Below are 144,179 nucleotides of genomic sequence, written 5' to 3' on the forward strand. Positions count from 1 at the left end.
AGGAGGAACTCGGTATGTAAAACATATCCTATTTCAGGGTGGATGAAATCGACATGCCAAACATACCCTATTTTAGGGCGGAGGAACCCAATATGTTCATCATTTCCCATTTTAGGGTGATGAATCCAACATATCTCATTTTAGGACGGGTACATCCAATATATCAGAGATATTCTATTTTAGGACAGAGAAACCTAATATGTCAAACATATCCTATTTTAGGATGGATGAACTCAGTATATGAAAACGTATTTTATTTTTGGGTAGATAAACCCAATATATCCTATTTTAGGGCGGGGGATCCCTATGTCCTTTTTTTTTTGTCATTGAGACTTTTGAGAATCCTTAAAAATTTCTGCCCCAGTTTAAAATATATTTCGCACTTACTTGCGAATCAAAATGTTGTCTGCTGGTAGAATTTTTATGGTAATCTCAAAAATTCTACCCCAGTTTTTACTTGTGACGTCTTATATTCCTGCATTACTCAAAGAAAATATTAGTTCAAAAGAAATGGTTGTTTTGTATTCAAACGTTGATGTTCAACTTTGAATTTACAATTTGTCATTTGGAGTAATGGAATAGGCCAAAATAGCTTAGATTCATCGAATAGAGTCTGGTCAAAATTTAAGATAATTTAAATAAGAAGGAGGGAGAGAAAAATGTTAATGGAGTGAGATTAAGCCCAAGAGTGGGCTGACTACATATCCAAATGGAAGTCAGGTCCAATGTAGTTCATGAGTACAAATAGCAACAAAAACAAAATAAATAAATTTTATTGATTGAAAAAATAGAATTGATACTTTGCCTGATGGTTTTGTCCTTCTCAGTTTCTTTGATGTGCCTTACATTTGTTTGTTAGATGTCTTGGTACAATCTCTATCGGAGTACCTTGGACAACAATTGTTCCTACGGTTATGTCATAGATGTTGCTTAGTGGCCCATGTTGCACTATAATCTTGCCTTTCTTAATCAATTCTTGAATCTTGTACCTCAATGCTGAACATTTCTTGGTATCATGTCCTTATACATATCAATGATATGCACACCTTTTGGACAAGTCAAAATTCGATGGTGGGTACTTAAGGATCCAACCGTATCTTGGTTTCAAAATTTCTTGAGCAAATAATCTTTGGAATATGCCAGTCAAAGGTTCAGTTAAAAGGGTAAAAGTACGTGGTTTAATTTTCTATGGTTGATGAGAATGGGCTGGCATTGGATGAGTCTATTATTGAGGATCATGCTGGTGAAAATTTGGGTATTGAAAACCATAAGGGTTATATGGATCAAAAATAACATAAGCATGTTGGGTATTTGGATAGTGTGGTTGTTAAGGCGGGAAGATTGAGATATCTTTTTCTTTTTCTTCTTTTGTGAAGCTTTTTGTGCTTGAAAAGTAGCTTGTATTGCAGAAACATTAATAACCTTTCCTATTCAAATGACATATTGTAATCTCTTCTCAATTAAAGTCAGATCATCGAACCTTTGAACGCATGAGCAATATAAATTTTGGTAGTAAATACTATCTAGCAGCCTAATTAAAGTTTGAACCAACTCTTCTTCAGGAATTGAAGGACGTATCTTAGAAGATTCCAATCTCAACCGTGTTATATAATCCTCAAAAGATTCATGAGTCATTCTCCTTATTTCAAATAAGTACAGCATCATTGGATTGACCTTGATATTGAAATTATATTGTCTCGCAAAGTCTTGAGCCTTGTCTTCCCATGTATGCCTCTTTGTCATAGTCTTGTTTGACATACCAAGTAAGTGCTATTCCTGACAGGCTTTGAATGAACAATCTTACCAGGAGAGCTTCATTGTGTCCTATTACAATCAGTCTGCTGCAATAAGCCTTTAGATGCTTGATCGGGTCTGCATGCCCATCAAACATATTGCATTTTGGAACTTTGTACCCTGGAGGAAAATCAACCATTGGATGTAGATGCAGTTTCTTATACCTTAAGTCATAAATGTATTTTGAACGTAGACACTCCTCCAACCTCTTCTCTAAGTTGAGAAACTCATGTGTTACCATATTTCACAAAGTACCAAAGAAATAAATAAGGAGATGTGGGTAAGAAGGTATCTTTTATTGGGGAAGAAAAAAAATTGCATTAGAAGAAGGATCAAATGGTTTAGGTATATTTGTCAAATTATAGATTTTTAGTCGATTTGGTGTTCAAATACTAGACAACCTTTAAACAAATAAACAAGCCAAAAAAAAGTTACCATATAACACATATAAGTTCAAAACATAACAAATATAAAAATAAAAGGCATTCTAGGATGAAGACTAAGGCTTAGTAAGTGATCTAGGCGTAAAGATTTGAGCTCCAAGCACATAAAACAAGATAGTAATAGAACATGATATTGAATTTAAAATTACGATTGTAAGAAAGATACGAATATAGGAAATGGACAAGGTCTGCTTTTGTTGAACATCATATTTGTTGATTCAAAACATTATTTGATATCACACTACATTATTGATCCATCCAACTCCATTTAGAAAAAAATAGGGGAAAAGAAAATTTTATTATGATGAGACCAAACTCATTAAATCAGCGCCTACATATCTGATACAAAAACATCTCACCAAGATGCCAAAACATTCCACTTAACGTGAGAAGAACAAGCAACACAAAGGGATACAAGATGACAAACACAAAAACAAACGGATTTGCAAAATAATAAAAGAATAGATAGTGAGACCAAGATTATTCAATATTAAGAACCAAGTGTATTTCAACACTAATCCTAATGAATGTAATAATCAAAACCACACTCTTACGGTGACCGCCAAGGAAATCAACGCACCTTAAGATCCACTGTTTCCAAGCAAAGCTCAATATTGGTTTTTCCAAGCCCTATACTAAAGATGACTTTTCCAAGCCCTAACTAAGACTACACGAAGGTGGTCTACTCTCAAGAGAGAGGATTTTCAAGTGTTTCATACATTCATCATTCAAAACCTAAAGATAAAAAACCTAATAAGAGACTATATAGCCTATCTTATTACATAGTATAATGGACTAAAATACCCTTAATGAAAGGGGAAGTCATGGGTTGTTTCTTTAACATGTGCAAACCCCAAAATACCCTTAATGAATGGTGATTCTTCAATGATCCAAAACCATGGGGTCATACTTCAAAACTTGTAATCTCGAATTGGCATCAAATGTAAGCCCCCACGCAATCTTCCACACACGGATTTGTTTAATGGCATGCTCATTATGGGTCCTCCATGCATGTTCTTGTATCCTCAAGGTGACTAAGTCTTGAGCCTTTATGTGTTGGCCTCTAAAGATGTCATCAAAAGATAAGATGCCCATTTGTCCCGTATCATCCTCCCCTTCTTGAAAATAATTCAACCTCAAATCCAAACCTTGTAAAACCAAAGAGAGAACAAACAAATACAAACTCCTCATGGCATGAGGGTTATGGTTAGCATAAAAAATCATCTCAACATGCCAAGGTTGGACATATTTGCAATATAACCAAGTATCATTTGAATGAAATATTTAAAACTCAATGAAATATATATGAAGGATTTGGTCATGGGATTCACCAAGAGTGATACTTTGCTTGTCATCTAGACCAAGCAACAAGTTGGGTGCGCCAACATCACCATTTCCATATTTGGCACCAGGGTCAAACGAGAAGAGTGGCCATAGACACGGTTCTAGACAACACTCCCCTTTCTCATGGTTTCCTCCCAAACTAAATGACATACTCTCTACAATAGCATACATATCATCGAAAGAAAATAGAGAGTAGAGAAAAGTATCTCTCAAGTCGACTTCTACTATGGTGCCTCATATGTGTACTCACTACTAGTTTTCCAATCATCATGAGTAGTCTCAACAACAAAGTCACACAAAGTAGAAGGAGTAACTTCCAAGACTACACATTCCTTACCCTTAAGATTACTCTCATCTTCCAAGAAGAGATTTCCATCTTTAGGAGGAATGTTGTTACACCATAGTGGGTTAACATATAGGCTATAGCCTCTAAGGTAAGCTATACCATCTTTTTCACCACTAGGCTCATTAGCAGTGTTTATATCATTTTCAAACAAGAAATTATACCTAATGAGTGCATGATCCAACGCATGGGTAGATTTGGAACAAGTAAGTTCCTCACTCTCTAAGAGATCAATATCAAGTTTCAAAGTGGTTTCAAGCACAAGATTGTCCCAAGAATAGCTCTCGGGTTCACTCCCCTTTTGTTGACCAAATTTTTTAAATACTTCACTCACTTGAGTTTGATTAATCACATCACACACATACTCAAGTGGTGGACAATTTTTACCAATAGGTTGATCAATACCAATTACACAAGACGATGTATTTCCGTTCAACATATAGGCTTCAACACTAGGTGGACATAAATTGATCTTATAAGAAGAGTCAATTTGGTCATCAATAGGATCAACTAGTGTATCCATACTCACAACATATACATCATCAAAAAAAGGAAAAGAATCATTAGACTCATAAGTAAGTAAGCTACTACTCACACTCACTGGGCTACTAGTCACACAATTATCATTCACACGCACAAAAGTGTAACAATTAGCTATTTTACCTTGAAGTTATTGAGTCGACTCTCCTTTGCTGTGTTGTGAAGGTCGTCTACAAGCTTGGGTAACAAATTCACTTTGGCATTGCTATCCTTCACTTTCTATGTTGGTACCTACACAAATGTCCTTAGAAATAGAAGGACAAACAATGTTAGCTTGGTGTGGTGGGAATCCCCTCACTTCGCTCCACACAACCTCTCCTTTTTCCACTCTCGGATTACCACGTTGCACACCCTTACTCCTCTCAATATTTTATATCTCATAAGCATTTATATTAGAGTAAGTATTCACTTCTCTTTGCAGCTCGGGCAGCATATATGTCACGAGGTGATTTCTCCACTGGTTTCTTACAATATTAGGCTAATTTTGCACATTTGGAACTCTATGTTGTGCAAACCAATCGGCACCTAAGCATACATGACCTTATGTCAGTAGAAGAATATCGCACCACACCTCTTCATGGTATTCAAATTAGGAGAAGACAACTTTGACCCTTTTGGTAACCTTAAACCCGTCCAAGAAATATGGAACAAGTAAAGGCTCGCAAAATAACCTCAAGTAGTCAACCATGGATGGAACAATATAGTTACTATAGTACCTATCATTTAACACAACGAGGCATCCCGGTATCCCACAAATGGTCACCTTTCCGGAGTGTACACTCCTTCTCAGATCAATATTGGAAAGAACACGAGTACCCCTCAATTTTGGAGATGCATACCCTCTTCTTCTCATTGGACAATCTCCATTAGAGCTAGTATAACCATTCACACTATATCGACCTTGATAAGAAGTACTACAAGGTGGAGAATATAAATCTTCACACTTCTCACGTAAACTCTCCTCATAGATCTCATAAGCTTTATGAATGAAAGGGTTATACCTAACACCAAATCTAGGTTTGGAGTGAGAAGTGTAAGACTCCTTACATGCCTCAATATCATCATAAGATCCATCACGAGGTCCTACATCATCTCCAAGTTCTCTATAAGCACTAGGCACTTCATTCACCTCATTTTCTCCCTAAAAACCGTAACTCTCAAATCTGCCCAAGTTTTGATCATGGCTATTTCCATAGCCTCAGCAATCTCCCTCAACTTCATACCCATAAAACCCCTCACTACAATCATAGTCTCCCATGTTTTAGTCACAATAATACCCATCTAAAGAAGACATGTTACCCTTAAATCACCTTTGTACCTACATAATGAACAAACAAGATTAGTAGTAAAAGCTCCTCACCAACACTCGTATACACCTACTTTTGTGATTCTCACAATTAGAGCGGCGAGTATTGAAAATTGCTTATACTCCGGTAGTTAATAGGATGTCAATTCTACTTGGAGGACGGAATGGATTCTTGTTTGATCCACTCAAGAAATGATGTTCAAACTTGGACTAAAGAAAATACTATTGCTTATAAAAGAGAAAGGCACACAATACAATGCTTAACATGAAAGAAAACATACTCAAAAACTAATCTACAATCTAGTAGGTATTTACTAGTTTTCTAATTAGTATGAGAACCAACAAAATGGAAACCAATTGAATAAAAAAATGAAATTAGAAATTCCAACGTTCTTGAGCTATTGATGATATGGCACTCGATTATTGGTCGATAGGCAAAAATATTGTTGAAGTTGAAAAATTTTGTTCTACAATTTCGGTTGTTCAAATTTCACAAAGATAGGGGGGAATTTATGTTTTGGTAGGTTAAAAAACAAGACTTTAAGTCTGTTTTTTTTTAAGAATTCAAACCTTGGCCAACTTTCACCTTTTTTGCAAGACAACCTTTTAGAGGTCTTGTCCCCCTTTCCTCTTTTGGCTTGTCTAGAAAAATGAACTTACTCTCTTTTGGTATGAAGACTTTTGGGAGGCATTTTTGTTCTTTTTCCTCTTTGGTAATGTCTTGAAAGTTGTTTCAAGACTAACAAGAACTCACACTCTCTTCTCTTTGAATTTGGATCAAACAATAACCTTTAACAAGACTTCTTTAACACAACACAAGAACTTCAACAACAACAACAAAACCTTCCACTCTTCCCGTAACAACTTGTAATTTTTTTTAGCTCAAGAACCTGGGTTAAACTCAAGTAGTGTTAGAGAGAAAGAAAACCAACACAAGAAACAACAAAGACAATCAAAACAACACCTAAATCTAGACACAAATTTGGACAAACAACAACAACACTTTGGCCAAGACACCAAACCCGTAGAATAACTTCTTTTTGTGATATTTTTGACCTTGGACACCTCTTATAATAATAGTAAACAAAGATATAACAATAGAACTCACAAAACACACAAGAATCACAAGAAAAATAGGCTTCAAATTTCGGCCTAAACACAAAAACGTGGACACATTACTATTTTTGAGTTTTTTCAGCTTTTCAACACCTATTTTATTTTTGAGTGAACAAACCCAAGATTGATCTCGTGGGAACGAAATCAATGATGACTTTGATACCAAATGATACAAGAACAACAGTGGAAACACAAAACACACCCCAAAATATTCCACTAATCTTAAGGATCCAAGGACCTTTTGGAGACCACTCTCTGATTCACTACAAAAACAACAAGAACGAGATAAAATGGTGTGATTCAACACCAGAACAGCCACCCAAACTAAGTTAAAAACACAAGATTAACCATAAGATAACAATAACATCAATGTTGGCAAACAACACCACAAAGACGAGAGTAGACAACAAGAACAAACAACAAGATTACAAAAAAGTAAAGGATACAAAAAGAGCCCACCACGATGCCAAAACAACCTACCAAGATGCCAAAATAGTCCAATTAATGTGAGAAGAACAAGTTAAACAAAGGGATACAAGATGAAAAACACAAAAACACACAGATTTGTAAAATAATGAAAGGATAGATAGTGAGACCAATATTATTACAGGATTAAGAACCAAGTGTATTTCAATACTAAACCTAATGAATGTAATAATAAAAAACACACTCTTATGGTGACTGCAAAGGAAATCAACTCACCTCAAGATCCGCCGTTTCCAAGCAAAGCTCAATATTGGCTTTTCCAAGCCCTATACTAAGGATAGCTTTTCCAATCCCTAACTAAGACTACACTAAGGTGGTCTACTCTCAAGAGGGAGGATTTTCAAGTGTTTCATACATTCATCTTTTAAAAACTAAAGAGAAAAACCCTAATAAGAGATTATATAGCCTAGCTTATTACATAGTATAATGGATCAAAATACCCTTAATGAAAGGAGAAGTCATGGGTTGTTTCTTGTGCAAACCCCAAAATACCCTTAATGAATGGTGCTTCTTCAATGCTCCAAAACCATGGGGTCACACTTCAAAACTTGTAGTCTCAAATTAACATCAAATATAAGCCCCCACATAATCTTCTACACACGGATTTGTTTAATGGCATGCTCAAAACGGGTCCTCCATGCATGTTCTCGTATCCTCAAGGTGACCAAGTCTTGAGCCTCTATGTGTTGGCCTCTAAAGATGCCATCAAAATATAAGATGGACATTTGTCCCATATCAATATCTCTCATATAAGGGAATCAAGACGAACGTAGTTATAATTACATAAGAAAGGAAAACATAAAATAAAACTATAACTTGTAAAACTTGAAGGAATTTTAAATATTTGGGATTCTAGAGAAGAGAATTAACATGATAACCTTTCCACTAATGTCAACAAGTGAAAATCAAGCTTAGGAAATCAATCAACCTCAGAATTTGACCCCGTCACATTTATCACGTTAGTATCAATCAATTTCTGAATTATGTTCTTCAAGTTGAAACCTGACTCAGTAGGATGCTATTTTATCCTAGAATGATAGGAACAAGTTTGATTAGGGAAATACCGCAAAGACGTAGTATCACAAGGTACAACAACAATAGGCTCGATGTAGTCCACTTTTTTTATTAGCTTATACAATTGAGCTTTGGGGCCACTAAGAGGACTGTATGTCTTGGTGGATTTTTCTGAAACTTATCTCAAGGCCTGGCAGATTGGTTGGATCATTAATTTATTGGTGGGTTTTAGTAAGAAACTTGAATGTAGTTTGATATTGGAGCAATGGATGTAAGTGGGTACTAAACAATTAATGGATGAAGTTTTGTGAAGGATTGGGGATAATAGGTTTAGACATGATTGGATGATGGAATGGTTTCTGGAGCTGGATACCATATCAATTGAGGTTGGGGTATCCTTTCTATTCTCGTATTTCTTATCAAGTTCTCTATCTTTTTCCTTAATTTACGATACTCAGCAATATCATAACCAACCATGCCAGAATAAAAGGTACAATGTTTTTTTGAATTGAAAAAAAGAATTAAAGGGAAATAAGAACCAACAAGCTTTGGTTGCAAAGTGGTTCATCCAAAAGTCATAGCTTGGTGTTTGCTTACGTCAGGCGTCGGAGGTTTTGATATATCGTATAGGATTGACTTTCCTTTATCCCTGAGCTATGACTCACTCAAACCAACCTTATCATGTCTTGGAGTTTCAACTATGAACTTCCTCTTTAGTTTTTTTTTATCAAATTTCCCAATAAAGTCACTCACCAAATTGTCCCAAGAGACCCACTTGCTAGTATCCTTCTCTGTGTACCACATCAATGCTAGACCCATAAGTGAACTGATAAAAAGCTTCATCTTAAGACCATTACTTTGCCTTATAACTGATAATTTGTCAAGATAATCCTTCAAATAGGAATGAGGATTTTTTGATCCATCATATAATGAAAGGTTCAAGTCCTTAACTCCATCCTTATTTTCTTCCCCCTGATTTGGATGACTTATTCATCTTGGGATATTGAGATGACCCTGCATTATGGCAAGAAATACGTCCTTCTTTTTCCTTATCCTTGCTTATATTTGTCAACCCATTACGTGTTGTTTGTGGTGCAGTTGAATACAGACTTGAAGATACGTGTTCCTCACAATTAGACATAGGTGAAGTCATCACTATGGGAGACTCCATAGTGTAGATGGAAATGCTAAAGTCTATCTCAAATAATGGCTCTAGAAAACTTGGTGGCATATCAACTGAACCTCGAAGATTAGTCATTATTCCCCTAATTCTCTCTATTTTTATTTCCATACTTCTTATGCTTGGCAAAAAATGAAGTAGCTCTATTTTGATGCAACCCTAAACTTCTATGCTCAGCTTCACTATTGATAAAGTCAATAAATATTACTTGACTGGACATTTCTGATGTTCAACTTTAGTGAACCTTAGAAGAAAGGTCATTTAGTTAGTGAAAAGGTACACACGAATAAATATTCTACTTATTCAAAAATAATGAGTTATGCTCATTCAGAGTGAATGAAAGTTATGAGACCTCTATGTAACTTAGAGGTTGTGAAAGCTAGAATACGACATGAATATGATAACACTAATGATCAATGATCATGGTAGAAATAATAGTATGTAAGCGTTGAAAGCTTTGAGAAAGGGAAGGTCCCAAGATGATGAGTTGCACGAAGAGATTATAAATAGGAGTAGAACCCTTATCAAAGCAAATATTAAAGTAAGAGATGATTCGTATATTAATAGATATTTTAGAATACAGAGTTAAGTTAGGGAGATAAATTGGAGAGTTTTGAATAGGCCCTAAGAATGTATTGTAGGGCCATACCGTAATAATAATATTAAGAGTAATGAACTCTAATGGTAAGGAATTGTAAGAGTAAGGAGTAACTACAGAATAAATCAAAACAAGAAGATAGGTAAGATATCAACATATACATAGAAATTCAACACATAGCAAATAATATTATGAATCCTATTGGGGTCGTGAACCCCTTTAACTTTGAATGAGATTAACATTCAATGCATCAAGGGTGAAAAGACATCCTAGGTTGAATGAGATTCAAATTCCTTAGTAAAATAAATATGCAATGATGATCTAATGAACACAAGTGGTTTCATGACTTGGTTCCCTCAAGTGGCCAACTCGAGAGAGGGAAAGCTTATGACTTTTGATGTACTTCTGATAGATCGATTCATGAGGCATTTCCCATGAGAGTGTTTTAGAAATGAATGTCCATGCAACCAGGAAATCATTCTTAAAAGAAAAGAAAAGAAGAAGAAAAGAAAAGAAGGTTCCAAGTGGAAGAAGATATGAGCGAAATGGAAATTATAAAAACAATAACATGTAGCACGTAATAAGAAATACAATAACATATTTAGTAATATAAAAATATAAATAAATACAAAAAATAAGATAAAATATGGCCAAGCAACAAAAAAAGGAAAAGGGATAGACATGGAGAGATATTTAAAAATACATAAAGGGAAAGGGAAAGGACTAACATGTAGAAAATAAATCAAGATACCAAAACAAACAATAATCATGAAAAAATATCCAAATAAAATTCAGAAAAATAATAGAATCCCACATAAAATCAAACTCGTAATGGTTGGAACTTAAGTATCTCTAGCAGAGTCATTATGCGGTCGCGCCCCATTTTTCTCGTAAAAGCAGAATTCGATATGACAATTCTTTTTGGGATGATTTAAAAGTAAAAAGTCCCGACCTAATGAATCAATGTGCGTTACGACACCATTCAAGGATAATTACAAAAATGTTAATTAGTCTACATCACAAGATATTGGGTAAGGGTTCAAATTACCTTGAAAGGAAGGTGTTAGGCACCTTTCGAGGTCGACAAATATGGTTCCCTGCTGAATTCATATTTATGTGGGGATTTTACATGCTAAACAAAGGTCACTTATTTTATAAACTTAATATCAACTAAGTGGTAAAGTAATGAATAAACAAAACATGTTATTTAATTATTTCTAATTATTAATTATCTAGCTGATAATAAAAATTATCTAGGTGATAATAAAAATAATACAAGAAATATGTAAATAAGATAAGGGAGGAGGAAAAATGGACACAATTTATATAGTGAAAAAGGGCACTTATATAATAAACCTAACTACGTCAAACAAATAAACATATAAAGTAAAGATAAGAGAAAAATAAATTTGCATGATTGGATTAAGGATTTATTATTTTTTATTTGGATCAACGCCTAACTTATTAATAGGTGACACTGTCATATGTCGTATAATTGAATTTTGCTTGAGTTACCTTCCATAATGTTTGAAGGTGTATCCACCCCACCTAGTTTGTTTATTAAGCCTCTAGGCATTCTAAAAATAACAAAAACACTAGCATTCCCTAAAGTTTCTACCCACCAGTAATGCCCCGAGTCTATACCCCAGATGTTACACGGTGCTTACGACCCCAAAGGACCACAAGCAAACCCATGACTGATATTTGTTGTGAGCACTAAAATATGATACTGTAATAAATATGAAAAATAGGCTGAAATACCATAACGTTCAAAATTTGTAAATACTGATAAAGTGTATCAACTGAAATAACAATTTGTAAAACTGATCACTGTCTGAAAACTAGTTTGAAAACTACTCTAACTGAAATTATCTGAAAGTGGAGTTGATGGAATAATCCCCCAACTAACTCCATCTATTGAAATACTGTGTCTACAGAAATAATGAAATGAAAGAATATCCTCGAATAATGAGAACTCTCTGCTAATTAACTGCTGTTGACTGAATTTAAATATATCTATGCGCGATCGGGAATCTAAGCATCCGAACCTATGATATGAGATATCATAGTGCAAAGAAAGAGTATGCATCAGTACGTGGAATGTACTGGTATGCTAGATGAGGTAAGGCTGAAAGCAAGGGTTCATATGCATGAACAATAACTGACCGTATGATATAGAGTAACTAAACATGAAAGTACATGGATAACTGATACTGTTGTAAATACTGAGTATGCACTAATATGCATATAAATAAATACTGTGACTAAGATTGTCTGAAGCTAAGTCCTAAATTTTGATACTGGGTAATTGATATCTAAAGTTACTGATAACTTATTTACTGATACTGATTGACTGTATCTGATAGTACTGATACTATAAAACTGAACTGAGTTATATTCTAAATATTGAAACTGAGACAGTAGGAGGTAATCATCTAACCAACATGCCCCAAATAAGATAAGATAACTGAGTTGGGGTCCAACCTATGACACCAGTTTAAGGGTGTCAGTATCGTGCCATGGATAAAAACACTGAAAAGTTACCCTCATCTGGTAGGTACTCTAATGAGAATAGTGGAACCTTCATCTGAGAGGTTAAATACCTCATCAACCCTCAACTGACGGTTTGATGTCTCAACCTATGCTGGTTACGTAGTTCTTGAATGCAAGGATTGCTTTTAAGGATCACACCCTCTACGAGCAGGTGAGCCCCTATCCTTGGGTTCCTTGGGTGCTGAATTCTACTCCCAATTGAAAGACACTAAACTGAGTATACTGAACTGGACTGGACTAAATACTGAGTTTACTGAGTTTTTCTGAGTTCTGAAACTAACTGAGTTCTGTAACTGACTGAGAGTACTATTGATCATGACATGACTGAGATTCTATAACTTACACTGGCTCTAGGCAAACAGCTAAATTGTTGAGTATTAAATATCCCAGGACTCGATAGCATAAAAAAAAGGCATAGCATAATCTTGAAATACATAACAATGCACATTTGTCCATAATTCATTCATAAAAACATTTTATCAAACACTTGTAATGCATTAACTTGTACCTAAATGGGGAATGTATGCTATCTTGTTATAATGACACTATTTCATTCACATAGGCATTTTATCAAACATATGGGGAGCCATAACTTAATCATTAAATCATAATCAGTTAGGGTTGACATGGCTCCAACAATCAACTTGCAAATTGAAGGGTTTATCATAAATATTATGTAAATCAACACATACTAGGATCAATTCATACTAGGATCAATTCTTGAAAATTGTAATTTAAATCATGGATTAAAATCCAACAATAACATGAACATGAATTTAATTCAATTTCAAGCATGTAATTCATAAATCAACAATCTTTTAGTTTTAAAAATGGATTCGTGGACTCTATGGGTGAAAGGAACCCATAGATAAACACCTAACATACCTTGGATTGTTAATTCTTGAAGGTTCTTGGAGAGACTCTTGATTTTTTTCTTGTTTCTTGAAGCTAGGTTTTAGCCCCTTTTAAGAGAGAATCACTTAATCTTTGAATAAAGTGAATAAATGATGAGATAATGGGTTATTTCAGGTTAAATTTCATGTTTAGACTGATTGTGGACGTGGAAAAAATACCCATTTACCCCTTAGAATGACTTAAAAATTTGTACTAAAAAACCCAATTTTGGGCCCTAGCGCGACACGCTGCTATCATGCCAAGCACTGGAAAATGACATTTGGGAATGTAGGGTATGGAACGACGTGGTCGAATTGCGTTGCAATACTAGATGGGACCTGGAAACTCCATGCGATGCGGTGCAATCGTGTTAGCTTACTAGAAATTGACAAATATGAAAATGAGCTTTGGTGCAACGTACCGGTATCGCGGTACCTCACTGGAAACTTACAATTGCCATTTTGGATTACTCCGCGATACGCTACTTTCCTGAATTATGGTGTTTAATGATTGAAACTTTAAATTGCCATAACTTTTTACCCGGTTATCAAATTTAGGCAAATTTTATATCATTGGAAAGCTGATTCAATATCCTACGTAATAAAAAGATTTAAACTAAAAAATAATAAGCATTTCAAAATTTTTATATTAGATAACTCATGAATTGAGAGTTAATCTTAAGCTAAGGAAATATGGGGTATTACAATATCTCCCTCTTGGGAACATTCGTCCTCAAACAAGACTGATTAAGCTGAGACACTGATAGACTGAGTTTATACACTGAACATGCATATATGATGCATGACTACATGACTGAAGCTACTGATAAGTTTTGTTTTCATACTGAACATGCATATCGGATGCATTAGTACATGACTTAACTAGTTCATAAATTCATGCCTGAATATGCAATAGTAATGGATACCAGGTTATAATTATAGCTGGACACGGAACTGAGTAAAGCTAAGGAAGACTGTTACCTTAAGCTGGATCTGAGGTTGTGGAGAAGAGGTGAGGATACTTGGTTCATAGATCTTCTTCTGTTTCCCAAGTAGCTCCTTCTATGTACTAATTCCACCAAAGGACTTTGACTAAGGGAATTTTTTTGTTCCTCAATCTACGAATCTGATGATGAGGATCTGGACTGGAACCTCTTCGAAAGAGAAATCATTCTGAATATTTACATCCTTTAAAGGAACTATGACTGTTGGGTCATCAATGCATTTCTTTAGCAAGGATACATAGAATACAGGATGCACTGAGGCTAGATCCGAATACAAATCAAGCTTATAAGCTACCTTTCCAAAATAACTAAGAATTCTGTAAGGATTGACGTATCGGGGATGATCTTTTCCTTATTGTTGAACCTCTTCACTCCCTTCATGAAAGAGATTTTCAAGAATATAGAATCACCTATCTCAACTCAAGATCATTTAATAGACACGCATGAACGGGAACATGAGGACAAAACTAAGCCAGAAATATGATACATGAACTAAATATCATGAACTAAACTAATTCCTTGAATACATGCCATGCTATGGGAATGGTCATACGGCTGAGAAAGGAATGAGAGAGTCAACTTATAAGTTATCACAACTCCAAATGAGTTCTTATTATGTAAAGAAAAATTAGAAGGTTTAGGACATGAAGGTTTAGGGGTTCTAGTGCTTTTCCTCCTTGGGATATTATGTTCCCCAAAGAATGCTTACTTGGCTGGTATTCTAAGAAAGCTGATATGATGCACGGGGCACCTACAAACTGATTCGTGACTGAATATCTGGTATCTAAAACTGAGGCATGACACATGAACTGGGTTGAATACACAACTACCTGGTTGCTCTATCTTGGAATGGTTACATTCATGAGACTTCAGATAGTACAACTAGATAAAAATATGGGAAAAATATACGAACTTGTCCATCTGACTACTAAACTGAATTACTGGCTGTACGGACTATCTCATGCTGAAAATTTATACTAAACTAGAGTGTTTCTTAACACTCTTTATATAAAGTTCTACTGACTTTAGGGAGTAAGGAAATTTTGGCATGGTTTGAATACGACTTCTGGGTAAAAAATCATGTCATGGCTATAATTCTATAATATGGGGTGAGGCCAATGAAATGTCATCTAAGACAGAGTTACTATGCCTCATGCACTGAAACTACTAGCTTGCCATCCTAGCCATATTTCTCAACTATTCCCTCAACTGTAATTTCTACTTCAACATCGTATTTTACTTGGCGCTACTGAAAACATGCACATGGGAATTAAACACGTATGTGTAAACATACTAACTTATTGATTAATTGTTTGAATGATAGTCAGATATTGGTTATGTAAGATTAAACTGTACTTAACCTGAATAACTAGACTAAAACTATAAAGTACTATGCATCTGAGGTAAGGGCCAACTGAGGAACATGAGGTAACTGAACATGAATTCATGGAAATGGTATTATCTAGGAATGAAAGACTAAGAGCATGACGTGATTCTGAAATACTGAGATACTGACAACTAAATAACTGAAAACTGTATGTGTTGGTCAAGCAAACCTTAAACTGGACTGAGTCTTGAACTGAACGCTGAACTGAGCATACTATAAAGAATGAGTACATGAGTCATGATCTGCATGACCTGATTTTGGAGTTTCTATTTTCATAGAACATGATTCAAAACAATAAGTGAATTGGAACTCTTTATAATAGGAACTATAAGCATAGATAATATTCAATAATGTGCACGAATTTGGGCTTGGATCGTAGAGCTAACATGTACTGTGTGAGTAGATATCGTGATAGCTGATGTGTAAAACTTTGCATTGAGGTAAGGACGGGTTGGGCATTAACCTCTCCCACTACTTTTCTACACATACTGGCATTACTACTAAAATCTAAAAGCCTCACTTGGTTACCTGTGCTCCATCTCCCCCTTAGATTAAAGCCGTTATTCTTAGACCGTGAGGCACTTAATAAACTCTAAATCAAACTAAAACCACTTTAATCTAGAGTAAGAGATATGACAATACTCGTAAACACTAAACTCATTCTGAAAGACTAATCCTGATGATGTAAGGTCCACTGCAAGTACTTCCTTCTGATACATGATTCTTAGCTTTCTATTGCCCCAAAAATCATCATATAGCAACCTCAACACTGACTAACTTAGAATTCTCAACTTCTCTTTCTACTAGTTCAATCTAGGGATTTAAACTTAGATTAACTGAAACTCAGGTACTACCCCTTCATTCAATGATTGGTCCATCAGTAAATTGAAATAGAATGACTCTGTTACTAAAATTAGATGAGGGGATTTTTTGAAATACTGTAACCGTGCAATTTTTGTATACTCATCTTGCTGGAATAAATTTATCTACTGAGGTATGCACTAAGAAAGGTCCAATCAAGATTTTCTAGTGTGACATAAAGATGACTGCTATGCTAGGAGTTAAAAAAGATAGAGAAGCTCCCGGATCTAATAAGGAATAAATATGTAAATGGAATATCTGTAATGTACCAGTGACCACATCACGAGAATTTTTCTGATCTTATCTGGACCGAAGTGCATAAAGCCTATTTGGATGTTGCCCATTGGTGGCAATGGAAGCTACACCCTGCTGATTCGGGCGACCTGGTTGGGCTGAAAAATTATTATACTGACCCTGAGAACCTACTTGAGGACAATCTCTAACTTGTGTCCTGGCTTGCCACATCCAAAACAAACATCACTGCCAACTCTATAGATACCCTTATGGTTTTTACCATATATATGGCAGAGAGAATTTGTTTGAGCAGTGCTGACACTACCCTATGACCTAGAGCCTAGCACTTTATCTTGGTTACCATTTTTGAATTTAGGTACTGGAGAACTGGCTGAGGATGGAGCTGTAACTAAAGATTTTGGATAAAACTGGGAACGGTTACCGCTCTCTGCCTTAGGCTGATTAAAATTGAAGATAGCTGTTCTAGCACTCTTGTTTTGCCCCTCTCTCTCTTTGATCTTAGCCTCTTCTATCTACTAAACATAGACCATGAGCTTAGATATGTCTATCTCCTTAATCAACATCGATGTTTTCACTCCTTAAGCATACTATCTGACACCCAAGATATGAACTTGCTCATTCTGGACCTACTGTCTGCTTCTATATGGGGATCATACTTGGTTAACTGAGTAAACTCAAGGGAATATTCTTTCACGCTCATACTACCTTGACTAAGGTTGATAAACTCTAATACCTTGGTTTCTCTCAGCTCTAAGGAAAAGAATCTCTCTAGGAAAGCAGAAGCAAACTCTTCCCATTCTATGGGCTCTGAATTTGTGCCCCTGTCTACCTTCCACTGCTTAAACCACGTATGAGCCACATCTTGTAGCTGATAGGTGGCTAACTCAGCATTCTCATCGGAACTTACTCCTATAATATATGTGACTTTCTGAACCTGATCAAAAAACTCTTGCGGATCCTCTTCTGGCTTAGATCTTGAGAATAGGGGAGGATTCATTCGTGTGAAGACCCGAATCTTGGATGCAACAGTATTGTCCACTTGATTGGCTAGAACAATAGTTAGTCATTAATTCTAAGATACTACGGATTTGGCTAGACTACTAAATGCAGCTCTAAATTCTGTATGGGAGACACGCTCATCCAGGGAATTTACTTGAATGGGCTGAGGTGCTGACTGGTTTCTAGTTCTCCTTTTGTTTGTATTTTTGGGAGGCATGTTCTTTAAATGAAAAGGAGAAAATAGATTATACCAAGATTTTAAATTGAGCTCATGCTCACTCTCATGACATGAATACTAAAAGAAGGGAAACTTTTCCTAAAACATCTCATAGCCTCCTGTCCATAAGTGTGACGCTCTACAAACCCATGTACAAGACTTTACTAGATACGGCTTTTAGACTTTCTAGGATGTTGTTAAACCTTAGGCTTTTATACCAAGCTTGTAATACCCCGATTCTATACCCCAGATGCTACACAGTGCTTATGGCCCTGAAGGATCATAAGTTAACCCATGGCTGATATCTGCTGTGAGCACTGAAACATAATACTGTAATAAATGCAAAAAAATAGGCTAAAATGCCATAAGGTTCAAAATTTTCAAATACTGCTAAAGTGTATCAACTAAAATAACAATCTGTAAAACTAAACACTGTCTGAAAAACCTCTAACTAAAATTTTCTAAAAGTGGAGTTGATGGGACAATCCCCCAACTAATTCCATTTACTGAAATACTGAGTCTACTAAAATAATGAAATAAAAAAATATCCTCAAATGCTAAGGAATCATCGCTAATATGCTGCTGCTGGATGAATCTGAATCTATCTATATGCGATCGGGAACCTAAGCATCTAAACCTATGATATGAGACATTATAGCACAAAAAAAGAATATGTGTTAGTATGTGGAATATACTGGTATGGTAGATGAGGTAAGGCTGAATATAAGGGTTCATATGCATAAACAATAACTAACCATATGATATAGAGTAACTAAATATGAGAGTACATGGATAACTGATACTGCTACAAATACTGAGTATGCACTAATGTGCATATAAATAAATAATGTGACTAAGATTGTCTGAAGCTAAGTCCTAAATTCTGATACTGAGTAAATGATATCTGAAGTTACTAATAACTATTACTGGTTGACTATATCTGACAGTCCTGATTCTGTAGAACTGAACTAAGTTCTATTCTGAAGATTAAAACTTAGACTATGAGAGGTAATCATCTAGCTGACATGCCCCGAATAAGATAAGATGACTGAGTTGGGGTCTAACTTGTGACCCTAGTTGGAAGGGTGTCAGTACTGTGCCACGAGTAAAGATACTGAAGAGTTACCCTTATCTAGTAGGTACTCTAATTAGTACGGTGGAACCTTCATCTGACAGGTTAAAACACCCTATTAACCCTCAACTGGCATGTTTGATGTCTCAACATACGCTTTCTACGTAGTTCTAGAAAGCAAGGATTGATTCTAAGGATGACACCCTCTACTGGCATATGTGCCCCCATACTTGGGTTCACTAAGTTCTGAATCCTACTCCCAACTGAAAGACACTGAACTGAGTATACTGAATTGGATTGGACTGAATACTGAGTTCACTGAGTTTTCCTAAGTTCTGTAACCGACTGAGTTCTGTAACTGACTGAGAGTACTACTGATCGTGACATGAATTAGATTCTGTAGCTGACACTAGCTCTAGGTAAATAGCTAAATTATCGGGTATTAAATACCCCAGGAATCGATAGCATAAAAGAAAGGCATAGCATAATCTTGAAATACATAACAATGTACACTTGTTCATAATTCACTCATAAAGACATTTTATCAAACACTTTAATGCATTAACTTTTACATGCATGGGGAATACATGCTATTACGTTATAATTGCACTATTTCATTCACATAAGCATTTTATTAAACACATGGGGAGGCATAACTGAATCATTAAATCATAAAAACTTACGTTTGACATGGTTTCAACAATCAACTTGCAAATCGAAGGGTTTATCAAGAATATCATATAAATCAACACATACTAGGATCAATTCTTGGAACTTGTAATTTAAACCATGGATTAAAATCCAACAATAACATGAACATAATTTCAATTCAATTTCAAGAATGTAATTCATAAATCAACAATCCTGTAGTTTTAAAAATTTATTCGTGCACTCTATGGGTGAAAGAACCCATAGATGAACACCTAACATACCTTGGATTGTTAATTCTTGAAGGTTCTAGGAGAGGCTCTTGATTTTTGCTCTTGTTTCTTGAAGCTAGAGTTTAGCCTCTTTTTAGAGATGATGACTTAATCTTTGAATCAAGTGAATAAATGATGAGATAATGAATTATTTAGGGGTAAAGTTTGTGTTTAGACTAATTAGGGTCGTGAAAAAAAATACACATTTACCCCTGAGAATGACTTAAAAATTCATACTAAAAAACTCAATTTTAGGCCCTAGCGCGACGCATAGCTATCGCGCCAAGCCACTGAAAAATAACAACTGGGAATGTGGATGGTGGCACGACAAGGTGGAATCGTGTTGCAATACTAGATGGGACCTGGAAACTCGGCGCGATGCAGTACAATCGCATTGGCTCACTGCAAATTGACAAATGTGAAAATAAGCTTTGGTGCAACGCGCGGCTATCACGGTTCCTCACTGGAAACTGAAAATTGCCATTTTGGCTTACTTCGCGATGCACTACTGGCCTGAATTATGGTGTTTAACGACTGAAATTTAAAATAGCCATAACTTATTACCTGATTATCGAATTTAGGCAACTTTATATCGTTGGAAAGATGATTCAATTTCCTACACAATGGCAGGCTGTAAACTAAAAAATAATGAGCATTTAAAAATTTTTATATTGGATAACTCATGAAGTGAGAGTTAATCTTAAGCTAAGGAAATACAGTGTATTACATCGTCCCATTCTAATGTCCAAGAGGCATTGAACTTTCTACTTTGAATTTAGGATCTAGACAAAGTAACTAGGCTTCCTAATTAGACTCAAAGCGCATCAAGCAATAAGGACAACATTTAGCGCATAATTGTCTCTAACAAAATCTCTTCATTAGTTAAGAGTTAGTTAAGCATGTGATTAACTAAACAACTAATTACACATTTTAGAACCTAAAAGCATGATATCTAAAAATGTCAAACAACTAATTAATATATTAAAAATTAATCATTTAAATTTTATAGGCATGATACTAAGTGATAAATAGTTGTTAATTGATGAAAGATAATTGTCAAATCATTTCAAAACAATATTTTGTAAATTTATTAAGTTAAACGGCAAGTCGAAAGTCAAGAAAACATGTTAGGAAATGATAATAGCTAATTCTATCATGCAAGAGATAATTAAACATGTTGCAAATTAGTAAAAGTTCTAGGGAGTAATTTTATCGTGCTAGAAAACATATTCAAACACTAAAAATAATTAACATGCTGGAGATTGCAGTTCTGATTAGGAACATTCTAAACATTAGTTTAGTATGCTGAAAATTTATTTCAATATGCTGAAAATTCATTTTATGTGTTGGAAATTCATTTTTTGTATGTTGAAAATTAATTTAATATGCTGAAAAGTGATTTAATATGTTGAAAATTAAAATTTTAAATGCTGAAAAAGTAATTTATTATGCTGGATTAATATTTTAAAAGTAGAAAATTTATAAACATACTAAAAATTAATAAAAACACGCAGAAATAATTTAAAGTGCTGGAAACAAATCAAATGTGCTAAAAAAATTAGTTAAACACGTTATAAGTTAAAGTTTGACATGCTCGAAGTTGATTTTAAATTTGTAAAGTTATTTATCAACCTAAAACATGCTTTCCAAGAGACAGGCAGATCAATTAATAAATCACAAATTATGTTTGCCTAAGTGATTCACATAATCATGTAAAACACATACCCCCCAAGAAATCCCCATATTTTCATTATACATAAACTATTCATTACAAAACAAGTGAATGAAATGAAAAACTAGTAAATAACTAAAAACTAATTGACAAGCCCTTTACTATCCTTTCCCACCCTGGGAAACTCTTCTTCACCTCCAACCTGTGAACATAAAGAAAGAAACAAAGCACACTATGAATTCAAAATATACTTTTGGTGACACATAACCAACCCTGGGCGTTGTCGAGATCCTAAGGATCTCAGGGATCCCAGGCAAGCTCATGCCAAAGGGGTTATACGATGTACCAAGGTTATTTTAGATTCATATACAACAAATAGAGAAAGGAAATATGTCATACCAACAAAATCAAATAGTTCAAACACCTCATAGATTACGAAAATACGCTAAGAGAGTAGGAAGATATGGAATCAAACATTTAAAGTATGCAAATAAAAACTAGATCTTAATCAAACATAACTAATAAAAAGGGGAAAAATTCACAAATAGCATATTTAAGACCTAAATTATGAGATTCATAGCAACACTTTCATAATTACATAATATAGCAACTTGTATTTTGTATTTTAACAAATTGTTGCTATAAAAATCTAAATAGTTTTACTGCCCTTAATTAACTAAAATCAGTTGCAGTAATTATGGTAAAATTACCTTAAATTAATGTACAGATTCCTTTCCCATAAAAAACTTATAAATCATGTGATTTCCATTATTTATTAGAAACAACAATCAAATTAAAATTTCAGTTTCAAAAAATGTGTTTAGGCATGTAATACTCCGTACTTTTTTCTAGCTTGACATCATCTCAAGAATGTTAGAAATTTACTTTGAAAGATGAATCCATTTTTATGCATGTGGTTCACTTTTTATCATGTGGAAAATTAAATTAGCTTTCCAACGATACCAATTTCGTCCAAATCCAGTATCAAAGTTAAACGTTATGGATGTTGTACTTAAAGCTGTCAAAATCGCCCAGGTCAAAAGCTATATTGACGGACCGTCGACTTAGTGATGGACCGTCGCCTTGACTGTCGTAGCCAAGACAGTGAGGAAACCTTCTAGATAAGGTATGACGGATAGGTTGATGGACTATCGAGCTTGCGACGGATCGTCGCCCAAGCCATCGCTACTTAGGTAGTGAGTCCCTATCCTGGTCCACCTACAACAGTCGAAATGATAAACCGTCGAGCTAGTGATGGACCATCGCACGAGCCATCGCACATCCTGTTTAGTTATTTTAAAGCATTTTTAAAAGGGTATTTGGGTCTTTTCCACCCCTAATTACACCCGACCATAGCTCATAAGTTCATTATTCTTCTACAAAAACAAAATAGAATTTCTCTCAAGGATCAATCCCCAAGAACAAGAAACCCTAGGTACTTAATTCCAAGCTAAGAATTTAAGTTTTCCTCCAGAGATCTTCAAGAAATCAGTCACCCAGGTATGCATAGTGTTCATTCATGGACTCCTTTTGTCCATGAAGCCCAAGAATCTCTTTTAAATGTTCAAGTGTATGAATTTTTATGAATTTCATGTTGGGTTTGTTTTTGTTCATGTTGATAATAACCAATTGAATTCTATTCTATGTTTAGTGATAAATCGTAAGTGAAATTGATTATTATAGGTGTAGTTTCATGTGAATCCATGATAAAACCCTTGAATGGTGAAATTAGAGTTGAATCATGATATTTACTTGCTGTGTGATGTTTTCTACATATACCATGCTTACCATGTATTTGATTAAATGCCTATGTGAAGAAAAAGTGCCCTATTAGTATGATAGTATGAAATCCCCATTTATGTACAAGTTTATGCATATCAATTATTTAATGAAATGACTTAATAAATGAATTAGGAAATGTGATGTTGGTCATGTATTCAAGAAAGTCATGTTTTGTCAGTTTCTTTCCATTGAGTCTTGGGGCTACTTGTACTCGACAATTTAGCTGTATGCCTAGAGCCTATTCATGTTCTCAAGATACTCTCAGTCAAGCCATTTTCAGTAGAATTCAGTCAGTCTCATGGCTTAGGAAAACTCAGTAACTTCAGTAAATCTCAGTCAGTTATCAGACCTCAGTAATATTCCATCAGTCAACGGAACTCAGTTAAATAATTCCAGTCAGTTCAGTTAGTCATGTTCAGTATCTATTTATATAGAATTAGAAATTAGCACCGAGTGAACCCAAGGATGGGAACTCACCTGTTATATGAGGTTGTGATTCTTAAAAGCAATCCCTGCATTATAGAATTATGTAGCCAATATAGGTTAAGAAATCATAGCCTACTAAAAGAGGGTAGATGAGGTGGCTTAACCTATCATATAAGGGTTCTCACCGTTCTCACTAGAGTTACATGTTATATGAGGGTCACTCACAAATTATCCTTACCAGTGATGCGGTATTGACACCCTTCCAATCAAGGCACATATTGGACCCTAATTCAGCTATAATGCATCATTTGGGGCATGTCGGTTAGATAAATACTTCCATCATTTTTTATATCAATATCAGTAAAAGAACTTAGATAGTTCTTCAGGTTTAGGACTATCAAATACAGTCAACTCAGAACAGTTCAGAGCTCAGCTTATTCTATCAGATTCAGGACTGTTACATACAATCACTCATGTTATTAGTTAGATCAATTATCAGAACTCAGTCATTAGTCATGTTACTTATTAGTAAATTCATGTTATCACGATCTCAGATATAGTTACTGTGTATTCATGCATGTTCTCATGTTCATATAGTCAGTTACCTAGTATTGTTTATGCATATGAACCCCATGCATTCAGCCTACCTCACATGCATACCAGTACATTCAAAGTACTGAATCATTTACGCTATGGTGTCTTATACCATAGTTTTGGAAGCATGGCCTCCAAAGCATCAGTAGTATTCCAGTCACAACAGTTAGAGTTAGCAATGTGTCCCCATATTTTGAGGACATGATCATTATTTTATTATTGTATTAATTAATTTATTAGTTGGAGTTAGTTTAGACATTCCATCAACTCCTTATCCAGACAGTTTAGTTAGTTAAACGCTTTTCAAACTACCATGTTCAATTAGTTATTTTACTTTTTTGGGTATATTATACCTCATCCATATGCTATGATTTATCTGTATAGTTTTGAACCTTGTGGCCTTCCAGTTTATGTTTCCACATTACATAGTATATTATGCAGTATACGAGTATAGATATAAGTCATGGGTTAGCCTATGGTCCTTTGGGTTCATAAGCATTATGTAGCATTTTGGGTACCAGATTTGGGGCGTTACAAACTTTGTATCAAAGCCTAAGGTTCAATAGAGTCCTAAAAAATCTAAAACCTGCATCTAGTATAGTTTTGTACATGGGTGTGTTGCGTGCCACATTTATGTGTAGGTGGCTATAATATGATTTAGAACAGTTTCCCTTCTTTTAGTATTCATGTCAAGCCAGTGACCATAATCTCAAGTCAATCTTTCAGTCTAATCTATTTCTTCCTTTCTTCTACAGAACATGCCTCCAAAAAGAAGAAATAGAAATTAGTTAGCCTCTCAGCCTGAAGTAGCTTTAGGTGAACATGTTTCTCATGTAGAGTTCAGAGTTGTATTCACTACTCTTGATCAGTCAGTTTCCGCTCAGAATAAATGACTAGCTATTGTTTTGGGTAATCCAATGGCCAATTCAGATGCAACCAAGATTTGGGACTTCACTCGAATGAATCCTCCATCCTTTCTTGGGTCTAAGTCAGATGAGGACCCTCAAAAATTCATCGATCAAGTTCAGAAGGTTAAAGAAATCATAGGGGTTAATTCTAGTAAGAGTGCTGAGCTAGCTGTATATCACTTACAGGACTTTGCTTACATTGGTACAAGCAATGGAAGTTAGAAAGGCCAGATGATGTAGGGCCTATTGAGTGGGAGGAGTTTGTCACCGTATTCTTAGATAAATTCTTTCCCAAAGAGCTGAGAGTGGATAAGGTGTTAGAATTTATCAACCTTAGGCATGGAAATATGATGGCTAAAGAGTATTCTCTTAAGTTTACTCAATTATCCAGATATGCCCCTTATGTGGTTGCAGACAACAGGGCTAAGATGAGTAAGTTTGTTTCTAGGGTGAATGACAGTGTGGTCAATGAGTGTAGATCTATGATGTTGAATAGTGACATAAATTTAGCTAGACTTATGACTCATGCTCAGCAGATAGAAGATCAAAACATTAAGATGAGAGAGAAGCAAAATAAGAGTGCAAGGAAAATTAGTTTTAACTTTGCTCAGCCCAAATTAGAAGGAGGAAACTATTCTCAGTTTCGTCCTAAGTCATTAGTTCTAGCTTATTCTTTAGCTAGTGCTCCAGCTCCTAAGTTCAGGGATGGTAAAAAAGATAGAGCACCAGGCTCTAAGTCTTAGGGCAGTGTTAGAAGTTCTCGCACCTATCCTCTTTGCCAGACTTGTGGCAAGAACCATTAGGTTATATAAGGAGATGGTAGTAGTATTTGTTTTGGGTGTGGCAAGACAGGCCACAGAGTCAGAGACTATCCTCAGCCAGGTTCTCAAGTCAGTAGAACCATTCCTCAGCTCAGTTCAGTTACCCAAACAAGCAGGGTGCCATCTCCAGCGATACTAGTGGGCAACACCCAATTAGACTCTATGCTCTTCAATCCAAATAAGATCAAAAAAATTCTCCTGATATGGTCACTGGTACGTTATAGATCTTTCATGTGCATGTTTACGCTTTGCTAGATCTAGGATCTTCTTTGTCTTTTGTTACTCCCTATATAACAGGCGATTTTGGAATCAGTCCTGAAATTCTAGCAGAGCCCTTTTCAGTCTCTACCCCAGTGGGTAAAATCATCATTGCCATGCTGGTATACAGGAACTGCTAGGTTATGATATTTCAAAAATTCACTTCAACAGACTTAGTCAAATTAGAGATGACTGGTTTTGATATCATTCTCTACATGGATTGGATTCATTCCTTCTATGCCACAGTTGACTGCAGAAATAGAATAGTCCAGTTCCAGCTTCTGAATAAACCTATCCTTGAGTGGAAGGGTAGTACTTCAGATTTCAGAGGTAAGCTTGTTTCTTACCTTCGGGCAAGGAAAATAATATCTAAGGGATGTGCCTATCATCTTGTTCAAGTTAAGAGCACTAGTTTTGAAACTCTCAGTCTTGAATTAGTCCCAGTAGTAAGTGAATATTCAGATGTCTTTCCTGAAGATCTTCCAGGAATTCCTCCCAAAAGGGAATTAGACTTCAGCATTGATCTTCTTCCAAATATTCAGCCTATATCTATTCCGCCATACAGAATGACACCTGTAGAACCTAGAGAATTAAAAGACCTGTTGAATATCTCTTAGATAAGGGATTCATCATACCTAGTGTGTCCCCGTGGGTCACACCAGTCTTATACATGCGAAAGAAAGACGGTTCTCTCAGGATGTATATTGATTACCATTAGCTTAATAAAGTCATGGTCAAGAACAGGTATCCTCTACCTAGAATTGATGACTTGTTTGACCAACTTTAGGGTGCCAGCTATTTCTCTAAGAAAGACCTCAGATCAGGCTACCATCAACTCAAAGTTGGAGAATATGACATTCCGAAAGCAACCTTTCGTACTCTGTATGGTCACTTCAAATTCCTAGTCATGTCCTTTGGTCTTACTAATCCCCCAGTATCTTTAATGGACTTTATGAATCGTGTGTTCAAGCAATATTTGGAAATATTCATCAAAGTCTTCATAGATGATATTCTGGTCTATTCCAGCAGTGAGCGTGATCATGCAGACCATATCAGAATCATACTTTAGACTCTCAGAGATCATTAGCTGTTTGCCAAATTTAGTAAGTACGAGTTTTGGCTAAGGTCAGTAGTATTCCTTGGTCATATCATTTCTAATAATGGCATTAGAGTAGATCCTCAAAAAATTAAAGCAGTAAGAAGCTATCCTCACCCTGTCTCTCCATCTTACATCTAGAAATTCTTAGGTTTGACTAGCTATTACAGATGATTTATTGAGGGATTTTCTTATATTGCATCCCCTATGTCCAGATTGACTCAGAATAAAGTCAAGTTTCAGTGGTCAGATCCTTGCGAGAAGAATTTTCAGGAGTTAAAGACTTGACTCACCTCATCTCTAGTCCTAGCTCTTCTAGAGGGTTCAGACGGGTTCATAGTGTATTTTGATTCATCCAGAGTAGGTTTGGGTTGTGCCCTCATGCAGAATAGTAAGGTCGTAGCCTACGCCTCCAGACATCTTAAACCTCATGAGAAGAATTATCCTACTCATGATCTTGAGTTAATAGCCATAGTATTTGCCTTGAAGATTTGGGGCACTATTTATACGATGTTCATATAGATATGCTCACAGATCATAAGAGCCTTTAGTATGTTTTTTCCCAAAAAGATCTCAATCTTCGTCAGAGAAAATGGTTAGAGCTCTTGAAAGATTATGACATGAGTATCTTTTATCATCCAGGAAAGGCCAATATTATGGCCGATGCTCTCAGTAGATTATCCATGGGAGTGTTACTCATGTTGAGGACAGTAAGCAGAAGTTATTTAGGAAATTCATCAGCTTACCAGACTGGGCATTTGCTTAGTCGATACAGAAGAGAGTAACATAAGGGTTCATAGTAGTTCAGAATCATCTCTAGTTTCCAAGGTGAAAGAAAAGCAAGGTAGAGACCCCAGATTAGTCAAGTTGAAAAAGTCAGTCTAGGATCAGAAAATAGAGATTTTCTCCCAAGGGGGAGATGGTGTTTTGCATTGTCAAGGTCATATCTGTGTTCCAGGTGTAGATGACTTAAGGCAATGAATTCTTCCAAAAGAGCATGGTGCGCACTACTCTATTCATCTAGGGGCCATGAATATGTACCGCGACTTGTGGGAAATCTATTGGTGGAGTGGGATGAAGAGACATATTGTAGAGTTTGTGGGTAAGTGCTCCATATGTCAGCAGGTTAAGATAGAGCATCAGAAGCCTAGTGGGTCTATGCAGGAGTTTAGTATTCCTACTTTGAAGTGGGAAGTTGTGAACATAGACTTCGTGATGGGTTTGCCTCGTACCCATTATAAGCATGATTTAGTTTGGGTCATTGTAGACAGGATAACCAAATCAGCTTATTTTCTTCCAGTCTATACCTCTTATTCAACCAAGGATTACGCTAAACTCTACATCAGAGAATTGGTCAGATTGCACGGTGTTCCTCCATCTATTATTTCAGACTGTGGTACTCAGTTCACCTCTCATTTCTGAAAAGCATTCCAAAAGGGTTTTGGTGCCCAAATTTATCTCAGTACAGCCTTCCATTCTCAGCTATATGGTCAAGCAAAAAATACCATTCAGACCCTAGAAGGTATGCTAAGGGCATACACAATAGATTTCAAGGATAGTTGGGATGACCACTTACCTTTGATTGAGTTTTCATACAATAATAACTATTATTCCAGTATTTAGATGGCTCTATTCAAAGCTTTCTATGGTAGGAGATATAGATCTCCAGTCGATTGGTTCAAAGATAGTGAGGCCTCAATTATAGGACCTGACTTGGTATTGGATGCCTTAGAGAAAGTCCAGTTGATCAGAGAAAGACTCCAGGCTGCTCAGAGCCAAAAGAAGTCTTACACAGATATCCGTAGAAAAGATCTTGAGTTCAAGATTGGTGACTATGTTTATGTAAAGATCTCTCCCATGAAGGGAGTGAAGAGATTTGGCAAGAAAGGAAATCTCAGTCCCTGATATATTTGTCCCATTAAAATTCTTAGTCGCCTTGGCAAGGTAGCCTATGAGCTCGAGTTACGTTTAGATCTAGCCTCAGTTTATGCAGTCTTCCATGTCACTTTACTCATGAAGTGCATAGGTGATCCAACAGTTGTAGTCCTTATTCAGAGCATAGATGTTTAGAACAGCCTCTCTTATGAAGATATTCCAGTCAAAATCCTAGACTATTAGACTCGTAGACTGAGGAACAAAGAAGTCCCTCTAGTAAAAGTTCTTAGGCAAAATCAGTCCATCGAAGGAGATACTTGGGAAATAGAAGCAGAAATTCATACCAAGTATCCTTACCTCTTCCTCGCCAACTCAAATCAAGCTCAAGGTAATAGTTCTCCTCAAGCTTTTTAGTTTTTTGTTCAGATTTCAGTTACAAGCTTGGAATCCCATTCATGATCAGAATCCCAGTATAAATTAGGTATCAGATACCATTATATATTCAGTCATGTATTCATGTATCAGTTTAGTTATATAATTTTGTATTAGATATGCATTCTCATTGTGAGAAACTAAGTTCATCAGAACACTCAGTCATGCATTCATGAATTAGTTACGCATGCATCAGATATGCATGTTCAGTATGATATGTTCAGTTATCAGTCATGTCAGTCATGTTCTAGTTATTTATATTCAGTATGTACGTCAGTTTATCTTCTTCCCCCTCTTTAAGTCTCATTCGAGGATGAATATTCTCAAGGGGGAGATATTGTAATACCTCGTACTTTTTCTAAGCTTGAAATCATCTCAAGAATGTTAGAAATATTCTTTGAAAGATGAATTCATTTTTGTGCATGTGGAATTTTTAATATATTCACTTTTATCATGTGGAAAATTGAATTAACTTTCCAATGATGCCAATTTCATCCATATATAGTATCGGAGTAAAAAGTTATGGATTTTTTACTCAAAGCTGTCAGAATCGCCCAAGTGCGACGACCAGGTTGATGGACATCGACCTAGTGATGGACATTGCCTTGACCATCGTAGCCAAGACAGTGAGGCAAGCTTCTAGATAAGGTGCGATGGATAGGTTGATGAACCATCATACTTGTGATGGAACATCACCCAAGCCGTTGCAACATAGGCAGTGATTCTCTATCCTGGTCCACTTATGACGGTCAAAATGATGGACTATCGCTATTGAGTATTTGGGTCTTTTTTCACATGATTTAACCCTTAATTATACCCAACCATAGCTCATAAGTTGATTATTTTTCTATAATAACAGAATATGGTTTCTCTTAAGGATCAATCCCTAAGAATAAGAAACCCTAGGTGATTAATTCCAAGCCAAGAATTCAAGTTTTCCTCCACAGATCTTCAAGAAATCACTCATCCAGGTATGCATAGTGTTCATTCATGGAATCCTTTCATCTATGAATCCCAAGAATCTCTTTCCGAAGTTCAAATGTATGGAGTTTTATGAATTTCATGTTGGGTTAGTTTTTGTTCATGTTGATAATGACCAATTGAATTCTATTCCATGTTTAGTGAAAAATCGTAAGTTGAATTGATTATTATAGGTGTAGTTTCATGTGAATCCATGATTAAACCCTTGAATGGTGAAATTAGAGTTGAATTATGATGTTTATTTATTGTTTGATGTTGTCTATATATACCATGCTTACCATGTGTTTGATTAAATGCTTATGTGAAGAAAAAGTGCCCTACTAGTATGATAGTATGAAATCCCAATTTATGTACAAGTTTATGCATATCAATTGTTTGATGAAATGCCTTAATAAATTAATTAGGGATTGTGATGTTGGTCATGTATTCAAGATAGTCAGGCTTTGTCAGTTTCTTTCCATCGAGTCCTGGGGGAACTTGTACCCAACAATTTAGCTGTATTCCTAGAGCCTATGTTATGTTCTCAAGATACTCTCAGTCAAGCCATGTTTAGTAGAATTCAGTCAGTCTCATGACTTAGGAAAACTCAGTAACTTCTGTAAATCTCAGTCAGTTATCAGACCTTAGTAATATTTTATCAGTCAACAAAACTCAGTTAACTATGTCTAGTCAGTTCAGTTAATCATGTTTAGTGTCTATTTAGATAGGAGTAGAAACTAGTACTGAGTGAACCCAAAGATGGGAACTCACCTGTTACATGAGGGTGTGATTCTTAGAAGTAATCCTTGCATTCTAGAACTATGTAGCTAGCATAGATTGAGACATCATAGCCTTCTATATTAGGGTAGATGAGGTGGTTTAACCTTTCATATGAGGGTTCCCACCGTTCTCACTAGAGTTACTTATTATATGAGGGTCACTCACAGATTGTCCTTACCAGTGGTGTGGTATTGACACCCTTCCAATCGGAGCACAGATTGGACCCCAATTCAGCTATAATGCATCATTTGGGGCAAGTCGGTTAGATAACTACTTCCCATAGTTTCAGTGTCAATATCAATAAAAGAACTCAGATAGTTCTTCAGGTTCAGGACTGTCAGATACAGTTAACTCAAAATAGTACGGAGCTCAGGTAGTTCCATCAGATTCATGATTGCCAAATATAATAACTCATGTTATCAATTATATTAGTTATTAGAACTCAATCATTAGTCATGTTAGTTATCAGTAAATTCATGTTATCACGATCTCAGAGATAGTTATTGTGTATTCATGCATGTATTCTCACATTTATATAGTCAGTTAGCCAATATTATTCATGCATATGAACCCCATGCTTTAGCATACCACACATGTATACCAGTAAATTTAAAGTACTGACACATTTGCGCTATCGTGTCTTATACTATAGGTTCGGAAGCACGAGCTTCAGAGCATCAGTAGTATTCCAGTCTCAATAATCAGAGTTAGCAGTGCATCCCCATCTTTCAAGAATATGATAATTCTTTTATTATCTCATTAATTAATTTATTAGTTGGAGTTAGTTGGGGACATATCCCATCAACTCCTTATCCAAATAGTTCAATCAGTTAGAGGCTTTTCATACTACCATGTTCAGTTAGTTATTTTAGTTGTTTTAGGTATATTATACCCCATCCATATGCTATGATTTATCAGATCTTATGTTATAGTTTTGAACCTATTGGCCTTTCAGTTTATATTTCCACATTATACAGTATATTATACAGTATACAGGTACATATATCAGTCATGGGTTATCCTGTGGTCCTTCGGGGTCATGAGTACCATATAGCATTTTGGGTACCAGATTTGGGGTGTTACAAACTTAGTATCATAGCCTAATGTTCAATAGACTCCTAGGAAGTTTGAAAGCCGTATCTAGTTGAGTCTTGTACATGGGTATATTGCACGCCACATTTATGTGTAAGAGGCTATAAGATGTTTTAGGAATAGTTTCCCTTTTTAAAGTATTCATGCCGTGCCAGCAAGCATAATCTCTAGTCAATCTCTCAGTCTAATCCACTTCTCCCTTTCTTCTACAGAACATTCCTCTAAAAAGAAGAAATAGGAATCAGTCAGCCCCTCAGCTCGAAGTACCTTTGGGCGAACATGTTTCTTATGCAGAGTTTAGAGCTGCATTCACTACTCTTGCTCAGTTAGTTGGTGCTCAGAATGAATGACCATCTATCATTGTAGCCGACCGTTTGGCTAATTTAGTTGCAGCCAAGATTCGGGACTTTACCCGAATAAATCCTTTATCCTTTCTCGAGTCTAAGTTAGATGATGACCCTCAGGAATTTATCGATCAGGTTCCAAAGGTTACAAACAACATGGGGGTTACTCCTAGTGAGAGTGCTAAGCTAGCTGCATATCAGTTATAGGATGTTTTTCAACCTTGGTACAAGCAGTGGAAGTTAGAAAGACTAGATGATGCTGGGCCTATTGAGTGTGAAGAGTTTGTCACTGCATTCTTAGATAGATTATTTCCCTAAGAGCTGAGAAAGGCTAAGGTGTTAGAATTCATCAACCTCAGGTAGGGCAACATGAAGGTGAAAGAGTATTCTCTTAAGTTTACTCATTTAGCTAGATATGCCCCTCATGTGGTTGTAGGCAGTAGGGCCAAGATGAGTAAGTTTGTTTCTAGGGTAAATAACAGTATGATCAATGAGTGTCGATTTGTGATGTTGAATAATGACATGACTTTAGACAGACTTATGACTCATGCTCAGCAGATGAAAGATCAAAAGATTAAGATGAAAGAGAATCAGAATAAGAAAGCAAGGAAAGGTAGTTTCAACTTTACTTAACCTATATCACAAGGAGAAAATCGTTCTCAGTTTCGTCCTTAGTCATCAGTTCCAGCTCCTTCTTTAGCTAGTTCTCTAGCTCCTAAGTTCAGTGATGGTAACAAAGATAGAGCGCTAGGCACTAAGTCTCAGGGCAGTGTTAGTAGTGCCCGCACATATCCTCATTGCTAGACTTGTGGTAAGCACCATAAGGGTATATCCGGAGCTGGTAGTGGTGTTTGATTTGGGTGTGGAAAGCCAGGCCACAGAGTCAGAGACTGTCCTCAACCAGGTCCTTAGGGTCAGCAGAAGCATTCCCCATCTCAGTCCGACCGCCTAAACTAGTAGGGTACCACCTCCAGCAGCACTAGTGGGCAACGCCCAAATAGACTCTATGCTCTTCAGTCCCGATAAGATCAAGAAAATTCTCCTAATGTGGTTACTGGTATGTTATAGATCTTTCATGTGCAGGTTTACACTTTTCTAGATCCAAAAGCTTCTTTGTCTTTTGTTACTCCCTATATAGCAGGCAATTTTGGAATTAGCCCCAAAATTCTAGCAAAGCCCTGTTTAGTCTCTATCCCAGTGGGTAAAATCATCATAGCCCGACGGTTATACAGGAACTTCCCAATTATGATATTTTAGAAATTTACTTCAGCAGACTTAATAAAATTAGAGATAACTGATTTTAATGTTATTCTCGACATGGATTGGCTTCATTCCTGCTATGCCACAGTCGATTGCAGAAATAGAATAATACAGCTCCATTTTCCAAATGAACCCGTCCTTGAGTGGAAGTGTAGTACTTAATCTTTCAAAGGTCATCTTGTTTCCTACCTTCGGACAAGGAAAATGATATCTAAGGGATTTATATCTATCATCTTGTTTGAGTTAAGGATACTAATTTTAAAACTCCCAGCCTTGAATCAGTCCCAGTAGTAAGTGAATATTCAGATGTATTTTCCAAAGATCGTCTAAGAAATCCTCCCGAAAGGGAAATAGACTTCAGTATTGATTTTATTCCAGATACTTAGCCTATATCTATTTCATCATACAAAATGGCACCTGCAGAACTCAGAGAATTAAAAAAGCTATAGAAGATCTCTTAGATAAGGGATTCATCAGACCTAGTGTGTCCCCGTGGGGTGCACTAGTCTTATTCGTGTGAAAGAAAGATGGTTCTCTCAGGATGTGTATTGATTACCATTAGCTTAATAAAGTCACGATCAAGAACAAATATCCTCTCCCCATAATTGATGACTTGTTTACCAACTTTAGGGTATCAGCTATTTCTCTAATATAGACCTCAGATTAGGCTACCATCAGCTCAGAGTTAGAGAATGTGACTTTCTGAAAACAGCCTTTCGTACTCGGTATGGTCACTTCAAATTCCTAGTTATGTCCTTTGGTCTTACTAATGCCCCAATAGCTTTCATGGACTTGATGAACCATGTGTTCAAGTAGTATTTGGACATGTTCATCATAGTCTTCATAGATGATATTCTGGTCTATTCTCGTAGTGAGTGTGATCATGCATACCATCTCAAAATCTTACTTTAGACTCTTAGAGATCATCAGTTGCTCACCAAATTTAGTAAGTGAAAATTTTGGCTAAGGTCATTAGTATTCCTTGGTCATATCATTTCTAGTGATAGTATTAGAGTAGCTCCTCAAAAAAACTGATGCAGTAAAAAACTAGCCTCGCCCTATCTCTCCATCAGACATCAAGAGTTTCTTGGGTTTGGCTGGCTATTACAAATGTTTTTTTGTGGGATTTTCTTCTATTGCGTCCCCTATGTCTAGACTGACTCAAAATAAAGTCAAGTTTCAGTGGTCAGATCCTTGTGAGAATAGTTTTCAGGAGTTGAAGACTCGACTCACCTCAGCTCAAGTCCTAGCTCATCCAGAGGGTTCAGATGGGTTCGTAGTATATTGTGATGCATCTAGAGTAGGTTTTGGTTGTGTCCTCATACAACATGGTAAAGTCATAGCCTACATCTCCAGATAGCTTAAACCCTATAAAAAGAATTATCCTACTCATGATCTTGAGTTAGCAGCCGTAGTATTTACCTAGAAGATTTGGAGGCACTATTTATACGGTGTTCATGTAGATGTGTTCACAGATCATAAGAGCCTTCAGTATGTCTTTTCTCAAAAAAATATCAATCTTCATTAGAGAAGATGGTTAGAGCTCTTGAAAGATTATGACATAGTGTCCTTGTGGTCGATGCTCTCAGTAGACTTTCTATGGATAGTGTTGCTCTTGTTGAGGACAGTAAAAAGAAGTTAGCTCAGGAAATCCATCAGCTTTTTAGACTAGCCGTTCGCTTAGTCGATACAGAAGAGGGTGACATATGGGTTCAGAGTAGTTCAGAATCATCTCTAGTTTCTGAGGTAAAACAAAATCAAGATAGAGACACCATTTTAGTCAAGTTGAAAGAGTCAGTCAAGGATCAGAAAGTAGATATTTTTTCCCAAGAGGGAGATGGTGTTTTGCATTGTCAAGGACATCTCAATTATTTTAAAGCCATTTTTTAAAGGGTATTTGGGTATGTTATGAGTCCTTCATCTTTGTGATATGAATTGCTAGATCCTTTGCTTCCATTTTGATCTTATATGTCAGCATGAGTTATGCATGAGTTTCAGATCTATGTCAGTCAAATATGAACCAGTTCGTAGGTGCCTCGTGCATTGCCCCAGTATTTCAGCGAATAGTTTTTAGAGGGACATAGAGTTCCAAGGGGGAGATACCCCATGATTTTACGATGTTTACATGTCCTTAGACTCATTCAGTTTTATATTCAAACTCTTTTTATGAAGTTATCATCAGTTGTCATTACATAGCAAGTCATGCTTTCAAAAGTCAGTTCAGTCAGACATTCATGGATTAGATATGCACGTTCAGTAGAAAGAGTTCAGCTTTTCAGTGTCTTCAGTCATGCATTATTGACCTGTATTCATGAGATTAGCCCAGTTATGCATCCATTCATTAGATATGCATTTCCATTATGAGAATTTTGCTTATGAGTAACTTCAGTCGAGTATTCCACGCATTAGATATACGTGCCTAGTGTGAGGATTCAGAGTATCAGTGTTTCTAGTTGCAAAGTCATGATTTGAGATACTCTTGTTCTTTGAGTAAGTTTAGTTGATCAGTGCTCTAAACCTACCAAGCAATCTTCAAGGATGAATGTTTCCAAGAGGGAGATATAGTAATACCCCACAAAATTCTCTCGTAGTTTGAGCCATAGAGCATGTCAAGTGAAGCGTAAATTCGATTCTAAAAGGTTAAGAAGTGTCGTTCCAAGTAAGAAATATTTTGAACTATATTGAATAAGCTTTCCATCAATACCAATTTTGTCAAAATCCAGCATCGGATGAGGAAGTTATGGTTGTTTTACTGAAAGGAGTCGGAACTGCCCAGGTGCAATGGCTCGGTTGATGGACCGTTGAGCTTGCAACGGACCATTGCTCAGACTGTCGCAACCAAGGAAGTGATACCCAAGTGCGATGGCCAGGACGATGGACCATTAAGACTATGATGGACCATCGCTGAGACTATCACATGCGATGGATGATTCGATGAACCGTTGAGGTTGCGATAGACCATCGCTGGAACCATCGCGCTGAGGCAGTGTGACCTCATCTTGGACAATGTGTGATGGATGATCCATGGACCATCGGGCGGAGACCATCGCATCGATGCAGTGTTACTTTTTTCTAGTTGATGTGCGATGGATGATCCGACGGACCGTCAGACTGAGCGACGGACTGCCACTTCGACCATCGCAGACCCTGTTCAGTATTTTTAAATCAATTTTTAAAGGGATTTTTGGTCCTTTCCAAATCTTTTTCAGCCCCTATTTTTACCGATAAAGGCTCACAATTTCATTATTTATCTTTAACATCAAAAACTAGGGTTTCTACAAAATCAAAACCCTTCCTTCTTCTTTAAGAAAAATCAAGAGACATCAAGAAATCAAGAATCTGTCCAAGAGCCTTTAAGAAAGAAATTTCCCCAAGGTATGTAGAGGTTGATTCTTGGGTCCCTTTCATCCATGAAGCTTAAGAACCCTTTTCTAAAATTCAAATATCTTGTGTTTATGGGTTTTCATGATTCATGTGAGTTGAAATTTATGTTCTTGCTATCATTGAGTTGTGATTCATGTTTGTTTACAAGGTTTTCAAGCTTTGACCCTAGTATGTGAAATTCATGTGATGTTCATGATAAACCCTCTTCGAGTTTCTTGTTAAGTGATGTCTTCATGTCAATTAAGTGTAGAAATTATTGAATAAGCAAAGCATAATCCCTATATGAATGATAAAATGCTTATGTGAAAGAATTAGAGTCATTATAGCATATTGACTAGAAATCCCAATTGTGTGCAAGCCCATGCATGACAAGCGTTTGTTGAAAATCCTTATTGAATAAATTGTGACATGATAACATGAAATCCCTAATTAGGTATAAACCCATGCAAGCCAAGCATTTGTTGAAAAGCCTTAGCAAATGAATTGTGACATGATAGCATGAAATTCCCCAATTATATGATCTTTGATACATGCCAAGACTTTAATACATGCCAAATTTTTTATGCAAGATCTTATTGAAAGGAGTATGAGCCAATAGAATATCTCCCTATATTATCACATGTTTATGATTCCTAAATTCTTGAAGAGACGCTTTAGTGATTGTGATGGTGAATGAATGACTGTGGCTATGATTAGTCAAGGTTGGTTATGTTTTACTTTTATGTTATCAAGTCCTGGGGTTATTTATAGCCGACAATTTAGCTGCTATCTAGAGCCCGTGTCATTTTTCATGATAATACCATTCAGCCATGATTCTCAAAACTCAGAGAGTTATAAAACTTTGTATTCTCAGACAGATGCAAAACTTATGAAGTCTTTGTAATCTCCGTAATCTCAGTATCGCTAGTAATCTAGCTTCAGTTCTATACATAAATTAGATCTAGTATTAGTACTCAAGTGCTCAGTTCTGACCTCTGTAGTAATCGAGTACTCTATTCAAAGCTCTGTGTCATTCAATTAGATGATGTAATTCAGTAGTATTCCGTCAGATACGGAACCAAGTGAATTCAGTTTATCTCAGTCAGATCATTTGAGAAACATGATTAGTATCAGATTCAACTCAGTTTGTGTTCAGTTAAGAATTAGTTCAGATTCTTTTAGTTAGGAGTAGGACCTAGCACTGAGCGAGGAAAGGGATGGCAGCTCCCCATCAGAGAGGCAGAGTTGTTAGGAGAAATCCCTAAACTCCAGAACTGCGTAGCCAGCACAAGATATAGGAGTCACCCATTAGAAAAGGCTAGTTACCCGTCAGATAGGCTTGACCATTATATTGCCTTAGGCTTGACTTCTTGCGAGGGTCACCCGTCAAAGAGGCTTAACCAAAGAGGTCTTTACCCATGGCATGGTACTGACACCCTTCCAGCTGGGGTTATAGGTTAGAACCCACCAGTTGAGATTCAGGGCATGTCAGTTAAGTGACTATTTCCCATAGTTACAGTTTCAGTATCAATCTTTAAAAATCAGGACTGTCAAATACAGTCATCTATCTTAGTAAGCAACTCAGATAGTTTTGTTGATTTATGGACCACCCGTCAGATAGGCTTGGCCTCATATACAGTTATTCAGTATCAGATCTAGAGATCACCCGATAGGTAGGTTTGATCTTAGTCTCAGATTCAGATGAGCATCTTGTTATCAGATCTAGAAATTACCCATCAGATAGGCTTGATCTCAGTCTTAGATTCAGTTGAGCATTCTTGTTAGCAGATCTAGAGATCACTCATCAGATAGGCTTGATCTTAGTCTTAAATTCAGTTGAGCATCCTTATTATCAGATCTAGAGATCACCCGTCAGATAGGCTTGATCTCAGTCTCAGATTTATTTAAGCATCCTTATTATCAGATCTAGAGATCACCGTCAGATAGGCTTGATCTCAATCTCAAATTTAGTTGAGTATTCTTATTATCAGATTCAGACTTAATTACTTCTTATCATTGATAGTAGATTTTGGACTCATCTGTTAGAGAGGTTGATCTCCGATTCAGTCAGTCGAGAGTAGTGAGCTCAGAATTTAGTCATTGATATGAGTATATTCAGTTAATCAGCTTTAGTATCCGTATTTTTTTAGATCACTCGCTAGATAAGACTGATCTCAACTCTTATACTCAGTTATCAGTATCAGATGATCCAGTTATTCAGTATCTCAGTATTAGTAGTGATTCAGATAATAGTAAGGCAGTACCCAAGTTTAGTATTCAGAGTCGTAATGACTGTATTTATGGTTTGTGCATTCATGCATGTGTTCTCATTCAGTACTCTCATGATTATTTAGTTAAGTTATTGTTCATGCATAAACCTTTGCATTTAGCCTTACCTCATCTGCATACTCGGTACATTTCCGTACTAATGCATTTGCACTATTGTTTTTAATTTAACACCATAGGTTTAGAGGCATGAGATCCAGAGTTCCCTTAGCAGCTCAGTCCCACTCAGCAGGAGTAGACATAACAGTGAGTCCTTTTCAGTCGAGGATGATCCTTATTTTATTATCCCATCAGACTTAGTTTATTTTTAGTAGACAGAGTTAGTTGGGGACATGTCCCATCAACTCCACATTTCAGATAGTTTAGAGGATTTTCGGACAGATGTATCAGTATTCAATTTTAAATTTTGAGTATTTTTAGATGTTTTGAACCTTATGGAAAATTTTTGCATTTATTATCTATATTATGAGTGCTCAGGTACGGATATCAGTATGGGTTAGCTTGTGGTCCTTCAGGATTATGAGAACCGTGTGACGTTTCAGCTCTAAAAAATCAGGTCATTACAATCATCTTGAGTTAATCCAAGACTAAAAGATGGTGCATTGTCAGAGACAAAATTAATAGGTGGTATACCCCTATTTGTTTGTTATTTTGATGTGTGTTCAGCCATTAGAGCATAAAAACCTTAAATTCGGAGTTGCTAATGGAGAAACTGATTATAGTACCGAAAAAAAAGAAATTGATAACATACAATAATGGAATTAATTAGTTACTTGAAATAGAGGAACACCATCCTTATCAGATCGTGCAAAAATTATGCGAAAGAAAGAAATTTGAAAGAGGAAAATTTGATAATGGCGTGAAAAAAGTGTAAAGAAAAAAATAAATAAAAGAGAAGGAGAAAAGTTTGGAAAGGGGAAATTATACACAATAACTTTTCTAAGGTAGTAAAGTAGGGGACTACTTTTAAAACAATGTTATTTTTGCTACACAGTATAATTTCATTAAAGTGTTGCTATATTTTATAATTTAGGACTTAGGTATGTTGCTCCATGTTGTTTTTCCTAAAAAAAACTATTGCATCGTTAGAGAAAAACTAAACCGTTAGCAGCAAGAATAATAAAACAAGACAAAAAATCGTACTTTCGAAGCAAGAATCCACAATAATAGTTAATAGTCGAAGTTGTCTCAAGATCACAAGCAAAGAGATGTAGAGAAGAGTAATGTTTTTTTGGGTATATAAAATATATATGAGTCAGAAACCAAAGTCTTTCCTTTCTTTTGTATGGAGAAAATATGAATTGAAAGGTTAGTTCCAAAAGAGGAGAATATTTCCTTTAAAAAGATAGCTGAATTATAAACAAATGTGATTTTTACCAAAAATATATAAATAAAATTTGTTTAAAATTAAAACAAAGGAAAAGTTATTACATCTATCAATCAACAAAATTAAAAGGAAATGAGATATTCATTGAAATCAATTAACAAGAATCTTTTCCTTAATTAACATAATTAGATCAGAAAATTAAATAAGCAGATTATGATTGGCATAAATAACCAAGTAAAAAATTCATAAAAGGCAAGGAAATAAAAAGAATACTTGATTTAAAAGATTTTTCAAATGCTAAGATAAGAAAATCAATTTTACCAAATAATATATCAATCTGCCACACATTATTTGGTAATTTAAACAAGTCAAATATTTCAAATTACCATAATTAGCAGACAAGGAGATTGTCATGGGTTAGGCCATGAACAAAATAAAAATGGTCATTTAAGACCATCACAATTCATCAAAATAGACAAATAAAACTTAATACTAATTTTACACTAAATCGAGTTTCGTAATCTCGATGAACAAGATCTGTAATGTCAAAATAATTCAGCAAGAAATTTTATTCAATGAATAAAGGAACAATGATTTAAAAATTCACATAAAATCAATATCCAAACATAAAATCCAAGTTCACCAAAATATTTTTCACATATAGCAATCTAAAGGAACCAATTAACAAGTCAAAATCACAATCACATTTTCATAAATTTCAGTCCCAGATATCAAGCAATGTAAACAACTAAAATTAATATTTAATTCGTAATAAGAATCAAATTTAGAACATGCAGTATTCTTCAAATTTGGACTTACGAAGAGAGACATATACCACTCTGATGGTGTCTTCACAGTTTTGATAGCGTGCCAGAGTTATCATCGATTGTAGATGACCAATGATGTGGACAATAGAGGGTTGTATCGAGAATTATCCAGCTAGAAATGGGAGAAGGAGTGACTCTAGTTGTTTTTGTGAAGGCAGTGGTTGCAGGCCATGGATTTTCATTGGAGGGTAGTCGGCGTTGGACAGTGGTATAGAGACAAGGAGATAACAACACTACGGAGGCCGTACTAGTAGCTTAGTTTTTGCTGGGAGGGTAACCAGTGGAGAACAGATAGAAAAGAGAGGGGCGGCATTAGTCACTGGTCTGGTGGGTTATGGATGGTGCGGCGTTCACGGTAGCATCACTAGCATGGGTGCACCGAAAAGGGTGAGGCAGCATATATCAACCCCCAATTTTGGACTAGGATTCAAACCATTGTTATTAGGTATACAGATCGGTACCCAATGATTTTATGTCTATATATGTGTGATAGTCAGTTCTACAGTATTAAAACGTCTTTTTATATCAGTCTAGGTCATAAAATCTCCTAACTCAAAGATGATCTGAGAATGCTCCTATTGATTAAGTTTTAGTGAATATTTCAGCTTAGGTCAAATTTAGATGACCATTACTCCTTGTATTTAATGAATTACGTATCCTGCCATATATCAAATAAAAGTTCTTTGAATCTTCTTTCCAAAAAATCTTGTTTCACCTTAATCAGATATCGGAGAGAAACATTATACTCATTTTACTTCGGTATGTTTTTCTATCAACAAAGTGACAACATGAGTTGATAGGCCATCACCTAAGTGATGACCTATCAGCCAAGTCGTCACCCCAAACTAGTGAGACATTATTTTTAACATCCAAGTGATGACCTGAGTTGATAGGACATCACCTAAGTGATGACATATCATCTCAAGCCGTTACCCAAGACCAAAAACTCATAAAATCAGTTTTCAAGTGACGACCTAAGTTGATAGGCCATTACCTAAGTGATGACCTATCAGCCTATGTCGTCACCCAAGACCAGCAACTCATAAAATCAGCTTCTGAGTGATGACTTAGTGTGATAAGTCATCAATTGGTTGGAGTCTTATCAACCAAGGTCGTCACCCTTAAAATTCAGTAATTTCCATTTGGATTTGGAGGGGTATTTTAGTCTTTTCCCTTAACTCCCATGACTTAAATCATCAAAAACACGTACTTAGCCATCATAAACGTGTCTTGAAACTACTCTTAATCCTCTCCACTCTTAAGAACAATAAAATTAGGGTTTTCTCTTAATATCATCTTCCAAGAACAAGATTCAAGCTCTTCTTAAGAGAACCAAGAAATTATAATTCAAAATCCAAGAACGTTCAAGAAAAGTCAATTCGCTTTCAAGATCAAATCCTTAAGGTATGTTAGGTGTTCATCCTTGGGTTTCCTTTCACCCTTGAAGTTCAAGAGCCCCTTTTTCAATATAAAAGTTTTCATCTTTATGATTTACAAGCTTGAATTAGTTTGTGTTCATGTATGTATTGTTATATGGGTTTCAATTTAGGATTTACCACATGTTTCATGAAAACCAATTAGCATGCATGTTGAATTAAGTGAATTCTCATGTTAAAACCCTTGAGATTTGAAAGTTGAATGTTGTATCTATGATGTTTATATATCGCTATTATTATGTGAAATAGTCATGCTCCCCAAGTGTTTGATAAAATGCCTCAATGAATGAATTTTGACCAAGTGACTAACTATTATGCTTTCAAGATTTGTGCTATGTTTTACTCTTTATGCTATCGCATCTTGGGTGTACTTAGTACCTAAAATTTAGTTGTTTACTTAGATCACAGTTGTTATAGAATAGTCTCAATAAGGTTAAGAAAGTAGTATTCAGTCGGTCTTCACGATCAGCGTGAGTTCAGTCAATCTAGTCCAGTAATGATCAATTCCAGTGTCATTTCAGTTGGGAGTAAGATTCAACACTGAGCAAACCCAGGGATGGGGGCATTCCTGTCAACCTAGGGTTTGATCGTTAGTAGCAATCTCTGAGTTACAGAACTATGTAGTAATCTCTGAGTTATAGAACTATGTAGACAGCGTAAGGTAAGTCGTCCTCTTGCCAGACAAGGATTGACGCAATCATATATATATATATATATATATTTCATGAATCTTGTGGCAAGGTGGTAACACCCTTCTAACTGGGGTCAGAGGTAGGACCCCAAATTATTTTACATCAGGGTTTGCCGGTTAAATTAACACTCCCATAGTCTCAGTATCAGTCTTCAGTATAGAACTCAGTTCAGTTCTACAGAACCATGGCTATTAGATATCAGTTACTCAATTATTAGTTATTCATCCAATAGAACTCAGTACTCAATTACAGTATAACTTTAGATACACGATATGTATGTATGTATATGCACAATATTGCATACTTAATGTTTACATCAATTTCAGTCCTCCATGTACTCTTATTCAGTTACTTCATACCATTCAGTCAATTATTGTTCAAGCATATGAGCCTATGTATATTAGCCATACCTCATCTAGCATACCAGTACATTCCATGTACTGACGTATACTTTCTCTTTGCAATATAATGTCTCATATCATAGGGTCGAACGCTCAGGTTCCTGACCGTACTTAGCAGCTCGGGCTATTAGTAGCAGATATAGTGGTGAGTCCTCATATTTTAAGGACTAAGTTTATTCATTTCAGTATTTTCAGCAGTTTAGTAGTTATTTCAGTCGGAGTTAGTTGGGGGTTTGTCCCTTTAACTCTATATTCAGGCAGTTATAGGCTTTTATATTAGCTTAGTCAGTTATTCAGTTTTTTTCAAATGTTGCCATCATTATACTCAGTTATTATTTCTGCATTTTGAGAAACTAATGGCATTTTCAGTTTTCTTCCACATATGTTCATGAATATTATTCAGTGCTCACAGCAGGTACAAGTCATGGGTTAGCTTGTAGTCCTTTGGGGTTGTAAGCACCGTGTGACGTTCAGGGTGTAGACTTGAGCGTTACACAACACTATTAAAGTGACAGTTTCAGTAGGAAAAGAGAAAGCGGAGAGGAAGGCGATGGAGTAGAAATTACCGATCGTCCAAAAGCATGCAAGTGATAGAGGAGGAGGCCCTCACTGGTTTAGAGAGAAAGTATATGGGATAGGTAGCTGTTTCGACCAAATGGATTAGGGATTTGGGTGTTTGGGGGCTATTTATATTAAAAGGAGAATTTAATCTCCTCCGTTGATCGCATATGATCAAAATCAGGGATTAAATGTTAAAGGGGAGATGAAAATTGTTTTAGTCTTTAAAACTTAATCAAATTGAATACAATTTAGGCAAAAATTAACATCAACTAGGTATAAAAATGACTAGAATTTAAATAAAATTGAGAGATTGAATTAAATTAGACTACTATTTAATAAATGTAATAATAATTCCATAATAATAATAAGGAAAAGATTCTAAAAAAATATTATGAAAATTATTATATGAAGTTAATGTATTATATAAATTGTCGTTCATAAATTCAGATTGAATTATAAAAAATGATTTAATGAATAATAAAATAATAAAAATAATAAAAACATTAATAATAATTATAATAATAATAAATATAATATGATGATGATAATAATAGTAATAGTAGTAATAATAATAGACAATGTATTTATAAATTTATGAGCATGAATATATATGAAAATAATTTAATGACTATTAAGAAAATTATGTAAATAATATTATATTTATATTAATAAATTATATATAAGAAATTTTAAAAATAATTGTATATCTTAAAATCATGAATGTGTCATGTCAATACTTATTTGATATCAAAAAATTATGCAAAAATGACTAATATTCAAAATTAATAGTTTTTGGTAAAATAGCAGCCTAAGGGCATACCAGGAGGTCAAAATTAGGTGTCAACAGAACTTTCTAGAAGTAACTCCAAATGCACATTTAGGTGGATTCATCCTAAGTTGATATCTTCGGAGCAACTCAAATATCATTCTTAGGTCCTTTAAGTGGTCGTCTCTCTTTTTTGACTTCACCATTAAGTTATCCACATAGTACTCGACATTTTTATGGAATAGGCCATCAAATATACTTTGCATAGACCTTTGATAAGTGGCACCAACGTTCTTCAAACTGAAAGGCATCACCTTGTAACAATAAATACCTTTGGGCATATAAATGCAGTGAGCTCTTCATCCTTTGGAGCCATCTAGATAATGTTATAGATGGATGAACAATCCATGAAGGACATTGCCGCATAACTAGTAGTAGCATCAATCATCAACTACGAAATGGGAATTGGAAAATCATCCTTAGGGCAGGCATTATTGAGATCCCTAAAGTTGACACAAACTCAAATTTTTCCATTCTTCTTCCTCACATAGACAATACTTGAAATCCATACGGGGTAGTTAACTTCACAAATAAAGCCAGCTTTAACAAGTTTGTTAACCTTATTTTTGATCAGTGGAACCAATTTTGGCCTAAAGCATATTTGAGCTTGCTTAATAGGATAAACACCATTCTTGTCCGCCAACTGAGGGACTACTACTTTTGGATCTGAGCCAAACCCCTCCTTATAACTTCAAGCAAACACATTCCTGTATTTTTTTAGTATATCCATATAAGTGATTTTTTCATCCATTTCTAGAGTAGCATTCAGGTAAGTTGACTTGGGTCTTCATCGGTGCCAAGATTGACATCGTTCAATGAATCTATTATGGTCATTACTTATTCTTAAATTTGTGATGGAGCATCTCCGACATCTTTCTTTTTTTGAGGATCATCATCATTGATACATATATGGTAGCATTACAAAATATCTTCCAACTCTTTATCAACCTTCATTTGAGATAAGACATCATCTCATCTTTGATTGTAATATGTTTGAAGATCCCACACTTTATTCATCTTCCACACATTCCTTAGTATAATCTACAGTATGAGTATTTACTTTTACCACCTCCTCTGTTCATAGACTCATTCTAGAAGGAATCAAACTTTGGAAATCCCTCTGGATGCTAAAAATGCATTGTTGTGTTTGGAAAACTTCTCTGACACTTTTGCTTTTCTTCTTATTCAGTAGACCCAACCTCTCGAACACATAAGCTCATATGGTTGATCTTCCCAGTCGATTAAAGACAGAAGGACTTTTTTTGGAAGTAGTAGACTTCTATACTACAGTGATATAGTTACTAACTGCCCTTCTTATAGAGATGCAAACCGAAGGCGGCGGTATGTACCCAAGGCTTTCATGTGCCTACTTAGTTCTACATTTTAACTTCAGTTTACCTAGCCTCTATGGCTCATTAAGATTGTATCCAGGATTTTTAAATAACTTGTAGGCATTCAGATCAAAGGCTTCTTTTGTATGCTTCACAGGGAGTGTCATATCTTGTGGCAAATTTCAAGCCATAAATTTTCTAAGTGGCCTTAAGGATGGATTTATTTTGTAAATCCACTTGATAGGTAGAGTTAGCCCTTCTAGTACATTATCTTGGGCATCCAATAAAACATCTTTCTCCTTCTTTACCTTTGGTACGTAGCGGAGAACATGAGTTGTTTTCTTTTGTTGTGGATGCGGCACTTTCTTTATTTGAAGTGTAGAGAGGCTTTTTGGTGGAAAATTTTTCGATATCCACCGCGACCTTCTTAGCTTCAAGATCATCACACATGGTCATTGTGAAATCATCAATCCTTTTATCATCCACAAAATAATTCTTTAAGTAGAATTTTGCATCGGCAAAGTGTGACTCAGCTTCAGTGAATGACTTAGCATCCGTAACTATCTTTCTTTCTACTCTAACTTCAAGATACTTAAAGAATTGATAGTAAGACAATGAGACAATTTTGTTCTCGTGCACCCAAGGCCTACCAAGCAATATATTGTAAGTGTTGGCATCAATTACATAAATCAATGATTTGATAAAATATCTTCCATATGAATCCCTAACTTGATAGATCCTATAACTCTCTGACCCCCTTGGTTGAAACCTTGGATCTTAAAATGAATTTCAGCAAGTTCATCAGTAGCTATGCCCAGTTCCTTAATTGTATGAACAGGCAGGATGTTAACTCTGGATCTCTCATCTATCAAGATTCTATTTGCATTCTTTCCTAGAACATGACCCGCTATATTTATGGGACGATTGTGAAGGGTTTCACTAAGAAGAAGATCATTATTTGTAAATGTGTTTTTTGTATCACATATATGTTCCTTTTGACTAAGAGGTTTAGTAGTATTTTAAGAAGATGAAGGAAATTCCATTTGTAGGTTTTCAGCCTTTACTCCTTCTTTGCCAGTATTAAAGCAACATCACTCAAGGTTAAGTTGAGCAGTCTTTGTATGGAACCAACTTGGAGAGAATTCTGCCAAGTGGTTTTTGGTGGTGATGCTCCGCTATCCTCGCACTCTTTAAAAGATCAACTAGCCTCCGTTTTCTTGGTTTCTTCACAATCCTTATTTTAGTTGGTTGCTTGGATGACTCTTTCCATGGATTCGTCTTCTTGCGTCTGTGCCTGGTCAGTAGAGTCCATCCAACCTTCATTAACTAAAGACTTGTCATGCTATAATGGTTCCTCTTTATTGTTTTCAAAGCATATTTGGATCGGATCTGGTGAGCCAAAAGTGATAGAGATTTGATGAGAATTGGCCGTCTCATCATCAAAGAAGATCTTCTTCTCATTTGATAATTGCATAACTATGTCCTTGAATACAAAATATTTTTCTAGAGAGTAACCCACAAGCCTATGATACTTGCAATAATTTAGGTCATTGGTCCTTGCAGCTTCATCGGGTCACTTCATCTCTGATAGATTAATAAGATTATACTCAAGAAAATCATTGAAAATTTTAGAAATATCAGAATCAAGGAAGGGGTATTCCTTTTCTTGCATCTCCTTTAAGGTCAACTTTTGATTTGGTCGTGCTCAAGAAGTAGTCTTCATGTTTTTTTTCTTGCCCACCTTTCTGGTGAACTTTACAGGACACATGTGAACATTCATGGATTCCTTATTGTCACCTTTGGGAACAAACTTGCTCTATCTTCTAGTTTTCTATTTATCTTATCCGTTTTGAGGGTCATGGATAGGCATTACTCCTTTTTCGGTAGAGGACATGCTCAACTCCATGTCGTGAGCACAAGTAGATAATTCTTCAAAGGATTTTGGTTTAATGCCTTGCAAGATATATAAAAGCTCTCAGTGTATCCCTTTGATGCACATCTCTATTGCAGAAGTTTCATTGAGCCTATCTTTGCAGTTTAGGCTCGTATTTCTCCATTGATTGATGAAGTCAATGATTGGAATCCTTGCTTTGATGAGTATTTGTGAGCTTTACCATGATCATTGTACGCTTTGTACAAAATAAATGATTTAGGAACACATGCTCCAATTGCTCCCAACTATTGATGGAATTAGGCTCAAGGTGTCACAAGCCAAAATCGATAGGTCATGATGGTACTTGTCGGGGCAAACCTTGACAAGTAAGCCTATCACACAAACCAACACATGAAGGGTAAAAAGATAGAAATAACCCCAAGATACGTGTCACAACTCGAACGAGGGCCTAGATGTAATGGGCATCCCAAGTCCAATTGGGACCGGGGATCGCCCCTTAACCCAACCCAACCACCTTCCACAACCTTAGATAAGCTGAATTTTGACCATATAACATGATTACGTAAATGCCCTCATAAAGACTCAGGGATAGGGTCACAACCATAACCGACCCGACTGAGTCTACCCGCACCCCTCCAACCACCAATGCCATACCAAACCAAAGAGAATATCAAAACATAATATGATAATCAAACCCAAAATATAATATGATGGAACAACTAACAATATCTTCCAATGATATCAGCCCCAACACCAACACTAGTACCAATGCTAAGGCCGATATCAATACTGATCCCTCTCATACCAACCCCCAAAAGTACCACAAAGCCTCTATCCAAAAGAATACAAATATCTGATTGGTACATACCCCCAACCATGACCAAAATGAATATCTAAAACAAAAGCAAAATGTCTAAGAATGTCCATATCATGAAATGGAGCCTAATGGAAAGATGAAAGCTCACCATTTTAATCCAAATGTTATCCTCGAGTCAATCACTATGTAAGAGGAGTCGAACGGCCGATTCCTACATAGCATGGATATACAACTGCAAGTAGACGGGTTAAGGAGTGACTACTAGCATGTATCTTAAGATAAGGATAAAGTAATGACATTTAAACAACCAAGTAAAACCATACATAATACATAAAAGCATACATTTATATAAGTGTCGGGAAAGGGAATCCGTGTTTAGAATGCATTTAAAACCTTCTAACTGGGCTGTGTAACCTTGCTGTTTATCCATACCTGTGGGCCGTATGGGTTCAATTCTCCCTGCTGAAAGAGTCCCAGTGTGTGTAGCCGAACAACCAGGAAATATCCCATGGGATGACTAGAACATCCCTCCAATGTAAAATGTGACACTCACACCTGGTCATCGAAGACCCATCATATTGGCAAATATAAGTTTCCAGTTTTGGTTCCCTCGGAACCTCTACCTTCCACGGCTTAGTTACACATCCCGCCATTAATGCCCAAATTAAAACTATGACCAAAAAATCTAATTACCATTTATTACCAAGGCCAATTATTAGTTGTATTCTCATACCAACCATACTTGCAAGATTTATCCATAGCCGAACCATTTAGGTTAAGGGGACTCTCAAGTGCCCTTTCCGTTTACCATATTAACCTCTTGGGAGACTACGATGTTTTTCATAAGAATAAACCATTAGCCTTTAACCTTTGTAAGTCATTTAAACCATTTATAGTTTCATATACAAGCTGAAAACAAGCAGGAGTTCCATTTAATGAAGTCAATGTAATGAAGATATTTTTATAAGTATTTTATCTAACATCGTAGGGGCATAATATAACCAAAACCAATTCCAAAGACCATTAAACCATTACCATGCAAACCAATTGCCCAAAACCGCCAATAATGCATATAAAAGCATAATTAAACCATAGGAAACCATAACCAAGCCATTATAAACAAAACCCCGAATTAATAGTTGAAAACCATAAACCATGCAACACTGAAACCATGAAAACATCCATAAACTTCATGCCCTTTTAGAAATAGTAAGTAGGGAAGAGACACATTCCTTAAACCGAGAAAAATAATGGAAGAAAACCACCGAAACAAGTCCTAAAGCAATCCCTAAGTTGAAACCCTAGCTCTCTTTCCCCAAAAGCTCTTAAGAGAATTATGATTTATTTTGGAATAGTTTTCTAAGTGTTAATAAATAGAATAATCGGGTAAATAACCTCCTAATTGTATTAGAAGTTGTGGGACATAAATAGGGTAAGTAGGGAAATGTCCAGAATACCCCCATTTAAGTCCCTTAAAAACCCATCACAAGGACACTACTGACCCTCTTACGAGTTGTACCCTTCCTTACGATTGTTTTCCACCAGTCGTACCCAAGCCTTAAACTTTGGATCAAGCATTGTCCAAGATAAGACTCATCCAACCAAGTCGTAACCTCAACATACGATATGCACCCATGATCCGTATCCCTGTCGGAAAAAATTACCAAGAGGATCAAACACTGCCCTTCATATGAGTCACCGATACGACTTGTATCAATCCTTACGACTCACACCCCTAAATCATGACCATTGAAGTAATCAAAACCTTCCAAGAAACTAACATTGGTCAGCTTATGATAGGACCATACCACTTGTATCCCAACATACGACTCGTATCTTGGATTCATATTGGGTCTGGAGAACAAATTTCAAGGAAAATTTCTAAGGGCAAAACCCAGGATGTAGCATTATCCTACACTAGGAACATTTGTCCCCAAAAGACGGATAAGGTAGGGGTAACCACGCACAGAGTCATTTGCTTTATCAGACACCCCTTTAACAAAGTTTGAAAACGAAAAGGAAAAGATGTTAATCTTTCTTTTAACAAACTCAGAAAATAAAGATGTGTTCATGAACACATACCTTCCGCATGAATACCAAGAGCAGAAAACAAGAATGGATACTTGGACCTCATGTCCTCTTCCGCTTCCCACGTAGTTTCGTCCATCTGATGGTTCTGCCACAGAATCTTAACTGAAGCCACATCCTTGGTTCACAACCGACGAACTTGCCTGTATAATATCTCAATCGGTAACTCTTTATAAGACAAAGAATCTAAGATATCCAACCCTTCTAAAGGAACAACCAAAGAAGGATCACCAATGCACTTCCTCAACATGGAAACATGAAAGACCGAATGAACTAAATCCAAACTAGATGGCAATTCCAACTCATAAGCAACCTTACCAACTATTGGAAAAATCACATAAGGACCAATAAACCGAGGACTAAGCTTTCCCTTCTTGACAAACCAGACTGCTCCCTTCTTAGGAGACACCTTTAGGAACACCCTGTCCCCAACCTCAACCTCCAAATCTCTACGCCTAACATCTGCATAGGACTTTTGGCAATACTGAGAAGCTTTAAGACTATCCTGAATCACCTTCACCTTCACCATAGGTTGATAGACCGGATCAGGATCAAACATATCTGCCTCACCCAGCTTAAACTATCCAATAGGAGACCTGCACCTCCTACCATATAACGCCTCGAAAGGATCCATACAAATACTAAAATGATATCTATTTTTGTAAGAAAACTCTACTAAAGGCAGATGCTTAACCCAACTGACACCATAATCAATCACGCATGCCAAAGGATGTCCTTCAATGTCTGAATCATTCTCTCCACTTGCCCATAAAACTGTGGATGGAAAGTTGTACTCAGACTAACCTTAGTCCCTAATCCTTTCTAGAAAGACTGCTAGAAATGAGATGTAAACTGCGTACCACATCAGAAATAATCAAAACGAGCTCCCTATGCAGCTTCACAATCTCTTGAAGATACAACTTCACATACTCTTCCACCGAAGAGGTAGTCCTCAATAGCAAAAAGTAAGTAGACTTAGTCATCCTATCCACGATGAACCAAATCAAATCAAATTAGTTCCGATATTAAGGAAGATGGATAGTAAAATCCATATTGATAACCTCTTACTTCCATTCAGGAAACTCTATTTCTTGATGTAACCCACCAGACCTCATGTGCTCAACCTTAATCTTTAGACACACCATGAACTTGGCCAAGAAATAAACCATATCTCTATTCATACGATTCCACCAATAGATCTCCTTAATAACATGATATATCTTTGTTGAACCAGGATGGACAACATAATGCATCATGTACCTCAACCAAAACCCTTTGTCACAACCTATCAATATTTGGAACACACAACCTCCTTTGGTACTACAAATTACCATCACCACTAATCTCAAACACACCACCTTTTGTATCTCTGCACCAAGAGACAATGGACCACTTCTTGCAACATCATACCACCATTATTGGAATCTAAGAGACGAACTCAAAGATTGGACAAATGGTGAATATACTTCACCAATTCCTAATTTTCTTCCTCCACTTGAGCCAAACAACCCATAAACAACCTGCTAAGAGCATTAGCAACCACGTTAGCCTTACTCGAGTGATAATGAAGACTCATATCATAGTCTATGAGAAGATCAAGCCATCTCCTTTGGCTAAGATTAAGCTTTTTCTACGTGAACATGTACTGAAGACTTTTATGATCCGAAAAGATATCCATGTGAACACCATACAAATAATGCCGCCATATTTTCAAAGCAAACACAACCGCCAACAACTCTAAATCATAATTAGGATAATTCCTCTCATGTACCTTTAACTTCCTGGAAGCATAGGCAACCACCTGCCCATGCTGCATCAAACCACAACCGAGCCCTACTCGAGATGCATCACAATAAACCACTAACCCATCATTACCTTCCGGTAAAGTCAAAATCAAAGCTGAAGTCAATCTATTCTTCAACTTCTCAAAACTTCCCTCACAAAAATCCGACCAAGAAAACTTAACTTTCTTCTGAGTTAACTTTGTCAAAAAAGTAACTATCAACGAAAATCTTTCCACAAACTGCCTATAATACCCGGCTAAACCCAAGAATCTCCAAATATCAAATGGATTCATAGGCCTAGGCCATCCCTTTACCAAAACAACTTTTTGAGGATCAACCATTTTCCCCTCACTAGAAATAATATGACCCAAGAAAGTTATGATATTTAACCAAAACTCACAATTGGAGAACTTGAAAAACAACCGATGTTCCTTTAAGATCTGTGACACCACACGAGGTGACTAGCCTGATCCATCTCAATCCACAAATACACCAGAATTTCATCAATAAATACAATAACAAATAGATCCAAGTACTGCCTGAACACCCTATTCATCAAATCCATAAAGACTGCCAAAGCATATTTTAACCCAAATGACATCACCAAGAACTCAAAATGCCTATACCGAGTATGAAAAACCATCTTAGGGATATCCACCTCCCTAATCTTAAGCTGATAGTACCCAGACCAAAGATCAATCTTGAAAAAAAATTTGTCACCCTATAACAGATCAAACAGATCATCTATCCTTGGGAGAGGATACTTGTTCTTGATCGTTACCTTGTTCAACAGCCTATAGTCAATGCACATCCAAAGGGAACCATCATTTTTGTGCACAAACAACACCGTTGCACCCCACAGAGAAATACTAAGATGAATAAACCCCTTATCCAGTAGATCCTTAATTTACTTCTTGAGTTACCTTAACTCAGTCGGAGTGATTCTATATGAAGGAATAGATATTGGACGAGTGTCTGAAATCAAATTAATACCAAACTCTATTTCTCTATTTGGAGAAACACCAGGAAGTTCATCTGAAAAGACCTCTAGAAACTCATTAACTACCGAAATTGACAGTAAAAAAGAACCTTTTGAGTTAGAATCTTTAACCCAAACTATGTGATTAAAAATACCCTCTGAGATTAACCTTTGAGCTCTAAGATAAGAAATAAATTTCCCCCTAGGAGCTAAACAACAACCCTCCCATTCTATTTCTGGATCACCAGGGAGCCTAAAGATGACCTTACGAGTCCGACAGTCTAAAGACACATAATAAGAATGCAACCAGTCAAAATCCATAATTCCCAACTCAAATAGATCTACCAAGGTTTGCCTATCACCAACAAATACCACACACCCTCTATAGACCTATTCAGTAGTGACTGAGTCTCTTACCGAGGTAGAAATAGAAAAAGGATCCAAAATAATTTTTGGATCAAAACCAAAATGCATATCTATATAAGGAGTCACATAAGAAAGAGTGGAACCCGAATCAAGCAAACAATATATATCACGGGAAAAAAGTTATAATGTACTAGTAACAACATCTGGTGATGCTTCGGATTCCTATCGGGATGCCAAAGCATACAATCTTTTTTGACCAACACTAAAACCAGGAACAGTAATAGAAGCAGATATCGTACCACCAGGTGTAGGAGAAGAAGATGAAGCCACCAGAGTTTTATTCGTCCCTGTTACAACTTTGTTAATCCGACAATCCTTGAGCCGATGGCCTACCTGACCATACTTAAAGCACTTATCTCTACCTTTATTAGATAATCCCTAATGAGGATGACCGTCGTAGAATTGACAAGGAGGGCATGAAGAAATAGACTGACCTCCACTTGTCTAGGACTTGGAAACCTAAGCCCAAGAATTATCACCATCTTGGTAACACCTGTCGCCCGCCTGCTGTGGGTAAGGAGCACTGGCAGCAAAAAAGAAACTAGAACTCCTCTACTTTTTTTCTTCCATTTGCCACCATCTCTACCACCCTGAGACTGTGCACCTCCTTGTTCAGAAAATTTGCCCCACTTTTTCTGCCTATCCCTAAATTCTGCCTGTTTTCTCTTCTCATCCTCAACTTGCAGCATATGAACTGTCAACCTAGAGATATCTATATCCATAATGAGCAAAGCAGTCTTGCTCTCTAAAATAAAATCTTTATTCAACCTAAAAGCAAACTTCCTCATTCTCGACCTCATATTAGCCACCAAATCAGGAGCATACCTTGACAATTGATAAAACTTCACGTCATATTCCCTAACAAACATCCTTCCTTGCTTGAGGTTTGCAAACTCCTCCATCTTAGCTTCCCTCAATTCTTAAGGAAAGAAACAATCCATGAAGGTATTAAAAAAGGTCTCCCACAACCTTTTCTCTTCCATATCACCCTTATCTCTGTCCTACTCCTCATACCACTTATAAGCAATATTTTTGAGCTGATAATCTGCAAAGCTAACTCCTTTCACATCAAAAGCCTACATAGCCTGAAATATCTTTTCCAGTTCATACAGGAAACCCTATGGGTTTTTCTCCACCTTCACTCCCATAAAAGTAAGAGGACCCATCTTCATAAATTGGCCTACCCTTGTGGCCTCAGTAGACAAAGCACTAGCCACATCTCACTAAGCCCAAGCAACGACCAGCTGAGCAATAACTTGAATAGACTGATGAAACTCTGCGTTTGTCAAGTTACCTTGAGGGACTTGAGAAGTAGTAAGAGGAATAGGAGGAACTCCAACACAATCAGGAATAGGACCATGAGATCGAAGATGTACTTTAGACGTAGGAGGTACCCCTTCAACATTATCCCCAGATAGGACGGAAGAATTTCTTTGTGTTCTAGATCTAGAAGGCATGATCTTAAAGACAAACAACCAACGATTAGAGAATATTCCAGGACTAAGAATTTCAAGAAAGTGAAACATTCCTAAATGTCTCGAAACCTTTCTCTTGTGAGTGTGGCACATTTCACACCCCTAAAAGAGACTCTACTCGACACAGCTCTGTAGACTCCCAGTTGACCATGAACCTAAAGATCTGATACCAACTTTTCATGACCCAAACCAGGGCCTAGACATAATGGGCATCCCAAGTCCAACCAGGATCGAGGACCAGCCCCTTAACCCGACCCAACTACCTTCTACAGCCTTAGATGAGTTGAATTTTGAGAATATAATAATATTATATAAATTCTCTCATGAAGACTCTAGGAGAGGGTCACAACTATGATCAACCCAATTGAGTTTACCCATACCCCTCAAACTACCCATGACATACCAAACTAGAGAGAATATCAAAACATAATAATCAAACCCTAAATATAATACGATGGAACAACCAATAATATCATCCAATGATGTAAGCCCTCCAATACCAATGCCAATGCTAAGGCTGACACTAATACCGATCGTACTAATACCAACCGCCAGAAGTACCACAAAGCCTCGATAAGAAAGAATACAAATATTTGGTTAGGACATACCCCCAACCGTGGCCAAAACCAATATCCAAAACAAAAGAAAAATGTCTATATTATAAAATGGAGCCTTATGGAAAGATGAAAGCTCACCACTTTAATACAAATATTTTCCCCGAGTCAATCACTATGTAGGAGGATTCGAAAGGATGGTTCCTACGTAGCATGGGTATACAACCATAAGTAGACGGGTTTGAGAGTGACCGCTAGCATATATCTTAGGAAAAGGATCAAGTAATGCCATTTAAACAACCAAGTAAAACCATACATGATGCATAAAACCATACATATATATAAGTGTCAGGAAAGGAAATTCGTGTTTAGCATACATTTAAAATCTTTTACCTGGGCTGTGTAACCTTGACGTTTATCCACACCTGTGGGCTATATGGGTTTAATTTTTCCAACTGAAAGAGTCTCAGTGTGTGTAGACAACCACAAAATATCCCATGGGATGACTAGCACATCCCTTCAATGTAAAATATGACACTCGCACCTAGTCTTCGATGACCCCTTATATTGGCAACTATGAGTTTGCAGTTTTGGTTCCCCTGGAACCTCCACCTTCCATGGCTTAGTTACACATTCCGCCATTAATTCCCAAATTAAAACCACATCTAAACAATCCAATTATCATTTATTAACAAAGCCAATTATTAGTTGTATCATCATACAAACCATACTTACAAGATTTATCCATAGCAAAACCATTTAGGTTAAGGGGACTCTCAAGTGCCCTTTCCGTTTACCATATTAACCTCTTGGGAGACTACCATGTTCTCCACAAGCATAACCAATTAGCCTTTAACCTTTGTAAATCATTTAAACCTTTTATAGTTTCATATATAAACTGAAAACAAGCAAGAGTTCCATTTAAAGAAGTCAATGTAATGAACATATCTTTATAAGTATTTTATGAAACACCTTGGGGGCATAATATAACCAAAACCAAATCCAAAGACCATTAAATCATTATCATGCAAACCAATTTCCCAAAACCACCATTAATACATATAAAAGCATAATTAAGCCATAACTAAGACATTATGAACAAAACCCCCAATTAATAATTGAAAACCATAAATCATGCAACATTGAAACCATGAAAACATCCATAAAAATCATGCCTTTTTAGAAAAAGTATGTTGGGAAGATACATTTGCCTTAAACTGATAAATATGATGGAAGAAAACCACCAATTCAAGCCCCAAAGCAATCCCTAAGTTGAAACCCTAACTCTCTTTCCCCGAAAGCTCTTGAGAGAATTATGATGTGTTTTGGAATTGTTTTCTAAGTGTTAATGAATAAAATAATCGGGTAAATAACCTCTTAAGTATATTAGAAGTCGTGGGTCATAATTAGGGTAAGTAGGGAAATGTCCAGAATACCCCCACTTAAGTCCCTTTAAAACTTTTCATAGGGATACGACTGACCCTCTTATGAGTTGTACCCTTCTTTACGATTGGTTTCCACCAGTCTTACCCAGGCCTTAACCTTTAGATCAGATACTATCTAGCATACAACTCATCCAAATAAGTCATAACCTCAGCATACGATCTGTACCCATGATCTGTATCCTTGCCAAAATGAATTACTAGGAGGATCAAACGTTGCCCATCATTTGAGTTACCGATATAACTCGTATCAATCCTTACGACTCACACCCCTAAGTCATGACCATTTCTGTGATCAAAACCATCCCACTTCCTAATATTAGCCAGTTTTCGAAAGGACTATACCACTTATGCCCCATCATACGGCTCATACCCTGGAGTTGTATTAGGTCCAGAGAATGGATTTTAAGGAAAATTTCTAAGGTCAAACCCTAGAATGTAACAATCAGGATTCTAGAACAAAGCCGAACCATACAGCTATAGTAAATGCAGAAAGAATATGAAAAGATTTTTCCATGATTCTAAAAAATAGGAGTCAACAGTATAAGAACGTATCTAGTACAACTCGAATCCAAGAAAATACATAATATTTCTAAATACAAGAGCAACTTTGTTCTAAAATAAAAGAAAGACATTGTTTATAAAGAAAGGTAGCAGAAGACATGCGGATGCTTGAAAATCATCAAATACCTTGGAAGCTCTACCAATTGCTAGAGTCAAGCAATGTGGGGCATTTCCAAACCTGAATTTGCACCAGAAGCGTACAGTAGAAGTGAGTATGGTCTACTTGTACTCAGTAGGTATCATAGGCCGACTGAGCAAAGTAGAAAATATGGTACACAAAATACACACTAGGGGCACGTCATCTGCAATAAGAAAATGTCCCACAACAGTAGCCCATACCGCTTGCAATAATAGTTCTAATATATATATGATAAATACAAAAATAATACAACAAGTATAACACAAGTATACATTATATCACATGAAAATATAAATAGAGAAGAACATGCATATAAAAGATGGTCAAGTATAAGTAACAGGATATAGAGCAAATAAATATATAACAAGTCAATACATACATTCAATAACAACATCAACCCAATAAAGAAAATACAATGTTCAAGATGATGATGTTGATGTTGTTGTTGATGATGATGCACGAGGTTGGCATGGAGCCTTGAGGTTGGCACACCACTTTGAGATTGGCACATAGTCATTGAGTCTTCTCTGGTATAATCCTTTGGAGAAGGTCCATAATACTAATATTCAATACCACTATTCAATATTCTCCAGGTTTCTCATATATTTAGTATTTCCAAACAACATACATAACATAAGGCACAAATCAAGTACACATACATAATAATAAGTAAATATAAAGAAATGAAACAAATAAGTAAAATGATGTGTATGAAGACATGAGAATGATGATACAATGTTCACAACCATTCAAAATGAGTTTTTCCATAACCAATCTATATGGGGTATTTCCACAACTAATCCATATGATGTATTTCTACAACCAATCACAATGTTACAATTCCACAACCATGTGAGCCAATATCCACTCCCTATTTCCACTATCCATAAATTTTCCACATGATTTATATGCCCACAAAGTATGAATATATCACAATATGCTATCCATTTCTAACAACACAATACAATTATTTACATGTATTCCAGGCTGTCAACATCACATAAACCCCCGCACAGACACACATATCACATGATATCTCAGATTCAACAATTACATCACATTTAGTTTCCCATACGAGCACAACATATAGATATCATATTTCATGATTAGTTCCCACACTTAACATGCATTTTGGTATACAAATTAACTACCTAGACCAATCTGAAGTGTTAAGTTTAACCTACCTTGAATGCCGGAATCGATCTGCAATACTTCAACCACAAAGCCTACTTCTCATGAACGTTACAATATCAATTAAAACTAAGAAATATAGAATCTATGTGTCAAAATAAAGCTAAAGACACCCCTATTGACCACTTTTGGTTTGGGTCAAAATGGACTCTCGAAATAGGTTTTCAAAAAAAAAAGGATAGAATCGTAACTTTACTTCAAAAATATGTTCCCCATACTTTTAGGAACCTACTAATGAAAATACAAGTCAAATGGAGTCAAAATGAAGCTCCAAATGAAGAAAAATCATTTTTATGCTTTACTAGGTAAAACCTTTAAAATCTGTGTTAAAATCTAGAATCGAAGTTGTTTTGAAGGTTAAATTAATGAAAATCTAGTAATTATATGATTAGGAACATTATTCAAGTGAAAAGAATGAAATTTGGGGATAAATCAAGTAATAAGTTTTGGGGGGTTTTGAGAAATTAAATCAAGAATTAAAGTAAGAAACGGATAAAATCTCACCTTAAATTCATAAAAAAATAAAGAAATACACATTAATCTAGATTCTCAAGCACCCAAAAGCTTCACTTTAAGCTCTCACACTATTTTAGGGTTTAACTCTCAAGAGGAGTGATGAAAAAATGAGAAAAATTGGGCAAAAAAGGGCTATTTATACTTGCACCAGGTTACCAAATATTTAAAGCATAAATCGGGCTCCTCCAATGAGATATACCCTTTATTTTCCAGGTTGCACCAACAACCTGGTGCATCAGATTTTTATGTCCCAACAAAAATTTTGAATAGGTATCTAAGATTCGTTCGGAATTCGATATACGCAAATGAACTATGTAACTACACTAAATTTGATGCCTCAGACTCAATGGCAAATCAGAATTTTGAAAAAACATCATTTTCACAAAGTTGACCCTCGAAATCCGAAATCACAATTTTACAAACCGAAGGTCGAAATAAGATTTAAAAGCCATGAAACCACACCAAATATGTTACCACTCTAAAATTGATGTTTTGGATCTATTGGCGCAATCCGTTCAGCCATCGGTCGTACAGATCAAAACATAACCACAGAAGTCCAAAATAAGGCTCTCAGAGCCTACAAAAACTACAATACTAAACAAAAAGCACCAAAAAGCACGGGAATCATGCCAATCACCCCAACACCCCAATAATACCACAATGCAACTACAGGGAAGAATAAAATAGTCAAATCAGGTAAAAACACATATTTTATCAAATTTTTAGGTTGTTACATCATCCACCACTAAAAATCTAGTTTGTCCTCGAACTAAGGCAAAGAAATACCTAAATTAATGAAGAGTTGGGGATAAGAAAAACATATATCAGACTTGACCTTCCATGTAGCCTCATCTGCCGCCACTGTACCTTAACTACAGGGATAACTTTAAAGCTCAATCGTCTAACATCCCTAGCAAAATGCAAACCGATTCCTCAATGTAAGACAACCGTGCATCTAACTAAACCAACTCCCAACTGATGACATGAGACTCATCAGGAATGTAATAGTGAAGCATAAAAATATGAAAAACTGTATGAACATCCAACAAGTCTAGGGGTAAAGCCAACTCATAGGCCACATCACCAAGGGTTCAAAGAGTCTCAAATGGAACAATATACTTGGGGCTAAGCTTACCCCTCTCCCAAACCTCATCACAACCTTTATGGGTGAAACTCAAAGAAAAACATAATCACCAACACCAAATCTCATGGAATGAAGCTTTCACGAACCAAGGTCTGGCCGTGAAGGGTATCTTAAGTCCACCGATGACCGAAGACCACCCCCCATTGCCTAGTCAAACAGAACACAACACACAAGCTATGGATGAATCTTGAATATATAACAAGATAGAAAGGTATAAGGTCAAAAAAATATGAGAATATCAATAACCAGCCCAACCACAGTAATCAACAAAGCCTCTAAAAATACCAATAATTAACCTATGTCGGGATATACCCCCAACATTAGCCAAAATAGATTCTAAAAGGAAATAGTATATGATATACTAAACAAAGAAGTAATAGGGTTTTTGAAAGAAGAAGGCTCACCATATCAAGCCGACACACGAACAACTCTAGAATCACCTATAAATGTGCAAGAAAAGTAGAAGTGTCTTCAAACCCTACTTCGTATGGAGATACAACATCTGAAGATGGTTAGTAGGGTAAGCACTAGCATGTAACTTAGGGAGAGGATAAGATAATGTCAAGTCAGAACACAAATTCAAAATCATGAACACATCATCATATACATATATAAATAACATGTTCAGATAGGGAACGAGGTTATGCATGATAGTAAAACATTATCCTGGACAATATAGCTAAACCGTCATAAATAGGTACCCACGGGCTGTAGGTTTAGCTCCCCCTGCTAAAAGGGTCGTAGTGTGTGTTAGCAGCACGAGCATAAGATATCAAGGAAGACCAGGGAATGCCCCTACCCCACGTCAATTCTAGATACAAATATATCAATAGTGTGAACCATGAACACATTCATCAAGACCAACCCTCACATCGGCAAACATGAGCTTCCAGTTTAAGTCATTCGACACCCACTCCTTCACAACTTAGCTACATAACCCCCATTAAGACTAATTAAAACAAGTTTCACATAACACATTCATTAACCTAGGAATTATACATTAAGGCACACCACAGATATCATCATACCATTTTCTTGCAAGCTCATAATTATGCCATTACAATTCCATTAGCCTAGGGAAATTCCTCGGACCCCTTTGTTCATTAATCAAAGAATATCCATCAAGGCTTTTAATATTTACATTCATTATTTAACCATTTATGCAATGCAATGGTATAGCTGAGTAAGTCAAACTATATGATAATTCCCCAATTCAATGCCATTTACACAAGTGGGTTGAGGGAACATAATTATTCAAAACCAATTTCCAAGTCCAAAATATCAATTTCAGGGAATGCCTCGACCCCCACTCCAATTCCCACACCCATGCACCCCATTAGGTCAAAAAAAATCAATTCAAAGCATGAACAACTCATGAAAACCATGGGAAAGCATTTTAAGGATCAACCATTTCAAAACCCTCAACCCATATCAAAACCCACATTCAAATGCTTACAAATAAAACATTTAAAACATATGTTTTTCATAAAATAAGATTTAGGAAAAAGTAACCTACTTGAAAGTATTATAACTATGGAGAGAAATCAACTCTTGAGCCCTTAGATGACAACCTTTGAGAAACGTTAGCCTTACCTTTGATTGGGGAATTTGAGAGAATATATAGAGCAGTTGATATGTTAAAGTGTTGAAAATAACCACTCTTTGGTGTTTTATGTAGTGGTTTCTAAGTGAGGAAGGAGGAAAAAGTCTAAAGTACCCTTTATTAATAAATAAAAGATTATCCCTAGTGACAATGGGTCACTATACATCTCGTAAGGACACACTACGACTCATCACAATGAGTGGTAGTCTGGAAAGTATCTGAGGGACCCCTCTTTGGTGACCTTATGCTTCACTCCATATGAATCGTCAAGAGGCCCTACGACTCGTAATGTCTTAGTCATAACCAGGATAGAAATATTTGGCGTATACATTGGTCACCCAATCATTTCGATACCACGACTCATAATTAGTCTTTATGACTTGAGAACTTTAGTCGTAATCATGACAGTAGCATAGGCACCACTCACTAGTCAGATGACTATTTGTCTTTTATGGCTCGTAAGGAACCTTATGTCACACCCCAAACTAGGGTATAACCATGACAGGTATATCAAGTCCAAAAAGGACCAGAAACCTTCCCTACACCTAGTCAAACAGAGAATAATACCCCCAACAGCAGATGAATTTCAAACATATAACTGGATAGCATAAGATAATTCAAAGAATTTAAGACATATTTATAACCGATAACTGGTAACCGACTAGAAAAACCTACCAACATCACCCAAGTCCATAGTACTATCCATAAAGCTATCTAACAAAACCAAAATCAATAAAGTATCGGGACTGCCCTCGACTCTAACAATCACAATGATAATGTTAATATGAACTCTTGAATTCTAGTCTATGAAAGAAAACTGATGAAATGACCAAGTATTTCAGAGAATAGAAGGTCACCACTTCACCACCAATGACCAATAAACCGATTTGATCCACCTAACACTGCACAGAAAAAGTAGAAGTATCTCCAGTGCATGTATATACATGTGGGGATACAGCATCCGAAGACGGTTAGTGGGTTAAACAGTAGTATGTAACTCCGGGGTAGGGGACAAAATAATGCCATGAACCACATTGTCAAAACCACTTAAACCAATGCACATATTTATATATACATATAAAAATGTCATACCAGTAAAGAGAATGAGGCTTAGCATGAATTACAACTTTATCCTAGAATATGTAGCTCAACTATTATAAACAGGCACCCACAGGCTATATGGGTTCAGCTCCCCCTGCTGAAAAGACCCCAGTGCATGTTATTCGCATGAATTAGAGGTATCAAGGAAGACTAGGATATACATCGACCCAACATCAATCAAAGATACAAATATATTAAGAGTGTGAACAATGGACATAGGCCATCAAGACTAAAACTTATGTCAGCAAACATGAGTTTCTAGTACAAGTCATCTAAGACCGACACATTCACGGCTTCACTATATAACCCCTATTAAGTCTAATTTAAAGCAAGTTTCACATAACCCATTTATTAACCAATGAAGCAATCGTTGAGGCACACCATAGGTATCGTCATACCCTTACACTTGCAAACTTATCTCCATGCCATAACAATCATATTAACTTTGAGGAATACCTCGACCACTTTATTCATTAAATCAAATTATAGCCAATAAGGCTTTCAAAATCCATGTTCATTGTTTAATCATTAATAAAATGCAATATCATAGAGGAGTAAGTCAAACCAATTGGCAATTTCACAATCCAAAGCTTTAAACAAGTGAGTTAAGGGGACACAATTATTCAAAACAAATTCTAATTTACAAATACCCATTTTTGGGGAACCATGACCCTTTTGTTTATTCACCATTCCCATGCACCCCATAAGTTCAAATTCACCAATAAAGTATAGGCAATGCATAATAAATCATGGAAAAAACAATTTAGGAATCAACCATATGAAAACCCTCAACCACATCAAAACCCACATTCAAAACCATACAATTAAACAATTTAAATACATGTTTTTTATAAAGTAATTATTTGGTAAGAGTAATATTCCTAAAATATCAAGAGTTATGGAGGGAAGTTTCCCTTTACATCTCTAATTAATAAACTTCTTAGAAACCCTAAGTATTTTTCTTGAGAGAATTTAGAGAGTTTAAGAGTGTTTTTTATTGTGTTATGAATAAGAAACAACCCCTTAAAGTGTTTTATGGTCGTGGGGTTCAAGCATGGAAAAAGGAAATTGACCAAAATGCCCTTAATGAAGAGACTAAATATTGACTGCCCAGTCACTATGGGCGACCTTATGGCTCGTAAGGTCACCTTATGACTCTTAAGGTCCCACTCATAGTCTACAAAGTTTCCATGATCACCAACACTAGCTGGGCTATGAGTCATACCATATGACTCATACTCGATCATAACGACTTGCATAATCAAGTCATCATCAAAGCAGAATCAATTGGGTTTCACACTGGTTAGGCTATGTAAGGCACCGTACGACTCATACGTGACCCTATGACTCATAGGCTCTAAGCCATAGTCAGGACAGAAACTCTAGGCCAACATACTGACCAGGCTACGATTGGGTCCATAAGACCCTTCAATACTCCCCACGACTCGTAAGGGGAGTAGTAGTCTGGGCAGTGAGGATAAAATTTCAAAAAGTCTCAAGGACCAAAAATCTTGGGTGTTACATCCTCCCCCCCTTAGGATCCATTTGTCCTCGAATGATGAGACAAGGTATCCCTTAGCATGATTTAACATAGAAACACACATACTCTTACCTTTAACAAAGATAGATAACAAAGATACAAAGGAATTCACAATTTTCTTTAGCAAATTTAGAAAACAAAGATGCTAAGGAATACACGTACCTCTTACACGATTTTACAAAGTAGGAAACAGTAATGAGTATCTAGAATTCATATCCTTTTCATCTTCCCAATTAGCTTCTTCATGCTTTCGGTTCCTCCATTAAACCTTTACCAAAGCCACATCCTTCGTACGCAACCGGTGAACTTTCTGATCCAAGATCTCAACCTAGATTTCCTCATAGGATAAAGAATCTACGATGCCCACACCATACAAAGGAATAACCAAGGAAGGATCACCCACACATTTCCTCAATATCGATACATAGAAGACCACATGAATAGAACCCAAACTCAAAGGCAATTCCAATTCATAAGCCACATTTCCCACTTACCTTAAAATATGATATGGACCAATATAACAAGGACTAAGCTTTCCCTTCTTTCACAACTACATCACTCCCTTCATGGAAGACATCTTCAAGAATACCGAATCATTCACGTCAAACTCTAAGTCCCTTCTCCTTATGTCTGTATAGGACTTTTGGCTACTTTGGGCAGTCTTAAGCCTATCCCGAATCATCTTTACCTTCCCCAAAGCTTTGTGAACCAATTCTGGATCATACAATCTATTCACTCCAACCTTAAACCACCCAATAAGGGACCTACATCAACTACCATACAAACCCTCAAATGAAGCAATCCTAATACTCGAGTGATAACTATTATTATAAGTAAACTCGATGAGAGGTAAATGGTCAACCCAACTGCCAGAAAAATCTATTGCACACGACCTTAGCATATCCTTCAAAGTTTGTATTGTCCTTTTCACTTGTCCATCCATCTGTGGGTAGACAAAGGCGCTAAGGTTCACCTTAGTCCCCAAACCTCTATTAAAGGAACTCCAAAAGTGAGATAAGAACTAAGTACCTCGATCACATATGATGGAAACTGGAGAACCATGCAACTTCACAATCTCCTTAATGAAGAGCTTAGCATAATTTTCTGCCAAATAGTTAGTCTTCACTGGAAAGAAGTGAGCAGACTTAATCATCCTAATCATGATGACCCAAAGGGAATCAAACTGATGGCGTGACTACGAAAGACCAGTAACAAAATCTATATTAATTACTTCCCATGTCTACACAGGCAACTCAATTTCTTGAGACAACCCATCAGATATCAAGTGTTCTACATTCACTTTTTGACAAACCATGCACTTAGCCACAAAATTGGCCACATCCCTTTTTAAGTTATTCCATCAATAAATTTCTCTCAAATTATGGTACATCTACATCGAACCAACATGAATAATACACCTCGAATTATGAGCCTCGATAATGATCCTCTCGCACAGCCCATTAACATCGAGAGCATAACCTTCCTTGGTACCTCAAGATGCCATCACCACCAGTCTCAAAGGACATCACCTTTTGGTGACCCACATCATCCTTTATCTTTATTAAGATAGGATCCAAAACTTGTTTCTCTTTTAGCTCGAAACACATAGATGACTTCACCACCTCTTGAACCATCACATCACCATCCTCAGAGTCTAAGAGACGAACTCCCAGATTAGTTAAATGGTGAATATTCTTCACCAACTCTTGTTTCTCCTCATCCATATGAGATAATCTTTCCATAAATAATATTCTAAAAGCATCAGCAACCACGTTAGCTTTACCTGGATGGTAGTGAAGACTTATATCATAGTCCTTGAGCAACTCAAGCCATCTCCTTTGGCTGAGATTCAACTCCTTCAGGGTGAACAGATATTGTAAACTCTTATGGTCTAAGAAGATGTCAACATGAACCCTATATAAATAATGACACCAAATTTACAAATCAAAACCCATATCCAACAACTTTAAGTCATGAGTTGGATAATTCTTCTCATGCACCTTCAACTGCCTAGAAGCATAAGTAACCACCTTACCATGTTTTATTAAAAAACAAACCAGTCCCATCTGAGACGTATCATAATGAACAACAAAACCAGCAATACCCATGGGTAGGGTCAAAATTGATGTTGAAGTTAACTTATCTTTCAACTGCTCAAAACTACCTTCACAAGCATCGGACTATATGAACTTCACCTTCTTTTGAGTCAGCTAAGTCAATAGAGAAGCAATAGAAGAGAAACTTTCCATAAACCTTATATAGTAACTAGATAAACCAGAGAAGCTATGAATATCGATTGGAGTCGTAGGTCTATGCCTTAAAGTGTTTTGTGGTCATTGGTTTCAAGCAAATAAAAATAGGAATTGACCAGAATACCCTTAATAAAAAGACTAAAAATTGACCGCCCAGTCACTATAGGTGACCTTGCAGGGTCACCTTATGACTCGTAAGGTCCTACTCGTAGTCTGGATAGTGTCCATGATCACTAATAGTTGTACCTTGCAACTCGTACTCAGTCATAATGACTTCCATAGTCCAGTGGTTGTCAAAGAAGAACTAATTGGGCATGACACTAGTTAGGCTACGGAAGGCACCATATAACTCATACAAAACCCTATGACTCGTAGGGTCTAAATTATAGTTAGGACAGAAACTCTAAGACAACATACTGGGCAGGCTATGATTGTGTCCATAAGACCCATCAAGACTCCCTACAACTTGTAAGGGGAATCTTAGTCTGGGCAGTGAGGATAAAATTTTAGAAAGTTTCAAGGACCAAAATTCTGGGGTGTTACACCTTATGACTCATGAGGTGAGTCATAGGTTGGGCAGTAAGTGTGAAAACTAAAGAATTTTTAGGGACCAAAATTCACGGTGCTACATTCTCCTCCATAGGATTATTCATCCCCAAATGATGAGATAAGACATCTATTAACATGATTTAACATAAAGCACAACCAAGCTTTCCTTTCACAAAGATAGAAAACAAAGATATTAAGGATTGCACATAACTCAAACATGATTATCCGAAGCAAAAGAAAGAATGGATATTTGGACTTTATCTTCTCTTCCGCTTCCTAGGTTGCTTCTTCAACCTTATGATTCCTCCATAGGACCTTTATGACGCCATGTCTATAGTTCTCAAATGACATACTTGCCTATCCAAAATCTCTGCTGGGACTTCCTCATAAGGTAAGGAATCCAAAAGACAGACACTCTCCAAAGGAACAACCAAGGTAGGATCTCCCATGCACTTCTTCAATATCAAAACATGAAAGATCGGAACTCCAACTCATACATCATATTGCCCACTCTACTCAAAATCAAGTACGGGCCAACATAATGGAGACCGAGCTTTCCCTTCTTTCTAAACCTCATTACTTCCTTTATGGAATATACCTTCAATAATACCCAATCACCAACATCAAACTCTAACTCCCTATGCCTCACATCCATATAGGACTTTTGGTGACTTTGGGTGGTCTTAAGTCTATCCCAAATCACCTTTACCTTTTCCGTGGCTTAGTGAACAAAGTTTGGGCCGAACAACCTAGTCTCACCAACTTTAAACCACCCAAAAAGGAGACCTACACCTCCTACCATACAAGGCCTCTAACGAAGCCATCTAAATACTCGAGTGATAGCTACTATTATTAGTAAACTCAGTGAAAAGGAAATGATTAATCAACTACTACCAAAGTCAATCACACAAGTCCTAAGCATATCTTCCAAGTTCTAAATAGTCCTCTCCACTTGTACATCGATCTGAAGGTGAAAACTAGTGCTAAGGTTCACCTTAGTCCCTAAACCTCTCTAAAATGAGCACCAAAAATGAGATGAGAATTATGTACTACAATCAAATATACTAAGATTGGAGCGCCTTGCATCTTGAGGATCTCCTAAATGAAATGCTTAGCATAATCCTCTACAGAATAATTAGTCTTCACTGATAGGAAATGAGCCTACTTGTCCATCCTATTCATGGTGACCCAACTAGAATCAGACTAATGGCGAGACCGCAAAAGGCAGTAACATAATTCATATTAAACACTTCCTATTTCTATATAGGAACCTCAATCCCTTGAGGAAAACCACCGGGCCTCAAGTGCTCTACCATCACTTGCTGACAAACTATACACTTGGCCACAAAATTTTCCACAACCCTCTTTGTGTTACACCACCAATAGATCTCCTTCAAGTCATGGTACATCTTTGTCAAACCAGGATGAACAGTGTACCTTAAATCATAAGCCTCAATCAAGATCCTTTCTCACAACCCATCAGCATTGGGAACACACAGTCTACCTTGGTTCCTCAAGATACCATCACCACCAATCTCAAAATCCGGGACCTTCTATTAACCAACATTATCCTTGATCTGCATAAAAATAGGATCCAAAACCTATTTATCCTTTACCTCAACACCAAGAGATGACTTCACCACCTCTTGAATAATCATACCACCATTCTCAGAGTCTAAGAGATAAACACCAAGATTAGCTAGCCGGTGGATATCTTTCACCAATCCACGCTTTTCCTAATCAACATTAGAAAAGATCCCCATGGAAAACTTACTAAGAGCATCAACAATGAAATTAGCTTTGCCTGGGCAATAATGAAGACTCATATCATAGTCCTTGAGCAGCTCAAGCCATCAACTTTTTCAGAGATTCAACTTTTTTTGGGTGAACACATACTGCAATCTCTTATGGTTTGAGAAGATGTATGAAATCCATACAAGCAATAGCATCAAATCTTTAAAGAAAAAACCATAGCCAACAACTTCAAATTATGAGTCAGATAAGTCTTCTCATGTACCTTCAACTGCCTAGAAGCATATGCCACAACCTTGCCTGCTGCATCAACAGACAACCTAGTCCCATATGATACACATCACAATAAATAATGAAATAATCAGTACCCTCGGGCAGGGTCAAAATAGGATCAGAAGTCAACTTAACCTCCAACTTCTCAAAGCTACCCTCATAAGCATACGACCACAAAAACTTAACATTTTTCTGAATTAATCTAGTCAATGGAGCAGCAATTAAAGAGAAACTCTCCACAAACATCCTATAATATCTGGCCAAACCCAAAAAGCTCTAAATATCGATTGGAGTCGTGGGTCTAGGCCACTTCTTAACCATCATAACTTTCTGTGGATCCACCATGATCCCCTTACTAGAAATAACATGACCCAACAAAAGTAATAGCATTCAACCAGAACTCACACTTCAAAAACTTAGCATACAACCGCTGAGCCTTAAGTATCTATAACACTATATAAAGGTGATCGGCATAATCTGCCTCGCTCTTAGAATATACCAGGATGTCATCAATGAATTCAATAACGAATAAGTTAAGAAACTAACAGAATACCCGATTCATAAGATTCATAAATGTCGTCAGGGCATTAGTTAACCCAAAGGATATGACTAGAAACTCATAACGACCATACTAGGGAGAGAAAGTAGTCTTAGGGATAGCCACCTCCCTAATCTTTAGTTGATGATAACCTAATTGAAGATCAATCTTACAGAAGTACTTAACACCTTGAAGCTGTTCAAATAGGTCATCAATTCAAGGGAGAGGATACTTATTCTTCACCGTCACCCTATTCAGCTAGTGATAGTCGATACATATCTGAAGGGAACCATCTTTCTTATGCTCGAAGAGCACAGGAGCACACAACAAAGAAATACTAGGCAAATAAAACCCTTATCAAGAAGATCGTCCAACTGCTCCTTAAGTTCTTTCAAGTCAGTTGGAGCCATTCTGTAAGGAGGAATAGAGATAGGATGGGTATTTGGTATAAGGCAATCCCAAAATCAATTTCCCTATCGGGAGAAATACCAGGAAATCATTAGGAAAGACCTTAGGAAACTCATTAACCACGGGAATAGATTACAATGAAGGACTGTCTGAATTTAAATCTTTAACCCAGACTAAATTATAAATGCATCTCTTAGAAATTAGCTTTAGGGCTCTAAGATTAAAAAAATAAACCTTTCCTTAGGCACTAGGGAAATCCTTTCCCATTCTATAATGGATTCATTACAAAATTTGAAAATGAACTTATGGGTCCAACAATCTAGAGAGACATAGCATGAATAAAGCCAATCCATCACCAGAATAACATCAAAATCTAGCATGTCCAATTCAATCAAATATATTAAGGTATCCCTACCATAGATAGATACCACACAACCCCTATAGACTCTCTTAGCCATAATAAAGTCACCCACCAGTGTAGACACAGAAAAGGGGTCAGGAATATAATCAGGACCAAAACCAAAATGAATAGCCATATAAATAGGCACATAAAAAAGGGTAGACTCAGGATCAAGCAAACAATATACATCTATAAGAGAGAAGTTTTAGCGTATCAGTAACAACATCAGGAGATGCCTTAGAATCTTGATGTTGGAAAGAGCATATAGATGTGTTCAGCCAGTGCCAGTACAAAAAGTAGAACCCTTTGGTGCTTGATCTGAAGAAGCAACAACTAGGACCTTATTACCTCTAGTAGCAACATCACCTGAAGATAGTTCCTCTGAATATAGATGAGTTGGCCACATTTAAAACACTTATTTCTTCCATCATCAAAAAAACTATGTGCAACTGTCCACAAAATCTGTAAGAAGGATATGATAGAGCCGATAGAGCCCTGCTGGCCTGAGATTGGTCACCTTGTTCCTTAAACCAACTGTTGCTCTGGAAGAGGCAATCCCCAGATGGCTTAGGATATGAAGCACTAGTCATAGAATAAGATCTAAAATTTCCCCACTTCTTCTTAAAACATTGGCTATCATCTCCACCACTATTCTGCTAGTCTCCACTTTGCTCAGAATACTAGACCTCTTACCTTGCCAATTTCTATTTTAGCTTATTTCTTCTTTTCATCTTCAACCTACTGCATATACTCCATAAGCCTAGCGATATCTATGTTAATATTTAGCAATGTGGCCTTGCAATCCAACACCAAGTCCTGAGACAAAACCTAAGCAAACTTTCTCATCTTAGCCCTCATGCTAGACACTAGCTCAACATAATAATGGGATAACTAATGAAATTTTAGGGCATACTTTTTCACAATCATCTTACCCAGTTTCAGACTCACAAACTCCTCAGTTTTAGCCTCCCTCAACTCCTGAGGAAAGAAATAATTTAGGAAGGCACCAAAAAACTCATCCCATGAAGCCAACTCTACATCATTATCTCTAGACTAATTCCATTCCTCATACCACTGATATTCTACATCTTTCAGTTGATATACAGGAAATTCCACACCTTTAAAGTTAGAAGCATGCATCACCCTAAATATTTTCTCCATCTCACCCACAAAACCCTGAGGATCCCCTTTCTCCTTAGAGCTAGTGAAGGTCGGACACTGAGCCTCATAAACTACCCAAGTCGAGTAACATCAGAAGAACTCATAATAGTACCAACAAGACTTGACTGATATGATTAAAATGTCACCAATTGGGTCAATAGATGAATAGAACAACAAAGCTCGACATTAGATATGTCTCCTTGAGGTGGTGGGGCATCATCACTCTCAGCTCGAGGAGCCCAGGGAGGACTATTAGGGAAACTGGGTCTGAACTCCATAAGTAGGACGAGTTCCATCCATGTTGTCCTCAGGTGGAACAAAGGAGTTTCAATGAGCATCAGATCTTTAGGTAGGCATGATCTAAAATGAAAACAAACATAATTAAAGGAGATATCAACACCCCAAACTCTACAGCCCAAAAGTAAAACACAAAAAAGGGAAATATTCCTAAATTCCTTGTAGCCTCTCCCTTAAAAGTGTGGCATGCTACACACCCATAAAAGAAACTCTATTAGACACGGCTTTATAGATACCCAATGTCGCCAAACCTAGGCTCTAATACCAACTTTGTCATGACTTGAACCAAGGGCTGGTCGTGACATGTATCTCAAGTCCATCGAGGACCGGACATTACCACCATTGCCTAGTCAAATAAAACACCTAGCTGCAAATGAATTCTAAATATATAACAAGATAGAAAGGTATAAGATGGAGGCTCACCATTTAAGCTGACACATGAAAAACTATGGAATCACATATCACTGTGAAGGAAAAGTAGAAGTGTTGTTGGACCCTGGATTGCATGGGAATACAACATTAGAGGACTGTTAGTGGGGTAAGCACTAGCATGTAACTCAAGGAGAGGATAAGATGATGACAAGTCAGAACACAAATTCAAAATCATACATACATTATCAGATGTATATATAAATAACATATTAGGATAGGGAAAGAGGTTTAGCATGATAGTAAAACATTATCCTAGACTATGTAGCTCAACTAAAATAAAAAAGCATCCACGGGCTATATAGGCTTAATTTTGTCTACTGAAAGCGCCCCAATGCATGTTAGATGCACAAAACAAAAGTATCAACGAAGACCAGGAAATGCCCTGACCCACATAAATCCTAGATAAAAATATATAAATAATGTGAATCATGCACACAGTTATCAAGACCAACACTTACATCAGCAAACATGAGTTTCTAGTACAAGTCATTTGAGACCCACACCTTCATGGTTTAGCTACATAACCCCCATTAAGCCCAATTAAAACAAGTTTCACATAACCCCCTTATTAACTAAGTAATTATACATTAAGGCACACCACAGAAGTCATCATACCATTCATTTGTAAGCTCATAATTATGTCATTACAATTTCATTAGCTTGGGAAAATGCCTCGACCACCTTTGTTCATTAAATTAAAATATAGCCAACAGGGCTTTCAAAATCCACGTTCATTATTTAACTATTTATGCAATGCAGTGGTATATGTGAGTAAGTCAAACCAAGTGACAATTCCTCAATTCAAAACCATTTACACAAGTGGGTTGAGGGAACAGAATTATTCAAAACCAATTTCCAATCCAAAATATCAATTTGGGGGAATGCCTCAACCCCACTCCAATTCCTATATCCATGCACCCCATTATTTCAAAAAAATTAAATTCAAAGCATGAAAAACTCATGAAAACCATAGGAAAACATTTTAAGGATCAACCATTCCAAAACCCTCAACCCATATCAAAACCTATATTCAAATCCATACAAATAAACCATTTAAAACATATGTTTTGCATAAAATAAGATTTAAGGAAGGATAACATGCCTGAAAGTATCACAACTATAGAGAGAAATTAACTCTTATGCCCTTAGATGATGAACTTTAAGAAACCCTAGCCTTTTCTTTGAATGGGGAATTTGAGAGAATAAATAGAGTGGTTATATGCTAAAGTATTTAAATTAAACCCTTTTTGGTGTTTTATGTATGTGGGATCTAAGTGGGGAAAGAGGGAAATGTCCAAAGTGCCCTTCATTAAAAGCTAAAAATTTGTTGCTAGTGACTATGGGTCATTATACGACTCATCACCACGAGTCATAGTTTGGATAATAGCTGAGGGAACCCTCTTTGGTGATCTTAGTACTCACATCATACGACTTTTCAAGGGGCCCTAAAACGCGTTGGGTCCTAGTCATAACCAAGACAAACACATTTGGGGTATACACCGGTCACTGTACGATTTGGACACCATAATTCATAATGAGTCTTTATCACTCATAAACTTTACTCATAATCAAGATAGTAGTGTAGGCACCACTCATTGGTCCAATGACAATTTGTATTTTATGTCTCGTAAAGACACCTTACGACTCATTAGGTGAGTCATAGGTTGGGCAGTAAGTATGAAAAAATCAAGAATTGTCAGGGACCAAAATCCAGGGTGTTACAGAAGCCTACGATCTGCATAGCTCTTCTACCTTCTTTGAGCCGCTCTGAGTCTATCCTGAATGATCTGAACTCTATCCAAAGACTCACGAAGCATATCTGTAACTCGAGATGACAATGCCTATCATATAATTCCTCAAAAAGAGCCATATCAATACTGTAATGGTAGCTATTATTACATGCAAACTCCGCTAAAGACAAATGTTGCTCCCACTGGCCCCAAAATCCATCACACAGGTGCGGAGCATATCCTCCAAAATCTGAATTGTCTGCTCTACCTGACCATCGTCTAAGGGTGAAACGCTATGCTATGATCAACCCAAGTACCCAATTCATCCTGAAAAGTCTTCCAAAAGTGAGATGTGAACACAGAACCTCAATCTAAAATAATGAACATCGGCACACCCTGCAGATGCACAATCTCACAAATGTAGATATGGGCTAACCTCTTAGCACTAACTGAGACCTAGATCAAAATAAAATTATCTAACTTGGTTAATTGATCCCTGATGATCCAAACAATGTTAGAACCATGAGATGCATAATACAAATAAGTCTAAAGTCCCCGTTGATCCGTTTACACTTCCACTCGGGAATGGGCAACCTCTAAAGCAAACCACTAGGTTTCATATGGTCAACCTTCACTGCTACAACATAGGCAACAAGACACAAAATATGCAATATCTCACCTCGTACCACCCCATAAGTAGTGTTTTATCAAGTCACGATACATCTTAGTCATACTTGGATAGATGGAATATCTGGAATAATAGGCCTCATCCAAGATTAACCTAAGCTAGTCACCCACTCTCGGCACATAAACTCAGCCTCTAATTGGAAAAACTTTAGCTGAATCAAGTGATGCTTCCTTATCCTCCCCACTCAACACCTTATCTTGAATCCACCACACTTCAACATTATCAAACTAACAAGCTCGAATCTGCTCCATCAAAGAAAATCTAGCCTTTATAAATGCGAAACATGCCCAAGTATCAAAATATCAAGCCTAACCATATCATTAGATAAAGACTGAACCTCTAATGCCAAGCACCTCTCTTAGGTCAAAAGATGTGACAAACAACCCATGCTAGTCAATTTCTGACTCAAGGCATTTGCAATCATATTAGCCTTGCCTGAATGATAGAGAATGGTCAAATCAAAATCCTTAAGAAACTCAAGCCAATGAAACTGCCTTATATTAAGATCTCACTGGGTGAAGAAGTACTAAAGGTAATAATAATTTAGGAAAATCTCACAACAGACTCCATACAAGTAGTGTCTACATAACTTCAAAGCATACACAAATGCACACAACTCTAAATCAAAGGTAAGACAATTCCTCTCATGGGGCTTCAACTGACAAGATGCATAAATAATTACCTTGCCCTCCTATATTAACACAATACTCAATCCAACACCTAAAGCATCACAAAACACGATAAAGACCACATCTTTCCTGTGTAAAGCCAAATAAGAGCTGAAGTCAACAAATCCTTAAGCTTTTGAAAGATCGCCTCACAAGCATTAGACCACTAAAAAGAAATCTTCTTCTAAGTCAACTTGGTCAAAAGAGATGCAATAGATGAGAAACTCTAAACAAAATGATAATAGTAACCTTCCAAGCCAATAAAATCACAAACCGCTGCAACCATGGCTGGATCAAACATAATACCTTTCTTAGTCACCATATGACCCAAGAAAGAAAGAAAGAGACTCCAACCAAAACTCACACTTAAAGAACTTTGCATACAACTTCTCATCCCTTAATATCTAAAGCAAAATCCACAAATGCTCCTCATTCTCAACCTCACTCTTAGAATAAACCAAGAAATTATCTATAAATAGGATAATAAAGGAGTTGAGATACGATCGAAACACTTGGTTCATCAACTCCATGAATGCAGCAGGGGCATTAGACAACCTAAAGGACATGTCCAAGAACTTATAATGACCATATCAAGTCTAAAAGTTGTCTTCAGAATATATAAAGCCCTAATCCTCAACTGGTGACAATCAAATCTCAAATCAATCTTCAAAAACACCGTAGCACCCAAAATTTGATCAAATAAATCATCAATGCGAGAAAGAGGATATTTATTCATAACCATCATACTATTCAACTATTAATAATCAATATATATATGCATAGATCCATTCTTCTTCTTTACAAATAGGACTGGCGCACACCAAGGTGATACACTAGTCAGATAAATCCCTTATCCAACAACTTCTTCAACTAATCTTTGATGTTCTTTAACTCAGTTGGGGTCATCCTATAAAGAGGAATATAGATAGGCTTGGTGCCTGGCTCAACATCAGTAACAAAATCAATATCATAATCTAGAGTCATACCAAATAAATTCATAGAAAACACATCCATAAATACATAAACAACTTGGAAACAATCTAAGGATAGAGGTGAAATAACATTAGTATGAAAATATTATCCAATTAAGCAAAACATCCCCTCTCAACCAATCAATGAAACTAAATATAAGATATGAACCTCTTGGGTCCCAAATAAAGTGCACCCTTCTAAGTTATCCTTGGCACACCCAGCAGAGCTAAAGTCACAGTCTTAGCAAAATAATCTAAGACAGTATGATAAGGAGCCAACCAACCCATACCTAAAAGAACATCAAAATCAACTATATCTAACATAAACAAATCTACCCAAGTCTTACTGCCACAAAAAGTCACAACACAATATTGGTGCACCCAATCCACCTCTAAAGAATCACCTACTGGGTAGATACATAAATAGGCATGGCAAGAGTCTCACTAATAGAATCAAAAACCAAAGCAAAAGACATAAAAACATTAAAAAAAAGTCAATCCAAGATCAAATAACACATATGCAGGTTTGAAACAAATAGGGACAATACCTTTAATCACACCATCTAAATCCTCTGCCTTAAGTCTAGATGGTATAGCATAGCACTACCCATGACCACTAACTACTTGAGTGGCCCCATGACCTCCCTCACAAGCTCCACTACCTCTGCCTCTCGCATCTCTGGTAGCACCCCTACCTCTCACTGTTAAAATAGAAATAGCCCTAATAATATGATGGGCCCTATACTACTAAACCCGAAGATTCCCCACCCAAACTCTATAAAGCAACTTGATTTGTGACACGCCCCGAAACTGGGCCATGTCACGTGGGCATCTTAAGCCCAGCAAAAAGTGGAGATCACCTTGTTAACCCAACCTAACCATCTATTTAATTCATAAGTGTCGAATTAACACTAATCAAATATCAAAGTAGTGGACAATAAAGCTAAGAGTCAATACTTAGACAATATCTAACATTTCATTAATGAAAACAATATAGACAATATACCCAAGCACATAGTCATCTATAAAGCCTCTATCAAATCAATGTCAATAATATGTCGAGACATGCCCTTAATAATAGCCAAATACCAAGTCTATACAAGTCTATGACTTAAAGTAAAAGAATATGAAATGTATGCCCTATGAAGAATGGAAGCTCACCACTTCAATGTCAATATTCGAACTGGTCAAACACCTGGTCATTATGTAGAAGAGGAAGAAGAAGCATTGGCCCCTATGTCACTGATGTGCTATAGAAATATAGCACTTACAATTCTTTACTATGAGAATATGCATGTACTTAAGGATATGTTGTTAGATTTTATGTGTTTTGCAGGAAATTAGGTGTTGGGATGCTAAATTCAAGAAAAACTATGAAAAGTGGCTTGAGTAGTAGTCAAAAACCTATTTTAAGCCTCTAATGCCCAAGGTATGACTTCCACTTAATGACTCATAAGAAGTATGTACGAGTTGTATCCTGGACAAACCTTGTAAGTCGTACCTCGGATAGATTCAATACAGCTTTAGTAGTGCTTCAGTATTTTTTCCTTAACTTTTCACCATCATATCGTATTAAGGCAAAATTAGTATCGTTGGAAAGATAATTTAATTGTCTGTCTGTTGGTGGGTCTTGAGATCAAAAATACTAACTACAAAAAGAAGTACGCATGGTTAAAGATGATGATAGTTAGATTCTTCACAAGAACTTCATTGTTAAGGGATGTTTTCATATGCCTATAAGCGTAAATCTATTTGTGATACAAACATGCACATAAATACAAAGTTGAAGTCTCAAAAGTATATGAGTCAAAAGTCTGATTACGAATTGTATAAGGAAGTCATACACAAACCAATTTTCAAAGCTTGGAAAGACAAAATCCAAGGTGGATACGAGTGAAGGACACGAGTCATATACCTAGGTATAACTCATAAGAAAAAGTCATAAGATGAATAGAAAGTTGAAGCCTTAGGAGATTTAATACTGGAATGGATATGAGAAGGAATGGTACAACTCATATGATATCGGTATGAGTTGAAGATCGAGTCATACCGAGTGCCGACATAACATCACCTTTCCTATTTTTGTTGGGATTTGTTTCCTGGAGTTTCCATATATCCCAATAACACTCCTATTATGTTTATTAAGTCCTATTATTTATTGGTAATTATGTTGTCCTATCTTATTTAGGATTTGATTTATATTGTTTTCCTATTTTATCTAGGAGAAAATTTCTAAGGTTTTCATAATTTAATTAGGATTTGTTTTTTGTAATCTAAAAATACCCTTTAGGCTTTGTTTTATTTATTTATCATTCATCATTCATTCAATAAAACATTCACCAATTTCAAAATTCAATGTATTGATTATTATTCTGGGTTTGTAATTCAATTTAAGACTTTGGGATTTATTCTTCATTATTTGGAGATTAATTCTGTAATTTTTTCTAGGGATTCCATGATTGATCTCATAAATATGAGCGGCTAATTCTCTTAGATAGGGTTGTGGGAACCTTGGTGGATTAGTTACGTAAAAAAAGTGTGATATTCATATATTTTAGGGTGGCATATATCTTAATCTTCTTCATGATAATTAATCTTGAGTAAAGGCCGATACTTGAGATAGCCTGTATTCATATTTATTCGATAACCAAGGAGCTTGCGATTAGGAAAAGAAGTTAAGACAGTGATTTGGGATTAGTAATCAAGAATCTCATCTTATTACTTGATCCTACCCCGACGAGTGTAACTAAGGCGTAGCAAGGGGCATGTAATACCCCACATTTTCTAGCTAATTTTTGAACCATCGTTCCTATGTGTATAAGCTATAACCTAAATTATTACCATGTTAATATAAGTTTTATGACCTTTATCATCATGCTTGATATGCTTTTGAGGTGATAAATATTCATAAAAATTACTTAGAGCAAAGTTGAGCTTAGAGCCTTTGATTCGTACAGAGTTTGACATTTAATTCTACAAGGATCTAATTCAAATGTGTATAACTTTTATATACATAAAATTTTGCAATTCAAGACCCACCAAATTATAGATAATTGAATTAGCTTTTCAATGATACCAATTTCAACAAAATTCAATATCCGAGCGAAAAGTTATGGCATTTTTTGTGTGAGGAAGTAAGTCAATGCGATAGCGACGCGAAACGTCAGCTAGCACGTTATGGAAATGTTTCAAATGCTAATTCAATTTTTGAAGGGTCTAGGGGCACTCTGGTCACTTCCCCACACCCAAATCTGCCCATAACACTTAATTTCAGCCCCCAAAAGCATTATACACTATTATTCATCTTTTCTCTCAAATAAAAACCCTATCCTCCTCAAGAACACCAAGAACTTCATTAATTTTTCTTCAAGAAAAGCAAGAACTCAAGTTTCCTAATTTAAGAATGCTTTCAATATTGTGTTTCTCCCTCAAGATCAAAGCTTTAAGGTATGTGGGATTTCATTCATGGGTCCTCTTTCACCCATGAAGCCCAAAAAAAAACCTTTCTTTTAATTAAAGAATGAATTTTCTATTATTATGATATTTTGTATGTTCAAGAAAGATTGAATTTTGTGTCTTCATGGTATTTGTAATTCAATTCAGCCCATGTATGATTCCATACAAGATTTTGAATTCCTCATGCTATGAATTTGAGTTTTCCATGCTTTATTCAAGTAAATTCCATGATAGATTTTAAATTCATGCCTTCTACATGTTTGATGAAATTCCTATATCATGTTAAGTCAATTTCAAGATGAATCCCCAAGGTATGAATTTTGCCATGGAACCCTATTGTTCCTTCATGTTTAAGACATTCTTACGTTCAAGCTATGAACTTTTCATGTTTTAATGAAATGCACATGTCCTATTTCAAGCGAATTACATGTGAATTCCCTAATTCATGATTTTAGTTATGTAATCATGCTATGTCCCATGTTAAAGCCTTAATTGGCGATTTTTAATATTGAATTCATGCTATTGCTACATGTCTAAAACTATCCCCTTGCTTAGTTTAAATCATGAATTACAAGTATTTGATGAAATGCCCAAGTGATGGGTTTCTTTATATAATAACTATTTATCATGTCCTCAAAGCCTTAGTATGGTCTTGGTGCTATCGTTATTGAGTATTGGGGTTATTCAATACCCAAAAATCTAGCTTTTAACTAGAGTTACAGTAGCTTCAGAATAGTCTTAGTAATGTCACAAACAGTAGTACTCAGTCAGTTATAGACCTCAGTGAACTCAGTCTAGTTCAGTCAGTTAACACGATTAGTAACAGTTCATTCAAGCCTAGTAAATTTTAGAAATTAGTTCAGTGTCTATTCAGTTGGGAGTAAGATTCAGCACCAAGTGAACCCAAGGATAGGGGCTCACCTATCAGTAAAGAGTGTGATCCTTAGAAGCAGTTCTTGCATTCTAGAACTATATAGCCAGCGTAGGTTGAGGCATCAACCTACCAGTTGAGGGTTGTTGAGGTATTTTACCTGCTAATTGAGGGTACCACCATTCTCATTCAGAGCACCTGCCAGATGAGGGTAACTTAGTAACTTCTCTTTATCCGTGGCACAGTACTGATATCCTTCCAAATAGTGTTATAGGTTGGACCCCAATTAGTTCAAAGAGGGGCATATCGGTTAGATGAATACTCCTATAGTTACAGTTTTAGCTTCAGACACAGTATGGAACTCAGTTTAGTTCTATAGAATTAGGACTGTCAAAAATAGTCACCCAGTTATAAGTAACTCAGTTATAGTAATTGTAGCTATCAGTTACTTAGGTATCAAAACTCAATATTCAGTTCTAGTATAGTCTTAGTTACAGTATCAATTACCATCTTAGTTATAGTCTTAGTTACAGTCTCAGTTACTGTCTTAGTTATAGTCTTAGTCACAGTCTCAGTCCATTAATCAGATCAGTAACTCAGTTTAGTTTTAGGTTTTCTTAACCATAGCATACAGTTATCAGTTAATCAGTTATCTATATTTCAGTACCTTAATTTATAGACTATTTCAGAATTAGGTTATACGCTTGGCCTTGCATTCTCAAATAATATCATTTTTCATAAATTCATTCTCAGTCACCTCATGTTACTCAGTCAGTCCTTACGTCATATATATAATACTCTATATTTTCAGTTCAATTATTCAAACTAAGTACAGTTCAGTCTTACATGCCAAGTATTCATCTATTAGTTATTCAGTAAATCAGATAAGTTAGTATGTTTTCTCATTTGTGCTTAGTGTGATTATATATTCAGATCCTCAATTTATGTCAGTCTCTATCACATAGTTTTAGACCCAGAATTCATACAGTATCCATATTTTATCACATTCCAGCTTCAATTATACTTATACCATTAAAGTAAGTTTATAGAACCTAAGTTTAGAGATTCACCATCTTATTAGAGAATGTTGTCACTCATGCTTTAAGATATTTTAGTTTTTAGTTTATTCCATCCTTTTGGTAAGTCTACTTACACTTAGCTTGCATGTTTTACGATTACGTATGAAATCAGTTTTACTTATTGCATTCACCCCTGTATACTCAGTACATTCCATAAGTACTGATCCATATATACATTTATGTGGCTACATTTTTTCATAATATAGGTATCAATTGTAGCCCATACATCATAATCAGACAGTTGCAGATTCCAGGCAGCAGATGATGAGTTCTCCTACTTTGGGAACTCCAAATGATTTTAGTTCATGTATAGTTCATTTACATTCATGTGTATTGAATAGTGGTAGTTGGAGACATGTCCCAGCTATCTATAGTCAGTATGGTAGAGGCTTCATAGATGTCAGTCAGAGTTTTTCATGTTATTTCAGTTTTATCTCTTAGATTTATCATATTGTAAAGCTTTATAGTATTGTATCTATTTTAGATTTTTAGTGTAATTATATTTTGCATGGCAGAACAACTATTTATTATGTCATAATTTAGTTGCTTAACAGTATACCAGTTCATGGGTTAGCTTAAGATCACTTGTGGTTCTAAGCACCGTGTGACGACTAGGGGGTAGTCTCAAGTCATGACAAACTTGGTATCAGAGCCCAGAGTTCAAATGTCCTAGGTTGTCTATGAATCCATGTCTATTAGAGTCTTACAGAATGGTACAGAGACGTCTATACTTTTCTTTGAAAGGCTATAGGTCATTTAGAAAATGTTTCCCTTCTTTCAACTCTTAGATCATGCAGTAGAAGTATTATTTAAGAAATTTATGTAGATACTCATCTTTCTCTATTCATGTGAACTCTGCCTTAGTTTTGAGGCAATAGAAAAGTGAAGCTTAAGTCCTTACAGACAGTGTTTCCTCAGCCAGTCCCCACAAACAGTTATGGGATTGCATGTTGGCTCAGAAAGTATCCCATCAGTGCCTTTATGTCCTAAAGTTTGAAATAATTCATTAATATTCATAAAAATGGTGCATTAAGCCAAAGTCAGATGTGCTTTCAAATTTCCTTCTCAGAATCCCTTTTACAGTATGTGATTTAGAGTTAGAAGTATGAACCCAAAAGTTTAGTAGTAGTAGAGTTGGGATAGCTTTATCCATATTGAGGATATTATATATTCATGGGGATAGTTGTAAGAAAAGTGAATCTGTAGGCTTAAATAATGTATGGAAAAATTTTAATTTTGTTGATTCGAGATTAAGTATAATGGTGTGGATGAGTTTATCATTCATGTGTATTATTATACCCCTGACTCCAGAGTAAAGTGATTGCAGTATAGTTTAGAGTTTAGTAAAGTGGTCACAGACTTAAGATGATGTTTTAAAGCTAAAGGGGAGATGATAGAACAAGTAACCAAGTCAGGCTCTCAGATTCTAATAATAGTGCTAGTGTGTGTAGAAAAGCAGTAAGGGAAGACGATTCCCAACCTATTCTTATCTTAGTGCAAATTTTTTCAGTCATCACGATATCTACTTATGCCTAACATATCTGCTCCCTCATCACAGCTCATATTCATGCACTTTATAAAAAAGCTATGTACGCTTTTAGTTTCTAGTATAAGGAGTCCCAGTTTACTCAACAGTATAAATTATGTTCCATGAAATTATGAACTCCAAACTTAGGTCATGTAGCTAGCTCATGACTCATGTACTCATGTTTTATAGTATGTTCAGATCCAGATACTCATGCTACCCTCATAATGATCAGCAAAATTCAATTTGTACCATGTATGTCCTTAATTCAGACCTTTTTGATGAATTTATGTCATTGATACTTTATTCCTCATGCATCGGTTAAGTGTCAAAGTTATTCTTTCATGTTTTAGGTCCTTATGTTCTACCTTTCGATGACCTCGCTTTATGTCCTGATTAGTTGAAATTCTATATGTGTTTTTTGGGATAATGTATAAAAGTAGTAAGGATAGAGGTTTAGAGAAAAATGAGAAAGATTTTTTTGTGGTTGTTTGCGTACAAGTTCATTTGTGATAATGAAGCTAGGCTTGAATGTCATATTGGTGTACAAGTGGAATGTATAGTTGAGTGTAAGATTTTGGTATAATTCAGTCCATATAGCCAGCAATCCAGTCTAGCAGTCAGTCAGATAAGTTTCTATGGTTTTCCATCTTTCCTATTCATGAGGTAATTCACATTCATGCAAATTTCAAATTCAGATCAGTTTATGCATATGCATCAATTTTAGATCATAGATATTCAATCATGATTTAGTCCATAAGTTTCCCGTGCATCATCTCAGTCTTTTTGTAGTATCTCAACCAAGTCAGTACCATTTGGGGGACAAAGTATCCCAAGGGGGAGATGTATTGTAATACCCCGAGTATTCATGTCCTAAACCTTTTATTTTTCTTCACAAAATATGGTCCATCTTGAAATAATGGTTACTCATCAGTTGACTCTCTATTTTTCTATTTCAGCCTTATAATCATTTTTATGTCATTCATATGTATTCAAGAAATGAGCTCAGTTCAGGATATTCAATTTATGTATCATGTTTAAGATGCAATCATGTTCTAAGTCAGTCATGTTCAAAATATGATCTCAGTTACCTTCGTACAGTACTCTCAGTCTAACCAGTCTCATTTGAGGATAAATGTTCCCAAGGGGGAGATAATGTAATACCCCGCATTTTTGGGCTATTCTTTGAACGTCGTTCCTATGTGTTAAGATATAACCTAAATGATTCCTATGTGAATATAAGTTTCACGATATTTATCCTCATGTTTGATTTGCTTTTGAGGTGAAAAATGTTCATAAGAATCACTTAGAATAAAGTTGAGCTTATAGCCTTTGATTTGTCCAAAGTTTGGCATTCGATTCTACAAAGGTATACTTTAAACGTGTGTAAATTTTTATATACATAGAATTTTATAGATCAAGACCCACCAAATTGTATGTAATTGAATTATCTTTCCAATAATATTAATTTCGCTAAAATCCAATACCCGAGCGAAAAGTTATCGCATTTTCTGTATAAGGCAGCAAGCCGATGCAATAGCGATGCGGCGCATCGACCAGCACATTACGGAACTGTTTCATATGCTAATTCAGTTTTTAAAGGGTCTAGGGGAACTTTGGTTTCTTCCCCTCACCCAAAACCTCCCATAACACTTAATTTCAGCCCGCAAAAGCATTATACACTCTATTATTCATCTTTTCTCTCAAAGAAAAACCCTAGCCTCCTCAAGAACACCAAGAACTTCATTAGTTTCTCTTTAATAAAATCAAGAAATCAAGTTTCCTAATTCAAGATTGTGTTTCTCCTTCAATATTAAAGCTTTAAGGTATGTGGGAGTTCATCCATGGGTCCTCTTTCACCCACGGAGCCCAAAAAAAGTTTTTCTTTTAATTAAAGAATGAATTTTTCATTATCATGATATTTTGTATGTTCAAGAAATATTGAATTTCATGTCTTCATGGTATTTGTAATTCAATTCATCCAATGTATGATTCCATACAAGATTTTGAATTCCTCATGCTATGAATTTGAGTTTTCCATGCTTTATTCAAGTAAATTCCATGATAGATTTTAAATTCATGCCTACCAAATGTTTGATAAAATTCCCATGTCATGTTAAGTCAATTTCAAGATGAATCCCCAAGTTATAAATTTTGCCATGGAACCCTATTGTTCCCTCATGTTTAAGACATTCTTATTTTCAAGCTATGAGCTTTTCATGTTTTGATGAAACGCCCATGTCCAATTTCAAGCGAACTATATATGAATCCCCCAATTCATGACTTTAGTTATGTAATCATGCTATGTCCCATGTTAAAGCCTTAATTGGCAATTTTTAATATTGAACATGTTATTGCTACATGTCTAAAACTATCCCCATGCTTAGTTTAAACCATGAATTGCAAGTATATGATGAAATGCTCAAGTGATGCGTTTTTTTAAATAATGACTATTTATCATGTCCTCAAAGCCATAGTATGGTCTTGGTGTTATCGTTATCGAGTCCTGGGGTATTCAATACCCAAAAATATAGTTTCTTAACTAGAGTTATAGTAGCTTCAGAATAGTCTCAGTAACGTCATGAACAGTTGTACTCAGTCAGTTATAGAACTCAGTGAAATCAATCCAGTGCAGTCAATTAACATGATCAGTAATAGTTCAGTCAAGCCTAGTACAGTTTAGAAATCAGTTTCGTGTCTATTCAGTTGAGAGTAGGATTCAGCATCGAGTGAACCCAAAGATAGGAGCTCACCTACCAGTAGAGGGTGTGATCCTTAGAAGCAGTCCTTGCATTCCAGAACTACATAGCTAGGGTAGGTTGAGGCATTAACCTTCCAGTTGAGGGTTGATGAGGTATTTTACTTGCCAGTTGAGGGTACCACCATTTTTATTCAGAGCACCTGCCAGATGAGGGTACTCAGTAACTTGTCTTTACCAGTGGCATAGTACTGGCATCCTTCCAACTGGGCTTATAGGTTGGACCCTAATCAGTTCAAAAAGGGGTATGTTGGTTAGATGAACACTTCCACAGTTACAGTTTCATCTTCAAACTCAGTATCGAACTCAATTTAGTTCTACAGAATTAGGACTATCAAAAATGTCACCCAGTTATTAGTAATCATAACTATCAGTTACTTGGTTATCAGAACTCAGTATTCAGTTACATTACAGTCTTAGTTACAGTCTCAGTTACCGTCTTATTTATAGTCTCAGTTATAGTCTCAGTTATCGTCTTAGTTATAGTCTTAGTCAACATCTCAGTCTAGTAATTAGATCAATAACTCAGTGTAGTTTCTAGTTTGCTTGACCATAGCATACAGCTATCAGTTATTCAGTTATCAGTATTTCAGTACCTCAGTTTATAGAATATTTCAGAATCAGGTTATATACTTGGCCTTGCATAATTAAATAATATAATTTTTCATGAATTCATGCTCAGTCACCTCATGTTACTCAGTAAGTCCTTACCTCTTATGTATAATACTCTATAGTTTCAGTCCAGTTGTTTAGACTAAGTACAGTTCAGTCTTACATGCCCAGTATTCAGCTATTATTCATTCAGTTAATCAGATAAGTTAGTGTGTTTATGCATTCATGCTCAGTGTAACTGTATATTCAGATCCTCAATTTATGTCAGTCACTATCACATAGGTTTAGACCAAGTATTCATACAGTAGCCATTTTTTATCATATTCTAGCTTCAGTTATACTTATATCACTAAAGTAAGTTTACAAAACCTAAGTGTAGAGATTCACCATCTTATCAGAGAATGTTGTCACTCATGCTTTAAGATATTTCAATTTTCAATTTATTCCATCCTGAGTCCAATTACACTTAGCATGCATGTTTTACGATTATGTATGAAATCAGTTTTACTTATTACATTCACCCCTGCATACTCAATACATTCCAGAAGTACTGATCTATATATATGTCTGTGTGGCTACATTATTTTATAATGTAGGTACCAGTTGAGCCCGGACATCACGATCAGACCATTGCAAATTCCAGCCAACAGGTGATGAGTTCTCTTACTTCAAGAATGCCAGGCAGTTTTAGTTCATGTACAGTTCATTTACTTTCATGTGTTTTTATTAGTGGTAGTTGGAGGTATGTCCCATCTATATATAGTCAATATAGTAGAGGCTTCATAGTTGTCAGTCAGAGTCAGTCATGTAATTTCAGTTTCATCCTTCAGATTTATCAGATTGTAAAGCTTTATCAATATTCTATCTATTTTAGATTTTCAGTATGATTATATTTCTGCGTAGTAGAATAGCTTATTATTATGTTATAATTTAGTTGCTTAACAGTATGCAAGTTTATGGGTTATCTTGGGTTCACTTGTGGTTCCAAGCACCGTGTGATGACTAGGGGGTAGTCTCGGGTCGTTACAGGGCAACAAGGCAACACTCTGAGATGATAACCAAGTAAAGGGTGAAATTTATCTTTTAGATTACCCGATAATTGATAAGACTTATCTCGCTTTTCATGCAGAACAATAGTATATTTGGGTTGATTGCGAGAAATTTACGGAGTTGAGAAGCAAGGCGGAACACAAGCCTAGTGTGCGTCTTCTATTGTTTACAACCAACAACAACAAATTCTTTTCCTTTTTTATATTTTAATTATTCCCCCTCCCTTTACTTTCTTACATTGCCTAGTAATTGTAATAAATTTGAGATAGATTTTCATCATATTCCCTATGAGATTCGACCCCAACCTAGTTGGGTTACTTATTTGACAAGGATTGCTTTACCTTAAATTAGAGGTGTATTTTGGTCATTATCAGTTACATGGGGACATAGCATCCAGAGATGGTTAGCGATTGGAGCGATAGCATGTATCTCGAGGATAAGGGGAAAATAGCACATTTGTTCAATCCGAGTTAGACCATCATATGCAATCACATTTACATTAGTATAAGCATATATGAAGATACATTTACATATATTTATATAGCATGCCAAGTCATGGAAAGCGTCATAGCAATCAATCTTAGGTCATTTTTTCATGAGACAAGGAGTAAAGAACTTTCAACCTTTCACCTTACAAATTTTAGAACCTTAAACTTCTTCATTACACTAGTTAAGGGGATCCAAACCTCAAACCAACTCAACAAATTTAGCCAATTCAACCAACTTATTAGGAGGGACTCAAACCATAAGCCATTTCATTGGACTAGGGACTCGAACCACTAGTTATTTCATTGGGTGAGGGACTCGAACCATAAGATATTTCATTAGACTAGGACTCGAACCACTAGTCTTTTCACTGGGCGAGGGACCCAAACCACAAGCCATTTCATTAGACTAGGGACTTGAACCACTAGTCATTTTATTGCGCGAGGGACTCAAACCACAAGCCATTTTATTGGACTAGGGACTCAAACCACTAGTCATTTCATTGGGCGAAGGACTTTAACCACAAGCCATTTCATTGCCATTGTTACTCTACATTTGAGCTCTTTACCCCTTTAGTTCTTGCCTTAACATCCATACAATTGATTTCAACACTTAAGGACTTAAACCATTTATCAAAAATACAACCACATGGGACCATAAGGTCTTTATGTGAACATTTATCAATTGAACACTTTATTAGGACAATGCCTTAACTCAAATCATCATTCAATTCATTCAGTGGGCATCAAGACCCTTACCAAACCAATTATTTCATTAGAATTTTTATACCAGACTTTAGTTCTACACACAATTCAAGTTCATGTTTAGGGGATTGAACCCCTTTCTTATCCATCAAACAAACATGATCATAATTTAACTAATTACATGGCTAACAACATCGTTACAATACCATATATGAACCATTCATACTTATTGGGCCATCACACCATCTAAAGTCATAAATTAATCCATTACATGATTAACAAGATTCTTACCAACCATTTACCAAGCATTCATATTCATCATGACTCAATACATGGTCAACAAGGCCGTTACTAATCATTTACTAAGTACTTGCATGCACTAAAACAATATCTTATCTAATTCAAATTCACTAGACCAATACCCTAGTTCAACGCACCATTAACATGGGACTAAATAATTCATTTAGATATTTTCACAAACACATTATGTTCATACCTTTATCAAGACCAAATTCATGGTAGAATTCATCATTATTAGATTTATTCAATACCCATATGATATAACACATACAACAAATACCCACACATGCAAGCCATCACTAATAACATGTATAATCACAAGCTCAAGCAAAACAAACATTATTCATCATTAACAACCAAAAACCCTTTCATTTGATTTCAAAACTACCATGTACACTTACTAATCCAAGTGTGAAATACATAGTTTTTGAGTTATTTAACAAGGGATAGATTTACATGCCATAAAAAACTAGATTCACCCAAGAAACTTGACTCCTCTTTCTCCTAGATGGACACCCTTGAACCCTAGTCTCCAATTCTACCAAAATATGTTTGGGAGAGAGTTTTGGATGTTTGATCCACCCAAAATATCTTTTAGGAGGCCATATACACTTATATAGTGAAGGGAATTAGGGTTTTGTGTGAGGGAATAACCATAAGGTTTTCAACTAAAAGCTGAAAATTGGCTACGATGTTGGGTACAACTCACTTAAGTCAATCGTACCCTAGGGTATGAGTGGTACCTAACTCGTACCCTAGGCTTCTCCTAGGTCATCCATGCTGGGTAGGATATGACTACCCACTATTGAGTTGTATCCAAAGGGTATGACTTATGCCCTCACTCGTACACTTCACCCGTACCAAAAACAACCCCCTCCAAGTTAAGACCTCACTCTATACAATTGGGTTGTATATGACTCATGCAGTTAGATACTATTGGTAAGACGCTCACTCATACCTTGGATAGTAAGTAACCCTCACCATATTGCCTAGGGTACAAGGGGGATGGGAAGAAGGACACGACTAGTATCCAAGTGGTAAGACTCATGCCCCTAGTCATACCCACCCCAGTGACATCAAATGAAGAGATTTCTCAAAGGTTCAAAGTCTAGGTGTTCCAATTCTCCCCTACTTGGATCATTCATTCGCGAACGATGGGTAAAGCAAGAATAAACACAATTTAAGACATTATAAAACATCAAAACAACCTCCAAACAAGTTAGAACATGCATACCACAAGGATATAATATTTATTATAATCATCATCAATCAATTATTCATTTTGTGGTCATTGGGAATCAAACCCACTATTTACCAAAAGCACTTGATAAATTTGAAGCTTAGGGACATGAACCTATTATCTATGAAAGACATATATAAAATCAAGACGATTAACACATACCTCGATCATGCGTTTCTAGAATGGGAAAAAAATATGGATACTTGGATTTTACAGCCTCTTTGTCCTCCCAAGTAGCTTCCTCGGACTATTGGTTCCTCTATAGAACCTCCACCAAATCTGCTTCCTTCACTTGCAACCGGCTAACTTGCCGATCCAATATCCTCACCGGGATCTCCTCATAGTATAAAAAGTCTGAAATGCCAACTGTTGCGCCCAGGCGCACATGCAAGTGTATGTGGTCTTAGCAAGTAATATAGTGTCCTTAAAATAAAGCTGAATATAGATCCATCAAAGAATTATTTTAACAACTATCCAATTCTAGTTCAACTATTGAGATTAATCAATGAAAGCATAACCAAAAGAGTTTTAAAAGTTTATAAAGTAAAAGTAAAGTAAACAGTGTGTGGAAGTAAAGACTTTGGACAATCAATGGATGAAAGCCTGGGGTTAAAGCTCTACGAACAGTCATACTAAGCTATTGAACTTTATTCATTGGATTACTTATCTTGGTTATTGATCCATAGGGTTTATTGCATGATCATGGTCTCCCGACCTCTAATCATCTACCTAACTTAGACATTACAACTACATCATCGAGCAGCGATGCAATAATCCAATTAAGTTCTTGAAACTATCATCCTACATATGAACCAAGAAAGGCTTCTAGGTATATCCCTCTCCTAGTCACTAATTCAGATTCCTTATTTTATAAAAGAATCAGAACCTTACTTTATTTATCCCCATATTCTATCTTCTTATTTCCCCTCCCAAGATCACAAGGTTGATAATATATGTATTCTAAGGGTTACAAATCCTTAGAATAATTAAAACAAGGATAAACAAATACCCAAATATTATAAGCAATCTAAACAAACTCAATTCAAAGTGAAACTAAACATGTTCTTAGCCTTAACCCAGAATAGGGCATTTAGCCACTCATATACATAATTGTAATCAAGATTATTGAATAGGTAATCAATTCATAAATAAACTAAATTTAAAGAATATTAAAACCTAATTTACGTGTTTAGCATCCCCCTCAAGATGCCCCAGAACATCCAAGAATTTGTCAAACGTAATTAACAGAAGTTGCACATTTCTATTTATAATAGGCAAGTATTAAGCCATGTGTGAAATATCCTTGAGACGCACCACCTATTTCATGGGAATAAGACTCGCCATGCATTGGCTGGAAAGGAGGAGTAAGGGTCACGATGTGCCTCTATAGCGATGGCTCACTGGAAAGTGAAATTTTACTTCTACTTCATCTTATGCCTTTTCCATTCAATTCCATGCTTGTTTATCATCAATATATCATCAAAATCAACTGACAAAACATCTTACAACACCAAACAACATGGATTAGATCTCATAATAACAACATCAAGAATGGTGAACTAGAACTCAAGCTAAGACTAGTTTCATTCTATTAATCTTTAGCTTAGTGTTTCGACTCTTTACTTGATTCAATTGACCCTGGACATTATAACAATTTTTTCCACAAATAATTACTCAATAAAACCATTAGGAACTCATTTAATACATTAGAATCTACCGATATCAACTAGAACAACACCTAGCTCAAGCTAGTAAAACTAGTTTCCTCGTCTATATTCTAAATGATCAATTTGAACCCAAACTTATTTGAAAACACCTTTAAGCATTGTAATTACCTACTTAAATAGTTAAATGCTTATTTATATCATCATTCACATAAACAACATGAACCGTCCTCAAAACAAGGATAAATAAGCTAGGAAAACAACACTAAGGTGCATAAATACACTCAATATTACCACCCCACACTTAAAGCCTTGTTTGTCCTCGAACAACTCTTTAAGCATCCTAAGATGAGGTGACTCCACACTTCTTCTACAAGATAAATACTCAAGATAGTACTTCAATGACTACATAGAATGGAAGTTACTTCACTAAGCATGTTACAAACACAATTGAAAGTTAAAGAATACTACTCCAAAATATCCTAGCCTCAGGAATTAACTCACCTAGTTGGCAAACTCATACACATTATTCTATAAAAGACATCATACAATTCACCCAACTATCATTAAACATGGGCCCTCATAATAATAGAGTTACCCATAATTACTCACACAAAAGCAATTTATCATAGAATGGCTACTAGAATCAAATTGCGCTCACTCTCACAAGGAATTCCCAAGTTACACATGATGAACCATAGTCTTGCCCCTTAGTGTAGTACTTCACTAATATTAGAATGTTAAAGCTTCGGATCAAATAGGTCTTTAAGGGTTGTAATGTAGGCTAAGGGATGGGTGGGAAGTGTTTTGCCCAAGAATAGTGACTATCTGCCCTAACCATTACACATCAATGGAACACACCAATAACTATCACTTCGGGGCTTCACTTTTACCTTTCTCCTACTTTTTTTCAACTCCTTCACTTAGTTAAGTTTACACTAAAGCTCTTAGGAGCTTGGATCAAATTAAGGTCAATCAAAGAAGGTTATTAGTCGACATATGAGGCTACCAAAGAAAAATCTAAAGGCTCAACATGGATACTATGATTATACATAATGGTTGGTCAAATAAAGGTATGAAACAAGGCAATCAAAGAAATGACTGTATCATCTCCTAAACCCACACTCTTTATTCTGCTTTGCACACACACCAGGCAAGTTCTAGACATCACATGCAATAAGAAATCTACAAATAGCTCACATCACACATGGCACATAGTCAACTCAAGCAGGATCATCATCGATTCTCAACCAAATAACCAGATAAATTCAACATTAAGACAACAAGTACAAGAGTCATAAACTAGAGCCTAGGTGTCTAAAAAGTAGCAATTCACATAGTCAACACGCTTTTTACATCCAAAACACTTGAATCATGCAATCACACATAGAACTAACAAGCATATCTCACTTATTCCTAACATAATTTTTTAAATTTACCCTAAAAGTGAGAATTTACCCACCCCATACTGAAAAATTGACTTTTTCCCCAAAGTACACTTAAAAGTAGAGATAGAAATACTCCCTAAGGCCTCTAGGACTAGATAGTAGCATCTTTACACATCAAGAGGGTTTGATGACCCCAAACTTAGAATTCACCATTCTCCTTAACTTAAGTTTTCTTGTACTCAGACTTCCAGTCAACCTGTGACTCAACAAAAACAAAAACTAGTGAAGTAACAACTAAATTACTAAAAATAAAACCTACCTTAACTTGGTTTGCCACCCAAGCAGCGCTTAATTTAGTGTTGCAGTACGACCCAATCACAGACTTATTTGTATTTCTTAAACCTTCTCCTCACACTCGGACGCCATCTTCTTATTCATTTTTTAGCTCTTGAGTGTGAACTCTGAAGGACAACAACTCTTTCCACTTTAGCCTTTTTAGGCTCATAAATCTACATCTTGTCAGGTTGGGGTGTTGGTGGCTTAGGTTTCTCAATGAAGAAGTCTAGAGCTTTTATGGAATAGGCTCCACTTCCCCACACTTATCCCATTCAATCACAGTAATCATACATAAATATTTATCATGGAATAATGTGTTGAGCGTTTTATACACTTTGAAAATAGTCTCTTCATCATCTAGACTTATTGTGAGTGTGCCCTCTCCCACATCTATTAAAGCTCCTCCCATCGCAAAGAATAGACATCCTAAGATAACTGGTTCTTTTTCATCTATCTAAATATATAAAACAATATAGATAATAGGAGTAATAAACTTACCCACCTTGATGAGAACATCCTCTATGACTCTTTTAGGGTGCGTTATGATCCCATTTGCTAGTTGCAGTAACATATGGCTTGGTCTTAGATTCTCCAAGCCCAATATCTTGAACAACGAAAGACGCAGCAAATTAATTATTTCCCCTAAGTCACTAAGTGCGTGGACTACCTCACTATTCCTAATTTGAATAGGGAGAGTGAACTTTCCAGGGTCTTTGAGCTTTTTGTGCATCTTCTGCATTACCACAGAGCTATACTATTCAGTGATTGCTACTATCTCAACATCCTACAACTTAACCTTGTTAGTAACCACTTTCTTCAAGTACTTAGTGTACTGGGGCATTCCCTATAAAACATCTAAAAGAGGAAGGCTAATATGAAGCTCGTTGAACATGTCAAAGAACTTCTTAAAACATGCATCCTTCTTTGGTATCAGCCTCTGTGGAAAGGGTGATGGTAGTCTCTCCTTCACCTGTTAGAAACTTTTGCTTTGAGTACTCAGACTTCCTTAAATTTTTAGCAACTTTTTTAGATACCTTTGAGAGAATCAACTCTGCATCTACCTCCTTAGTTTTCTTTGGAAGTTCTTCATTCAACTCCTTACAACTCCTCAAAGAGATTTCCATTACTTGTTTAGGATTTTCAATATCACTTGGCAAACCACCTTGAGGCCTAGTATTTTGTATATGTTGCATCTTCCCTAACTGTATCTCCAAGTTTATTATAGCAATCTGCTGACTCTTCATCTCTGCCTGTTGGCTCTTTATGTCTGCTTGTTGACTTTTTATTTATATTGCTAATTGTTCTTGACAAACTATAATTTGTTTCAAGATCTCCTTAACATTGTTCATTTGAATCGTAGACTGATTACTATTAACCTGTGGCTACTGAGTCTGTTGTTGCTGATTGTTCCAATAATAAATTAGGTATTGAGTTTGCCACTTTAGATTTTGGGTATTCCCATAGTTCTTCCTTTGATCATTACCCACGAACATAACTTACTCGAGATTTGCACCACACATAGTTGCAGAATGTCCACTGTTACCACAAATTATGCACCAAGTACTCGTATGCTAAATTGCATTTACTGTGGTTGTAGGATGTGTAACTCCCAATTTCATATTAATGAACTGAGTAGTCAACTACTTTTGCAGTGCAACAATATGAATAGATATAGCAGTAAATTGGTCCACCTATAAAACAGTTGCAACCTTCTTTGTCGTACTTCTTCAGTCGGAATGCCACTCAGGATTTCCTTGTGAAATTCGATTCAACAAGGTATATAGCTCATCATACAATAATTCAAAATCCTGACTACCTGCAGCTGAATCTAAAAAAATTTTCATGTTGTGATCAAGTGCGTAAACAAAAGTATGAGTTAGTACCTCATTGGACTGCCAATGATGTGGATAGTCTCGAAGAAGAGCTTTGAAGTTCTCCCAAGCATGATATAAATTTTCATCTAGCTTCTGTTTGAAGAATCTAATCTCACTGTGCAATCTTGTAGTCTTGCCAAATGGAAAGAATCAGATGAGGAATTTCTGGGCCTAGTCATCCCAAGTTGTGATTGAACTTGCCGGCTCAGCGTTCAACCACTTCTTTGTTTCCCCCAGCAGTGAAAAAGGGAATAGTGTCAGCTTAACATAATAAGTTGACACACCCATAGGGATGAATATGTCACTAATCTCCAGAAAGTTCCACAAGAGAACTTGTGGATCTTTAAGTGAAAGACCTATAAACTGTCTACTGCGATCAAAAGTTGCACCATATTATGCTTTAGCTCAAAATTACATCATGCAGTCGGTTTCTAAAAAGGAAAGGTCAAATTTGTCAGAAGTGGGATTGCCACTACTCGAACTGTCCTGTGGGCTGGTTGATCTCCAGCCGTTGGAGAAAATTGTCTTCTTCCTCTTGAAATTGCGGGATACGAGGGAGAAAGATTGCTTCTCTCCTTTGTTTATGGAAGCAATGCTTGGGTTTGGGGCTTGGTTTAACCAATTCCCTATCCCTTTCCAGCTTATTAGCCAGTAAATGTGTTTCCTGCAAAATCAATCCCAAGACCAAGAGTAAAGCACCAAAGAAATATAAAAAGTAAAACTGAAACAAAAATAGTTTCCAATTTACAAGTCCTCGGCAATGGCACCAAGAAGTTATTGAGCCCAAGCTCACATGCAAGTGTATGTGGTCTCACCAAGTAATATAGTGGCCTTAAAATAAAGCCGAATATTGATCCGTCGGAGTATTGGTTTAACAACTATGCAATTCAAGTAAATCTATTGAGATTAATCAGTGCAAGCATAACCAAAAGAGTTTTTGAACTAAAAGAAAAGTAAACAATGTGTGAAAGTAAAAACTTTGGACAATCAATGGATAAAAGCCCGGGGTTAAAGCTCTATGAATAGTTAGACTATGCTATTGAACTTTATTCGTTGGATTACTTATCTTGGTTATTGATCCATAGGGTTTATCACATAATCATGGTCTCCCAACCTATAATAGTCTACCTAAATTGGACATTACAACTACATCGTTGAGTAGGGATGAAAAAATCCCATTAGGTGCTTGAAGCTATCATCCTACATGTGAACCAAGCAAGGCTTCTAGGTATATTCCTATCCTAGTCGCTAATTCAAATTCCTTATTATATAAAAGAATAAGAACCTTATATTACTTATCCCCATGTTATATCTTCCTATTTCCCGTCCCAAGATCACAAGGTCAACAATATATGTATTCTAAGGGTCGTGAATCCTTAAAATAATTAAAATAAGGATAAAAAAACACCCAAATATGATAAGCAACCCAAACAAACTCAATTCAAAGTGAAAGTAAACATGTTCTTAGCCTTAACCCCGAAATACAGTGTTTAGACACTCATGGACATAATTGTAATCAAGATTATTGGATACATAATCAAATCCATAAAGAAACAAAAGTTAAGGAATATTAAAACCTAATTTACATGTTTAGTAGCTCCTTCAAGCTGCCCAAAACGTCCAAGAATCTGTCTAACCTAATTAACATAAGTTGCACATTTCTATTTATATAGGCAAGTATTAAGTTGTGTGTGAAATAAAATCACAATACGCCACCCATTTCATGGGATTAAGGCTCGTGATGCACTGGCTAAAAAGGAGAAGTGAGGGTCGCGACGCACCTCTATCGCGATGGCTCACTTGAAAGTGCCATTTTACTCCTACTTCGTCTTATGCCTTTTCCCTTCAATTCCATGCTTGTGTTCATCAATATATCCTCAAAATAAACCCACCAAACATCCTACGACATCAAACACCATGGATTAGAGCTCACATAACACAACATTAAGAACGGTAAACTAGAACTCAATCTAAGAGTAGTTTCATTCTATTAATCTTTAGCTTAGTGTTTCGACTATTTACTTGATTCAATTGACCCTTGGACAATAGAACAAATTGTTCCACACATAATTACACAATAACACCATTAGGAACTCATACAATACATTATAATCTATTGATATCAACTAGAACGACACCTAGCTCAAGCTAGTAAAACTAGTTTTTTCGTCTAGATTCTAAATGATCAATTTGAACCCAAACTTGTTTGAAAACACCTTTAAACATTGTAATTACCTACATAAATAGTTAAATGCTTATTTATTTCATCATTAACATATGAAGCACACAAATCATCCTCAAAACAAAGCTAAATAAGCTAGGAAAACAACATTAAGGTGTATAAATACACCCAACATCACCAACATCCTCCAAAGGAAAAACCAAGGAAGGGTCACCCACACATCTTCGTAACATAGAGACATTGAAAACCGAATAAATGAAGTTCAATCTAGAAGGAAGCTACAACTCGTAGGAGACATTGCCAATCCTTTTCAAAATAAAATAGGGAAGAACATAACGGGAACTAAGCTTCCTCTTTTTATCGAAATACATCACTCCCTTTATGGGAGATACCTTTAACAATACCCAATCGCCAACACTAAAATCTAAAACTCTTCGCCTCATGTCCACATAGAACTTTGGCAACTTTGAGCTATTTTTAACCTCTCACAAAACACTTTCACCTTCTCTAAGGCTTGGTAAACTAGATCGGGTCAAAGCAACTTACCATTGTCAACTTCGTACCACCCAATAGGAGATGGACACCTCTTACCATACAACACCCCAAAAGGGGCCATGCCAATACTAAAAAGCAAGTGTAATTCAACTTATAGCTTTCCAGAGGCACACCACTACAAGTTTGAGTCTAGATATACATTACTTCTATATTCAAGCCTATACAAAACTTAGAAGGAGTTAGCTTAAGCCACCAGGCTATATTCCTTACATCCATCTATAACACTACTCTACTCTATTACTAATATCACACGTAAACCATAAGTAGATGACATAGGAAAACAATAACCAACTATTATAGCCAAAATCACCAGGATAGGATTGAAAATCCAAAATCGTAACACAACTATGCCATAAAACAATTCATACACATGCCTTCCCAAATGCCTTAGGCACCCAACACAGCTATATGTATATCGAATAGCCACAACACTTAAGCCTACTACTTTTATACCTGTGGTATGATTATCCTTCCTAAGATCTATTACCCTCTATAATTTTCATAAAGGTTTTCACCATCCACTCCTTTCCAAAACCTTAGTTCTAGAAGTTTCCCAAGAATGTCTCCCACTTAGGGACTTTTATATTTCCCCATTTCAAAACATCTCTATGTTCCCTGAGCCACAATCACCCCAACACAAGAAGGGTCACGGAGGAACTAAAGCACAGGAACCACTTATGCCACTCAAGGGAAGACCCTCAAAACAGACACCGCACCATAGGCATGAAGGGTTTCATAGAAACCACCTAGGTCATAAATGAGATCCATCCCAACATAACATACCAAACAAGGCGTCCTTAGGACTGGACACTAAGTGACACACCACCGCATATATCATTGGTAATGCAATGTTTAGTCAAGACTCATATCCAGGAAATAATATGTACGCAAGATATGAACCTAAGGTATAAGCGCTAATAGAATGCATTCCATACTAGTAGAGCACCCTCTTGACTGAGATAGAAGAGAATCACTAGAGTACGCAACCCGAGCTTCCCTTGGTGACCACCGCTAGAAGAAAATTTATGATCAACCTTTGACCTTCCTCCCATTACGCCAGTGAGCATAACACTCCACGCTAATAGGTATCACCGAGGAGGTAAACTAGGGACACTTGGTCTTTCTATACCCAAAACTATTCTATAAAGGAGGAATAAGAGTTGGACAAGCATCCGAAACAAGACCAATCCCACACTTAACCTCCCTATTCATCAAATCAAAGAATGCCATGGGGGCATTGGTAAACACAAAGGATATGACTAAGAGCTCATAGTGACCATACCGAGTTCTTAAGGTGGCCTTAGGGATAAATGCTTCCCTAACCTTAAGTTGATGATAACTCGACCTAAGATCTATTTTAGAGGAACACTTCACACCTTGAATTTGATCAAACAAATCATTAATTCTAGGGAGAGGATAATCAGTGGACATACGAAGGAAGCCATCCTTCCTGCACATGAACAACATGGGAAAACTTTAAGGAGACACACTAGGATGAGTGTTCGAAATAAAATCAACCCCAAAATCAATTTCCCTATCGGGAGAAATACTAAAAGGATCACTGGGGAAATCATTGCAAAACTTATCAACCACAGAAACAGAATCTAAGGAAAAACCTTCTGAGTTAGAACCTTTAACTCAGACCAAACGATAAAAATGCCCTTTTGAGATTAACCTATAGACTCTAAGATACAAAATAAACCTCCTCTTAGGTACCAAAGAACCACCTTCCCATGCAATGAATGACTCATTAGGCAATATGAACATGAAACTATGGGTTCGATAATCTAAGGAAGCATAACACAAATGTAACCAATCCATCCTCAGTACAACATCAAAATCAACCATGCCCAACTCTATCAAGTCTACAAGAGGTTTTCTATCACTAATAGATACCATACACCCCCTATAGACCCTCTTAACAACCACAAAGTCTCCTACCAGAGTAAAAACTAATAAAAGGAATTGAGAGACTCTCACGACCAAAAACAAAGATGCATAGTCACATACGGGGTTACATAAGGAAGATTAGAGCCTAGTTCAAACAAATAATACACATCATGAGAGAAAAGTTTTAAGATACCTGTGTTAGCATTAGAAGGTGCCTTAAGCTCCCGAGGGATAGTAAGAGAATTAATATTGTCCCGACCAATGTCAGAGCTAGAAGTGGTACCCCTAGGTGCAAGAGTTAGAGAAGTGGCTACCGATACCCTTTTTGCCCAAGCGGCAATAGTTATGGAATAATCTTGTTGCATGTGACCTAATTGACAAAATTTAAAACATTTATTCTTTTTTTACTTGCAACAACAATGGTGTGATCAACCACAAAACTGATAAGAAAGATAGGTAAGTGAGAATTGGGCACCTTATGCCTTATGAGCATTACCAATTTGGAAACACCTACCTCCTAGTGGGTTTGAGTAGGGAGAACGAGTCGTAGAATGAAAGCTAGGACCCACCCAGTACTTTTTCTTAGACCACTTTCTACCAACTTGAGCCAACAGAGCAATTAAGCAATGGAACCCAGCATTTTGAGGAGACTGAGGAGAAGTGTCACCCCTAAAAGTAGGGTTAGTGGGAACAAGTGGAACCTATCGAGGATATTCATATGCCACGACCCTTGACCGGGTTTGAATCTCAAAAATTTGATGAGATTTTTCCATATTGCCCTCAGTCGGGATAGAAGAGCTCACCTGAACATCAGATCTTTTTGGATACATGATTTGAAAGATGAGCAAGCAAAAATTAGAGAAATCTAAGACCTTAGACTCTCTATAGCTTGAGATTGAACACAAGAAAGATAAATATTCCTTAATGTCTCATAGCCCCTCTTTTATAAGTGTGGTGCGTTACACACATATAAAAGAGACTCTACTTGACATGGATTTATGGACTCCCAACTGACCATGAACCTAGGCTCTGATACCAACTTGACATTTCCCAAAATTAATCCATGTCCTATGGCCATCTCAAGTCCAACTTAGACCAAATATTACCTCGTCAACAAAAACTAACCATATATTCAATTTATAAGTGTCGCATGAACTCCGACCAAATATTAAAGTAGCAGAAAATAAAGCTAATAGTCAATACTTAGAGAGTATCAAACATTTAATGAATGAAAATATAGATATATAATCAAAGCTAAAAAACAGAATTCTATATGAGCTAAGCTCAAACCATCTTAATATAATATCTAAAAATACTAAACTCAAGAGTCTGAACAATCTATACCAAAAATCTAAAGCATAACTAGCAGTCTAACAAGTCTCCACTGCTAATAACTAGAGAGTCACAGGGAAAAACCCCCAACTGACTCGAACTATCTAAAAATACTGAATCATCTAAACTAATAAGCTGAAAAGCTAAAAGAATGGGTCCTAGAACTATGATGACTTACCAACTATCGAGAAGCAGATAGAGATGCTCAAAATCACTCACGATGTTGAAACTGATCACCTGAAACTAAATTAAAAGACTATAAAGCACATAGATGTATAAGTCGATCAGTACTTCTGGATTATACTAAGTATATGGGGATGAATACATATGTAAATCAATAACTCAAAAGTACTATAAATTTGTAAAAGAAAGCATGCTAAATGTAGATGACTTACATAAGATGGAAAATCTGTAAACTGAAAAATCATGATCATGGATAGCAAAATATGCTGCATAAATCTAGTGAGTCATAACATTTAGTTTCTAAATATAGTCCTGGTATTCTATCTTTAAATCATGTTGTTTAACTGTAGAAGGACTCACTTCTGTATTTGTAAATCTAAAATCTCATAGCTAGTGTCTTTTGTAAAACAATGTCTGAATAAAGTTGTGAGCCTTTACACAATTCTGAAAGCTTTTTTGTTAGGATTATTCTGTTCTAAAGTCTGTAGTCTATAGGCTTTAGGCTTTAGGGAGGTTGTTCTAATCAACTTCACTATGTGAGCTATCATAGTGTCCAACGTCTAGTTCTCTTATAGGAAAACCTCACATTAGGGAGAGGTGTCATACTCTTTCCAAGAAGTATTACATAATCTAAGTAATCATATCTGTATCTATCATCCATATAGAAATAGAAATAATCTAATTATCTGAACCTACATTGTCTCATAGTTTTGGGGCATGTGAACATACCCAACTCAATGCTAAATACTACTCCCTTTAATTTGTATGCTCATTTTGTTGGAAATCCTCTTTAAAACTAGTATAAAGGTTTAAAATGAAAACTAATTGTGTATCTGTTAATCTACTCTATAACTAAAATTGTAAAGTGGATTCCATATCAAAGCTAAGATCAAAAGATCAAATCTTTATCAAAATCTGAAAATAACTAATCATGGGATTGTTAAAGCATAATCATTCTTGAAATATCAACATACAAACTTCGGCTTAGTAACCCATGCATCAAATTCATGTCAAAACATCATAATGTTCATGTTCAAAATCTAGAAATTTCTATAATACGCATAAAAATACGAAAAAAGCCATGCAATTCAACATCTACATTACTTGAAATCTCATAATCTTCAATTAGTGATGAGTGGGTATAAACCCTAAACTAAAATTCATGTAATTTAATATAAAAATAAACTTTAAAACTAGTTTTGGACACAAGGATGAAATGATTATCCTTGTTGAAAAATCCCACATACCTTAATTGATGAAATTGATAAAGAAGCTTGAACTTGAATTCCTATTTGTGCTTTTGAAGATGATTTCTTGATGATTTTAGTTAGGAATCTTTAATTTTGAGCTATCTTAGAAAAAGAATGGTGGAATTTGGATTTCTTGGGCATTAACATTTGATGTTCTAGGGTTTCTTAGAGAGAAATTATGTGAAAAGTATGTATAATATGCTTAGAATAGGCTAGATTCTGTGTTTTACATGATTTGGGGTTTGGGAAAATGACTAGATTGCCCTTTGTAAAATTTAACTCAGACCTAGAAAATCCCAATTTGGCACACACTGCTCCGCGCTGCTATTGCGGTGGATTACTAGAAAATGGATGACTATTATTTTGGCCTCTGGCGTAACATGGTGAAATCACGTTGCATCACTGGAAAAGGATAAGTGCCATTTTGCACTCCACCGTGATGCGATGCCTATCTAATTAAGGATTTTGACGCGATATGGGAAAATCATGGTGAGTTACTTAGAAAGGGATGAACGGGAACTAGAACTTCACTGCGACGTAGGTTAATCGCGGCTACTAGAAATTGAACAATTGTGAATTTGTCCTTCACCACGATGTAGTGCTTAATGTGGTGCTCTACTATTTTTCACTAAAATTGCCATAACTTGTCGACCGAGTATCAAATTAAGGCAAATATGGTATCGTTGGAAAGCAGATTCAATTATATACATATTGGTAGGTTTATAGCTAGAAAATTCTATATGTATCAAGAGTTATACACTTTCAAAGCTAACCCATGATATACTAGAAGTTAAACTAAGCTAGGAAACAGTATGGGGTATTACAATATGTCTCTCTTGGGAACAATCTCCCTCGAATGAGACTAGTTAAACTGAAGATACTAAGGAACTGAGGCTATATGTTGCATGCACAACAACTGAAACAAGATGCATGACTGAATCTAAAATATACTGAGCGGCTGAACTAATTTACGAATGCATGAATTTATATGAAAATAACTATATCGTTGAATCTGAGATTGGAAAAGAACTGAATTAAGGAAGACTATTACCTTCGGTTAAATCTGAGTTCGTGGAGAAGACATGAATATACTTGTTTCATATGTCTACTTCTACTTCCTAAGTAGCACCCTCACCAGAATGATTTTTTCATAAAACTTTGACCAAGAGAACTTCTTTATTCCTTAGTCTACAGATCTAATGATCAAGAATCTCTACTGGAAATTATGAAAGGCTATTCTGAATATCTATACTTTATAGAGGAACTACAATAGCTGAATCGTCCATGCACTTCTTCAATAAGGACACATGAAACACTGGATGAACTGATGACAAGTCTGCGGGTAGCTCAAGCCTATACTCTACCTTCCCCAAACGACTCAAAATTCTATAGGGGCCTACATATCGAGGACTAGATTCCCTTTTTTGCCGAATCTCTTCACCCCCTTCATGGGTGAAACCTTCAAATAAATAAGATCATTAACCTCAAACTCAAGATCTCTCTTTCTTACATCTACATAAGATTTCTGAAGACTCTGAGCTACTTTTAATCTTTCTCGAATCAAATAAACTTTCTCCATGGCTTCAAACACTATATCTGGCCCTATTAAAGTAGCCTCACCCACTAACTGGTGATCTATATCTCCGCCAATAAAGAGCTTCAAACTGGGCCATCTGAATACTAGAATGGTAACTGTTATTATAGGCAAACTCAATCAATGGCAAGTGGCCATCCCAACTGCCTTTGAACTCATGAACACAAGCCCTCAACATATCCTCTAAGGTTTGAATGGTTTTCTCTGCCTGACCATCTGTCTGTGGATGAAAAGCTAAATTGAGATGAAATTGGGTACCAAGAACCTTCTGAAAGGCTTTCCAAAACTAAGAGGTAAACTAAGTACCCTAACTGAGATGGTCAACAAGGAAACTCCATGCAATCTAACCAACTTTCTGAAATATAACTTATCATAATCTTTAGTTGTGTAGGACATGTGAACTGGCAAGAAATGGGCTGATTTGGTCAATCTTTCTACAATGACCCAAATTGAATCATACTGACAACACGAATGGGGTAACCCTGTCACAAAGTCCATGTTCACCTGTTCCCACTTCCAAGTGGGAATACCAAACTCCTACAATATACCACTAGGTCTTTGGTGCTTTACCTTAAACTGTTGACAAGTTGCATACTTAGCTACAAACTCTACTATATCTCTTTTCATACTGCTCCACCAATAGTCTTCCCACAAATCGTAGTGCATCTTGGTGGCTCTTGGATGAATGAAGTAACATGCACCAGTGCTTCTTCCATAATCTATTACCTCAAATCATCAACATATGGCACATATAATTTACTCTGGTATCTCAACACACGATCTCCCCTTTGGGAGAAAACCTCTACCTTTTGGTCTTTAACTGAACCATTCAGCTTGACCAAATTAGAATCCTTATCCTGCTTCTCTTTCACTATAGAAACTAGCAAAGATTCTAAACAACTTTGAACCCAAACGTTACCTTTAACTGAGTCAACCAACCTCACACCTAATCTAGCTAACTGGTGAACTTGTCGAACTAGTTCTCTCTTATCATTCTCCTCATGAGCAACACTGCCCATAGACGGTCTACTAAGGGCGTCTGCCACAACATTGGCCTTGCTCGAATGATACAGAACACTCATGTCATAATCTTCAAACAATTCTAGCCTCCTTCTCTAATAAAGATTTAACTCTTTCTGAGTAAACTCATACTACAATCTTTTGTGATCTGTAAAAACATCAACATGTACTCCATAAAAATAGTACCTCCAGATATTTAAGGCATACACAATAGCTGCTAACTCAAGATCATGGGTAGGGTAGTTCTTTATGTGAGGCTTAAGATATCTAGAGGATTAGGCTATAACCTTACCTCTCTGCATCAAAACATAACCCAGACCAATTCTAGAGGCATCACAGTAGAGAACAAACCCATATGTACCATCAGGTAGCGCTAAAACTGGGGCTGAAGTGAGTCGAGTCTTCAACTCTTGATAAATCTTCTCATGGGAATCTAACCACTAAAACTTAATTTTCTTCTGAGTTAATTCAGATATAGGGTATGCAATAGAAGAAAAACCTTCAACAAAACATCTATAATAGCTAGCTAAACCCAAGAAACTTTGGATGTCCAATAGAGAGATTGGTCTAGGCTAGTTTCTTATTACTTCTATCTTTTGGGGATCAACTTTAATGTCATCACTGGAAACAATATGACCAAGGAAAGCTACTGATCTTAGCCAAAATTCACATTTGCTGAATTTGGCAAACAATTGGTGATCCCTAAGAGTTTGCAACACAATTCTAAGGTGGTCTGCATGATCATCCTAACTACGAGAATAGACAAGAATATCATCGATAAATACTATGACAAACATATCCAAGTACTATTTAAACACTCTATTCATCAAGTCTATGAAGGCTGCAGGGGAATTGGTAAGACCAAATGACATGACTAGAAACTCAAAATGACTATAATAGATTCTGAAAGCTGTCTTTGGAATATTCCCTTACTCTAAGTTGATGATAGATGGATCTAAGGTATATCTTGGAGAAATAACTTGCACCTTGGAGCTTGTTGAATAAGTCATCAATCCTAGGAAGAGGATATTTGTTTTTGACTGTGACTTTATTCAGTTGATGATAGTCAATATACATTCGCAAGAAACCATCTTTCTTTTACACGAATAGGATGGGAGCTCCCCATAGAGAGACACTGGGCCTTATGAAACATTTAGCTAATATATCTTTAAGTTTCTCTTTTAACTCTTTAAGCTCAGGTGGAGCCATACGATATAGAGGAATAGAGATGGACTGAGTATCTAGGAGAAGGTCAATACCAAATTCTATTTCCCTATTGGGAGGTACCCCTGGCAAATCTTTGGGAAAGACATTAGGAAACTCATTTACTACATAGAGTGACTGAACTATTGGAGCCTCAGAGTCAGCGTCTTTGACTTGAACTAGATAATAGATACACCCTTTTGAGATAAACTTTTTGAATTTAAGATAGGATATGAAATGACTCTTGGGAGACACTGAATTACTTTCCCAATCAAAGACTGGCTCATCTGGAAATTGAAACTTTACCACTCGGGTGCGACAATCTATATATGCAGAATAAGAATGGAGCCAATCTATACCAAGAATAAGGTCAAAGTCAACCATATCTAACTCTATTAGATCTGCTAACATGATCTTATCAAGGATAGTGATAGGACACTTTCTATAGATCTATTTGGTAATAAATGACTCACCCACTGGTTAGAAACTAAGAAGGGCTAAGAAGCTTTCCAAGACCTATTTTAAAATCTACTGCAACTAATGGGGTCACATAGGAGAAATTTGTCCTTGGTTCTAACAACACATAAACATCAAGATAAAAGATACGAAGCATACCAGTGACAACATATGGTGAACTCTCCTACTCCTGATAGAATGGTAAAGCATAAAATTGATTCGGGTGTTGACCGCCACCGACACTAGATAATGTACCCTGAGGAGGGAGTGGGCAACCTAGAGGAGCTGGTACGCTAGTAGGCTGAGCCTGGGGACGAACATCCCTGTTTCCCTGCTTAGCATATAGATACTCTTTGAATCCATGACCCAACTTACCACAACCATAACAACCTTTCTGTCCCAATAAATACTCACCAAGTTGATTCTTACCACACTTAGAACATGGAGGATAACTGGGCTTTCCACTCACACTATTCTAAGATATGGACATAGCAGTCTTACCATACTTCTCCTATCTAGGTCTTGGGGTAGGAGCACTAGCTGAAGATGGTGTTGGCATAGATGAATGATTTTGAAACTACAAATTATTTCCCCCTCTAAACTTTGTCTAGCCATGCTCAAACTGCTCGGTTCTAGACTTTTAATTTCCCCTCTCTCTTTCCCTTAAATTTTATACCTCAATTTATTGAGCATGAATGACCAACCTAGCAAGATCCATGTCCCCAATAAGCATGGCAGTCCTACACTCCTTGACTATCAAACTAGATACTCCAGTAACAAACTTACTTATACTCTCCCTAGGACCAACCATTGTATCAGGGGCATACTTAGACAACTAATTGAACTTAAGGCAGTATTCCTTCACTGATATCTAGCCCTTCCTCAGGGTCACAAACTCCTTTATCTTTACTTCTCTCATTTCTCATGGAAAGAACCTGTCTAGAAATACATCCTGAAATACTTGCCAACTCATAGGAGCTATGTTCTCATCTCTACCATTCTTCCAGATTACCACCCAATCATACACTACATCTTTCAACCTATGGGATGACAACTCTACACTCTCCTCTTCAGAAACATGCATAATCTAGGTCTTTTTTTGACCTCATCTAAATAAAGTAAGGGGTCCCTACCTGCTATTGAACCTAAAAACTCTAAAGAATTCATTCTCATAAAGTCTTGGATTCTGTCTATTGCTATATCACCATTCTGCTAAAGTAGGACTGTCGCCTGATAGTTTCCCTGAACATTGGTAGTCACAGCTTGGGCTAACGCTTGAAAGATAGCCTAAAAATCAGCATGGGATACATTCTCATTCAGAGGGTCAGCAGGTTAGGGTAGCTAGTTATCATTTCTGTGGGTGTTAGCTCAACTTGGAGGCATATTCAACTGTCACATAAGAGCACAAGTTAAAAGAAATTAGAGATACTGTAAGCACGATAGATCAAGAAAGAAAGAGATGATTTCCTAAAAACATCCTATAGCCTCTTGCTCTTAAATGTGGCACGATTCACATCCATGATCAAGACTCTACATAACGTGACTTTTCTGACTCCCTAGGAATCTTATAACCTTAGGCTCTGATACAAAGTTTGTAAAGCCTTAAAAAAATGGGTCTCAAGACGTCACATAGTGCTCAAAACTATGAGTAGCCTTAAGCTACCCTTGTAATCTTCTACTAAATCTAAAGCTCATAATAAAGAAAATATAGATATATAATCAAAGGTAAAATATGGAATTCTATATGAGCTATGCAGAAACTATCTGAATATAATATCTGAAAATACTAAACTCAAGAGTCTAAACAATCAATATTGGAAATCAAAATCATAACTAGCAGTCTGACAAGTCTCTACTGCTAATAACTAGAGAGTCACTGGAACAAACCCCCAGCTAACTCGAACTATCTAAAAATACTGAATCATATACGCTAATAAGCTAAAAAAATTAAAAGAATGGGTCCCAACTAAGAGGAAACACCAATTGTTAGGAAGTAGATAAAGATGCTTGAAATCACTCACGCTGCTAAAACTGAGCACCAGTAACAATATTATGAGACAATGTAGCACATAAATGTATATATGGATTAGTACTTCTGGATTGTACTGAGTATTTGGGGGAATGCACATGTAATCAATAACTCAATAATAATATAAATTTGGAAAAGAATACATGCTAAATGTAGATGACTCACATAAGCTAGAATATTGGTAAACTAAAAATCATGATCATGGATAGCAAAATATACTGCATAAATCTAGTGAGTCATAACATTTAGTTTCTAAATTCAGTACTGGTATTCTGTCTTTAAATCATACTGTCTAACTGTAGGACTCACTTCTGTATCTGTAAATCTAAAATCTCATATCTAATGTCTTTTGTAAAACAATGTCTAGATAAAGTTGTGAGCTTTTACACTTAGTTCTAAAAGCTTTTTTGTTAGGATTATTCTATTTTAAATTCTATAGTCTGTAGGATTTAGGCTGTAGGGAGGTTCTTCTAATCGAAATACACTATGTGAGATATAATAGTGTCCAACATCCAGTTCCCTTATGGGAAAATCTCACATTAGGGAAAGGTGTCATACTCTTGCCAAGGAGTATAATCTAATCTAAGTGATCACATCTGTATCTTTCATCCACATAAAAATGGGACTAATCTGATAATCTTAACCTATGTTGGCTCATAGTTCTGGGAAATGGGAATAATCTGATAATCTAAATACTACTCCCCTTAATTTGTATGCTTATTATATTAAAAATCTACTTTAAAACTAGTATAAAGGTTTATATGCAAACAAATAGTGTATCTGTTAATCTATTCTGTAACTGAAACTATAAAGTGGATTTCATATCAAAGCTAAGATCAAAAGATCAAATCTTTATCAAAATATAAAAATAACTAATCATGGGATGCTTAAAGCATAGTCATTCTTGAAATATCAATATACAAACTTGGCCTTAATAACCCATGCATCAAGTTCATGTTAAAAAATCATATTTTTCATGCTTGATAATGTAAATATTGGTAATTTAATTTAAAATCTGGAAATTTCTACAATATGCATAAAAATACAAAAGAAGACATGTAATTCAACATCTACATTACTTAAAATCTCATAACCTTCAATTAGTGATAAGTGGGTATAAACCCTAAACTGAAATTCAAGTAATTTCATATAAAAATCAACTTTAAAACTAGTTTTGGGCACAAAGATGAAAGGATTATCCTTGTTGAAAAGCCCACATACCTTAATTAATGAAATTGATAAAGAAGCTTGAACTTGAATTCGTATTTGTACTTTTGAAGATGATTTCTAGAAGATCTTGAATTGGGAATCTTTAATTTTGAGCTATCTTGGAAAAAGAATGGTGGAATTTGGATTTCTTGGGGATGAAGATTTGATGTTCTATGGTTTCTTGGAGAGAAATTACGTGAAAAGCATGCAAATATAGTTAGAATAGGCTAGATTCTGTGTTTTACATGATATGGGGCTTGCGGTAATAACTAGATTTCCCTTTGTAAAACTTAACACAGAACTGGAAAATCCCCATTTGGCACACTACCACGATGCGCTGCTATTGTGATGGCTTACTGGAAAATAGATGACTATCATTTTGACCTCTAGCGCGATGCGGTGAAATCACATTGTGTCACTAAAAAAGGATTAGTGCCATTTTACACTCCACCATGATATGGTTCTTATCCACTTAAGGATTTTGATGCGATACAGGCAAATCGCGATGAGTTACTAGAAAGGGACGAACGGTAACTTGAACTTCACCGTAATATGGGCTAATCATGGTGATCCACTGGAAATCGAACAATTACAAACTCGTCGTTGACAGTGATGCTCCATTGCTTTCACTAAAATCTCCATAACTTCTCAACGAAGTATTGAATTAAGGCAAAGTTGTCATCGTTGGAAAGCTGATTCAATTATCTATATATTGGTGGGTCTAGATCTAGAAAATTCTAAACGCATCAAGAGTTATACACTTTCAAAGCTAACCCCTAACACCCTAAGAGCTAAAATAAGCTAGGAAAAAGTACGGGGTATTATGGACTCGAACCACTAATCATTTCATTGGAAGAGGGACTCGACCCACAAGCGATTTCACTGGACTTGGGACTCAAACCACTAGCCATTTCATTGGGTGAGGAATTTGAACCACAATCCATTTCATTGGACTAGGGACTTAAACAACTAGTTATTTAATTGGGCGAGGGACTCAAACCACAAGCCATTTAATTAGACTAGTGTAACGCCCCGAATCTGGTACCCGAAATACTACACGATGCTTATGACCCTAAAGGACCACAAGCTAACCCATGACTGATATTTGTACCTATATACAGTAAAACATGAACTGAAAGGCCATAAGGTTCACATATCTGAAGTAAAACATAACATCTGAAAAGGGGTATGAAATACCCAAAACAACTGAAGTAACTATCTGATCATAATAGTCTAGAAAGCCTTTAACTGACTGAACTGTCAAGTAAGGAGTTGATGGGATATGTCCCCAACTAACGCCAACTGAAAAACTAGTAAATAAGACTATAAGGAATAATCATATCCTCGAAAGCAATTGCACACGAATGCAGTATATCTTCTAACGTCAGAATGGTCCTTTCTGCTTGACCATCTGTCTGAGGATGAAAGGTTGTACTAAGATGAACTTGGGTACCAAGACCCTTTTAGAACGCTTTCCAAAAATGAGAGGTAAGCTGGGTACCTCTGTCTGAGATAATAGATAGCAGAATACTGTGCAATCTGACCAACTCTTGATGTAGAGCTTGGCATAATCCTCGACTGAATAAGAGGTATAAACTGGAAGGAAATGAGCTGCTTTGGTCATTCTATCTACAATGACCCAAACTAAATCATGATGATGACGGGTACGAGGCAAACCCATCATGAAGTCCATATTCACTTCTTCCCACTTGCAAGTAGGAATACTGAACTCCTGGATGGACCCACTAGGCTTATAATTCTCTATCTTAACCTACTAACAAGTAGAGAACTTAACGACAAACTTTGCAATGTCTTTCTTCATCCCACTCCACCAATAGATTTCCCACAAGTCGTGGTACATCTTTGTGACCCCTGGATGAATAGAGTAGCACACACCATGCGCTTCTATAAGAATTCACTGCCTTAAGTCATCTACACCTGGAACACAAAGACGACCCTGACAATGCAAAACACCATCTCCCCCTTGGGAGAAAACCTCTACTTTCTGATCCTAAACTAACTTTTTCAACTTGACAAAGCTGGGATATCTATCTTTCTTTTGTTTTACCTCGGAAACTAGAGATGATTTTGAACCCATATATCACCCTCATCTATATCGACTAAGAGAACGCCTAGTTTGGCTAGCTGATGGACTTCCTGAGCTAACTTCTTCTTACTATCTTCAAAATGAGTAACACTACCTATAAACAGTCTACTGAGAGTGTCGGCCACTATATTGGCCTTGCTCGGATAATAGAGGATACTCATGTCATAATCTTTCAAGAGCTCTAACCATCTTCTCTAATAAAGATTGAGATCTTATTAAGAAAAGACATACTAAAGACTCTTATAATCTAGGAAGACATCTACTAGAACTCCGTAGAGATAATGCCTCCAAATCTTCAAGGCAAATACTATGGCCGCTAACTCAAGATCATGAGTAAGATAATTTCTCTCATGGGGTTTAAGCTGTCTGGAGGCGTAGGCTATGACCTTACTATGTTGTATAAGGAAACAACCCAAACCTACTCTATATGCATCACAGTACACTAAGAACCCATCTAGACTATCTGGAAGAGCTAAAACTGGAGTTGAGGAGAGTTGAGTCTTCAACTACTGAAAACTCTTCTTGCAAGGATCTGACCACTGAAACTTGACTTTCTTTTGAGTCAATCTGTACATAGGTGATGCAATAGAATAAAATACCTCAACAAACCATCTGTAATAGATAGCCAAACCCAAAAAACTCCTAATATAATAGAGAGAAAGGACGAGGACAGTTTCTTACTCCTTCAGTCTTTTGAGGATCAACACTAATGCCATCACCAGAAATGATATAAATAGGGAATGCTACTGACCTTATCCAAAACTCGTACTTACAGAATTTGGTGAATAGCTGATGATCTTTGAGAGTCTAAAGTACTATTCTGAGATGGTCTACATGATCACACTCACTGCGAGAATAGACCAAAATATCATCTATGAAAACTATGATGAACATATCTAAGTACTGCTTGAACACACTATTCATCAAGTCCATGAAAACTATTGGGGCATTGGTAAGACCAAAGGACATAACTAAGAATTTGAAGTGACCATACCGAGTACGAAAAGCTATTTTTGAAATGTCACATTATCTGACTCTGAGATGATGGTAACTAGATCTGAGGTCTATCTTAGAGAAATAGCTGGGACCTTAAAGTTGGTAAAATAAGTCATCAATTTTAGGAAGAGAATAATTGTTCTTGATCGTGACCTTATCAAGTTGATGGTAGTCTATACACATTCTGAGAAAACCTTCTTTCTTGCATACGAATAATATTGGAGCACACCACGGGGACACACTGGTCCTAATGAATCCCTAATCTAAGAGATGCTTCAACTGTTCTTTCAGTTCTCTGAGCTCTGCTGGTGTTATTCTGTATGGAAGAATAGAGATAGGCTAAGTATCTGGAAGAATATCACTGCCAAAGTCTATTTCCCTTTTGGGAGGAATTCTTAGAAGATCTTCAGGAAAGAAATCTGAATATTTATTCACGACAGGGACTAATTAAAGACTGGGAGTTTTCAAACTAGTGTCCCTAACTCAAAAAAGATGATGGACACATCCTTTAGATATTATTTTTCATGCGTGAAGGTAGGAAACTGTAATACCAGTGCTTATTCCTAGCTAGAAATCATATCATGGATGCTAGTACTTTCTTTGAAATACAAATCTATTTTTATACCCATGGTAATTATGAGATTTGTACTTTCTATCACATGGGGAAATTGAGTTTTCTAACGATACCAATTTTGTCCAAATTTGACACCAGATAAGGAAGTTATGGATGTTTTACTCAGAACTGACCGAAATACCCAGGTGCGACGTCCATGTTGTCAAACCACCAAACAAGTGATGGACTGCCACTTTGATCATCACAACCAAGGTAGTAGGGCCATGTTCTAGATAAGGATTAATGGAGGAGTTAATGGACCATCACATTTTTACGGACCGTCCTCCAGGTTGTCAACTTTTATCCAGTGAACCCCATTTCTGGTCCAGGTGTAACGATCCAAATGATGGACCATCGCGTTCCTGATGGACCATCAATTGGGTTGTCACATGTCACGTTCAGTTTAATTCCAGTCCATTTTAACAGGGGTATTTTGGTCACTTATCACTCACCTATATATACCCAGATGAGTCTGAATTCAACCATTTGGCTCATTATTATTTCACAAATAAAAACTAGGGTTTCTCTCTAACTTTAATCTCCAAGAACAAGACCCAATATTCTTCAAAAAAATCAAAGGATTTCAAATTCTTTAAGTTCAAAATCATCAAGAACCTTGAGTCAGGTATACGTAGTGTTCATCTATGGATCCATTTCATTCATAGAGCTCAAGAACCATGTTTTAAATATTAATTTATGATTGTCTTGTTGTGATATGAGCATGTATATATTGATGATTATTTGTTAAGTTTCAAGATAATATGAAAACACCATTTATTAGTTGAAACCTATGATCTTTATGTGGCTTAATATGGTGAGATTCATAAACACACTTAGGCTAAAAGAATTCATGCGAAGTGTTTGATAATATGCCTAGATGATAGAAATCATGTCCCATGATTTAATAGTCCTTAAATGACAAGTCCATGCTCTATGCTTTACAATTTTCCATGAATTCCATGTGAGTGATAAGTGTTATTGTTGTGATATGGATTGAACATGATATTGAAGCTAAGCAATTATATACATGTTGTATGAATTTCCCTTCAATGTATAAGATGTTGAGAACTATGCTTAGTGTGAAATCCCCTACTCATTATATGGTAAATTGTGGACTCTACTCTTACGATCAAGTCAGTCATGTGTGTCAATTTCCTTCCATTGAGTCCTGGGGGTACTTTTACCCAAAAAGTCAGTTACTTATTCCATGTACCATCAGTTAAATTACGTTCAGTCTCTTCAGATGGGAGTAGAAATTAGCACCAAGTAAACCCAAGGATGGAAACTCACCTGTCAGTTTAGGATGTGATTCTTAGTAATCATCTTTGTGTTCAAGAACTAAGTAGCCAGCGTAGGTTGAGACATCTTAAACTGTCAGATTAGGGTTGATAAGGTGGCTTAATCCATCAGTTTAGGTTTCCCACTATTCTTATTTTGAGTGTCTGCCAGCTAAGGGTCACTCACAGCTGTCCTTACCACAGGATTAGAGAGTGTCCACAGTTAGGTCTATAGGGTCACCAGAATTGCTCCACAGCCCAGTCTGGTCGCCCAAATCAGCAGGGTGCCACTTCCAGTGCTACTAGTGGGCAACGCCCGAATAGACTCTATGCTCTTCAAACCCGATAGGATCAGGAAAATTCTCCTGATCTCGTTACTGGTACGTTACATATTTTCCATATTCATGTTTATGCTTTGCTAGATCCAGGTGCATCCTTGTCTTTTGTTACTCCTTATATAGCAGGCGATTTTGGAATCAGTCCTGATATTTTAGCAGAGCCCTTTTTCGTCTCTACCCCAATGGGTAAAACCATCATAGCTCGATGGGATACAAGCACTGCCCGGTTATGATATTTCTGAAACCCATGTCAGTAGATTTAGTTGAGTTAGAGATGATTGATTTTGATATCGTTCTCGGCATGGATTAGCTTCATTCCTTCTATGCCACAGTCAACTGTAGAACCAGTGTAGTTCAGTCTTAGTTCCTAAATGAGCCTGTCCTAGTGTGAAAAGGTAGTACTTCATCTTTCGTGGGTCAGCTTTTTTCCTACCTTTTGGCAAGGAAAAAGATTTCTAAGGGGTGTGTGTATCATCTCATGCATATTAAAGATTCCAGTTTTGAATCTCCTAGTCTTGAATCATTCGTAGTTGTAAATGAGTTTTCAGACGTGTTTCCCGAAGATCTTCCAAGCATTCCTCGCAAAAGGAAAATAGACTTTGGCATTGATCTTCTTCTAGATACTCAGTCTATTTCTATTCCACCATATAGAATGGTACAAGCAGAACTCAAAAAAGTGAAAGATCAGTTGAAGAATCTCTTACATAAGGGATTCATCAGTCCCAGTGTATCGCCATGGGATGCACCAGTCTTATTCATGTGCAAGAAAGACGGTTCTCTCAGGATGTGTATTGATTACCGTCGGCTTAACAAAGTTATGGTCAAGAACAAGTATCCTCTTCCTAGAATAGATGACTTGTTTGACCAACTTCAGGGTGCCAGTTATTTCTCCAAAATAGACCTCAGATCAGGCTACCATCAGCTCAGAGTTAGAGAATGTGACATCCCGAAGACAGCTTTCGTACTCGGTATGGTTACTTCAAGTTTTTAGTTATGTCCTTTGGTATTACCAATGCCCTATCCGCTTTCATGGACTTGATAAACCATGTGTTCAAGCAGTACTTAGACATGTTCGTCATAGTCTTCATAGATGATATCCTAATTTATTCCTGTACAGAGCATGATCATTCAGACCATCTTCAGATTATTCTTCAGATTCTTAGAGATCACCAGCTATTCTCCAAATTCAGTAAGTGCGAGTTTTGGATAAGATAAGTAGCATTCCTTGGCTATATTTTTTCTGGTGATGGCATTAGAGTAGATCCTCAGAAGACCAAAGCGGTAAGAAACTGGCCTCTCCCTGTCTCTCTATCAGATATCAGGAGTTTCTTAGGATTGGCTGGCTATTACAGATGGTTTGTCAAGGGATTTTCTTCTATTGCATCCCCCATATCTATATTGATTCAAAAAAAAGTCAAGCTTCAGTGGTCAGATCCTTGTGAGAAGAGTTTTCAAGAGTTGAAGACTCAACTCACCTCAGCTTCAGTTCCATCTCTTCCAGATGGTTCAAATGGGTTTATAGTATATTATGATGTGTCCAGAGTGGGTTTAGGTTGTGTCCTCATGCAGCATGGTAAGGTCATAGCCTACGCCTCTAGACAGTTAAAGCCCCATAAGAAGAATTATCCTACTCATGATCTTGAGTTAGCAGCCCTAGTATTTTCTTTAAAGATTTGGAGGAATTATCTATACGGAGTTCCTATAGATGTCTTCACGGATCATAAGAGTCTCCAGTATGTCTTTTCTCAGAAAGATCTCAATCTCCATCAGAGAAGGTGGTTAGAGCTTTTGAAAGATTATGACATGAGTTTCCTATACCATTTGGGCAAGGCCAACATTGTGGCCAACGCTCTCAGTAGACTCTCCATGGGTAGTGTTTCTCACATCGAGGACAACAAGAAGAAGATAGCTCAGGAAATCCATCAGCTCACCAGACTAGGTGTTCACTTAGTCGATTCTTCAGAGGGTGGTGTATGTGTTCAGAGTAGTTCAGAGTCATCTCTAGTTTCTGAGGTGAAATAAAAGCAAGACAGGGATCCTAGCCTTGTCAAGCGAAAAGAGTCAGTTCAGAATCAGAGAATAGAGGTTTTCTCCCAAGGAGGAGATGGGGTTGTTCATTGTTAGGGTCGTCTATGTGTTCTAGGTGTAGATGAATTAAAGCACCAGATTCTTATAGAAGCGCATAGTGCATGATACTCTATTCATCCAGGGGCCACTAAGATGTACCGCAACCTGCGGGAAATCTATTGGTGGAGTTGGATGAAGAGAGATGTTGAAGAGTTCGTGGCTAGGTGCTCTATATGCCAGTAAGTTAAGATAGAGCATCAGAAGCCTAGCGGACCCATACAGGAGTTCACCATTCCTACTTAGAATTCAGAAGTTGTGAACATGGACTTCGTGATGGGTTTGCCTCAAACTCGTCATCAGCATGATACAATTTGGGTCATAGTAGACCGAATGACCAAGTCAGCTCATTTCCTTCCATTTTATACCTTTTATTCAGCCATGGATTATGCCAAACTCTATATCAGGGAGTTGGTCAGATAACACGATATTCCATTATCTATTATTTCAGACAGAGGTATCCAATTCACTTCTTACTTCTAGAAAGCATTCCAAAAGGGTCTTAGTACCCAAGTCCATCTTAGTACAACCTTTTATTCTCAAATAGATGATCAAGTAGAAAGGACCATTCAGACTCTTGAAGATATTCTAAGGGCATGTTGATTTCAAGGGAAGTTGGGATGACCACTTGCCTTTGATTGAGTTTGCATACAACAATAGCTATCATTCCAGTATTAAAATGGATCCATTCGAAGCTCTCTATGGCAGGAGGTATAGATCTTCAATTGGTTGGTTTGAAGTTAGTGAGGCCTCAGTTATAGGTCCTGACTTGGTTTCTGATGCCTTACAGAAAGTTCAGTTGATCAGAGAGATACTCTGGGCTTCTCAAAGCCAATAGAAGTCTTATGTTAATATCTATAGAAAGGATCTCGAGTTCGAGGTCGATATCTATGTATATCTCAAGATCTCTCCCATGAAGGGAGTGAAGAGGTTCATCAAGAAAGGAAAACTCGATCCCTGCTATGTTGGTCCCTTTAGGATTCATAGTCATTTAGGCAAGGTAGTGTATGAGCTCGAATTGCCTTCATATTTAGCCTCAGTTCATCTAATCTTTTATGTATCCTTTCTCAAGAAGTTCGTAGGTGACCTAGCAGTTGTAGTCCCTATTCAGAGCATTGATGTTTAGAACAGTCTATCTTATGAAGAGATTCCAATCAAAATCTTAGACTATCAGACTCGTCGATTGAGGAACAAAGAGGTCCCTCTAGTTAAGGTTCTTTGGAAAAATTAGTCCATCGAGGGAGCTACTTGGGAAGCAGAAACAGATATGCGTATCAAGTATCCTTACCTCTTCTCCACTAATTCAGATCAAGCTCAAGGTAATAGTTTGCCTTAAGCTTATTCAGTTTCATATTTATGTTCCCATTATAAACATCGTATCTACTACCATTTCATACTCTTTAATGCATTCATGTATCAATTCAGTTATAAAATCATGCATCACCTATGCATTCTCGTCTTGAGAAACTTAGTTTATTAGAACACTCAGGTAGCCATGCATCAGATATGCATGAGTTCAGTATATTTAGCATGTCCGTCATGAAGTCATGTCTCATTCACTCATGTTCAGTTTATGTTCATTTATTATTTTCCCTCTTAGTCAGCCTCATTCGAGGACAAATGTTCTCAAGGAGGAAATATTGTAATACCCATGCTTATTCCTAGCTAGAAATCATCTCAAGGATTCTAGTACTTTCTTTGAAATAAAAATCTATTTTTGTACCCGTGGTAATTATGATATTTCTACTTTCTATCATATGGGAAAATTGAGTTAGCTTTCTAATGATACCAATTTTGTACAAATCCGACACCAGACGAGGAAGTTATGGATGTTTTACTAAGAACTGACTGAAATGCCCAGGTGCAACGTCCAAGTTGATGGACCGCCAAATAAGTGATGGACCGCCACTTTGATCATCACAACCAAGGCAGTAGGACCATGTTCTGGATAAGGATTGACGGAGGAGTTAACAGACCATTAGATTTTTTACGGACCGTCATCCAGGCCGTCAAATCTTATACATTGAACCCCATTTCCGGTCCATATATGACGATCAAAATGATGGACCGTCAAGTTCCTGGCGGACCATCAGTAGGGTCGTCACATGCCATGTTCAGTTTACTTACAGGTCATTTTAATAGGGGTATTTTGGTCACTTACCACTTGCCTATATATACCCAGATGAGTCCGAATTCAGCCATTTTGCTCATTAATATTTCACAAGCAAAAACTAGGGTTTCTCTCTAACTTTAATCTCCAAGAACAAGACCCAATATTCTTCAGAAAAATCAAAGGATTTCAATTTCTTCAAGTTCAAAAACATCAAGAACCTTAAGTCAGGTATGCGTAGTGTACATCTATGGATCCATTTCTTTCATAGAGCTCAAGAACCATGTTTTAAATATTATTTTTTGATTTTCTTGTTGTCATATAAGCATGTACATATTGATGATTGTTGGTTAAGTTTCAAGATAATATCTAAAGGTGTTTTCATGAAGTATATGTATTTGTTAGTTAAAACCCATGATCCTTACGTGGCTTAATATGGTAAAATTCATGAACACACTTAGGCTAAAAGAATGCATGCAAAGTGTTTGATAATATGCCTAGATGATAGAATTTATGTCCCATGATTTAATAGTGCTTAAATGACAAGTCCATGCCCTATGCTTTACAATTTTCCATGAATTCCATGTGAGTGATATGCATTGTTGTTGTGATATGGATTGACCATGATTTGAAGCTATGCAAGTATATACATATTGTATGAATTTCCCTTCCATGTATAAGATGTTAACTATGCTTAGTCTGAAATCCCCTACTCATGATATGGTAAATTGTGGACTCTACTCTTATGATCAAGTCAGTTATGTGTATCAGTTTCCTTCCATTGAGTCCAGGGGGTACTTTTACCCAAAAAATATAGCTATGTACCTAGAGCCATGTTAGTTTATCATGATAATCTCAGTCAAGCCATGATCTATAGAACTCAGTCTGGCATGTGACTCAGTAAACCTCAGAAATCTCATGATCTCAGTTAATTCTCAAATAGTAACACTAATCCGTCAGTCAACAAAAGTCAGTTACTCAGTCTATGTACTGTTAGTTAAATCACATTTAGTCTCTTTAGATGGGAGTAGAAGTTATCACCAAGTGAACCCAAGGATGGGAACTCACCTGTCAGTTTAGGGTGTGATTCTTAGTAATCATCCTTGTGTTCCAAAACTACGTAGCCAGCATAGGTTAAGACATCTTAACCTGTCAGATTAGGGTTGATGAAGTGGCTTAATCCATTAGTTTAAGGTTCCCACCATTCTTATTTTGAGTACCTGCCAGCTAAGGATCACTCACAGTTGTCCTTAGCAGTGGCGTGGTATTACGCCCTTTCAGTCGGGGCAGAGATTGGACCCCAGCTTAGCTATATGCGTTATTGGGGCATGTCGGTCAAACAACTACCTCCCATAGTTTTAGTCCCAATCTTAGTAAAATAACTCAGATAGTTCTTCAGATTTTAGTATATCAAGACTGTCAGATACAGTCAATTGAATTACGGAACAGAACACAAAAAGTTCCATTAGATTCACGACTGTCAAACACAGTCATCTATATTATCTAAATTTCAGTATTGGTCATGTTAGATATCAGTAGATCATGTATTAGTGTCCATATCTAGATACCATGCAATCATGATCTCAGTTACTACATATGCATATTTGCACTCTTACGTCCATATCAATTAGTCAGTTAGTATCGTTCATGCATGTAAACCCTTTTTGCATTTAGCCTACCTTACTCGTATACTCAGTACTCCTAGTTTTACTAACGCATTTGCACTATGGTGATTTCTTTCATGTTACACCATAGGTTCATAAATACGAGCTCCAGATCAGTAGTAGCAGTAGCATTCCAGTCGCAGAGTTGCAGTGAGTCCTCATCTATTCTAGGACGATATTATTTATTTCATTTATTTTTTCTTTTTAGGTTTGCTAGACGGAGTTAGTTGGAGACATGTTCCTTTAACTCCTTATTTATATAGTAGTTAGAGGCTTTTAGATTTCGCTCAGATTTGATTCAAATTTTAATTATTTTTTGTATTTGTTACCCCATATGGATGTTATGATTTTCCAGATATTCTATGCAGTTGAACCTTATGGCCTATTGTTCATGTTTTCCATATTATTATGTCATATATTGCAGTGTACAGGTACAGATATTAGTCATGGGTTATCTTGTGGTCCTTCAAGGTCATAAGCACTGTGTAGCACTTCGATTTAGAAAATCGAGGCATTACAGAAACAAGATGACTTCTAAAAGTGGATACACTACCCTTTCACTCTAGGATGGGTTCATTCGGGAACTAAAATTGGACTATTCTATTTCTGCAGTCGACTGTGGCATAGCAGAAATGAAGCCAATCTATGCCAAGAATGACATCAAAATCAATCATCTCTAATTCGACCAAGTCTGCTGAAGTGACTTTCTGATATATCATAATTGGACAGTTCCTGTATACCCACTGAGCTATGATTGTTTTACCCACTGGGGTAGAAACTGAAAAAGGCTTTGTTAGAATTTTGATACTAATTCCAAAATTGCCTACTATATAGGGAGTAACAAAATAAAAAGAAGCTCCTGGATCTAGCAAAGCATAAATATGCACATGAAAGATCTGTAATGTATCGGTAAGCACATCAGGAGAATTTTATTGATTTTTTCGGGACCAAAGAGCATAGATACGATTTGGGGATTGCCCACTTGTAGCACCGGAGGTGGCACTCTGCTGAATTGGGCGATCGAACAGAGATGAGGAGCGATTCTGTTGACCTTGAGGACCTGGATAAGGACAATCTCTGACTCTGTGGCCTGGGTTGCCATATCCAAAACAAATACCACTTCCAACTCTGCAAATACCCTGATGGTGATTGCCATAAGTCTGGCAAAGAGGATAGGTATGGGTACTGTTAACAATACCCTGAGAATTAGACCCGGTGCTCTATCTCTGTTGCCGTCTCTAAATGTTGGCACAGGGCCACTAGCTGAAGAAGGAGCTGGAACTAATGACTTAGGATGAAACTGAGAATGGTTTCCTCCTTATGATTTAGGCTGAGAAAAGTTGAAACTACCTGTCCTTACTCTCTTATTCTGCTTCTCCCTTATCTTAATCATTTGATCCTCTATCTGCTAAACATGAGTCATGAGTCTTGCTACAGTCATGGCACTATTCATTATGGTGGATCTGCATTTACTAACCACACTATCGTTCACCCAATAAACAAACTTACTAATCTTGGCCCTGCTATCTACAACCACATGAGGGGTATATCTGGATAATTGAGTAAACTTAAGAGAATACTCTCTCACGGTTATGTTGCCCTGCCTAAGTTTAATGAATTCTAACACCTTAGCTTCTCTCAGCTCTAAGGGGGAAAACTTCTCTAATAATGCGGTGAAAAACTCCTCCCACTCTATAGGCCCTACATTATCTGGGCTTTCTGATTTCCACTGTTTATACCAAGTGTGAGAAACATCTTGCAACTGATATACAGCAAGCTCACCACTCTCAACAGCTGACACCCCCATAATATCAATAACCTTTTAAACCTGATCGATGAATTCCTGAGGATCCTCATCGAAGTCTCGAATCCTGGCTACAACTGAATTGGCCATTGGGTTGGCCAAAATAACAGCTGGTCATTCATTTTGAGAAGCAACTGATTTAGCAAGAGTAGTGAATACAACTCTAAACTCTGCATAAGAAACTTGTTCGCCCAAAGGATCTTAGGGCTGAGGGGTTGACTGATTTTAGTTTCTTCTTTTAGGAGGCATGTTTTGTAGAAGAAAGGGAGAATGGATTAGACTGAGAGATTGTATTGATATCATGCTCACTGGCACAACATGAATACTGAAAGAAAGGAAACCGGTCCTAAAATATCCCATAGCCTCCTGCACATAAATGTGAAGCGCAACACACCCATGTACAAGACTCTACTAGATACGGCTTTAAGACTTCCTAGGACTCTATTGAACCTTAGGATCTGATACCAAGTTTATAACGCCACAAATCTGGTACCCAAAATGTTACATGGTGCTTAAGACCTCGAAGAACCACAAGCTAACCCATGACTGATATTTGTACCTGTATACTGCATAAAACACTGAATAATATGTAAACATAAAATGAAAGGCCATAAGGTTCACATATCTGAAGTAAAACATAACATCTAAAAAAGGGTATGAAATACCCAAAACAACTGAAATAACTGTCTGACCATAATAGTCAAGAAAACGTCTAACTGAATGAACCATCTGAGTAAGGAGTTGATGGGACATGTCCCAAACTAACTCCAACTGATAAACTAATACATGAGATAATAAGGAATAATCATATCCTCGAAAGATAAGGACTCACTTCTAACTTTGACTACTGAGACTGGAATCTACTGCTGCTCTGGAGCTCGTATCTCTGAACCTATGGTATAAGAAACCATAGCGCGAATGCGTCAGTAGTTTAAATGTACTGGCATGCATATGATGTAGGCTAAATGTATAGGGTTCATATGCATAAACAATAATAATAATAGACTGACTATCATGAGTGTGAGAATACATGTATAATACATAATAACTGACACTAATATCATGATAACATGATTACTGAATATGAATACTGATAACATGATATACTAATAACTGATATAACTGATAACATGAGTGCCTGTATCTAACAGTCCTGAATCTGATGGAACTAGCTGAGTTTCATACTATATCTGAGTTGATTGTATCTAACAGTCCTGAGTTTTGTAGAACTATCTAAGTTCTTTTACTGAGGCTGATACTAAAACTGTGGGAAGTAGTCATCTAACCGACATCCCTAAATGATGCATTATAGCTGAATTGGGGTCCAATCTATGCTCTGATTTGAAGGGTGTCAATACCGTGCCACTGGTAAGGACAACATATGAGTAACCCTAATATAACAGGTAACTCTAATGAGAACGGTCGGAACCCTCATATAACACGTTAAGCCACCTCATCTACCCTCATATAGCAGGCTATGATGTCTTAACCTATGCTGGCTACATAGTTTTGGAATACAACGATTGCTTCTAAGAATCACACCCTCATATAACAGGTGAGTTCCCACTCTTGGGTTTACTCAATGCTAATTTCTACTCCCATCTGAATAGATACTAACATATTTACTGAACTGAACATGAGCTGAGTTACTAAATTTCATTGACTAATGGAATACTACTGATATTTGACAACTGACTAAGTTCATGAGATCATGTAGATTTCCTAAGTTTTAAGACTGTTTGGTATCTAAGGATTCATAGCTTGACTGAGAGTATCGTGAAAACATGACATGGTTCTAGGCACACAGCTAATGTTTTGGGTTAAAGTACCCCCAGGACTTGATAGAAGGAAACTGACAAAGCATTACTTTCTTGAATACATAATAATCACCATAATGCATTTACTGGACCATTTCATCAAACATGTAATAGTCATACGCTTGTACATACATGGGGATTTCATAACAACATGCTAGTTAAGCACTTTTCCTTCATTTAGGCATTAAATCAAACATATTGTAGGCATGGTACATGTAACATGATTGTACAACAATTAAACATCATGGTCACATTCTAATTTCATCATTCAAGGGTTTAGTCATAGGTTTGCATGAATCTAGATCTATAATAATTAAACCCACATAGAAATTATCACCTAACATGGAGTAAAATTTATTTTCTCATTTATCAACGTGAACAAGAACAGTCCAATCATGAAATCACAAAGAAAATCCATAACTTGAAGATGGGAAAGGGATTCTTGGACTTCATGGACAAAAGAAATCCATGAATGAACACTATGCATACTTGGTTTGAGTTTTCTTGATGTTCTTGAACTTCAGGGATTTGAATCTATTATTTTCTTGGTGAAGATTTCGATTCTTGTTTTTGGGGATTAATGTCAGAGAGAAACCCTAATGTTGTTGTTGAAGTAATAATGAACAAATGGGTAGAATTCGGATATAAATGGGTATATATAAGTGGATGGCAAATGACTAAAATACCCCTATTAAAATGACTTAAAAAAAAACTAAACGGGGCCTGCAACGGTGGGTTTGATGATCCGTCGCTGGGTTGACGGTCCGTCGGAATGACTGTTGCACATGGATCTGAATAGGGTCTCACTGCCTAGGCTGTGACATCTTGGGCAACGGTCCATCGCAGGTTCAACGGTCCATCAGCCTAGTCGTCGCACCATATCCAAAAGGTGGCCTAACTATTTCCCTTACGACGGCCTGAGCGACGGTCCGTCGCTAGTCTGACTCTCCGTCAGCCTGGGCCGTCACTCCTAGGAAGAAGGTAGTCCCCACTTCCTTTCTGTAATGATCATCGGCGATGGTCCATTGCTATTCCGACGGTGCGTCGGCCTCACCGTCGCATCTGGGCGGCTTTACTGTCTTCCGTATTTGGGCCATAACTTTCTCTGCCGATGTCATATTTTGACGAAATTGGTATCGTTGGAAATCTAATTCAATTTTCCACGTGAAAAAATGTGAAAATCTTAAAAATACCATATGCACAAAAGTGGATTAATATTTCAAAGAAATCTTCTAACATTCTTGAGATGATTTCAAGCTAAGAAAAAGTACGGGGTATTACAACTAGAGACTCGAACAACTAGTCATTTCATTGGGTGAGGGACTTTAACCACAAGCCATTTCATTGCCATTATTAGTCAACATTTGATCTCTTAACCTCTTTAGTTCATCCCTTTTCATCTATACAATTCATTTCATTAATTAAGGACTTGAACCATTTATCCAAAACAGAACCACATGGGACTATACGGTCTTCATGGGTACATTTATCGATTGAACACTTTATTAGGCCAATGACTTAACTCAAATCATCATTCAATTCATTTTGTGGTCATCAAAACCCTTACCAAACCAATCATTCTTCATTAGTATTTCTATACCACACTTTAGTTCTACACATAATTCAAGTTCATGTTTAGGAAATTGAACCCCTTTCTTAGCCATCAAACCAACATAGTCGATGGAAATACTAGCATAGGAATATCTGAACAAGGCATAAAAGCATGCCTTATACTTTGCTACAGTCATGGAGCCTTGCTCCAGTTAGTCAAAATCATCACGCATCTGATCACTCAAACTATACGGCACAAATCTCACCAAAATGGCATCAGTGAACTGATCCTAAGTCAACTCAGGAGCATCTAATCTCTCACAGCATCTCTCAGCTGATAGGTAGTATGAGTTACTCCATGCGACTTAAGAAACCCTAAGTTATGCAGCTTCTCATGATAATCAATCAAGAACTCATAGGCATCTTCTCCCATAACACCACTAAATCTAGAAGGATCTAAATGAGTAATTCTCTCAAACCTCTTATGATCATCAAAAGAAAACACAGTACTCACAGCAAAAGAAGGCATAGTGAATCTATCAAGCTGAGATCCCATCTTAGGAGGTAACATCAGCGTAGGTTGAACTCCTAATCCCAAAAAACCCATGCATAGATATCGGTGCTGAAATATGAATAGGACTTAGGGTTTAAGGAGTACCCAAAATAAAAGCAGGTGCAGTAGAAGGATCCATACTATGAACTGGAGAAACACCCAACATAACCAAAGGAGAACCCTCTAAAAGGGTCAGTAAACACACCAACTATCCCTCCAACACTAGGGTAGATGAACTCTGAAGAACTAGAATAGAACCTATATCTCCAACCTAACAACACGAGGCTTAGAGGAGAGTCCCATATCCCTCCTCCTAGATGGGGATGAACCACGGTCACATCCCTTTCCTTGAGTCTATCCATGACTCAAGGCTCTCCCTCTTAACTAAATTTTTTCTCCAGAAGCAGGCTCTACATCTCTAACCTTGTGGGACCTAGACAATATCATCTGCATGAAAAGAGTAAAACACAACTCAGAACACATGATATAAAAGAACTTCACATGATAAGGAATACAATAAGTAAAGTTTTCTAAGGATATCTCATAGCCACTTGAAGATATATATGGATGTCTACTTACCAATATGAGAGACTCTATTAGACATCCCGTTATTACACTATTGAGACCAATGAAACCTGGCTCTGATACCAATTTGTCATGACCCAAAAATAATAGGTCGTGATGGCACTTGTCATGTAAAACCTTAACAAGTAAGCCTATCATTTAAACTGATACACAAAGGGTAAAAAACTAAAAATAACCTCAAGGTTAGGCTTCTACAATAAAGCCAAACCAAAAAAGTATAATAAATGCAAAAAGAATATAATAATGCATCCTTAAATCCCAAAACTAAATATCAATAGTATAAGAACGTATCTAGTACAACTGGAATCTAAGGAAATAAATAAGATATCCAAATATAAGAGAAACTCTGTCTCTGAAATAAAAGAAAGACATAGTTTATAAAGAAAGGTAGAAGAAGACATTCAGACGCCTAAAAATTATCAACTACCTTGAAAGCTCCAACAATCACCCGATTCAAGCATTGTGGGGTGCACCCAAACCTAAATTTACACTAGAATGTTATAGTAGGAGAGAGTATGATCCAATTGTACTCAGCAAGTATCATAGGCTGATCGAGTAGAGTAGAAAATAAGGTACACAAAATACACACTAAGGGCACATCACCAACATTCAGAAAATATCCCACAACAGTAGCCCACACCACTTTCACTAACAACTCTAATATATATATATATATATATATATCACAAATACAACAACAATACAGTAAGTATAACATAACTATACATTATATCATATGCAAGTATAAACAGAAAAGAACATGCATATACAGGATGGTCAAGTATAAGTAACAGGATATAGAGCAAATAGATATATAACAAGCTAACATAAATTTAATCATAATATAAACCCAATAATTAAAATGCAATATATAAGATGATGATGATGATCATGAGGTTGGCACATAGCCTTGAGGGTAGCACACATCCGTGAGCTTGGCACATAGTCATTGAGTCCTCTCCGGCATAATCATTTAAAAAGGTCCATAATATCCAATATCTGATACCAATATTTAGTATTTTCCAGGTATTCATATTTCCAGTGTTTCCAATATTTTTAGTGTTTCCAAAGAACATACATAACATAATAAAACTAACAAGTAAACTGATGTGTATGATGATATGAGAATGATAATGGAATGTTCACAACCATTCAAAATAAGTATTTCCAAAATCAATCCATATGATGTAGTTTCATAACTAATCACAATGTTATAATTCCAAAACTACGTGAGCTATCCACTCGTTATTTCCACTATCCATGAATTTTTCACATAATTTATATCAACACAAAGTATGAATATATCACAATATTCCAAAGACATTACAATATTCATTTATAACAACACAATACAATTATTCACATGTATTCTAGGCTATCAACATCACATAAGACCCTGCATGGTTATACATATCATATAATATCTTAGGTTTAACAATTATATCACATTTAGGCCCCCACACGGGTACAACATATAGATAGTCATATTTTATGATTAGTTACCACCCTTAACATGCATTTAGGTATACAAATAAACTACTCAACCCAGTCTCAAGAGTTAAGTCATAACCTACCTTAAATATCAGAACAGATCCACAACACTTCAACCATAAAGCCCAACATCTTATGTATGGTCCCAAAATTAACTAAAATTAAGAAAAATAGAATCTATGTGTCAAAACAAAGCTAACAATACCCATATTGACAACTTTTGGTTTAGGGTTAAAACGGATCTCTAAAATGGATTTTTGAAAAAAAATGGGCTAAATCATAACTTTACTTCAAAAACATGTTCCCCATACTTTTAAGAACACACGGTGGAAAACCCAAGTTAAATTAAGTCAAAAAATAAGGGTCAAATAGAAGAAAAATTATTTTTAAGCTTTACCGGATAAAATTTTTGAAATCCATGATAAAATCCAGAACTGAAGTTGTTTTGAAGGTTAAATTGATGAAAAACTAGTAATTATAGGATTAGGAATATTATTCAAGTGAAAAGAAGTGATAAGGTTTTGGGGTTTTGAGAAATTAAATCAAGAACTAAAGTAATAAAAGGATGAAATCTTTCCTTAAATTCATAAAAGAATCAAGAAATACACGTCACTTTTAAAGCACCCACAAGATTCACTTTTAGATCTCACACTATTTTAGGGTATAACTCTTGTAATACCCCAAGAGTACACCCTGGGCATCACATGATGCTTACAGTTTTGATGGACCACAAGCTAACCCATGAGCTGGTACCTGCTGTGAGCACTGAATAATATAATAACATATATGGAAGAACAACTGATAAGCCATAAGGTTTTAGCAACAAAAATCAATACAGGATCATGAATCTGGAAACAACTGCTGAAAACAATTGTCTAAAATAATAACAAAACTAATTGAATATCTGTGCTAGTCTAAAAAGCCTCTACTGACTGACTGACTATGGAGCTGATGGGACAAAACCCCAACTAACTCCGTTTGAATGAAAAATTTTGAACTAATGAAATAATAGATAAATATACTCGAAATATAAGGACTCATCACTGCTACATCTGATAATCTAGAGAGGCTATGTGCGATCCGGGAACTAAGCGTCCAAACCTATGATATGAGACATCAAAGTGCAATAAACGAGTATACGATTAGCATTTTGAATATACAGGTATGCTAAATGAGGTAGACTGATATGCATGGTTTCATATACAGGAGTAATAACTGACTGAATGAATAGCATGAAGTACAAAATAGAATGCGTGAAATCTGTAAATACTAAGAATGTATGACCAAGCATAAAACATGTTCTGAATATAATCCGTAAACTAAAATAATGAGTACTGATACATAAATAATTGATATTTGTTTGCTATGGTCAACCAAAACTAAAACTGAATTACTGAGCTAATTTCTAGACTGAGACTATGGGATCTATTATTTAACCGACATGCCCCAATGAGAAATTTAGGGTCCAACCTTTAACCCTAGTTGGAAGGGTATTAGTACCGTGCCACGGGTACTAACACTGGTTATGTAGATCCATTAAAGTGTTGTCCTGAAGGACTAAGGGTTACCCTCAACTGGCAGGTTAACATCTCAACCTACGCTAGCTACATAGTTATAGAATGCGGGGACTGCTACTAAAGTTCACACCCTTAATTGGCAGGTGATCCCCCATCCATGGGTTCGGTCGGTGCTAAATCCTACTCCTAACTAAACTGACTCAGAATACTTAGTTGTTCTAAGTTTAACTAATTATGATAACTGACTGAACTGATAGCACTTATGATTTCTCTAAAACTATTCTAAAGATACTGCGACTAAGTAAATATCTATATTTCTAGGTATTCATAACCCCCCGGACTCGATAGCAATAATAGCAAAATAGCACTAAAACTTTTGGGACATAATATGAAAGCATTTATTCAAAATTCACTCCTGCAGGCATTTCATCAAACACTTGATATGCATATTGTAAGCTAAACATGGGAATAGTTTAAAGCTTATAGGAATAGCATGATTTCAACATCAACATCACTAATTATGAGTTAAATCAGTGAATAACACTATTTGAATATGTGGGGTTCAATAACAACAATAATTTTATGTAAACATGGTATAAAATTTTAATTTATGGAAATTCATGGTTAAAATCACAAATAAAAATCACAATGACTTGTAAAGATCATAACTTCAAATTTAAAATTGGATACTTGGACTCCATGGTTAAAGGGACCCATGGATGAACATTGAACATACTTTGATTTCTGAATTTATGAGAATTGATGGTGAATTCTTTAGATTTGGTCTTGAATCTTGAAGGGCTAGGGTTTGTTCTTGAAAGAGGGCTACTTTAATTTGAGAGGATTGTGAAATAATGAGCAAATAACGCTCTCTTGGGAGTTAAATCTCATATTTTGACTGAATGGGGTAAAGGGAAAGGACTTAAATGCCCTTGGAAATTAAAAACTCAAAACTAAACTGTAAATCTTAATTTTTGGATCTGGCGTGACGTGGTGCTATTGCGTTTCTCCACTGGAAAAATGACAATCCTCATTTTACCCTACGCACTGCATCGTGCCACTGGAATGAACAATCCCGATTTGGCAACTTGGCATGATGCAGTGCCAATCGTGGTGCCTCACTGGAAAGTGATGAACACAAAAATGCCCCTTGGTACGATGCGATGCTTACCACAGTGACACACTGGAAAAGGGACAAACGTGATTTAAGCCATCTCCGCCACGCGGCCTTATCGCGATGGGACACTGCCTTTCACTAAAAATGCAATAACTTCTCACTCAGGCATTGGATTTAGAAAAAATTGGTATTATTGGAAAGCTAATTCAATCTCCTATAATTTTTTAGGTCTTAAGCTGGAAAATTCTCAGTATAATAAAAGATATGCTTGTTTGAAGTTGACTAAAGAAACATTCTTCCCGAAAACTCAATTGGTAAGGATTATTTTGGTTCATCTAATAGCTGGGAATTTTTTGAGGCCTTAATACTCATCAAACTCACTCATAAAACTACCAAAGAACTATAATGTACTTTGCATAAGCTTGAAACATGGCTCTAACATTGGTTTGGATTTTTGGGGTATTACAATATCTCCCTCTTGGGATCATTCATCCTCGAATGAGATTGGTTAAGCTAAAAGCACTGAGGAAGTTAGGTTACATGATGAATTTACATGATTACATGACTGATTCTAAAACATGACACATGACTGAACTTATTCTGTGAATGCATGACTGACATGAGAATGATATGCACTTAAAACTAAGCATACAAAAAAAATTCTAAGAAGATTGTTACCTTAATCTGAATTTGAGTTTGCAGAGTAAAGATGAGGGAACTTGGTCAGCATATCTTCTTTTGCTCCCAAGTGGCTCCCTCAACGGACTGATTCCGCCAAAGAACCTTAACTAACGAAACTTTCTTGTTCCTTAGTCTACAAATTTGTCGATAAAGGATCTCAACTGGAATTTCTTTGTAAGAAAGGATTTTCTGAACATCTACACTTTCTAAGGGAACAACTACAGCTTGGTCACCAATACACTTATTAAACAAAGAGATATGGAATATTGGGTACACTGATAAGAAGTTTGCAAGCAACTCAAGCTTATAAGCCACCTTTCTGAAATGACTTAAAATTCTGTAAGGACCAACATATCGGGGGCTAAGTTTCCCCTTCTTACCAAACCTCTTTACTTCTTTCATGGGAGAGATCTTTAGATAAATTAAATCTCTAATCTCAAACTCAAGATCCTTTCTTCTCACATATGCATAAGATTTCTGTCGGCTTTGGGCAGTCTTAAGCCTTTCCTGGATTAGCTGAACTTTCTCCAAAGAATCAAACACTAAATCAGGCCCTACCAAAGCTATTTTACCTATCTCACACCAACCAATTGGAGATCTACATCTCCTTCTATATAGAGCCTCAAACAGAGCCATCTGAATACTAGAATGATAGCTATTATTATATGTGAACTCAATCAAAGGCAAGTAGTCATCCAAACTGCCCTTAAAGTCAACAACACATGCTCTCAATAAGTCCTCAGGGGTCTAAATGGTCCTCTCTACCTGACCATCTATCTGAGGGTAGAAAGGAACTTGGGTACTAAGATCCTTCTGAAAAGCTTTCAAAATTAAGAGGTAAACTGAGTACCTTTGTTTGAGATTATAGATAGCGAAACACCACACAACCTAACCAACACTCTAATATAGAGCTTGGCATAGTCCTTGGCTGAATAAGAAGTATGGACTGGCAAGAAAAGCGTTAATTTTATCATCCTCTCCATAATGGTCCAAATCGAATCTTGCTGCTGATGAGTACAAGGCAAACCTATCATAAAATCCATGTTCACTACCTCTCACTTCCAAGTGAAAATACAGAACTCCTACATAGACCTACTAGGATTTTGATGCTCAATCTTAACCTGTTGAAAAGTGGAGCACTTAGCTATAAACTCTGAAGTATCTCTCTTCATCCCACTCCACCAATAGATTTCCCATAGATTGCGGTACATCTTTATGGACCTTGAATGAATTGAGTAGCGCGCAGCATGGAATTCTTCAAGAATTTGCTATCTCAACTCATCAACATATAGTACACATAATCTACCCTACCAACGCAGCACACCATCTCCCCCTTGGGAGAAAACCTTTATTTTTTATCTCTAAATAACTCCTTCAACTTCACTAGACTAGGATCCCTATCTTTCTTTTCTTTCACTTTAGTAACCAAAGAAGATTACAAACTATTCTGAACCCACATGCTACCCTCAGCTGAATCAACCAAATGAACACCTAATTTGGCAAGCTGATGAACTTTCTGAACTAACTTCTTCTTGTCATCCTCAACATGAACAACACTACCCATAGACAATCTAATTTAGGCATCTGCATCTATATTAGCCTTGCTCGGGTAATATAAAACACTCATATCATAAGCTTTCAACAATTCTAACTATCTCCTGTGATGAAGATTCAAATCCTTCTATGAAAACACATACTGTAAGCTTTTGTGATCTGTGAACACATCTACATGCACCTCATACAAATAGTGTCTCAAATCTGTAAGGCAAACACAATAACTGCTATCTCAAGATCATGGGTAAGGTTATTATTTTCATGAGGATTAAGTTTGCTAGAGTCATAGGCCATAATCTTAGCCCTCTACATCAAAACACACCCCCAAACCAACTCTGGAAGCATCACAGTACACAATAAACCCATCTGAACCATCTGGTAATGTTAAAACTGGGGTTATGGTGAGTCAAGTCTTCAACTTCTAAAAACTCTTCTCACAAGAATCTAACCACTAAAACTTAACTTTTTTCTAAGTCAATCTAGACATGGGGGATGCAATAGATAGGAACCCTTTAACAAACTACCGGTAATAGCCAACCCAAACTAAAAAACTCTTGATATCTAATGAAGAGATGGGTCTGGGCTAGTTTTTCACCGCTTTGGTCTTTTAAAGATCAACTCCAATTCCATCAACGGAAATAATATGGCCAAGGAAAGCAACTGATTTTAGCCAAAACTCATACTTACTAAATTTAGCGAACAACTGATAGGCTCTAAGAGTCAGCAATACTATTCTGAGGTGGTCTGCATGATCAGTTTCATTACAAGAGTAGATAAGAATGTCATCAATGAAGACTATGATAAATATGTCTAAGTACTGCTTGAACACTCGGTTCATCAAAACCATGAAGGTTACTGCTGCATTTGTGATACCAAAGGACATGACTAAAAACTCAAAGTGATCATACCAAGTTTTAAAAGCTATTTTTAGAATATCACATTCTCTAATTCTAAGCTAGTGATAGCCAGATCTAAGGTCTATCTTAGAAAAATAACTGGCACCTTGAAGTTTATCGAACAAGTCATCGATTTTGGGAAGTGGATATTTCTTCTTGATTGTGACTTTGTTCAACTGGTGGTAGTCAATACACATTCTAAGAGAACCATCTTTCTTATGCACGAATAGGACTAGTACGCCCTATAGGGAAATATTGGGCCTAATAAATCCCTTATCTAGGAGATTTTTCAACTGTTCTTTCAACTCTTTGAGTTCGGCCGAAACCATGTTGTATGGCAGAATAGAGATAGGTTGGGTATCTGGAAGAAGGTCTATTCCAAAGTCAATTTCCCTTTCGGGAGGAACTTCGGGAAGATCTTCAGGGAATACATCTGGAAATTCCCTTACTACTGAAACTGACTCAAGATTTGGAGTCTCAGAATTAGATTCTTTGACTCAGATAAGATGATAAATACACCCTTTGGATATTATTTTCCAATCTCTAAGGTACGAAACAAGATGACCCCTAAGCGTTGTAGTGCTACTCCTCCATTCAAGGAATGGTTCATTTGGAAATTAAAAATGAACTACTCTATTTCTATAATCAAATGAAGCATAGCATGAGTGGATCCAATCCATACCGAGAATTACATTAAAATCCATCATCTTTAACTCTACAAGATCAACTGAGTTAACTTTCTAGGACACTACAACTAGGCAGTTCCTATATACTCATTGGGCTACAATAGAGACACCTACTGGGGAATACACTGAAGAGGGTTCTACTAAAATCTCAGGACTGACACCAAAATCAATAGCTATATAAGGGTTTATAAAAGAAAGAGATGCTCCAGGGTCTAGTAAATCATAAACATGTAAATAAAAGACCTATAACATAGCAGTAACCACATCGGGAGAATTTTTTTAACCCTATTGGGACTGAAGTCCATACAATATATTTAGCCGCTGACCACTGGTGGTACTGAAAATGGCACCCTGCTGAGTCGGGCGGCTGGCTCAAAATGGGGCACGACAGGACTGACCCTGCTGACCACTCATTAGGCAATCCCTGACTCTATGGCCTAGCTTACCTTACCCAAAACATACGTCACTACTAGCTCTACAAATAACCTAATAGTTTCTACCATATTTTTAGTAAAGAGGATTTGTACGACTATTATTTACACTATCTTGGGACTTAGAGCCTGGCGCTCTATCCCTATTATCATTTCTGAATTTGCGTATTAGGGCACTAGCTGAAGATGGGATAGGACAAAAGATTTTTGATGGAACTGAGGATGGTTACCACCTTCTGACTTTGGTTGAGTAAAACTAAAGCTACTTTTTCTAGCCTTTTTGTTCTCTCTCTCCTTCTCCTTATTCTTCTACTCCTCGATCTGTTAAGCAAGGACCATAAGCCTTAATATATCCATATCCTTAATTAACATCATAGTCCTACACTCCTTAACCACACTGTTAGATACCCCAGAAAAAAACCTAATCATCCTAGATCTACTATCAGCCACCACATGAGGAGCATACCTAGCTAACTGAGTAAACATAAAGGAATACTCCTTCACACTCATGTTGCCCTACCTTAAGTTGATAAACTCTAACACTTTTGATTTTCTCAGCTCCAATAGGAAGAATCTATCTAAGAAGGCTGCAGCAAAATTCTCCCATTCAATAGGCCCTGCATCTCCATCTCTATCCCCTTTCCACTGCTTAAACTAGGTATGGGCTACATCCTATAACTAGTAAGAAGCCAATTCAGCACTCTTACTAGAATTCACCCCCATAATGTTTGTTACCTTCTAGACCATGTCTAAGAATTCCTGTAGATCCTCTTTAGATTTAGATCCAAAAAACAGAGGAGGATTCATTCGAGTAAAGTCCTAAATCCTAGTTGTGGCACTATTGGCCACTGGGTTGGCCGAAATAGCAGCTGGCTAAAAATTTTGAGCTGCTACAGAGAGTTTAACATGAGATCATGCTCAGTCGCATGACATAAACACTAAAAAAAGAAAACTTTTCCTAAAATACCTCATAGCCTTTTGTCCATAAGTGTGGAGCGTTTCACACCCATATATAAGACTCTAATTAATGTAAATTTCAGACTTCCTAGGATACTTTAAAACCTTAGGCTCTAATACCAAGTTTGTAGCACCCCGAGAGTACACCCTGGATGTCACACGGTGCTTAAAATCTCAAGGGACCACAAGTTTACCCATGAGCTGGTACCTGTTGTGAGCACTGAATAATATAATAACATATGCGGAAGACAACTTATAAGCCATAAGTTTTAGCAACTGAAATTAATACTGGATTATGAATATGGAAACAACTATTGGAAAACACTCTCTGAAATAATAACAAAAGTAACTAAATGACTGTACTAGTCTGAAAAGCCTTTACTGACTGATTGACTATGAAGCTAATGGGATAAACCCCCAACTAATTTCTACTGAATGGAAAATACTGAACTAATGAAATAACATAGATAAATAAACCATGTCCTCAAAATAAAAGGAATCATCATTGCTACATCTGATAATCTGGAGAGGCTATGCGCGATCCGATAACTGAGTCTCTGAACTTATGATATGATACATCATAGCACAAGAAATAAGTATGCAATTAGTACTTTGAATGTACTAGTATGCTAAAAAAGGTACATTTATATGTATGGTTTCATGTACAGGAGTAATAACTGGTTGAATAAATAGCATAAAGTACTGAATAGAATGCATAAAATTTGTAAATACTGAGAATGCATGACAAAGCATAAAGCATATTCTGAATATAATCTATAAACTAAAATATAGAGTACTAACACATGAATAACTGATATTTGTATGCAATGGTCAAGCAAAACTGAAACTGAATTACATAGTTGATTTCTGGACTGAGACTATAGGAGCTACTATCTAACTAACATGCCTCAATAAGCAATTTGGGGTCCAACCTGTGACCCCATTTGGAAGGATGCCAGTACCGTGTCACGAGTAATAATACTGGCTATGTGGATCCACTAAAGTGTTGTCTTAGAGGACTAAGGGTTACCCTCAACTGGCAGGTACCCATATAAGATCAACCCTCAGCTGGAAAGTTAACATCTCAATCTATGTTGGCTACGTAGTTATGGAATGCGGGGAATGCTACTAAAGGTCATACCTTCAATTGAAAATGAGCCCCCATCCCTAGGTTCGCTCGATGCTAAATCATACTCTCAACTGAACTGACTCGGAATACTGAACTATTCTAAGTTTAACTGATTATGATAACTAACTGAACTGATGGTACTCATGATTTATCTAAAGCTATTCTGAAGATACTTCGACTAAGTAAACAAATATATTTTTGGATATTCATAAACCCCAGGACTCGATAGCAATAATAGCAAAATTGCACTAAAACTTTAGAGACATAATATGACAACATTTATTCAAAATTCATTCTTATAGGAATTTCATCAAACACTTGGTATGTATATTGTAAGGTCGGCATGGGAATAGTTTAAATCTTGTAGAAATAGCATGATTTCAACATCAAAATCACTAATTATGAATTAAATTAGTGAATAACACAATTTGAACATGTGGGGTTCAATAACAATAATAATTTCATGTAAATATGGTATAGAATTTCAATTCATGAAAAGTCATGGTTAAAACCACAATTAAAAATCACAATGACTTGTAAAGATCACAACTTTGAATTTAAAATTGGATACTTGGACTACATGGGTGAAAGGGACCCATGGATGAACATTTAACATACCTTGATTTCTGAATTCTTGATATTTGATGGTGAATTCTTGAGATTTGATCTTGAATCTTGAAGGGCTAGAGTTTGTTCTTGAAAGAAGGCTACTTTAATTTGAGAGAAATGTGAAATAATGAGAAAATAATGCTCTCCTAGGATTTAAATTTCATTTTTTGACTGAATGGGGTGAAGGGAAAGGACGTAAATGCCCTTGGAATTTAAAAACTCAGAACTAAACTAGAAATCTCAATTTTTGGTTCCGATATGATGCGGTGGTACCGAATTGCACCACTAGAAAACTGACAAACCCCATTTTACCTTGCGCACTGCGTCATGCCACTGGAACAGACAATCCTAATTAGGCACCTTGGCGCGATGCGGTGCCTCACTGGAAAGTGAATAACACAAAAATGCCCCATGGCGTGACGTGGTGCTTACCATGATAACATACTAGAAAAATTACGAATGTGATTTTGACCAACTTCACGATGCGGCCTTATCGTGATGAGCTATTGCCTTTTACTAAAAGTCCCATAACTTCTCACTCGGTTATTAGATTTAGGAGAAATTAGTATTGTTCGAAAGCTAATTCAATTTTATATAATTTGATAGGTCCTGTAATACCCCACATTTTGGACTAGAATGAAAATCCATCATTCTTATGCGTGGATGTTTCAAAAGCCTCAAATCCTATATAAATTTAGTGTGTTAATCAATTATGTAGTATGGTAATCTATTTTAGCATGAATTTAGATCATAAATGTCCCCTAACTCAAGTACAAGTTGAAAGCTTTCCTATCGTTCAAGTTTTAGTGAGCGTCAAAACTTGGGTCAACTTCAATAAACTATAACTCATTGTATATGATAAACTGCATGGTTTATTATATATCAAATGAAGTATCTTTGAATTAGCTTTCCAACGATACCAATTTCTCCTAAATCTGATAACGGAGCAAAGAGTTATCCCTATTTTATTCCAGTATGTCAAGCTGGAAAACGGTGACGACATTTTTGACGGGCTATCACGTTTCTGACAACCTTTTTACAACTTCGTCACATTTTGACGACATTTCTGATGACATCGTCAGCCCTGGGTAGAAAATCAAGAATTAGGACCCCTTTTGTAACGACCATTCGTGACGGCCTATCACGGACCAGAAGGCCTGTCACGGATGGCGCCAAGTATATTTTTTTCAGCAATTCAAGGGCATTTTTGCAAGGGTATTTTGGTCATTTCCTTCACCTTCCATGACTTATAACCCTAAAGAGGCGTAATTTTTCCCATTTACCTTCAGTTAAGCATATTAAAAACCCTCTCTTACACTCTCAACCACAAGATTAGTGTTTCCATCAAACTCATCTCTCAAAAGCAAGATTCAAGCCTTTTTCCAAGATAATTAAGAATTAAGTTTCCTAATCCAAGAACTCTCCAGCAAATCATCAAGGTTTCCTTTCTAAGGTATGTGTGTGTTCATTCATGGACTCCTTTCGTCCATGAAGTTCAAGAACCCTTTTTTTTCTAAAACTATATATTATGATTTTCATGTTATGAATCGATTGTTGATCATGTTTATGTGTTGAATGAAGCCAAGATAGAATCTTTATGTGTTATTATGAATATGACATCATATGAGTTGAAAACATGTAAGTTTGATTATTTATGATGAGGAATTGTATGATTTACACCTATGCCTAAGTTGTGCATGTAAGGTGCTTGATAAAATACCTAAGAGACTAGAAATCATGCATTATAGCTAAATTGTGACTAAGTGAAGGATTCATGATTGGCCTCTATGATTTAATGTCACCCATGTTGATAATGTGTCTTGTGAACACTGTTAGATTACTCATGAACTAGTCTTATGGAATTATGCTATGCTTACTTGCAAAACCCACTCATGTACAAGATGTAGAATACCCATGTACTTCATGAAATTCCCTAAGTTATGATATTATGGATTGTGGTTTCAATAGGTAATGAGCATGCTATTGAAAGCTATGCAAGTATATACATGTTGTATGAAATTCCCTTCCATGAAATATATTGTTGAGAACCATGCTTAGTATGAAATTCCTTATTTATGATATTGTAGATTATGGATTCTACTCTTATGATCAAGTTAGTCATGTTTGTCAGTTTCCTTCCATCGAGTCCTGGGGGTACTTGTACCCAAAAAATATAGTTGTGTGCCTAGAGCCATGTCAAGTTATCACGATACTCTCAGTTAAGCCATGATCTATAGAATTCAGTCAATCATGTGACTCAGGAAAACTCATAAAT

This window comes from Capsicum annuum, chromosome 10 (assembly GCF_002878395.1).
Source record: "Capsicum annuum cultivar UCD-10X-F1 chromosome 10, UCD10Xv1.1, whole genome shotgun sequence".
NCBI lineage: Eukaryota > Viridiplantae > Streptophyta > Magnoliopsida > Solanales > Solanaceae > Capsicum > Capsicum annuum.